At 43.4% G+C, this 144,179-nt stretch overlaps 2 protein-coding genes across 6 annotated transcripts in view; one reads left to right on the top strand and one right to left on the bottom strand.

Moving 5' to 3' along the window:
- Nucleotides 1-937: 937 nt before the first annotated feature.
- Nucleotides 938-86,529, bottom strand: PCYT1B (phosphate cytidylyltransferase 1, choline, beta). 2 transcript variants are annotated; one of them, XM_033950228.1, is made up of 8 exons: nt 86,299-86,529; nt 63,676-63,775; nt 32,641-32,757; nt 20,511-20,662; nt 19,327-19,405; nt 10,574-10,716; nt 10,219-10,407; nt 938-2,276 (listed from the first exon to the last, which is right to left on the bottom strand). In XM_033950228.1, exons 1-8 carry the CDS (start codon nt 86,335-86,337, stop codon nt 2,085-2,087), a joined length of 1,011 nt encoding a protein of 336 aa, XP_033806119.1. In that variant the 5' UTR covers nt 86,338-86,529; the 3' UTR covers nt 938-2,084. The 2 variants fall into 2 exon arrangements, with proteins under 2 accessions (XP_033806119.1, XP_033806118.1); XM_033950227.1 differs by having other exon boundaries at nt 938-2,282; nt 86,299-86,527.
- Nucleotides 86,530-97,925: 11,396 nt separating this feature from the next.
- Nucleotides 97,926-144,179, top strand: part of POLA1 (DNA polymerase alpha 1, catalytic subunit) — an 874,681-nt gene continuing 828,427 nt past the window's right edge. Inside the window, exons 1-5 of one of the 4 annotated variants that reach the window (XM_033948024.1) lie at nt 97,926-97,944; nt 108,387-108,511; nt 118,405-118,501; nt 122,902-122,982; nt 137,487-137,593. In XM_033948024.1, coding sequence (XP_033803915.1) covers nt 108,389-108,511; nt 118,405-118,501; nt 122,902-122,982; nt 137,487-137,593 — 408 coding nt within the window. In that variant the 5' untranslated portion in view covers nt 97,926-97,944; nt 108,387-108,388. Of the gene's footprint in view, nt 97,945-102,691; nt 102,989-108,386; nt 108,512-118,404; nt 118,502-122,901; nt 122,983-137,486; nt 137,594-144,179 lie in introns of those variants that run through there. The other 3 variants (XM_033948022.1, XM_033948023.1, XM_033948020.1) reach the window with 3 other exon arrangements.

A 144,179-nucleotide genomic window follows, 5' to 3' on the forward strand; every position in this document is an offset into this window, starting at 1 on the left:
GGAAATAGAGAGGAGGGGCTAGGATATACTGTCCCAAAGTTTTGTTTTCAGTCTCCACCTGCTGGTCATGATTAGATATATACCATTCGTAAAGTTAACCTCTACTGGTCTGGAGAAGCTAAAAGAAAGTAAATTAGCAGGTAAGAACCTAATTTCTCCTTTTAGTGGCTGGCTATTCTTAGGTCTCACTTCTGGTTCAGAGGTGAGTATGGGAGGAAATGAATCAGCCAATAGCAACAGACGCTCATGACATCAGAATGTGTGGTGCAGTTAAGCCACTAATCTCTGTTGTCCAACTCACGCCATTACTGGACCTATACAATTTAACTACAGATCTAATTTTTGCTTCTATAATATGATTTAGAAGCAAAAGTAGAAGAACCATAAAGAAACAGCTTCTTTTCTGACTAGCTTGATTTATTGTTCACACTGAGCTTAGGTTTACACATGACACATTAAAGTACATGTACTTAAAATGACTGAAACTGGAAGAGTGCGACCCTGCCTGTATTTACTTAGAAGCTATTAGAATGATCTGTGTTTTGTCAATAAACACTAATCAATAGCAGTGAGCCAAATTCACACCATGCATAACCAGAGGCAAGGTGTACCAAGTGGAAATTAGACCTTATTACCTGGTACATGTGAAAAGGAGGTAAATGACAAATCTTATCTTCTTATAAGCTAGTGCAGGATGGAAAGTGCTGCTTATATAGTTACAGTACTTAATCTTGAATTCTCGTTTACGTAGTCTGCCTCAGTGCGGCTATCCAATATCACTCTACATCTTGCATGATAGAAGTATGAACTTTGCAGAAACAAAATAAAAGGACATCTCAGAGCTAAGACTGTCTCTGCCTATTGATTTATAGAAGGTAAAACCAGCCGTGAGCTTATAAATGATACTCACTAGTGAAAATAAGCACCCCACTGCTAGTGTAACAATATTCACATTTTCATTTAATACAAGAGGATTTTTTTTTTTTTTTTTTTACCATGAAATAAGTTTTCATTTTGTGTGTGTTAGGGAGAGCTGAGGTTTGAGCTTGCTAGTGCAAAATAATTGTATGTCAGGATTTAGGAGTTAGTGAACTAACAGCGATGGGGATTTGTAGGTGCTAATAGCTGTTGTGTCCACAACACTTGCAAGTGACAATCGCAAGAGCCTGATGTATTTGTATAGGGCTGGATGAAACAGAGAGAATAGGCAGCAATGGCAGGAAATGTAGTCTTGTATTCAACAGTGTCAAGATTTATCAGATATTTTCCCAGAAACCCAGTCCTCCTCTCCTGCAATGCATGATCAGATAAGCATTCAGGGTTGCTTAACAAGAACAAAGCAAGCTGGGTCTGAAGGCTCATCCTCCCACTGCTATCTAAAGGGTGGAATGGAAACTGTAATGTGATCAAGCAGCAGAAAACATACAGCTTGATCCATTTGTTAGTTAATTATTCTAAATTAAACAAAAGAGTCCTTGCCTATTAATTTCAAACACCAGCAAGGGATGACAATCATTAGCTTCTGAGGCACTAGTAAAAGGGAAAATTCTGCAGCATTTTTAAGTGTTCATCCTGGAAGTCTGTCCAGCCATCTCCATGGACTTGGGCCAGCTGAAGGATTTTGCTCCATTTCATCTTGCATGCTGTAGCTCCAGTAGCTGCGTTGGTCCTGGAATAATCAGGAGTCTTTGCAGGTTGTGATTCCTTCAATGTAACAATTATCCAAAGATGTCATGAGCTTCTCCAACCACACCAGACTCTGGTGCCAACACATTTTTGCACAGGGCAGGGCTGCACCTGACCAACATTCAAAGCAAGGTACAAATGTAATGGAAACATCTTTACTAACCATGTTCCTACAGCCACGTGAGCAGTTTTACAATACAAAATGTTATTGACATCAGGGACAGCGCTAGACCCAATGTGGTCAGATGCCTTGCCAAAGACGAGATTGTGCTGTTCCTGAGATCTAATTAAATGGCTCCAAAGGGTCCTTGGACTTCTTTTTCCAGATTCTCACTATTGAGATCACCTCCCCTCAGCCCTGCCCTCATTAGTTAGGTGATATTTCTTTTATGCTCATGTTATTTCTCATCCTCGTCACCTTCACTCATGCTGTTAGAGACTGAAGCAACCTTAGGAGAAGAGGGTGGGGAGGATCTGTTTGATATCCAGGGTAAGGGAGGGGATGGAGAGCGCGCTCGTGTTGGACTGCTGCTTGGGCTCTGCCTCGGAGATAGCGCCTGCAACATTCGGCCACTTCGTTCCTGGAACATCTGTTTCTGGGCAAGAAGAAAAACATATAAAGAAATTCCAGTGAGCGTTTAGTGCTATCCTGGAGATGGTCTAACATTGCATACAGGTCTGTTCTTCAGATTTTTCTAAATGAATATGTATCAGACATATTTGCATGCATATGACCTAAGAACACAGCTGATTTGCATAGCTGGGCTCCCTTGAAACCCAGACTATTTTTGTGATCATTAAGTACCACAGATAGAAGACTATAGCCCAGGGACTCCAGCGCCAAGAGTTTTTTTCAAGATATACAAAACCAATATGCATTAGATAAATTTACATATACAGTGGTACCTTGGATTACGAACATAATCCGTTCCAGGAGCATGCTCGTAATCCAAAATGCTCGTTTATCAAAGCGAGTTTCCCCATAGGAAATAATGGAAACTCGCTTTGATGCGTTTCCCCTCCCCCCCCTCCCGAGAACCGGCATTGCTCCTCTCGAAGGCCCCACCCTGCGATCCAGCACCCCCCCTGCCTCGAACCGGCATCCCCCCGCCATGATCCACCCCCCCCCCCCGACATGATTGGGCACCCCTCCGACACAATCTGACATCCCCCCGCCACTTCTTACCCTCATCTGGGCACTCTTGAAGATCGGCCTACTCGTCTGCTGGGCCTTGAGCATCTGAGCATGCTCAAGGCCTGCAAGTTCACGTTCTGAACGTGAGCGTGAACTCGCAGGCCTTGAGCATGCTCAGATGCTCAAGGCCCAGCAGACGAGTAGGCCGATCTTTAAGAGTGCCCAGATGAGGGTAAGAAACGGCGGGGGGGTGCACAATCGTGTCGGGGGGGGGGGGGGTCGGATAGAGGCAGGGGGGTGTCGGATCGCAGGGGGGGGGGTGCCGTAAATCGAGGGGCGGGGGGGGTGCTCGTAAATCGAGCCATGCTCGGTTTCCGAGGCACCGATTTTGCAAATGTTTTGCTCGTCTTGCAAAACACTTGCAAACCGGTGCACTCGTAAACCGAGGTACCACTGTACTTAGTTGGAAGAGAAGCCTAAGGGTTAGAATTGTGGACTGCCAGCAAGGACAAGCAGAGTTCAAAGTCTCCCACTGCTCCAGGCCACTTCACTCTCTGTTCCCTCAGGGACAAACTTAGATTGTGAGCCCTCCGAGACAGGGAAATAGCTGCTGTACCTGACTCACTTGCTTTGAAAGGGCATGAGCTAGATCCAGATCTAACAGTAATTGTGTTGAAGGAAGACAAGAACAGTGGATCTGGATAATACTCAAAAATACTTAGGTTCATCATTTTATATTCAGCATTTCATTACATATTTGAGACATAATTATATTACATTACATTGATGTCTTCTCTCCCGCCAATACCTTTCAGTTCTAGGTGTTTTACAACAAGAAATTAGCCTGGGCATTCCCAGGGAGATTACAAGATTGATAGCTATAGTATGTGTCGGGATTTGGGAATGGTCAATACGGTTTGGTTAGATCATTTGACAAATTTCTTAAATAGTATGGTTTTCAGTTCTTTCCTGAATGTTTTGTAGTTGGGTGTCGTGGTCAGCAGATTGGAGAGGTGGTGGTCTATTTTTGCTGCTCTGGTGGCTTGTAGACCGTCATATATATTTTGCTTTGCATACCTTTGATTGGGGGGTGGGTAAAGTGTGCTTGAGTTCTCCTTGGTCTGGATGTGTTTTTCCAGATTAGGCGGTTGTTCAGATAGTTTGGTCCATTTCCATTTAGCACTTTGAATAGGGTGCAGTAGAATTTGTATTGTATGTGTGCTTGTACTGGGAGCCAGTGTGAGTCTTGGAAAGTGGAGGTAATGTGGTCGTATTTTTTCATAAATATTTGAAAAAGCACAGTTACTTACCGTAACAGGTGTTATCCAGGGACAGCAGGCAGATATTCTTAACACATGGGTGACGTCACCGACGGAGCCCTCGGTACGGACCTTTTAACTAGTAGTTGGCCGCACCGCGCGTGCGCGAGTGCCTTCCCGCCCGACGGAGGAGTGCGTGGTCCCCAGTTAGGATAAGCCAGCTAAGAAGCCAACCCGGGGAGGTGGGTGGGACGTAAGAATATCTGCCTGCTGTCCCTGGATAACACCTGTTACGGTAAGTAACTGTGCTTTATCCCAGGACAAGCAGGCAGCATATTCTTAACACATGGGTGACCTCCAAGCTAACAAAGAGGGAGGGGGGATGGTTGGCCATTAGGAAAATAAATTTTGTAACACAGATTGGCCGAAGTGTCCATCCCGTCTGGAGAACGCATCCAGACAGTAGTGAGTAGTGAACGTGTGAACTGAGGACCAAGTGGCAGCCTTGCAGATTTCCTCGATGGGCGTGGAACGGAGAAAAGCTACAGAAGCAGCCATAGCTCGGACTCTGTGGGCCGTGACAGCTCCTTCCAGTGAGAGACCGGCCCGAGCATAGCAGAATGCAATACAGGCAGCAAGCCAATTTGAGAGTGTCCGGTTGGAGACAGGGCGACCCAAACGGTTGGGATCGAAAGACAAAAAAAGCTGAGGGGATGTTCGGTGAGCTCTGGTACGATCAAGGTAGTAAGCAAGGGCACGCTTACAATCCAGCGTGTGCAACGCCTGTTCCCCAGGATGCGAGTGAGGTTTAGGGAAGAAGACGGGCAACACAATGGACTGGTTGAGGTGAAAAGCCGAGACCACCTTGGGAAGGAATTTAGGGTGGGTACGCAGAACAACCTTGTCATGGTGAAAAACAGTGAACGGTGGGTCAGCAACCAGTGCATGCAGTTCGCTAACCCTCCTGGCAGAGGTGATGGCAATTAGGAAAAGCACCTTCCAGGTAAGAAGCCTGAGCGAAGTTGTGGCAAGAGGCTCAAACGGAGGTTTCATGAGTGCTGAGAGAACCACATTCAGGTCCCAGACGACCGGAGGCGGTTTGAGAGGCGGTTTGATATTGAAGAGACCTCTCATAAATCTGGAAACCAGAGGATGAGCCGTGAGGGGTTTTCCGAGAATAGGCTCATGAAACGCAGTGATGGCACTGAGGTGGACTCTGATGGAGGTAGACTTGAGGCCAGCATTGGACAGCGAGAGCAGATAATCCAATACAAATTCCACCGCTAGAGAGGTGGGTTCCTGATGATGCCGGAGACACCAGGAGGAGAATCTGGTCCACTTCTGATGGTAACATTGGAGAGTGGCCGGTTTCCTGGAGGCGTCCAAAATGAGGCGGACCGGTTGAGATAGATTCTCCGGAGAGGTCAGCCCGAGAGAAACCAAGCTGTCAGGTGGAGCGAAGACAGATTGGGATGCAGTAGAGACTGATGCTGCTGTGTAAGTAGAGTAGGAAACACAGGAAGAGGAATGGGCTCCCTGGAGCTGAGCTGAAGCAGGAGGGAGAACCAGTGTTGTCGAGGCCACCGGGGAGCTATGAGAATCATGGTGGCCCTGTCTCTGCGGAGTTTGGATAACGTCCGCAACATCAGAGGAAGTGGAGGGAAGGCATACAGGAAACGATCCCTCCAATCGAGTAGGAATGCATCCGGGGCCAGACGGTGAGGAGAGAAGAGTCTGGAGCAGAAGAGGGGCAGCTGATGATTGTGAGGGGCTGCAAAGAGGTCCACTTGCGGAGTGCCCCATCGAGCAAAGATGGAGAGTAGAGTCGGAGGATCCAACGTCCACTCGTGAGGTTGAAGGATGCGGCTGAGATTGTCGGCCAGGGAGTTCTGTTCGCCCTGGATATAGATCGCTTTGAGGAAGAGATTGCGGTCTGTGGCCCAGGTCCAGATGCGTAGAGCCTCCAAACAAAGGGGGCGAGATCCGGTGCCGCCCTGCTTGTTGATGTAGTACATGGCGACCTGATTGTCTGTGCACAGGAGGAGGACCTGAGGGCAGAGAAGATGTTGGAAAGCCTTGAGGGCGTAGAACATGGCTCTGAGTTCCAGGAAATTTATGTGATGACGACGCTCCTGCGGGGTCCAAAGTCCCTGAGTGCGTAGATCTCCCAGGTGAGCTCCCCACGCATAGGGGGATGCATCCGTGGTGATGATCATAGAGTGAGGGGGTAGATGAAAAAGAAGACCCCTGGAAAGATTTGAGGAGTTCAACCACCATTGGAGAGATTGCTGAAGAGATGATGTCACAGAGATGGGATGAGAAAGAAGATCCGTAGTCTGTGACCATTGGTTGGCGAGGGTCCACTGAGGTGTGCGAAGGTGGAGACGTGCCAGAGGAAGGACATGCACCGTCGAGGCCATGTGACCTAGGAGGACCATCATCTGACGGGCAGGAATGTAGGGATGCAGAAGCACCTGACGACAGAGGTGGAGCAGGGTTTGCTGGCGATCGGAGGGGAGAAAAGCCCTCATTAGTGTGGTGTCTAGAACTGCTCCAATGAACTGAAGTCGCTGGGAGGGAACCAGATGCGACTTGGGGTAATTGATCTCGAACCCCAGGAGGTGGAGGAGAGAGATGGTGTGATAAGTAGCCTGTAGCACAAGTTGAGACGTAGGTGCTTTCACCAACCAATCGTCCAAATAGGGGAACACCTGGAGGTTGTGAGACCTGAGAAAAGCCGCCACTACTATAAGGCACTTGGTGAAGACCCTGGGTGAGGAAGCGAGGCCGAACGGTAGCACCTTGTACTGATAGTGGTGGTGCAGTATCTGGAACCGCAGGTAGCGGCGAGAATTCTGATTGATGGAGATGTGAGTGTAGGCCTCTTTGAGGTCCAGGGAACATAGCCAGTCGTGTTGAGCAAGAAGAGGGTAGAGCGTGGCGAGGGAGAGCATTCTGAACTTCTCCTTGACCAGGCACTTGTTGAGGTCCCTGAGATCGAGAATGGGACGGAGGTCTCCCGTTTTTTTTGGGAACCAGGAAGTAGCGGGAGTAGAATCCCTGACCCCTTTGATCTGGAGGTACTTCTTCGATGGCATTGAGAAGAAGGAGGGATTGAACCTCCCTCAGGAGGAGGGGGGTTTGAGATGAGTGTGAAGCAGACTCTACGGGAAGGTTGTCGGGTGGAAGAGTCTGGAAGTTGAGAGAGTAGCCGTGGCGGATGATGTTGAGGACCCACTGGTCCGATGTGATGACCTCCCAACGGCTGGAGAATATGGTGAGACGACCTCCGATTGGTTGTGGAAGAGGTAGCGAAGGTGGATGACTGGCTATGCCCTGGAGAGAAGAGTCAAAAGGGCTGGGATTGCTTAGCAGGCTGAAGAGGCTTGGAGGGTTGAGTGGCCTGAGAACGAGCCTGTGCATGGTGTTGCTGTTGACGGGGCCGCCGAGGTTGTTGAGGAGGCGGATTGAGTGGCCTGGCTGAGAACCTGCGCTGATAAGATGATTGAGGTCGATAAGGTCGGGCAGGCGGAGCCTTCTTTTTTGGTTTGATCAGGGTGTCCCACCTTGTTTCATGGGCGGAGAGTTTCTGGGTGGTGGAATCCAGAGACTCTCCAAAAAGTTCATCCCCGAGACAGGGGGCATTAGCTAGACGGTCCTGGTGGTTGATGTCCAGGTCGGAGACTCTCAGCCAGGCCAAGCGGCGCATGGCAACGGCCATGGCAGAGGCGCGGGAGGTGAGCTCGAAGGAGTCGTATATCGAGCGGACCATAAACTTGCGCAGCTGAAGAAGGCCAGAGATGTGCTGTTGGAACAGTGGGACCTTGCGTTCCGGTAGGTACTTTTGAAGGGCAGACAGCTGTTGAACTAAATGTTTCATATAGAACGAAAAATGAAACGAATAGTTGTTCGCCCTGTTGGCCAGCATGGCATTCTGGTAGAGCCTCTTGCCAAACTTGTCCATGGTCTTACCCTCTCTGCCAGGAGGGGTAGATGCATAGACACTGGAGCCCTGAGTCTTTTTCAAGGTGGATTCAACAAGAAGGGACTCATGGGGCAATTGAGATTTGTCGAACCCTGGAATAGGGATGACTCGATAAAGGTTGTCCAGCTTACGTGGAGCCCCCGGTACCGTAAGGGGATTCTCCAAGTTTTTGTAAAAGGTCTCCCGTAGGATGTCATGCACGGGGAGCTTGAGGAACTCTTTAGGAGGCTGTTCGAAATCTAGAGCCTCCAGGAAGGCTTGAGACTTCTTTGAGTCAGATTCTAAAGGGAGGGACAGGGCTGCGGACATTTCCCTCAAAAATTTAGAAAAGGAGGACTGCTCCGGTTTGGAGGTGGCATCGGGTGCCGACGGGTCCTCTTCAGATGAGGAGGGATCCTCCTCGGTACCGAGAGGGGTTTCCTCCCATAAGTCAGGGTCCCGAACCTCTGGTGCATGTCGAGACACCGGGGTGGAAGGTGAGGTATGGCGGGTCTTGGATAAAGATTTTCCAGACCGCACCGAAACGGCGCCAGGAGAGGAAGACCGGCGTCGATCCCGGTCCCGGGAAGAATGACGCACTACTTGGTGCCGAGGAGGATCCGATGTGGTATGGGAGTGCACCACTGGATGGGCATGAAGCTGCTCAGCCGAGAGAACCGGCATGGAAGTATTGATGGGTACCGCAGGGGTGGATACCGGGGGCTCGGTACGGGGCTCGGGCCGGTCTGGTACCGGAAGGAGCGGTGCCAGGATAGAGGGCAACAGGTTTTTGAGCTGTTGCTGCAACTGTTCCTGGAGTTGAGCCTTTAAGATAGCCGAGATACGGTCATCTAGGGGTGGCATCGGAACCGCTTTCTTTTTCTTCGGTTCCTTAGATGCCGCTCCACGCCCCGGCGATGAGGAGGCCGATGACGAGGCACTCACCGATATCGGGGCGGAGCGTTTGCGGGACCGGTGCGATGCCGGCAAGGTCGGTGTCGCCACCGTAGTTGGAGGGCGCTCAAGGGAAGAGGAAGGCTTCTTAGCCGGCTTACCTGGCGCCAGAGGCGCCGATGTGGGGTCGGGCGGTGTCGAGGTAGACGGTGCCGATTTCTGAGGTACCGTTGTCGATGTCGAGGAATCCATCGCCGACCCGGTGCCGAAGAGGAGAGTTTGTTGAATTCTTCGGTTTTTAAGGGTTCTCTTTTGAAGAGTGGCACAGCGGGTGCAGGAGTCCGCCCGATGCTCTGGACCCAAACACTGCAAACACCACTTGTGTGGGTCAGTGAGGGAGATCGGGCGTGCACACCGCTGGCACTTTTTAAAACCGACCTGCGGGGGCATGAAGGGGAAAACGGCCTCCGCAAAATCGAACCCCGAGGCCTGTATAATGGCAACAGGCCCCGCCGGGGCAAAACGAAAAAAGGGGAAAAAAAGCAAAGTTTTTTTTTTTTTTTTTTCAAAGCAAAGAAAAAAGAAACCCGAAGGCAAAGGAAGATAAAAAAATGGAAAAAAGCGCGAGCGGGAAGGCAAAAAGTGGTTTCAACGGCCGTTGAAAAAACACACGCGTCTTCTTCGCTCCGCGGAAACGAAGAAACTGGGGACCACGCACTCCTCCATCGGGCGGGAAGGCACTCGCGCACGCGCGGTGCGGCCAACTAGAAACTTCTAGTTAAAAGGTCCGTACCGAGGGCTCCGTCGGTGACGTCACCCATGTGTTAAGAATATGCTGCCTGCTTGTCCTGGGATAATGTCTTTTTCAGCTACCCTCATGTTTATGAATCTGAATGAACCTCCAGCAGTATACCAAGCAGGCATCAAACTGGCACACAAAGCATGAATACAGCATGGACCTGCAGCAAATTTATATAGTGCACATATACTGTATATTACACATGCAGGCTGGAGAAGAGGCTAATGAGAAAAAGAGCACGACTGGGTGAAGGCTGGGGGGGATACATGGGATAGAAAGTATGAGCTTGTACACATCTTGGCTCTTTGAATGTTATGAACTATATAAAATGTGGCTCTGGATTAAAAAAAAAAAAAAAAATAATGGTTGGACAAGCCTGATCTAGATACACCAAATAAAATGTTTACAATTTTGCACATGATCTGTAAGGTTAAATGTAAATTGCACTCAGCAGCAAAGTGATAGGTGTAAAGTAGCATACCCAAGTCCCATCTGGACCAAACAGCTCCAAAAAGTTGCCTATGAACTCGCGAGATTTTTCTTCCCACTTCTGAATGAGGTCATGACTCCTTTCTTCTACTTTATACACAAATTCTTTGGATTTTTCCTCCACATTTTTCACCTTTTCTTTCATCTTGTCCACCTGGTTTTGAAAGCGATACTTTTTTTCCTGGTGGAAAGAAGAGTCAGACAGAAAAGGTTATGGGAGACATTAGGATTCTATTTTGATATCAGCTTTAGTCATGTACAAAGTAACACTGAAGACAAACAGCTCTTGGAACTGATGTATTCCACATACTGGCCTAGCAGAGAGGCTGCACTGGAGTTTCACATACATTTATAAAGCTAACGTTCAGCTCCTTGGCGGTGTATCCTCTCTGGAGGTTGCGTCGGGCATAAACGTCATAATCCCGCACAATTCGAGTTATGATGTCAGATGTTGAAATCCCTTCTGTTCTTTGTGTAGGTACAAACATTCCTGAGCAGGAGAAAGAAAGAGGCAATGAAAGTCAGCTGAATTACTATTTAAAGATAGATATTAATGTGTCTTTTTAAATCTATTTATTTATTTTTAGTATTTTAAATGGTTTACAATCAGGTACTCAACATTTTTCCCTGTGTCCTTTATATGAGAAACCTAGGTGTATGGCTGAACCCAAGCCTAGATATGACAATGCATATCCAACACATGGTCAAAAACGCTTATGGCAAACTACTGGGTTAGAGCACTGTTCTTCAACCGCCGGTCCACGGACCAGTGCTGGTCCACAGGAAATTTCTGCCGGTCTGTGGAGGGCCGGCAAGATTGCTGCTGCTGCTAAAGCTGAAAGGAAGTCTTCTTTCCGATGTCAATTCTGACGTCGGACAGGACGTTCTCGGCCAGCCAATCGCTGCCTGGCTGGCCCAGAACGTCCTCTCCGACGTCAGAATTGACGTCGGAAAGAAGACTTCCTATCAGCTTTAGCAGTAGCAGGGCGGTAAGATAGCAGCCGACCCGGGGAAAGGAAGGAGGGAGGCTTTTTTTTTTTTGTGCAGCAGGGAGGGAAGGAGGTAAGCAGACTGGCTTTGGCCAGGGAGGGAGAGAGGTAGACAGGCAGGCAGGCTGGCTGGCTTCTGGGGTGGGTGTGGGACAAAGTGTGGAAGGCAGTGAGAGGGACATGGGAAGGAAGGAGGCACTGGGGGCACTAAAGACATGGGAAGGAGGCACTGGGGGCACTAACGACATGGGAAGGAGGCACTGGGGGCACTAACGACATGGGAAGGAGGCACTGGAGGCACTAAGGACATGGGAAGGAAAGAGGGAGGGAATAGAAAGGGACAATTCTTGGGCCTGAGTGAAGAAAGAAAGAAAGGACAAACAGACAGAAGGAAATGCAACCAGAGACTCATGAAATCACCAGACAGCAAAGGTAGGAAAAATGATTTTATTTTCAATTTAGTGATCAAAACGTGTCAGTTTTGAGAATTTATATCTGCTGTCTATATTTTGCACTATATTTATCTATTTTTCTATAGTTACTGAGGTGACCGAGCTCGCGGAGATGGTGCAGAAACGGGGTTTTAAAATTTTAGTCCTAGTAGTTTGCCGGTCCACAAAATAATTATTTTATTTCTGCCGGTCCACAGGTGTAAAAAGGTTGAAAAACACTGGGTTAGAGGACTGAAACCCTACCTCTACCACCAAGCAATGTCCAATGTAGTAATATCCCTGGTTCTCACAATCTTTGACTACTACAATGCAACCCTCCTCGGTTTACCAAAATACATGATCAGACGGTACCACAATACCTAGCGGCCAGATTAAATAACCATACGCCCCGGTGTGCTCTGTGCTCAAGCCAAAAGTCCTTACTAGAAACAGTACAAAATGCTGCAGCTAGGTTTCTACTAGATAAATCAAAACAGACGAGTGCAACCCCACTACTGAAATAATTACACTGGCTCCTGATTGAGAGCAGGGTAAAATTCAAAATCCTATTGCTGACGCGCAAAACTGTTCACCTCTCGGACTGCAATATCTAGCAGCCAGACTAAATAACCACATGCCCCAGTGTGCTCTGTGCTTGAGCCAAGAGTCCTTACTACAAATATCTTCCTTCAAAGACATCAAATATAAAAGCACCAGGGCAAGAATGTACTTGGTAATAGCCCCGATGTGGTGGAATGCTCTACCGAAGGAATTAAAGCTAGAAAAAAACACTGGAAAATTCAAGAAAGGGATAAAGACTGTCCGTTTCTCAAACTACTTCAACTGAAATTATGAAGTTGACAGAGAGAGGAAAGTAGAACTTTCAAGGATGCATGTAAAAAGATTTATTTAGTTGACATGTCTAACCTTAAGAGGGATGTAAAAAAGTGTATTTAGCTGCAATAGTAAACCTAGTATTACATGTGTACATACAAAGGTATACACTTGCGTATATAAGTAGGATGATGGATTATGGCATAATCATGCCGGTATTATTAACTGTATTGTACCACCACCCCAGAACTCTGTGTATTTCAGTATAGTGCCCATGTATTGTAATACCTCATAACTCCTTATGGCAACAACTCTACAGAAGCTAATGTATCGTAACACCTTTACAGAAGCCCATGTATTATAGCACCTTTGCAGAGGCTCATGTAGCCTGCTCTGAATTGACTCTCCAGTCATTAGTAGCAGTTTAGAAGCTCTCAAACAATATGTCAGGAATTCTACATGATCTTTCCTGCTGGACTCTAGTCCTCTTAATTGGATGGATGAGATGGAAGTTACGGTACTTATTGTTAACACAGTCTCTGTTTCTAGAACATGTCAGTTGAACTCTTTTCTCTGGATATCTGGAGTCTGGATGTTTACAAGGTTACTTTGGAACCTAAATTCTGCTGTATAGACACTGTGCACACCACTTAGACCTTATCTCTAAGATCTTTCCATCCACATAGGGTGTAGAGCATGGGTAGGGAACTCTGGTCCTCAAGAGCCGTATTCCAGTTGGGTTTTCAGGATTTCCCCAATGAATATGCATGAGATCTATTTGCATTCACTGCTTTCAATGCATATTCATTGGGAAAATCCTGAAAACCCAACTAGAATACAGCTCTCGAGGACTGGAGTTCCCTACCCCTGGTGTAGAGGCTGAAACAAGCTATGGTATAGCTGGACACACATATATTGGTCTTCCTGCTCCCTACAGAATGATGAGCACACAATGAACTATGCATTTTTCCAGACATAAACCAGCCTTAACATTAAAGCACAGTTAAACTAAACTAAACCTTAGGTTTGTATACTGCACCATCTCCACAAGCGTAGAGCTCAGCACGGTTTACAGGGTTAGGTTGAAAAGGAGCTACAATGAAGGGTTATAGGAAAGGAGCTACAATGAAGGGTTATAGGAAAGGAGCTAGGAAGATAAAGAGGGACAGGGTACCAAAGAGCGGGAGGTGTTAGATTTTTGAAAAGAGCCAAGTTTTCAGGTGTTTGTGGAAGGATTGGAGGGAGCTTGAAATTCTGAGTGGGGATGTGAGGTTGTTCCAGAGTTCTGTGGTTCTAAAGGGGAGGGATGTTCCTAGTTTTCCTAATAACAGATATTATGCAAGGATGTCACCTATGAAAGCCGGCACGGCCCATCCAAAGTGAATGGTCACTTTAAAAATCAAAAGACTGTCTGTACCGCACATGCTTGGCTGCCTTCCCACCCCATGCTTGGCTGTCAGTAATAAAGCTAAGAAGCCAAGAAGAAGAGGTGGACAGTTTGTGAGAATATCTGCCTGCTGTCCTTGGATAATTTGTGCTTTATCCCACCACTAGCAGACAACATATTCTCACATGTGGGGACTCCCTAGCTAACACATAGGGTTGGAAGGAAATTGGTTTTTAATAGAAATTAAACTTTGGAAGACTTTGTGACGGAACTGACTATCCTGTCTGGTAAGATTTTCCAAAAAGTAGTGGCTGATGAATGTATGAACAGAGGACCAGGTGGCTGCTCTACAGATGTCCTCAACAGGAGTGGAGCGGAGACGGGCTAATGAACTTCCCATTGCTCACACCTTATGTGCGACTATATGACCCTCTAGCATCAAACCAGCCTGAGCACAGCAGAATGAGATACAGTCTGCAATCCGTGTGGAGATAGTTCTCTTAGTTACAGAAGTTCCCACCTTGTTTGGGTCAAATGACAGGAACAGCTGAGCAGAAGTTCTGTGAGGCTTGGTTCTATCCAAGTTGCAAGCTAGATCATATTTGCAATCTAATGTGTGAAGCACTTCCTCATCAGGATAAGCATGCAGTTCTGGATAAAATATTGGAATGTTGACGGACTAGCTGAGATGAAACTCAAAACAACTTTTAGGAGGATCCTCAGATGAGTTCCGAGAACCACCTTGTCAGGATAAAATGTAGTATAAGGTGGATCTGCTACTAGTGCCTGGGTTCACTGACTCGGCAGACTCATGTAAGAGCAATGAGGAAGACCACTTTCCAAGTGATGTGTTTGAGAGATGAAGCAGAGGCTTCATGAGCACTGAAAGCACCACATCAAGGTCCCAAGCCATTGGAGAAGGTTTCAGAGGCAACTTGGTATTGTAAAAAGAGATTATATACCTAGTTTCCAAGTTTATTTAATCTTTGAAATACCGTTTATCAAATATATATCTAAACAGTTAACAATTATTAAATTACATTAGTGATTTCTATTCCGCCATTACCTTGCGTTCAAGGCGGATTACATAAAGGAGTTATCTGGACATTTAAGAATACATAAGGAGTTATCTGGACAGTTTCGGTGGTATTACATAGTGGAACGTGTTGCTATTGAGATGATTCTTGCTGTGTTAGTTTGTCTTTAAGGATTTCTTGAATAGAAGGGTTTTTATTTCTTTTCTGAAGGTTTTGTAGTCTGAGGTTGAGATCAATAAATTGGAGAGTTGGTGGTCTAGTTTTACTGCTTGAGTGGCTAGGAGGCCATCATATATTTTTTTTTCGTTTGACGATTCTTATTGGAGGGTGCATGAATGGAGTGTGGGTTCTCCCATGTCTGGTTGTGGTTGTTTGGATTAGTCAGTTGTTCAAGTAGGCTGGGCAGTCTCCATTTATGGTCTTAAATAGTAGACAGTAGAATTTGAATAGTATTCTTGCTTGTATTGGGAGCCAGTGTGAATTGAGGTAAGCCGCTGTGTGATGTGGTTGTGTTTCCTCAGTGAGTAGATAAGTCTCAGAGCTGTGTTTTGTACTGTTTGTAGTTGTTTTATCATGGTTGCGGGGCAGGGGAGATAGAGGATGTTGCAGTAGTCTAGAAGACCCAGGACTAGGGACAGGACCATGAGCTGGAATTGTTTTCTGTCTAAGAATTTTTGAGCTTGCCTTAGGTTTCTCATGATTTCTGTATTGTTTTGTTGATTTGTGCCTGCATGGTACAGCCTCTGTCTATCAGAATTCCCAGAAGTTTTAGAATGGGTTGAATAGTGTATATGATTGAGTTTATTACTAGGTTTGTTATGGTTGGAGTTTTGTTATTTTTGAGGAGGATGAATTTTGTTTTGTCAGGATTCAGTTTCAGTTTGTGCTCTTTCATCCATGTTGTCACTGTTTCTAGAGTTCTGTGTAGTGTGTCTGTCATGGAGGGCACTGGTTGATCAAAAGGAAGGAGAATGGTTATGTCATCTGCATAGCTATAGGAGATTAGGCCTAATTTGTCTATTCAGGTGCTGAGGGATGCAATGTAGAGGTTGAAGAGTGTGGGTGATCCTTCGGGACTATAGCTGAACTGCTTCAACTAATAGCCAATCTGTCAATCAAATCGGGAAAGATTCCGGAAGACTGGAAGGTGGCGAATGTTACGTCGATCTTCAAAAAAGGTTCGAAGGGAGATCCGGGAAACAACAGACCGGTGAGTCTGACCCTCTATACTGGGAAAGATGGTAGAGGCGCTGATCACCTTGACGAATACAATCTGATGAGGACCAGTCATCACGGCTTCAGCAAGGGATGATCTTGCTTGACGAACTTGCTGCACTTCTTCGAGGGAGTAAACAGGCAGATAGACAAGGGTGACCAGGTCGACATTGTATATCTGGATTTTCAGAAGGTGTTCGACAAGGCATGAACGACTACTTCGGAAAATTGCGAGCCATGGAATAGAGGGTGAAATACTCACGTGGATTAAAAACTGGCTAGCGGATAGGAAACAGAGAGTGGGGGTAAATGGACAATACTCAGACTGGAAGAACGTCACTAGTGAGGTGCTGCAGGGCTCGGTGCTTGGACCCATGCTCTTCAACATATTCATAAATGATCAGGAAATGGGTATGACGAGTGAGGTGATTAAATTTGTGGACGATACGAAGTTATTCAGAGTAGTGAAGACACAAGGGGATTGTGAAGATTTGCAACGCGACAAAACCACGCTAGAGAAATGGGCAGCGACATGGCAAAGGAGGATCAACGTGGCTAAATGTAAGGTAATGCATGTTGGTATCAGAAATCCCATACACGGGCCGTTTCTATAAGAAATTTGGTGTTCAGGTGGCTCCCTTCTTGGTGCGGATTGTGAATGGGATACAGGAGGGGGCAATTTGTCAAGAACTATGGGGGAAGCGGGCATCGCGATACTTTTAAAACCAGGAAGGGACCCTTTGAACTGTGGTTCCTATAGACCTATTTCCCTATTGAATGTGATTGTTAAAATTATTGCAAAAGTCCTAGCTATACGTTTGGGTAAGTTTCTTCCCAATTTGATACATATGGATCAATCTGGTTTTATACAACGGAGGCAGATGTGAGATAACATAAGACATACCTTGCATTTGATGTGGCATGCGAGGAGGGCTAGGGAACCGGCGGTACTAATGGCGGTAGACGCTGAGAAAGCTTTTGACAGGGTTTCCTGGGAATTTTTGTGGGCAGTTCTGGATAAGGTGGGCTTGGGGGCTCATTTTAGCGATTGGGTCAGAGCTCTCTACTGGGAGCCTCGAGCATATCTTCGGATTAATCAGACCTATACGGAGTTTTTCTCCATTACGCGTGGTACTCGACAGGGATGCCCGCTTTCCCCATTACTCTTTGCTCTCTCCATAGAACCATTGGCAGTCCTGATCAGGAATCACCCTCGGTTGCAGGGGATTGTGGTAGACAGTATTGAACATCGTGTGGCTCTATTTGCCGATGACATTCTTTTGTATATTGTGGACCCAGACCGCACTGTGGGTCCCTTGTTACATGTCTTGGAGACTGGGACTGTGTCTGGGTTTAAGATCAATCTTGACAAGACTGAGATGATGAATCTTACCCTGAGGGAACCTCAGATTTTGGATCTTCAGCGCCAGTATCCATTTAAATGGGCATCCAAGGGCATTAGATACTTGGGTATTTATTTGCCCATGGATTCGGAGCGGCTCTACGAGGCTAATTATGGGATGGTTCTCAGACAGATCTCCAATGATGGCATGTGCTCTGGCTTTCCTGGGGAGGGCGTATAGCCGTCCTCCAGATGAATGTGTTACTCCGGTTACTATTCTTGTTTCAGACTCTTCTCATCTCTTTACCGCCTCGGCTGTTTAAGATCTTGCAGGCGGAGTTTAGGAAGTTTATTTGAGCAAAAAGAGCACCTCAAATTTCCCAGCGAGTGATGTGGGCTGATAGGTCACGGGGGGGGGGGGGTAGGGGGGTCCCCAACCTTCGCTGGTATTATCAGGCAGCGCAGCTATGGATGCTATTGGAATGGGACTTGAGCCCTCATAAGTGGGGGTGTGCGGTTGGAACAATCCTTAGTATCTCACCATAGCCTGTCCAATGTGTTGTGGTCTTCGCAGACGGTCCGTCAGTGGGAACTGGAGATTGACAATTCTTACATTTTGCATTTGATCAAATTGTGGGATAGCTTTAAGAGGGAGTTTAACAATGGGGTGGTCCTATCTACCTTGGCTTCTTTGCGAGGTGAACCCCGCTTCCTGGTGGGCAAAATCAATCCAGTGTTGGAGTGGTGGGCACACTTGGGGACTACTAGGTTTCGAGACTTTCTGTGGACCGGGACCGTACTTTTGTTTGAAGCTCTGCTTCATCTTCCAGGGGTGCGAACGGGAGATTATTTGACATATCTTCAAGTGAAACACTACTTGGGGGTTCACGGGTGGGATAAAATATCTCTTCTGGCAACTGAACATCTAGAACAACTGTGGGGGACTTTGCAGAGAGTGCCCAGGCCTATTTCTATCATATATAAATACATTAGGGGGAGAGTTGTTCCCAATTTGGCTTTCAGACAACATTGGGAGAGGGACTTGCATTGCAATTTTACAGATAAAGAGTGGGAGACTATTTGTACTGATATGGGTAGAGTGTCTGTTTGTGCATTAATACAAGAAAATGCATTCAAAGTGATAAGTCGTTGGTATTATACTCCTGAACGACTTCTTAAGATGTATCCTCAGACATCAGATAGTTGTTGGAGATGTCATCATGCTGTGGGAACTTTTCTCCATATATGGTGGAGCTGTTCTGTGTTGGCACCATGTTGGACTACAGTGGTACGCTTTTTATCCCACTTGTTGGGGGCTCCTGTACTGAACACACCTCAGAGTTGCTTATTGGGGCTTTCCACTATTTGTACCACCAGATGGCAAACCCGCTTATTGAGAATGGGGCTGGCGGCGTTTAAATGTCTAATAGCTGCTTATTGGAAACAGTCCCTGGTGCCTGATATGAATGAATGGAGGGAGAAGTTATGTTTGATGGGGGAAGATGGAACTATATGTGGCTAAACGTATAGGGTTTTATCAGCAATCATTACATACTTGGTCTGTTATTGCACAGAAATTGGATCTTTAGGGGGAAGAAGGGACTTTGATCTTATAGTGATTCTTTGCTGAAGGGGGCGTTTGCTTTGATAATGTTGTTTCTGTATCTTATGTACAGCAGTGTTGTTTTGCCGCCAGTTATTATGTGTCTTATGGTTGTATATTCTTGGTATTCAACTGTTCAAAAATTTCAATAAAAATTTCAATAGAAAAAAAATAAACAAAAACTTCTAGAGACACTGAGCTCAACTGCAGGAGCTGAACGGCAGAAAAAGTACAGAGGAACAGAAGAGGAACGATGCTTTACCTGCCTCCTTAATGTGCTTGTACACGTCATCTGAGCCAGCAGAAGAGTAGGGAATGTCATCATGAGCCACAAAATCAATCTGCAGAGAAAGCAAAAAAAAATCATTTACTGTACAGTGGCACTACCATACACAGGAACTTGATTTAATTAACACTTCTTGGCTATGGAACTAGCTTCATGGAAATAAAACGTATGTATGAATCTTTGTTGGGAACTAAGAAAACAAGATTCTCTTATATGGAAAACCAAATTGCTATGAGCTAGTTCTGCTAACGAGACAAATATGTTAGGTACTGCAGGAACTCATCCCAAGGTCTGTACTCTGCATGCTGCAATATCGGAGCTAAAAAAAGAGAAGTTTTAACCCATGTAGAACGCAGATTAGAGCTATACAGCAGGTATAATGTTATTTATCACAAATAAAGCCCTGTGAAAGGAATTCTAGGCACAGTTGTCTTCACTGTGTCATGGATAGGTTAAACTCATGGGGGAAGTCACTGATTACCCCGAGATCGGTAGCATAGAATGTTGCTACTATTTGGGTTTCTGCCGGGTACTTGCAACCTGGATTGGCCACTGGGCTAGATGGACCATTGATCTGACTAAGTATAGCTATTCTTATGTTCTCATATACCACCCCATAGATCCTAATGTGCTCTTCAGCTTTAAGTGGCTGTAATCTCCAAGGGTAACAGCTAATGGATCTGTTCACCAAACACTTCTCCAAATCTTTTTTAAGCTTGCTGTATGACTGCCCTCATTGCCTTTTCTGGGGACTGAGTTGTGGGGATGATGGGGTTTGTGAGTGCTGGGGGAGAGGGAATGAATCAGAAAGAGAAAGGACAGATGTAAGTGGCCTGGATTGGCCACTGTTAGAAACAGGATACTGGCCTACATGGACCATTGGTCTGAAAGAATGGCTATTCTTATGTTCTTATCTTAAAATTCAGACGTCAGAGTGATACCTATACTTTGCTTGTCTGATGGGAATTACAGTTATGCTGCAGACTTGTGCCCTGGTCCCTTCTTATTCTGATCTGATGCTGCATTTCTCTCACATTCTACAGTAATTCAATAGGACATGTAGGACATAAGCAAAAAGCATGATCAAAGCAACAACATTAAAGCAGAAAGGGAAAATGCTTTTGCAGTAAGGGGGACACATAATGCAGAAAGAAACCCACCTTATGCTTCTCGAGGAATTCTGCTGAGAGAGTCCAGGGGGCATCCCTGATGACTTCATCTACATAGCGACAGTGTCGGAGAGCCTCATAACGCTCATTTTCGTCCATCACTGTGAATCCTTTGTAATTGAGGGTCAGTTCATCACTACAGACTAAACAAGCAGCACACCCAGATATTAATAAGCAAGCATAAAAAAGTTTTAAACAGAGCAGATCAGAAAGACATCTTCCAATTTGTGTGCAGAAGAAAAACTGAAGGGGGCAGCACAGTACAGTGGACAAGGAGGAGGAGTTGATTGATACCTTCTGCACAGCTTGCAGGTTCAAATTGAATACATAGATCAGAGAAAGTTATAATACCGCTCTACAGAGCCATGGTCAGACCGCATCTGGAATACTAAAGAAGGATATAAAACTGCTAGAGAGGGTGCAGAGACGAGCAACGAAGCTAGTGAAAGGTATGGAGAACCTGGACTATGAGGAACGACTTAGGAGACTGGGGTTGTTCTCCCTTGAGAAGAGAAGACTGCGAGGGGATCCGATCGAGACTTTCAAAATACTGAAAGGATTCGACAAAATGGAGCAGGGAAAGCAGTTATTTACAATGTCCAGTGTGACACGGACAAGAGGACATAGACTGAAGCTGAGGGGGGACAGGTCCAGGACGAATATCAGGAAGTTCTGTTTCACGCAGCGAATGGTGGACACCTGGAATGCTCTCCCAGAGGAAGTAATTGCAGAATCCACCGTTCTAGGATTTAAGGGTAAACTAGATGCACATCTCCTTAAGAGTGGCATAGAGTGATACGGGTAAGGGTAAATTAGATGCACATCTCCCTTGAGAAGCATACAGTGATATGGGGGCTAAAACTATGCCAGGGTACACCTGGCGGGGCCTCCGCGTGTGTGGATCACCGGACTTAATGACCCAGGGTCTGATCCGGAGATGGCAATTCTTATGTTCGTATCCGTCCAGAATGACACACCTATTGCACTAGAATGCACTTTTAGGGAAAGGGTAAAAGCACATCATTTTAGTTAAGAAGTTAGCTCATGCTGAGCTTACTGTAAGTTATTAAATGTATTTTTTATTTGGTGGTTACACTTCTCATTTTTGTTATTTCATATTTGTTTTAACACATATATTTTGTAATTCCCTGAGAAACCGTGCCGAGCTCTACGCTTGTGGAGATGGCGCGGTATACAAACCTAAGGTTTAGTTTAGTTTAGTTTAATACAATCAATTAATGGAACATAAACACTGTAAAACAAATCAGCTCTACTGGCTGCTGTTTCAATGGCAGATCCAGTTCAAAATCCTCTTGGGTTAACTGGACTGCAATGGCCACACTCATCTAACAAAGCAGCATAAAATCTGTTTTACTCTTTTGGATCTTGCTAGGTACTTGAAGGCTGACAGCGGGTTCTGCTGAGCAGAGAACATTGGGTAGTAGGCTGAGGAGGATCAATTTTGAGTCCTTTCAAAAGACAATAAGAAGATCCATCAGGGCAGCAGACTTAAACAGTCTGCATACAGAGGGATCCTTGCCCTTATTTCCTGATCTACTTCACCCAGTAACGCATTGTCCTTCACCGAGGCCTCACTCTGGGAAAGAGGAATGGTGTCCAGATCATCATCCTCAGCGCCCCCATCCAACTAACTGCCAGAGTCCAGAAGAAGCACAGGCCTCCTTCTTTCGATATATTAAGGGGAAACGACCCGCAAAGGAAACGGTGGAACTGTTGGGATGACCATAGAATAAAGGGAGCGCTAAAGGAGAACAAAGCAACCGCTGACATTCTGAACACATTTTTTGCGTCTGTATTTACCGAAGATAGAAACATAGAAATAGACGGCAGATAAGGGCCCACGGCCCATCTAGTCTGCCCACCTTAATGTCCCTCCCCTACCTTTGCCCTGTGAATAGATCCCATGTGCCGATCCCATTTGGCCTTAAAATCAGGCACGCTGCTGGCCTCAATCACCTGTAGTGGAAGACTATTCCAACGATCAACCACTCTTTCAGTGAAAAAGAATTTCCTGGTGTCACCTCGTAGTTTCCCGCCCCTGATTTTCAACGGATGCCCTCTTGTTGTCGTGGGACCCTTGAAAAAGAAGATATCTTCCTCCGCCTCGATGCAGCCCGTAAGATACTTGAACGTCTCAATCATGTCTCCCCTCTCTCTGCGCTCCTCGAGCGAGTATAGCTGTAATTTGTCAAGCCGTTTTTCGTATGGTAGATCCTTGAGTCCCGAGACCATCCGGGTGGCCATTCTTTGCACCGACTCCAGTCTCAGCACATCCTTGCGATAATGCGGCCTCCAGAATTGCACACAGTATTCCAGGTGGGGCCTCACCATGGATCTATACAATGGCATAATGACTTCCGCCTTACGACTGACGAAACCCCTTCGTATGCAGCCCATGATTTGTCTTGCCTTGGACGAAGCCTGCTCCACTTGATTGGCAGACTTCATGTCCTCACTGACGATTACCCCCAAGTCTCGTTCTGCTACCGTTTTTGCTAGGATCTCGCCATTAAGGGTATAAGACTTGCATGGATTCTGGCTGCCCAGGTGCATAACTTTGCATTTTTTGGCATTGAAGTTGAGTTGCCATGTCCTAGACCATCGCTCCAGTAGGAGTAGGTCGTGCATCATGTTGTCGGGCATTGAATCTTCGTCTGTTGTGCATTTGCCCACTACATTACTCAGTTTGGCGTCATCGGCGAATAATGTTATTTTACCTCGAAGCCCTTCTGCCAAGTCTCTTATAAAGATGTTGAATAGGATTGGGCCCAAGACTGAGCCCTGTGGTACTCCACTAATCACCTCCGTCATTTCGGAGGGGGTGCCGTTCACCACCACCCTTTGGAGCCTACCTCCAAGCCAGCTCCCAACCCATTTCGTCAATGTGTTACCTAATCCTATAGAACTCATCTTGCTCAGTAACCTGCGGTGTGGTACGCTATCGAATGCTTTGCTAAAGTCCAGGTACACGATGTCCAGGGACTCCCCAATATCCAGCTTCCCTGTCACCCAATCAAAGAAGCTGATCAGGTTGGATTGGCAGGATCTCCCCTTAGTAAATCCATGTTGTCGGGGATCCCGTAGATTCTCCTCATCCAGGATCTTATCTAATTGGTGTTTGATTAGAGTTTCCATTAGTTTGCTCACTATCGATGTTAGACTCACTGGTCTGTAGTTTGCTGTCTCCATCTTTGAGCCTTTCTTGTGCAGTGGAATGACGTTAGCCGTCCTCCAGTCCAACGGGACGCTGCCTGTACTAAGGGAGAGGTTGAAGAGCGCGGACAGTGGCTCCGCCAAGACATCACTCAGCTCCCTAAGCACCCTGGGGTGCAGGTTGTCCGGCCCCATTGCTTTGTTAACCTTGAGCTTTGACAGCTCACCGTAGACACTGCTGGGCGTAAACTCAAAGTTACTAAACGGGTCAACTGAGCCAACCCTTGTCTGTAGCTGAGGGCCGAGCCCTGGCGCTTCTCGGGTGAAGACTGAGCAGAAGTATTCATTTAATAGTTGGGCTTTTTCCGAATCCTTTTCCACATAGTCTCCATCTGGATTCCTAAGACGTACAATCCCGCCTGAGTTTTTTCTTCTATCACTGATATACCTGAAGAAGGATTTATCTCCCTTCTGGATGTTCTTTGCTAGAGACTCCTCCATGAGGAATTTAGCCTCCCTGACTGCTGTTTTGACGGCTTTTGATTTGGTCAGGTAGTCTGCTCTAGAGTCCTGCTTCCCTGATTGTTTGTAAGAGATGAATGCTTTTTTCTTCTCCTTGATCAGGTCTGAGATCTCCGCAGTAAACCACTGTGGCTTATTGTTCCTTCTCCGTTTACTTACTGATTTTACATAGCGGTTTGTTGCTTCTTGTATGGTTGCTTTCAAAGTCGACCACATGTCTTCCACGTTATCGGTTTCTTCTTGGCTTTGTAGCGCCTGGTGAACGAAGTCTCCCATATCTTTGAAATTTGTGTCCTTGAATTTGAGGACTTTGGTTAGTGTAGTAGATTTAGTGAAACCTTTCCTGATATTGAACCATACCATGTTGTGGTCACTGGAGGCCAATGTGTCGCCCACCGAGACCTCTGTGACACTTTCTCCATTGGTAAGTATCAGGTCCAGTATTGCCTGATCCCTTGTCGGTTCCAACACCAGTTGCCTGAGGCTTGCTCCTTTCATAGAGTTTAATAGCCTCCTGCTGCTGCCGGAACCCATCAGACTATATGCTGGAAATGAAGACGAAAAGCTGACAGGATTGACGGTCAGTCTAGAGGAGGTGTATAGGCAGATTGATAGGCTTAAGAGCGATAAATCCTTGGGACCAGAAGGCATCCATCTGAGGGTCATCAAGGAACTGAAAGGGACCATAGCTGAACTGCTTCAACTAATAGCCAATCTGTCGATCAAATCGGGAAAGATTCCAGAAGACTGGAAGGTAGCAAATGTTACGCAGATCTTCAAAAAAGGTTCGAGGGGAGATCCGGGAAACTGCAGACAGGTGAGTCCGATCTCGGTACCGGGAAAGATGGTAGAGTCGCTGATAAAGGACCGCATCATTGATCACCTTGATGGACAAGGGCTGATGAGGACTAGTCAGCATGGTTTTAGCAAAAGCAGATCGTGTTTGACGAACTTGCTGCATTTCTTTGAGGGATTAAACAGACAGATAGACAAGTGCAACCCGGTCGACATTGTATATCTGGATTTTCAGAAGGCGTTTGACAAGGTTCCGCATGAACGACTACTTTGGAAAATTGCGAGTCATGGAATCGAGGGTGAAATACTCATGTGGATTAAAAACTTGCTGGATCATAGGAAACAGAGAGTGGGGGTAAATGGACAATATTCGGACTGGAAGAGCGTCACCAGTGGGGTGCCGCAGGGCTCGGTGCTTGGACCCGTGCTCTTCAACATCTTTATAAATGATCTAGACATTGGTACGACGAGTGAGGTGATAAAATTTGCGGACGATACAAAGTTATTCAGAGTAGTGAAGACGCAGGGGGATTGCGAAGACCTGCAACTTGACATAATCAGGCTTCAGGAATGGGCATCAACATGGCAGATGAGATTTAATGTGGATAAGTGTAAAGTGATGCATGTAGGTAACAAAAATCTCATGCACGAATACAGGATGTCCGGGGCGGTAATTGGAGAGACCTCTCAGGAAATAGACTTGGGAGTTATGATCAACAAGTCAATGAAGCCATCCATGCAATGTGTGGCAGCGGCAGCAAAAAGAATGCTAGGAATGATAAAGAAGGGGGATCACGAACAGATTGGAGAAGGTTATCATGCTGCTGTACTGGACCATGGTGCGCCCTCACCTAGAGTACTGCATCCAGCACTGGTCGCCGTACATGAAGAAGGACACGGTACTACTCAAAAGGGTCCAGAGAAGAGCGACTAAGATGGTTAAGGAGCTGGAGGAGTTGCCGTACAGTAAAAGATTAGAGAAACTGGGACTTTTCTCCCTTGAACAGAGGAGATTGAAAGGGGACATGATTGAAATATTCAAGATACTGAAGGGAATAGACTTAGTAAATAAGGACAGGTTGTTCACCCTCTCCAAGGTAGGGAAAACGAGAGGGCACTCTCTAAAATTGAAAGGGGATAGATTCTGTATGAATGTAAGGAAGTTCTTCTTCACTCGCAGAGTGGTAGAAAACTGGAACACTTTTCCAGAGTCTTTATTGGGGGAAAACACGAGGCAGGCAAAGAGGAGCTGAGAGAGGGGAGAAAGAAGGAAGGAATCGGAGAAGCAGGGCAGGCAAGAGTGAGGGGCAGAGGCGAGAGATAGCTTCGCCCACCCCTCTGATGTCAGCCAAGCACCGATCTGAAGCTCCCCCTTAAAAGGGGAGGAGCCAAGGCGCGATAACATTGGAGCCCAGTGAGCAGGGCAGGCAGTAGCAAGCCGTGAGGCAGGCAAGCCACGAGGCAGACAAAGAGGAGCTGAGAGAGGGGAGAAAGAAGGAAGGAATCGGAGAAGCAGGGCAGGCAAGAGTGAGGGGCAGAGGCGAGAGATAGCTCCGCCCACCCCTCTGATGTCAGCCAAGCACCGACCCGAAGCTCCCCCTTAAAAGGGGAGGAGCCAATGGCGCTCAGCCGTTGGGCGCACGTCGAAGGTGAGCGTCAAAGGCGCTCACCTTAGCGAGAGCGCCTTTGTGAAGGGCCTTCAGAAAGGGCGAGTCACTAAACCAGCAACAGGCAGACAGCGAGAGAGAGAGAGAGGACACCAGCAGCAGGCAGAGCGAGAGAGAGAGAGAGGACACCAGCAGCAGGCAGAGCGAGAGAGAGAGAGGACACCAGCAGCAGGCAGAGCGAGAGAGAGAGAGAGAGAGGACACCAGCAGCAGGCAGAGCGAGAGAGAACCGGAGGAGATCATAAACGGAGACCATGATGAAAAGCTGGTCCAACTAGAGGTAAGCAAAGAGGATGTCCTCAGACAGATAGACAGACTGAAGAGCGACAAATCACCAGGTCCGGATGGTATCCACCCAAGGGTACTAAAAGAACTGAGAAATGAAATAGCGGAAACACTTCGCCAAATATGTAACCTATCCTTAAAAACTGGGGAGAGCCCAGAGGACTGGAAAATAGCAAATGTCACGCCCATCTTTAAGAAGGGATCAAGGGGTGACCCGGGAAACTACAGGCCAGTGAGCTTGACCTCGGTTCCGGGAAAGATGATGGATGCACTGGTTAAGGACACAATCTGCAAACACACAGAAAACAATGGTCAACTGAAGGTGAGCCAGCACGGCTTCTGCAAGGGAAGGTCGTGCCTCACGAACTTGTTGTACTTCTTTGAGGGAATAAACAGTCAGATGGATAAAGGGGAATCCATAGACATCATTTACCTTGACTTCCAAAAAGCCTTCGAAAAGGTAGAAACATAGAAAAAGCGGCAGAAAAGGGCTATAGCCCACCAAGTCTGCCCATTCCAAGTATCCCCCCCCCCTGAATTTACTCCCTTAAAGATCCCACGTGAGTATCCCATTTTTTCTTAAAATCCGTTACACTGCTGGCCTTTATCACCTGGGGTGGGAGTCTGTTCCAATGATCCACCACTCTTTCGGTGAAGAAGTACTTCCTGGGATCGCCATGAAACTTCCCTCCCCTGATTTTCAGCGGATGCCCTCTGGTGGTTGAGTGTACCATGAGCCAGAAGATATCATCTTCTGACTCGATGCGTCCCGTGATGTACTTATACGTTTCAATCATATCTCCCCGTTCTCTTCTTTCCTCAAGTGAGTACAGCCGCAACTTCTTTAGTCTTTCTTCATACGTGAGATCATTGAGCCCCATGACCATCCTGGTGGCCGTTCGCTGAACCGACTCGATCCTCAGCACGTCCTTTCGGTAGTGTGGGCTCCAAAACTGAACACAGTACTCCAAGTGAGGCCTCACCATGGCTCTGTACAACGGCATCATAACCTCAGGTCTCCTGCTGACGAAACCTCTACGGATACACCCCATCATTTGTCTTGCCCTGGAGGAAGCCTTCTCCACTTGATTGGCAACCTTCATATCCTCGCTAATGATTACTCCTAGATCGCGTTCCGCCGTAGTTCTAACCAAGGTCTCACCATTTAGTACATAAGTTCTCCGTGGGTTTCTCCTGCCCAAGTGCATTATCTTGCATTTTTTAGCATTGAAGCCTAGCTGCCAAGTTTTTGACCATTGTTCCAGCAGCAATAGGTCGTGTGTCATATTATCAGGTGATAAGCCACTGCCTACTATGTTACAAAGTTTGGCATCGTCGGCGAACAGTGATACCCTTCCTCTAAGTCCTTTCGTCATATCTCTTATGAATAAATTGAATAGAATCGGACCCAGGACCAATCCCTGCGGCACTCCACTGATCACGTCCGATGCTTTGGATGGGGTACCGTTTACCACCACCTTCTGAAGTCTACCGCTCAGCCAATCCCCAACCCATGTAGTTAAAATGTCTCCTAATTCCATCGATTTCAGCTTGTTCAGTAATCTTCGATGAGGGACGCTATCAAATGCTTTACTGAAGTCCAAGTATACCACGTCCAGTGACTCTCCGGCGTCCAGTTGTCTGGTAATCCAGTCAAAAAAGCTAATCAGATTAGATTGGCAGGATCTACCCCGGGTGAACCCGTGTTGGTGTGGATCACGCAGTTTTTCTTTGTCTAGGATTGTGTCAATATTCTGTTTGATCAGTGTTTCCATGAGTTTACACACTATAGACGTGAGACTCACTGTAGTTTGCTGTCTCTGTCCTGCAGCCCTTTTTGTGGAGTGGGATTACGTTGGCTGTTTTCCAGTCTAAGGGGACCATTCCTGTGCTTAGGGAAAGATTGAAAAGAACAGATAATGGTTCTGCCAGGACTTCCCTTAACTCCCTGAGCATTCTGGGGTGTAGGTTATCCGGCCCCATGGCTTTGTTTACTTTGAGTCTTGAAAGTTCGCCGTAGACACTACTGGGCGTAAATTCGAAATCTTGAAACGGGTCTATTCAGTTATCTCCCGTCTGCAGCTGTGGACCAGCTCCCGGCGCTTCGCGGGTGAACACTGAACAGAAGTATTGGTTTAATAATTCTGCCTTCACAGAGTCTGATTCTGCAAAGTTACCGTCCGATTGCTTCAGGCGTACTATCCCATCTTTGTTTCTTTTCCTGTCACTAATATAGCTGAAGAAAGATTTATCCCCTTTCTTAATTTTCCATGCTAGCTCTTCCTCCATTCGGAGTTTGGCCTCTCTGACTGCTGTTTTGACAGCTTTGGATATGTATAGATAGTCCTCTTTCGCCCCCTCTCTGCCTAAATGTTTGCAGGCGATAAAAGCATCTCTTTTCTGTTTAACTAGGTCTGAAATTTCTTTACTGAACCATTGGGGTCTTTTGTTTCTTCTGTGTTTACTTACTGTCTTTATGTATCGGTCTGTTGCTACGTGTAGTATGGACTTCAGAGACGACCACATATCATCTACATTGTCAGTTTTTGCTTGTTTATGTAGCTCTTGATGGACGAAATCTCCCATGCGGTTGAAGTCTGTGCCTCTAAAGTTGAGAACCCTTGTTGCTGTGTTTATTTTTGGGAAACCTTTCTTGAGGTTGAGCCAAACCATATTATGGTCGCTGGAGGCCAGTGTGTCTCCTACTGAGACTTCCGTGACGCTATCTCCGTTGGTGAGAATCAGGTCTAGTAATGCCTGGTCCCTGGTGGGCTCCAATACCAATTGCTTGAGACGTGCACCCTTTATGGAGTTTAATATTCTTCTGAGACGTGCACCCTTGAGACGTGGGGTGCACGTCTCAGAAGAATGGTACCTCACGAATGGTTGCTTAAGAAGCTGTGGAGCCACGGGGTGCAGGGGGATGTCCACCACTGGCTGGCAGGCAGGAAACAGAGAGTTGGAGTAAAGGGCCATTACTCAGACTGGCAATGGGTCACGAGCGGAGTTCCACAGGGGTCAGTGCTGGGACCGCTCCTGTTCAATATATTTATTAACGACCTGGAGACGGGGACGAAATGTGAGGTTATTAAATTTGCTGATGACACCAAACTCTGCAGCAGAGTTAGAACCACGGAAGACTGTGAAGACCTGCAAAGGGACCTAACGAGACTGGAAGAGTGGGCAAAAAAGTGGCAAATGAGTTTTAACATAGAGAAATGCAAGGTCATGCATGTAGGGAAAAAGAATCCGATGTTCAGCTACAAAACGGGGGGATCATTGCTAGGGGTGAGCAGCCTTGAAAGAGACCTGGGGGTGATGGTGGACACAACACTGAAAGCATCAGCACAGTGTGCGACAGCCTCAAAGAAAGCGAACAGAATGCTGCGTATCATTAAAAAGGGTATCACAACCAGGACGAAGGAAGTCATCCTGCCGCTGTATCGTGCAATGGTGCGCCCACATCTGGAGTACTGTGTCCAGTACTGGTCGCCGTACCTCAAGAAGGACATGGCAGTACTTGAGGGGGTCCAGAGAAGAGCGACTAAACTGATAAAAGGTATGGAAAACTTTTCATACGCTGACAGGTTGAAAATGCTGTGGCTGTTCTCCCTGGAAAAGCGGAGACTTAGAGGAGACATGATAGAAACCTTCAAAATCCTGAAGGGCATAGAGAATGTAGACAGGGACAGATTCTTCAGACTGTGGGGAACCACAAGTACAAGGGGTCTCTCGGAGAAACTGAGAGGGGACAGGTTTAGAACAAATGCTAGGAAGTTCTTTTTTACCCAGAGGGTGGCTGACACATGGAACGCGCTTCCGGAGGTTGTGATAGGCCAGAGCGCATTACAGGGGTTCAAGGAAGGTTTAGATAGGTTCCTAAAGGATAAGGGGATTGAGGGGTACAGATAGAAGTAGAGGTAGGTTATAGAAATGGTCAGGAACCACTTCACAGGTCATAGACCTGATGGGCCGCCGCGGGAGCGGACCACTGGGCGCGATGGACCTCTGGTCTGACCCGGTGGAGGCAACTTCTTATGTTCTTAGACAAGTTCCTGCTGAACCAGAACGTATGCAGGTAGGGCTAGTCTCAGGGCGCTGGTCTTTGACCAAGGGCTTCCGCGTGAGCGGACTGCTGGGCACGATGGACCACTGGTCTGACCCAACAGCGGCAATTCTTATGTTCTCCTTAGCGGAACAGATGCAGAACCATGGGAAGGCTGTGCGGCTGGTTGCTCTCCAACTTACCAGCATGCAAGTGCTATCGATATAAACTTGCCAGAGCAAGTTAACAAAGTCAGGCATAAAGGGCATAGAGGACCAAGAATCCCCTTCAAGAGAGTTTGGGCACTTCCGTTTTAACTTGGGGCCATCAGTACTGGTGCTGCTCTATGGGACTAAGAGAGGCAAAAATCATCCACCAAATGTCCCAACAGTCTCTTGGCAGCTTTAATGAGATGGTCAGAGGCTGAATCTGAGGTCCCCATCTCCCCATCTTGCGCGGTGGAACATGTGGCACAAGGACGCTCTTTGGGTACCCAACTGGAGCAAACGTCATATGAATTCATGATATTGGTGGCTGAGGACTCTATCCTTGGTAGTTAGAATTTTTAAAAATGAGGCTTTTTAAAGAAGTTTGAGAACTCTGAATTAAAATTGGGAAAAATCCAAGATGGCCACAACAAGGATTCCCACTGAATAAACAGCTGTAAACTCCAATGGAGAACAGCCAAAACCAGTAATTTTAGGATTTGAAGTGGGGGAACAAAGCTACAACAAATTACAGTTCCAAAAACAAGAAATTCAGACCCCCTCCCTGAACTGCCCTGTGGGCTATGACAGTCCTATTTGCATACTAGACATGGGAAAGAAGTGCAGAAGCCTGCCTCAGCAACTCCAATAGTAGCTTGAAAGCAGAGAAGATCTCTGCTATCAGGAAAGCTGCCTCCTCAATCTTCGGCTGCCAGCTGAGCCACTGCTGGATTGAGCCCCAACCTCCGAGATCCAGATCCAAACTCCATGAGGAGAGGGGGGAAGAACATGCAGCTGACATTATGTACACTCTGAAGAAATGCAATTGGTGTCCGGATAGGCTGCGCTGCACTCCTGATCAAGTCAAGGAGTGAGCAGAGGAGGAAAACCCCAGGCACTGCAGTTTAAGCAGGCTGGCTGAGCAGGTCTCTGCAGGATCCACCTGTCAGCTGCAGACCAAAGTCTGCTCCTCTCACGCAGACCAGGCAGTCACTGGAGCTGTATTGGAACATGAAGTCCCGTGAAAAAAGAAAAAAAAAATAATAATAATAATCACAAAAAACAATAAAGAAGACTGAGCAGATCAAAGTTGCTCCTGAAGGCTTGCTTCAGAAGAAATAACTGAGCAGGAAGAAGGAGGAGGTGCTGAAAACAGTATTCAGTATCTCCTGCAACGGACTTGCGGGAGCGGATGGAAGACCCAGGGTTCAGCATGCCATCCCTATTGCACTGGAAATTGTACTTTATTAAATTGTCTTCGTTAAGAACAGCACAAACATCAACAAATTATACAAACTGCATGGAACAAAAACAAGGAAAACTATAGAAGGTGCATGCTATTATTTTATGTTAAAAACAAAACAGCAAATCTCTAAATCTGTAAGCCGGCTGCAGGCTAAATAGGACACATGAAACATACAGACTTACCTCCGACAAGTAAGTAGCTGTTAGGAAACAGATTTTTAGCTTGCATAAGGGCTCTGGCATGCCCAGAGTGGAAGAGGTCAAATATCCCATCTGCATACACTCGGACTGGTCTGTCAACTGTGTGAAAAGAAAGACAGGAGTAAAGAGACATCACTGATGCCAACAACATTTATTCAACTCTCCTTAAGGATCATTTAAACCTCAGTCACACATTCAAGCATCTGAGACACCGACGTATGGCTAAATCAGTTGTGTTGGTAATAGCATTTTTTCCTCTTCTCCATAATTTAGGATCACTATTAGAAATATAAAACTTCCATTTGCAATGCCAAATTCTTGAGATAAGTTTCAGTGTCTATTTATCACATCTGCTTTAAGATTCTACTAGTCAGGAAGATGATTATCTCTTCTGCAGATGGATTATGGAACAGTATTCAACGTTTATTTTAAAACATATCAAAAACCAGAAAAAAATATATCTTTGTGGTGGTAAATTTTAAGTATAATTGAACCATACATGTGATTTGTATGGAAAGTTATATCTTCTTTTAACTGAAACAGCCAAAAGACACAAGAATGTATGATTGAGTTCTCTTTTTTAGGTCAAATTGTTTTTTTCTAAATAAACAAACAAATCACCATATAAAAGGGCTCAAAGAGCATTCAACAAAATTATTACTTAGATACAATCCTGGCCTTGGTTCTTATGACAGTCCCAGCCCCCCCCCCCCTCCCTCCATATGAACCAGCAACTACAGAGCTATCAGCAGAACTCCTCCTCTGCCTTCCCCAAGACATCCTCTACCCATCCTCCTTTCCTCCCCTCTATCCTCCCAAATACTTAAAAATCTTCTTTTATTTGGGGGTAAACCAGGCCCTTGAAATTTCAGAATCATAAGGGCATAAAATCAACTGTGCCAGTACCAAATTTTGTATTTTTCCCCACAGTAACTCTCAAATGTTTTTTATAGTCTAACAAAACTCCAAGAGGGGTTTGACCCAGCAGAATATCCAACGTTTGCTCTAAATAATGCACAGTATCGACCAAAATTGTTGTATCTCATTACATAAGCAAAATACATATAAAAAGGACACACACAGAGGACTCTACTCTTCCTGCCCTCTGAGCCTGCTACTTTTAAAGCTATGGAGAACTCTTAAGTTGGAATTCTTTTATATCTGCACTATACATTAAACTAGGTACATAGTACAAGGATAAATCATAAATTAAAGGCAAAATACATTTAACGGCTTTAATAGAAATAACAGTGAAAAATTGAACATATCACTTTTCCACATAGTCCCCCATGCAAGGTGACACATTTGTCGTATCGTTCAACTTGCTTCTGTATTACTGCAGGCCAGCCGAAGGGAGACTGTAAGAGCTGTGCCTAGTCCTGAGCACATGGCAGAACAGTGAGGGGAGCAGAGGGTGTGCTAGCAGGAAGAAGCGGAGAGAGGAGCAGAGAAGGCGGTGCTAACAGGGGAAGAGGCGAGAGCTAACTCCGCCCACCCCCCCGACGTCACCAGCCAAACTCCCCCCATAAAAGGGGACGAGCCAATGGCAGAGAGTCCACAGTGCAAGGCCAGTCGGAGGGAGACTGAAGAAGCTGTGCCTAGTCCTGAGCACATGGCAGAACAGTGAGCGGAGCAGAGGGTGTGTTAGCAGGAAGAAGCAGAGAGAGGAGCAGAGAAGGCGGTGCTAGCAGGGGAAGAGGCGAGAGCTAACTCCGCCCACCCCCCTGTCACCAGCCAAACTCCCCCCATAAAAGGGGATGAGCCAACGGTGCGCAGCTGTTCGGCACGTGGCAAAGGAGAGCGCCTTTGCGAAGAGCCTAATCTTTTCCCTATTCTTTAAACTTTATTCTAAACTTTATCCTATTCTTTAAACTTTATTCTAAACTTTCACCCTAACCCACAGGCAGACACCCTCTCAAATACCCTAATCTTTCAAACTCTCTCTCTGATCTTTCAATCTCTCACTCTGACTCACAGACAGATATTTCTTCTAACTCTCTAACTTACTCACTCTCAGGCAGACCTCAGCTACAACTTGGTTATGGCAGGGAGAACAAGAAGAGCCATGTCTGCAATCAAGACCAACTGTCCGGTAACTGGGGGGACCCAGGGGGCGACCACGGTATGCATGCAGAAGGAGGAGGACCCAGGACTGTGGACAGAGGTCTCCGTGCAGACTGAGATCATCCCCCTCCCCCCCCCTGTTCTCCACAGTCTCTACACAGACAGAGGAGGTCGACCAGTAGATGGAGACATCATGCAGGAACTTAGGAGTCTCAGGGAGGAGGTGAAACGCCTGAGAAGCATCCGAGAGGATGAGGCCTACATTGACGGAGTCGTCCAGGAGCTGTCCCAAATCACCGAGCTGGCCCAAGACATGTCCTCCCTCGAGACACCCAAATCACCAGCTTTGAAACCAACAATTGGGGTACAGGAGATGGCTGGAGACGCTGACTCCTGGCAGCTGGTGACCTCCTCCACGGGCAAACACCGGAGATCCCACCCCCCTCTTTCAATCTCTTCACAATCTTCTTTTTCTTATCATCAGGGCAGCTTTACATTCACCCCACAACTCACCCTGAGGAATAGATTCCAGATCCTACAGGTAGAAGATGTCAACAAGGAGCAGGAGGATGCTGACAAGGAGCAGGAGGTAGTCCAGCGCACGGCTCCAACTCCGGGGATAACTGATCGGCTCCCCCCAAAGAAGCGCAGAGTAATAGTCATTGGGGACTCTATGCTGAGGGGCACTGAGGGACCAATCTGCAGATCGGATATGCAGTCAAGGGAGGTTTGCTGTCTGCCTGGAGCCAGGGTCCGAGATGTCACCGCCTGTCTTGATAGGCTTCTCAAGCCCCAAGATCATTTCCCCATGGTCCTCATCCACATTGGCACAAATGACACTGCTAAGAACACCCCGGAGAACATAACTAGAGACTTTGGAGCCCTGGGTGAGAGGCTGAAGCAGACAGGAGCGCAGGTGGTCTTCTCCTCGATCCTTCCAGTTAGAGGCAAAGGAAGTGCCAGGGATGAGCGTATACTGAGGACTAACGAGTGGCTTCAAGGATGGTGCTGGGAAATGAACTTCGGATTCCTGAACCATGGAGAGGCGTTGCAAGGACTTCAGGGACCAGACGGACTCCATCTGACCAGCAGGGGCAAGCATGTCTTTGGACACCGACTAGCCCGCCTGCTTCGTAGGGCTTTAAACTAGGTAAGTTGGGGGAGGGTACCCACTCAGATACAAGTACAGTAAGGAACGATCCTGACGAGGTGAGTCGAAACTCCGATTCTAAGTCCAAAGTAAGTGCCCCCATTGCAAACAATTATCTAGGAGTCACACTACCCAAGGTGGGAAACTCCCCACAGGGACTTAGCAATCAAGGGGTATGGAGGGCTATGTATGTTAATGCACACAGTTTAGGCAATAAGATTCTAGAATTAGAGACCGAAATAATGAATGCCGACCTTGACGTGGTGGCAATATCCAAAACTTGGTTCACAGACTCTCATGGGTGGGATATGGCTATACCGGAATACAACTTATTTCATCAGGTCAGAGAGGGAAAGTCAGGGGGAGGGGTGGCACTATACATTAAAGAAGACATCAAAACTACCAGAATCACAGATGTCAAGTACACCGGGGAATCCCTCTGGGTGAACCTGGCCAGAGGCAGGGGAAAATGCCTGTATCTTGGTGTAGTAAATAGACCTCCAAGACAACTGGAAGACAAAGATTCCGAATTAATTGAAGACATAGAGAATATCACTCTACGGGGAGACGCTGTTCTGCTAGGGGACTTCAACATGCCTGACGCAGATTGGAACTCATACTCAGCAACAACCAGCGGCAGCAGGAGACTGTTAACATCCATAAAGGGAGCACAACTCAAACAAATGGTATTGGAACCCACTAGGGCCCAGGCAATCCTGGACCTGGTACTCACCAACGGGGATAGCGTCTCGAAGGTCTCGGTAGGAGATAAGCTAGCCTCCAGCGACCATAACATGGTGTGGTTCTACCTCAGGAAAGGTTTCCCTAGATCAAACACGAAAACAAAAGTACTCAACTTCCGAGGCACTGACTTCGAACGCATGGGAGATTTCGTCCACCGGACACTGCAGAACCAAGCAACGACCAATGATGTGGAAGCTATGTGGTCATCCCTGAAATCTACCATACATGAAGTGACAAGCCTCTACATTAACCTATCAGGTTCGCTTCAACAATGATCTCTCCAACACCTGGAGCAACCCATCCGGCGTTCCGCAAGGGTCCCCACTATCCCCTCTGCTTTTCAATATCTACATGACCTCACTGAGCGTTCAATTAACCCAGATGGGGGTAAAATTATTCAGTTACGCTGATGACTTCACAATTATTATCCCATTTGCCAACTCCATCTCGGAAACAATTCCAAAAGCATCAGAAGCCATAAACTTGATGGAACATTGGATGACAGACTTCAAACTCAAGCTCAATACTGAGAAGACAAAATTCTTTATCGCTTCACCGCGCCCTCTTGACACCAAAACCCCACTAGACATCAACAAACATAACTACCCCATACAGCCCACCATTAAAATACTGGGTGTAACTCTGGACCAATGCCTCACCATGAAAGATCAGGTGGACTCTCTAATCAAAAAGAGTTTTTTCACCCTCTGGAAACTTAAATCCATTAAAGCATACTTTGATAACTCTGCCTTCAGAATCTTGGTACAATCCCTCGTATTAAGTCAACTCGACTACTGTAACATCGTCTACTTAGCAATCCCCCAAAATAATATGTGACGATTACAACTAATGCAAAACACTGCGGTCAGACTAATCTTCGGTCTAAAGAAGTTCGATCATGTGACACCATACTTCAAACAGCTACACTGGTTGCTGATGGAAGCTCGTGTAAAGTTTAAATTCGCCTGCCTCTGTTTTAAAGTTTTCTACGGTCTAACCCCTAAATACATCACTGACCTATTCTCCTTCTCAGCCAACAAACACAAGAGAAGTTCCCACTCGCACTTCGTTTCTCCCCCGGTTAGAGGATGCAAACTAAAAAAACACCATTAGCATCTTCTCTCACATCAGGCTTCTCTATGGGGTAAAGACCTAGAACAACTCCTATTGCCCACCACTTATGAGGTATTCAGGAAACGCCTCAAAACCCACCTATTCCTGAAATACCTAGACAGTTGACCCACTTCCCTCTTTCCCCTCCCTTGCCCTTTCTCCCCATTGTTCCCCACATCCCTTAAGTTAATTCAACTTGTACGTCAACTCAACTTGTACTCCACTAATCTTTTGTAAACCGCATAGAACTTAACGGTATTGCGGTATATAAACTGTTATTATTATTATTACATTAAATCAATACACAAACAGTGGAGAAACAACAAACCCCAATAGTACTCCGCAGAAATCTCGCACCTCGTCAAGGAGAAGAAAAAAGCATTTATTTCCTACAAACGAACGGAGACTAGGGAAGCTAAACTAGAACATATGGCGAGCTCTGCAGCGGTCAAAATGGAAGTCAGGGAGGCCAAACTTCGAGTGGAAGAGACTCTGGCAAAGAATATGAAGAAAGGGGACAAATCCTTCTTCAGGTATATTAGTGATAGGAAAAAGAACACAGACGGGATAGTACGCCTTAGAAAACCAGATGGGAACTGCGCAGAATCAGACTCCGAAAAAGCAGAACTACTGAATGAATACTTCTGCTCGGTCTTCACCTGCGAGGCACCGGGGCACGGTCCGCAGTTGCATGCAAGGACCAGCGTGGAAGACCCGTTTCAGAATTTCGAGTTCACACCTGGCGACGTCTACTACGAACTGGCAAGACTCAAGGTGAACAAAGCCATGGTCTGGACAATCTACACCCCAGGGTGCTCAGTGAGCTGCGTGATGTCCTGGCAGAACCGCTATCAGGACTCTTCAATCTCTCCCTAAGTTCGGGGAGAGTCCCTATAGACTGGAAAACAGCTAACGTCGTTCCACTGCACAAAAAGGGTTGCAAGGCAGAGGCTGCAAACTACAGACCGGTGATTCTCACATCAATAGTATGCAAACTCATGGAAACACTAATCAAACGTAAATTAGACGCAATCTTGTTTTTTTGTTTTTTTTTTAAATCTTTATTCTTTTTCATTTCTTACATCAAGTGAAAAATACATATTAAATACAATTATTTCATAACACTTGAATTACATTCAATTACTCTTATATCATAAATTAAATATCCTCTTTTTTATCAGTATTAGACGCAATCTTGGATGAGGAGAATCTACGGGATCCCAGTCAACACGGATTCACCAAGGGTAGGTCCTGCCAATCCAATCTCATCAGCTTCTTTGACTGGGTAACAAAATAGTTAGACTTGGGAGAATCCGTGGACGTCGTATACCTAGACTTCAGCAAAGCTTTCGATAGTGTCCCGCATCGCAGGCTGTTGAGCAAGAAGAAATCAATGGGGCTGGGAGAAACACTAACTACATGGGTCAATGACGGGCTGAGTGGCAGACTTCAGAGGGTGGTATTTAACGGTACCCTCTCTAAAACATCGGAGGTGACCAGTGGAGTACCGCAGGGCTCAGTCTTGGGCTCGCTCCTTTTCAACATATTCATAGGTGACCTAACTCAGGGGCTTAAAGGTAAGGTAACGTTATTCTCTGACGACGCCAAACTATGCAATATAGTGAGAGATGGCAATTCACCTGATAGTATGACACAGGACCTACATTTGTTGGAGCTTTGGTCCTCGACCTGGCAGCTGGGCTTCAACGCTAAGAAATGCAAGATCATGCACCTCGGCAGCAGAAATCCGTGCAGAACTTACACATTGAATGGTGAGACCTTAGCTAGAACTTCAACAGAACGAGACTTGGGAGTGATCATCAGCGCAGATATGAAAACTGCTGATCATGTGGAGAAGGCTTCATCTAAGGCAAGACAGTTGTTAGGTTGCATCTGCAGGAGTTTCATCAGCCAGAAGCCTGAAGTCATAATGCCAATATACAGAACCATGGTGAGGCCTCATTTGGAATACTGTGTGCAATTCTGGAGGCCACACTACGGAAAAGATGTGCTCAGAGTAGAGTCGGTGCAACGGATGGCCACCAGGATGGTCTCGGGGCTCAAGAATCTATCGTACGAGGAAAGGCTGAAAAATTTGCGGCTGTACTCACTTGAGGAATGTAGGGAGAGAGGAGACATGATCGAGACGTTTAAGTATATTACCGGCCGTATCGAGATGGAAGAAGAGATTCTCTTTCTCAAAGGACCCTCAGCCACAAGAGGGCATCCACTCAAACTCAGGGGCGGGAAATTTCATGGCGACACCAGGAAATATATCTTCACCGAGAGAGTGGTTGATCCTTGGAACGAGCTCCCGGTGCAGGTGATCGAGGCAAACAGCGTGCAAGAATTTAAGAGCAAATGGGATGCCCATGTGGGATCCCTTAGAGGGTTAAGCCAAGGGAACCTGTCACCAGGAGTGGGATCCCTAGGATAGTAGACTTGGGGATGGGTCAGTAGAGTGGGCAGACCTGATGGGCTATGGCCCTTATCTGCCATCATCTTCTATGTTTCTATGTTTAAGTTGTTTTTCAGATGCTCCCAAAGCCAGGTGAGCACCGCTTCCTTTACTTCTTTTGCTCTCGGGTCACAGTGATGCACCCATGCCTCATCACAAGCAACAATTCTCTCCAGAATACTCAGATCTTTTTTATACTGTCTCAGGAACTGGGTCGCAGCTCCATATGCTGTTGATTGTGCAAATCAGTAAGCTGTTTGAGAACCCATCGTTCACCAGGTCATTGTGCATTATGGCAAATACCGATTCATAGCTGATATCCAAATTTGCAACTAATGGAGACCCGCTATCCATCGGTCTTCTCTAATCAAGACGTCCGCCCTGTCAATATGCTCTTGTTGATGGGCAACCTTAATAAGTTACACCTATTCTTCTCGCTTTAAACCTTTTTACCCACTCAAACTTGCATTGATTCACAGTGCTATGTCCATACTGAGTCAATACCCAACAGTGAATTTCCAAAGGTTTCACTCCCTCTGCCCAAAAAAAGCTCACTACTGCACATTATTCTTCGATGGCGCAATCTTGCAATGGAGTGTCCATGTTTCTGACCTTGTGGCTGCCACACAACTAAAGGCCAAGAGCTATACTGTGCATGGATGAACTATCCAACAGACAATGCACGAGTACATACTAGTTCTGTTCCAGTTATTGTGTAATTTAACAATTGACTTTAATTTTTGATTTGCCTCATAATATAGAAAATAATGGCAGATAAAGACCTGCATGGTCCATCCGGTCTGCCCAACAGTCACATTCATTATCAAGGCAATACTGAACCCACAATCCAGTAATTATCCATTTTACTTGCTAAGTTCCACTTTAAGATGTGTTTTCCTCCCCCCAAGACAGGCAAGATCTGTACTTGGATTATATGAATGTGTTATAAAATATGCAATCCTGCTCCTGATCCATCCTGCCATATACAGGAACAGACTGTACAAGTCCACTTGGCATTGGCCACAACAAACCTCTGCTGGAGTCGCCATCAAAGCTAACCAGCCTGTCCCAATCTGTCTTACCACATATGGGACATGACAAAGACTGTAGAAGTCTGTTTTTGTTTTTTTTTATTGATTATTTTCAACATTATTACATTCATTCAAACATAATAAGATATGGATTATAAAGAAATTATACACTATCCAAAAACCAAATTTAACGCCCTTAGGCACATATCCATCTAGCCCACTAATGAAGGAAGACATCTCATTATTCATATAAACTTAACAGGAAATACAAAATAGGTATGGAGAGAGGAAGAAAAAAGAACAGACTTACCCCCCTTCAAAAACCTATACACCTCTTAGGACGCTATTATATAAACCCCCCACTAAAGAAAACTAGTAATTAGTCTTGTTTCCTTCCTTTAAGAAAAAGTTCTAATTGGGAAGGTTCCCAAAACACATAATCTTTGCCTTGAAGATGCAGAATACATTTACAGGGAAATTTAAGGAAAAACGTTGCACCCAATTCAAGAACTTTAGGACGTAAAGCCAAAAAAGCTTTCCTCCTATACTGAGTAGCCCTTGCCACATCAGGGAACATTAAAACCTTATCTCCACAGAATTTTGCCTCTCTATTCTGGAAATATAGCTTCAACATTAAAGTTTTATCTAGTTCATTAACACAGGTAATCAAGAGAGTAGCCCGGGTTTGGATCAAATCTTGAGAATCTTCAAGAAATTTTGTTAAATCTACCTCTACAGTACTCAATTGATCCATTCCCCCTTCTACTGGAACTTTTTTCTTTTGAGGTAATATGACACGAATGTGAAACGTATGGTATGAAAGAATTATTAATATTGAATGACACTGCCTAGGATCCATGATAGCTGTTACAGGGAAACACAAGTACTATGAGAACTAACAAGGCAAGGAGTTTTCAGCACCTACTGATAATTATGATAGCAGGTCATTGTCAGCTGAGGCAAACTAGGAGTTTCTAACACATACTGATTAGTAAACATCCTCCACAAGGAAGGGGATGGGAAATCAGCTCATGAGGCAGGCTAGGAGTTTCTAGCTCAATCCACAAGCATTCAGTTAGCTCAATCCATAAAGGGGGGATGTGTAATCAGATTGGTAAATATCCTTCACAAGGAAGGGGATGGGAAATTAACTCACGAAGCAGGCTAGGAACACATACTGATTGGTAAACATCATCCTGTCATTCAGTTAGCTCAATCCACAAGGATAGGGGGATAAATACTGTTTCCCCTAGAAAGAAAAGAGAGGGACATTTCCACTACTGACAAGCTGTGTGATGACATTTTTTGAGTAAGCCTCCTGAACGTGGTCCTCCGTCGGAGTGATGATGTAATAACCGGTGACGTATTAATTCAAACTCTGTACTTAATCAATGATTATGGCTAGAAATATTGTATATATGTAATAAAACTTAATTTGTATACTATTTTGATTTCCTGGCATTCTGTCCAGTGCGGAAAGTGACTGAAGGTATTTGGTAAGCCTTTTTAAATAGTAATACATTAATTGGCGTAGTCGGCAGGATTTCTCTAAAGAAAACCTGAGCGCTCTTGTGATACAGGAATGTTCAGGAAGAGAGAGAAATCCTCAAAAGAACCTACAGAGGTGCCCAGCTGGACCGAGGCACCGTATAATTTAATAGCACAAGAACTAGCCAATAATCATGGATTAGCAGAGTCATGGGAAAAGGTTCTGGGAAGTGCAGAACCAATTGATCTTGTACAAGTTTAGAAATATGCCCCGATAAATCGGGTGATGTAGTTTAGAAAAAAAAAAAATATGCCCCGATAAATCGGGTGATGTAGTTTAGAAAAATGCCCCGATAAATCGGGTGATGTAGTTGCTCTGGGTTCTGGGAAGGGCAGAACCACTTGATCTTGTACTAGCTTTAGAAAAATGCCCCGATAAATCGGGTGATGTAGTTTAGAAAAAAAAAATATGCCCCGATAAATCGGGTGATGTAGTTTAGAAAAAAAAAAAAATGCCCCGATAAATCGGGTGATGTAGTTTAGAAAAAATGCCCCAATAAATCGGGTGATGTAGTTGCTTTGGCTCGAAAGAGCTGGGTATTAACTTCTGCATACCGTATGGTGCACATGCGGTAGAGAGGCGTTGTCTTATGCTGGAATGTAGTGGTAAACTTTGAAGAGATAAGTTAGATCACTATCAAAAGATAGCTGAGGAATCTGCAGTTCATATTGCTGCCACAAAATATAAGAAAAGGCGCGGTCGAGTAAATAGGATGTTGGAGTAAAAGTTCCTTTGTTTGAAAGAGCGAACTGCAAAGAGAGGGATTTTCACCCCCACCTTTTTCCTCCTTCAATGCTATCATGTGAGCTTGACGGCGGGCTTTTTGAGTTTCTCCTTTGTTCACTATCAGGCAGAGGGGAGGGGGAAGGGGGAGGAAAAAAGAAGAGAGACAGCATGGGGTCTGTCTGCAATTCTACGAATGTTGCAAAAACAGGTATCGATATTTAAAATATGCTTAAATATTAACAAATTATGGATTTAAATGTAGGAACTTGTAATGAAATTAATAATGTAAGCAAGGAACCAAAGGGTTTATGGATAAAACTTTACCAGCCTTATGCTAATTGGAGTTCCGATCAGCCAATATAAGGTACTTGAAGTTAATTGAAAGTTGTTTTGCTGTTCAGGAAACAAAGTTGCGTATGTTGATTTAAGTTTGAAAGAGTTTCTGCAGGGTAGATCTATGCTGTTAAGAACAACGGAGGTAATTTAGGAGCTGTTTGCCTGATGTAGCCTGAATTTTTTTTTTTCTTCTCCTTGTTTCTTTATATTTTTAAGATCAGAAGGGATTGGAAAGTGATATTTAAAAGAGATGGTTAAAAGCAGGGAGATAGTCTGTAGAATGAACGTACAAGAATGTGGAAGAAAGCTTTGTGAGACGTGTTAAGGAAGGATATGCTCAGGAACAAAGTATTATTAAATGGAAATGGTACATTTCCCAAAGAGCTAAAATAGGTGAGCATGGGGTAGCTACTTTGCATGAAAAAATAGCTAATTTTCCTAACGGAGAGCTGGAAATCATAAAGCCAGTATATGCTCATGAATCCCCAGTGAAATGGGGAGTGGGATATCTTTTTACTGACTCCTGGTCGGTCGCTAATGGTCTTGCTACATGGTTAATGGGGTGGAAGTCCCATAATTGGTTAACTGTGGGGTAAAGAATTGTGGCAAGACATAGAAAAAATTGTACAGGAGACAATAGTGTCAGTATTTCATGTAGATGCACATATGCCTGTTGATTCAATGGAACGATTGTTTAATTCCCAAGCAGATGCTGCAGCTACCATTTCTGTAATAACTACTAATGAAATTCCTAAGGTGGAAGAATGGTTGGAAGGTACAGCCATTTGGACACATCAGAAAAGTGGACATCTTGGAGAAAAAGCTACTTACAGGTGGGCTCAGGAACGAGGGATTCCTTTGACAATAGATGTGATCAAACATGTGATCGGAAAATGTTCGGTGTGTCAACATATCAAGAACGGGAAGTACCACATAAGGTAATGGGGCACATAGGCATGGGGCGATTTGCCAGCCCAGATTTGGCAAATGGATTTCATAGGACCGTTACCCGAAAGTTGTAAATGTAAATATATGTGTACTGCTGTAGATTATTACTAGCATTCCCTTGTGCCTCTGTGTCACAATGGAGCACTCTAAGGACTTTAGACATGATTATTCAGTATTATGGTATGCCCTTAAGGAATTATCACTTTAGGGGGAGTAATTGATGCTGATTATCAAGGGGAGGTTAAAGTCATATTGATAAATTTAGGAGAAAATGATGTAATAATTGCGAAGGGAGAACGAGTAGCTCAATTGTTATTGATACCAATCTATATCGTGCCAATTAAGGAAATAACCCCTCCTTCTCAGGTGACTGTAAGAGGGGAAGGGGAGTTTGGAGCTACAAATACCGTAAACGTAGGAGCCAAAATCTGGGTTAGTAATCCTAGAGGACCTCCGGAACCAGCGGAGGTGATTGCAATCGGGAAAGATAAGGCTCTCCTTGTAATGAAACCGGGAGTGGAAAAATGGGAATATGTCCCTCAGGAAAAATGTTATTTGAGAGAGTAATAATGTTTTCTGAAACTTGCAGATATACGTGTGCCTTGGAATCCTTGGAATATGGTATGGGGTAAGAGGCGCTGCCCCCGGGCGACGTATTACAATTAAAGAAGAGGTCGTTACGTCATGGAGATGGAAACATTCTTCAATGAATCGGAAGCAAGATAACTTCACTTGCAGCGCTAACTCCAGATGTATCATTGCAAATGTGACAACAAGAGACCATACATGGATTACAGAAATTAAAAGCAATGAACACACTAGAAATGAGCAGATATGGAGGACCGTGTTTAATAAACAATTTCAAGCACCAGAAGTACAATGTAATGATACTCACTGCATAGGAATGTTTATGTGTAAATATGTAGTGTTACCCCTCATACTAGGGGAACCTCAGAAGCAATTTTTCTGGGCACCTAAATTTAATTTTAACATTTTGTGACTCCACATTGCAAGGGCGAATTTGTAAATTACAATCAATAATATATGATGTGTGTGAATGGACTATATTATTGAAATAGCACCACGCGTAATATGTGTGGTGACTAATGAGCCAATAATACCAAAAAATGATAGTACCCTTTGCAGGATGCTTACACAATATGTCAACACTTCTTTGGCAGAATCAAACTTATGTTTGAACACCTGATATAGGATTTAGAACAAATGTATTCTGGGAGAACAACTTTTCCGTTCCAAATTGGGATTTAAAGTTGGGAAAGTTAAAAGCTATAAAACTAGGATAAATCAGTCCATAAGGAATTTGAACAAAAGCATCACCAGATTAGTAATTATACTAACCATAATAGTACTTGTTCTGTCCTTGTGGAATTGTTATGTGGTTTATGGACTATGCTGTAAATCAACACGGCCCACGATGGTATCCTATGGCAGTATCACTCAATAAGGACCGAATGTGACACGAATGTGAAACCTATGGTATGAAAGAATTATTAATATTGAATGACACTGCCTAGGATCCATGATAGCTGTTACAGGGAAACACAAGTACTATGAGAACTAACAAGGCAAGGAGTTTTCAGCACCTACTGATAATTATGATAGCAGGTCATTGTCAGCTGAGGCAAACTAGGAGTTTCTAACACATACTGATTAGTAAATATCCTCCACAAGGAAGGGGATGGGAAATTAACTCACGAAGCAGGCTAGGAACACATACTGATTGGTAAACATCATCCTGTCATTCAGTTAGCTCAATCCACAAGGATAGGGGGATAAATACTGTTTCCCCTAGAAAGAAAAGAGAGGGACATTTCCACTACTGACAAGCTGTGTGATGACATTTTTTGAGTAAGCCTCCTGAACGTGGTCCTCCGTCGGAGTGATGATGTAATAACCGGTGACGTATTAATTCAAACTCTGTACTTAATCAATGATTATGGCTAGAAATATTGTATATATGTAATAAAACTTAATTTGTATACTATTTTGATTTCCTGGCATTCTGTCCAGTGCGGAAAGTGACTGAAGGTATTTGGTAAGCCTTTTTAAATAGTAATACAGGTATATAAAAGAAGTTAGAGAACATCATGGTGTCAGAATTAGTGACCCCTAATATCTCCTTGAGATACTTTCTCAATAGTATCTCAGGAGATAGTAAGTGAGTCACTGGGAAATTAACTAATCTCAGATTCCTTGATCTAACCTGATTCTCACTCATTTCCAACTTATAGTGAATATTCAGGGAGTCTTTTGTTACTGCCACCATAGATGACTGTAAGTTCTTTATCTGCTTTCCAAGAGAAAGCGTACGTTGATCTAAATTCCCGATGTTAGCATCTACATTTCCCAATTTATCAACAACTTCATTGGAGAAAACTTGAACATGATTAGTAACTTTCCTTAACATCACCTCCATCCTCGTATTCAAAGTCCACAAATCTTTTAAGGTAACTTCCTCTGGATTTTCTTCCAACCCCTCTAACTGATTAATTATTCCAGGAAAAACTTGAGGCATCTGCGAAAAAACAATCTCCGCAGTTTGTTGGAGGTCGGAGGCTTCAAAAGAAGCCCCTTGCGAACCTGTAGGTTCCAAGTTCCTGGGAAGATCAGGAGGGAGGGGAGGGGTACGCTCTGGAGAACTCAGGGAAGCTCCTGAAAATGAGTCAGGTTTATCTACTGACCTCATGGAACCTGGTAACAACAAATGTTTATCCATAGGTCCAACACTAACTGGTGTTGAGACCCGAAGTTTCCCCTTGCGCTTCCCCATATCAATCAGGGAACAAGCATATAGCACAGTTAGGTAATTAAATTCAACTTAACTTAAAGCTGTTCACACTCCAGAGGCTCCAGTGGCTCTCAAGGGGCTCGTAAGGGGCATGACCTGCCCCTCAGGGCACGCCCCTCCGGCCGCGCGTCTGTGGCCGCGCCACATGAGGAGGCACTTCTTATCTCCCGGGCTGCAGGACCCGATGTTGTGGGTGTCCAGTTTCAGTGCCTGTTAGCAATAGGCACTGCAGTATCGGGAGAGACACTCCGAGGGAACAGAAGGCAAAACAGCTCACAGATAACTCCCTGGTCTCCTATCACTGCGCCCTCCAGGAAATGCTTCCCCGATATGCCACAGGAGGAGGCACTTCTTATCTCCCGGGCTGCAGGACCCAATGTTGTGGGTGTCCAGTTTCAGTGCCTGTTAGCAATAGGCACTGCAGTATCGGGAGAGACACTCCGAGGGAACAGAAGGCAAAACAGCTCACAGATAACTCCCTGGTCTCCTATCACTGCGCCCTCCAGGAAATGCTTCCCCGATATGCCACAGGAGGAGGCACTTCTTATCTCCCGGGCTGCAGGACCCGATGTTGTGGGTGTCCAGTTTCAGTGCCTGTTAGCAATAGGCACTGCAGTATCGGGAGAGACACTCCGAGGGAACAGAAGGCAAAACAGCTCACAGATAACTCCCTGGTCTCCTATCATTGCGCCCTCCAGGAAATGCTTCCCCGATATGCCACAGGAGGAGGCACTTCTTATCTCCCGGGCTGCAGGACCCGATGTTGTGGGTGTCCAGTTTCAGTGCCTGTTAGCAATAGGCACTGCAGTATCGGGAGAGACACTCCGAGGGAACAGAAGGCAAAACAGCTCACAGATAACTCCCTGGTCTCCTATCATTGCGCCCTCCAGGAAATGCTTCCCCGATATGCCACAGGAGGAGGCACTTCTTATCTCCCGGGCTGCAGGACCCGATGTTGTGGGTGTCCAGTTTCAGTGCCTGTTAGCAATAGGCACTGCAGTATCGGGAGAGACACTCCGAGGGAACAGAAGGCAAAACAGCTCACAGATAACTCCCTGGTCTCCTATCACTGCGCCCTCCAGGAAATGCTTCCCCGATATGCCACAGGAGGAGGCACTTCTTATCTCCTGGGCTGCAGGACCCAATGTTGTGGGTGTCCAGTTTCAGTGCCTGTTAGCAATAGACACTGCAGTATCGGGAGAGACACTCCGAGGGAACAGAAGGCAAAACAGCTCACAGATAACTCCCTGGTCTCCTATCACTGCGCCCTCCAGGATATGATTCCCTGTTTGTTTATTGTTTATTCAGATTTTTGATTAAACGCTTTATCAATACTACAAAGAGTTGTACAAGGTTTAAAATAACATTTAAACAAATTAAACAATTAAGACATATCTTTATATAAAAATTACTATACTGACGGCAATTACATATAGGGTAATGTCCGGCATCGGCTCCACTTCCCCATTATCAGGGCTTCCATCCAAGCACACTCCTGCACATCATAAATGAAGTTATAGTCGTTGATCTGTCGAGTTTGTATCAATACTATCTTCTTTCTATTTAGGGATCCTTTGTGTCTATCGCATGCATTTTTGAACTCCATCACTGTTTTCTGCCTCTATCACCTCTACAGGGAGGAGGGTATTCCTGGCATCCACCACCCTCTCTGTGAAAAAGTATTTCCTTGCATTACTCCTAAGTATACCACCCCACAGCCTCATATTAATGTCCTCTCATTTTACTGCTTCTCTGACTCTGGAAAAGATTTGTTTGTAGATTAATATCATCCAAGCATTGAAACATCTCCTGTATCCTTTCTTTCCTCTAAGGCAAGGGTGTGTCAAACTCAACCACATAAGGGGCTGAAATCTGAAAAAAAGGCTAAGTTGTGGGCCAAATTTTTTATTAAGATACTTAGGGGTCTTTTTATTAAGGTACGCTAACCAATTTAGCGCGCATTAAATGTGCACCTTAATAAAAAGATCCCTTAGTCTCTGTGATGTGGAGAAGAACAGCAGCCTGGGGATAACCGTCAAATGTCTGGTGAGTGGAGGTACAAGATGATGCGGCGCTTGTACCAGCGGGCCAGCTTTAGGGGACATTTGAAATTGTCTGGTGGGCCCCGCGGGCCAGATTTTGCCCGTGGGCCAGAGTTTGACATGTCTGCTCTAGGGTATACCTATTCAGGTATTTAAGCCTCTTCTCGTATGTCTCTTGGCACAATCCTGATATAATTTTTGTCGCCTTCCTCTGGACCACTTCAAGTCTTCTTACATCCTTAGCAAGACACAGCCTCCAGAACTGAAACGTCGAGGGTGACCAGTGGAGTGCCGCAGGGATCAGTCTTGGGCCCGATCCTTTTCAACATATTTATAGGAGACATGACTCAGGGGCTTCAAGGTAAAATAGCATTATTCGCCGACGATGCCAAATTATGTAACACTGTGAGTGACACCGCAAGTAAAAATGATTTGTCCGACAGCATGAGGCAGGACCTGCTTTTACTGGAACATTGGTCCACAACCTGGCAGCTGGGCTTTAATGCGAAAAAATGCAAGGTCATGCACCTTGGTAACAATAATCCGTGTAAGACATACACACTGAATGGTGAAACCTTGTCCAGGACTACAGCAGAGCGGGATTTGGGGGTAATCATTAGTGGAGACATGAAATCAGCCAATCAAGTAGAGAAGGCTTCATCTAAGGCTAGACAAATGCTGGGATGTATCCGTAGAGGCTTTGTTAGCCGGAAGCCAGAGGTCATTATGCCGCTGTACAGAAGCATGGTGAGACCTCATCTGGAATACTGTGTGCAATTCTGGAGACCGCACTACCGTAAGGATGTGCTGAGAGTTGAGTCGGTTCAGCGAATGGCCACCAGGATGATCCTGGGGCTCAAGGATCTCTCGTATGAAGACAGGCTGCACAAGTTGCGGCTATACTCTCTCGAGGAACATAGGGAGAGGGGAGATATGATAGAGACGTTTAAGTACATCACTGGTCGAATAGAGGTGGAAGACAACATTTTCCTTCTAAAAGGGCCCTCGTCCACAAGGGGACATCCGTTGAAAATCAGGGGGGGGAAATTTCATGGGGATACCAGGAAGTACTTCTTCACTGAAAGAGTGGTGGACCATTGGAACGAGCTCCCGGAGCAGGTGATCATGGCCAGCAGCATACAAGATTTTAAGAATAAATGGGATGCCCACGTCGGATCCCTACAAGGGTAGCATAGAGGAGGGCAGATTGGGGACGAGTGATAGAGTGTAGATTAGGGGAGGGTTGTTGGAGTGGGCAGACTTGATGGGCTATGGCCCTTTTCTGCCGTCATTTTCTATGTTTCTATTCCAAGTGGGGCTTCACCAAAGACTTGTACAGGGGCATTAACGATTCCTCTCTATGCAGCCCAGTGTCTTTCTGGCTATGGCTTCCTCTTTGCCATAATGTTTGCAACCTTGAGGTCCTCAGACACTATCACGCCAAGGTCCCTCTCCCAATCCATGCATTTCAGCTTCTCACCCCCTACCACATATAGCTCCTTTGGATTTTTATTCCCCAAGTGCATCACTCTGCACTTCTTCACATTAAATTTTAACTGCCAAACATTTGACCATTCTTCTAACATTTGCGGAAATCTTCTCAGGTTTTCTGTTCTCTCTGGGGTAACCAGTCTGTTTCAAATTTTCATGTCATCTGCAAAGAGACACACTTTTAGTTCTAATCCTTCAGAAATATCACCACTACTCACAGTTCTTTTCTCCAAGCAAATTCCATTTACCACCACTCTGTCGTTTTTCATTCAACCAATTTCTAATCTAGGGCACCACTATGGGTCCTAACTTCAGCCCGTTAATTTTAATGATGAGTCTCCTATGATGGCTCCTTCCAATTATTCCGAAAGCATCTGTAAACCTGGCTTTTCTCAAAAATGTAAAGCTCACCACCCTCTTTATAACCACTAATTCTTATTATGTTCTTCCCTCATTTATTAAAGTACCTGTAAACCGGGCCGAGCTCTATCTTTATGGAAAGGATGCGTTATATAAACTTAAGGTTTAGTTTAGGAACCATGTCAAAGCTTTTGCTGAAATCCATATAGACTACATTTAGCACATGTCTTTTATCCAATTCTCTGGTCACCCAGTCAAAGAAATCAATCAGATTTGTTTGGCATGATTTCCCCTTGGTGAAATCATGTTTCAGATCTTGTATCCCATTCAGTTCCAGGTAGTTTACTATTCTTTCCTTCAGAAAGCTTCCATTATCTTTCCAACTACTGAAGTAAGACTTACCAGCCGGTAGTTTCCGACTGCTTCTGTTACCACTTTTGTGAAGATGGACCACATTTGTTCTTTTCCTCTCTTAGTCTATACTCTGACAAATCGTATCTAAACTCAAATAACTTATACTTAAACTAAACTACTTATTCTTAAACTCTGCTCTTAATTTGCTGTATACTCCCTGTATTTAAATTATGTATGTAAATCTCATATGTTCAAACACTTAAACCTATTGTACTTCTTATATGTCTAATTACTCTCCATTGTGTATGTTCACTTGTAGACCGTTCTGAGCTACTGGGAGGACGGGATAAAAATCTAAATAAATAAAATAAATAAATAAATAAATAAATAAAATAATACTGTCCTATCAGGTAGCTTTATGGGGTAAGAATTTGGATCAATTGATTGTGACTTCTAGTACTTACTTAGAATTTAGGGGGCATTTAAAAACATACTTGTTCGCTAAGTATCTGGGTAATTAATTTTGTTTATTCAATTGTACATTATATCTTTTGTAAATCACATAGAGCTTCACGGTCCTGCAGTATAAGCTGATTGTTATGCTATGTTGTTATGTCCTCCAATCCTATGGAATCTCTCCAGTCTTCAAGGATTTATTAAACAAATCTGCAAGAGGTCCTGCAAGAACTTCTCCGTGTTCCCTCAATACCTTAGGATGGATCTCATCCAGTCCCATGGCTTTGTTCACTTTTAGTTTTCCCAGTTGTTCATAAACACTTTATTCTGTGAACAGTGTGATATGTACTCCATTCCCATATATACCTTTGTCAACCAACTAAGGACCTTCTCCAGAGTTTTCTACTGTGAACACAGAAGTATTTGTTTAGCATGTCTGCTTTTGATTCATCACTTTCTACATAGCAGTTCTCATCATCTTTCTATTTCTCCAATATACCTGAAAAAGTCTTGTCTCCTCTTTTTACATCTCTAGTCATTTTTCTTCTGCCTGCACTTTTACCAATCTTATTTCTCTCTTCACTTCTTTGAGTTTTATCCGGTATTCTTTTCTGTGTTTCTCTTCTTGAGTTATTTCATATTTCTTGAATGCTGCCTTTTGCCTTTATTTTTTCAGTCACCTGTTTAGAGAACCATAACGGTATCCTTTTTGTCTTGCTTTTATTGACTTTCTTTACATTTTATAGTTCCTTTCAGCTTGGACCATAGTCTTTCCATTTCCCTTATATCCTCCCATCCCATCAGTTCTTTCTTCAGGAACACCCTCTAAAATTTATTAAAAGAAGCTAAAAGAAAGCCAAAGTCCCACTCCCAGTGCTCCATTAACTCATCCCCATTAATATCAGGATCGAAGGCTGCAAAGGATCAAAGAAGACTGGATATCAACATATGACCCAGGGAAGATTTTTCAAAGGATCTTCATATTCTGGCCTCAAATTTGGATTGGAGATTCAGTAGTAGTAACATAATGACTCAAGTTCAAGTTTCAAGTTTATTTACAATTTAATTAATCGCCTATTCCAAATTCTAAGCGATGTACAAATCAGCAAAATACATAGTTAAAATATACATAAAATAAACATGCATAACTAACAAAGGGACTAAGTTTGTAAAACAATAAAAAACTCATTTACGAACACAATGAAACAATAGGCAAGGCAAGGAAAGAAATACAATCTAAGTAATATAGAAGTCAACAATTAGAGGTTAAGCACAACAGGAAGATAAAGAATACTGTGTGCAATTCTGCTTGCCACATCTCAAAAAAGATATAGTGGAATTAGAAAAGGTATAGAGAAGGGCAACAAAAATGATAACAGGAATTGAGCGACTTCCCTATGAGGAAAGGCTAAAGTGGCTAGGGCTCTTCAGCCTGGAGAAGAGACAGCTCAGGGGAGATATGATAGAGGTCTATAAAATACCACATTGATCACTTCTACAAAGAAGTGCTCATGATTGGCCATCAAGCTTCAGTTCTGTCTCCCCAATTGGTGCATGCACAGAGCTCTCCCATGTGAGTGGCAATCAGCAACTGGTGAACTAAGGGATCGAAGCTTAGAGGGAACATTGGAACAAAGGTAGGCTGGCATTTCCCTAGGAACCCCGTAGAAACAGTGTCCATCCCCGTGGACCTAGGGGGGATTCCCGCGGGAGTCCCTTCCCTTGCAGACCTCTACTTCAGAGCCAAACCTCCAGCTGACTACTTCTGAAGAATCTAATCTAATCTAAACCTTAGGTTTGTATACCGCATCATCTCTACATTCGTAAAGCTCGACACGGTTAACAAGAGTTAGGGTAGAAAGGAACTCCAGTGGAGGGAAGAGGTAAAATGAAGAGAAAATTTAGAGGACTAGAAGAAAATCTCATTGAGCTGTCTTGCGACAATACGCACAAGACACGATTTAGCAGCATGGATATTACTGAAGTTTGGTGTTCAGCAAGAGATGAATATTCACTGTTAAGAAGTAGAGCTCAGAGAATCTTAATTTCGTTTGCGACATCCTATTTATGTGAGGTTGGGTTTTCGGCACTCACTGTGATAAAAAGCAAATACCGAGCAAAAATCAATGTGGAACAAGAAATGAGATTGGCCTTATCAAATATGGTTCCGAAGTTTTAGAAGATTTGTAATGAACAGCAAGCTCATCCATCTCACAACTATGAATATTTTTTATGATTTTTTTTTTTATACTTGTTGAATTTTTTCAAATAAATAATCCAAGATTATTGTGATAACCTTTACGATAAGTTGTTTTAACTTTTTAAATTAATAATCGTCTCAAGCTAACTACTATCAGGAATGTATTAGATTACAGAACTATCATTTGACCTGGGGAGTCGTGGAAAAATTTTGAAACATTAAATGAGCTGTGAACAGGAAAAGTTTGGGAACCACTGTATTAGACAATTTTATTTTGTCAATTCATATCAACTGGTTAGTTTTTGGAACCAACTTTCTTTTGCATTACATGTCTGTGGGCTTTATCTTCGGTTCAGAAAACTTTTAAAATCTTTTCTGTTTCCATCATGATTGATTTAAATTGAGCTTAATTATGCCTTGTAAATTTTATGTTTAAAATCTGTAATTCCTGGACAAATTGATCTGGTTTTCTATTTCTGTAATCTGTCCTTGAACTATTTAGGTAAAGGCAGAATAGAAAAAACTTGTTAAGATAAGAAAGCGAGGTTTATTGCAGGAGGCAGCCTTAGAGATTGAACAATACTTTATATACCGCTCATATTTAAGGGAGGGAGGGGGAGATTAGTTTTCAAGGGGGCTGTGACTGGGTTCAGTTGGAGGGGTGGAGGATGGTAAGGCTGTGTGTCAGGGGAATGGGGAACAGATATGGAAAGGCGACTGGACATTGGGAGGATAGTTGGATGGGAATGCCATTGCTGGAGAGAGATTGAAAGGAAATTGCTACCACACCTTTACAGATCATCTAGCATGTGCGACTAAATTGCTGGTATGGCAGCTGACTTTACTACCTCCTCTTAAAGTGGTGGTAAGTTCAGCCATTCTGTTGGCAGTACTGACCCTTGCAAAAATCATCATAGCTGGCTGCTCCTCTGCCATGTCAAACCCAGCTCCCATCCACTCCACATTAGAAGCAGTATATGCAAATCAATCTCATGCATATTCATTGTGGAAATATTGAAAACTCAACTGGATTCTGGCCCTTGAAGACTGCAGCTGGCTTAGGTGGTAGTTTGGTGCCTATCAATCTTTTTGAGATTAAAAAAGAAGAAGAAGATATCTTCCAGTGACTCTGGATCACTTTATTAATAAACGGTGTTTTATAGTTCCAGACCAGGGGTCAGCAACCTTTTTACAGCAAAGAGCCAATTTACCCAAAATGTTCACCCGAGATTTATAAAGAGCCGCAAGGTGTAGCTTTTCTCCCCTCCAACCTCTTGCAGGTCTCTGCACTTCTCATCCCTCCCCTGCACCTCCCCGCAAACCATAGCCAATGTTCTCTCCCCTCTCCAGGCCCTCTTAATCTTCCTCCCAACCCCATGATTTCTCCCCCCCCCCAGGCCTACTGAGGTACCTGGTGGTCCAGTGAATATTCTTGTGGAAGGAGCACAGCCCTCTCATTCCTGCCTTCTAAAATGGCTGCCATGACCTGCCACGAGCAGTTGTGAGGTGTGGCAGCTATTTTAGAAGGCAGCCGCGAGGAGGCAGTGTGTTCAAGGGTCAGGGCCTGGAGAGCCGCAGCTATATGCAAGAAGAGCTGCATGTGGGTCATTAGACAAATTAATGATAAGAAAAATATATATATAATAATACTGCTTTATACTGGAACATACATATCAAAACACAGAGCCCAGCATAATTCAAGAACTCAGGCCTCAGAAACGGAGCCTACGCTCAGCCGTGTATCACAGACTGGAAGGATCCGCGTAGTCAAACAGCTCCTGCTCCAACCATAAACCCTCAGAATTACTGAAACCTCTGGAAGGAACAGACCTCAGCAACCAAAGAATAAAAGACAAGAAACAAGTATTACACAGGACAATCAGTGAGCCTGTGATTTTGAGTGTCTGGATGGCCCTGACGCAGCGGATGTTAAAATTCCCGCGAAACGTGGCCGCGTCGGCAAAATAAGACACGAATGGCAGATAAAACAAGCTGAACTTTGAGATAAGTCCTTTTTTTCAAATCCTGGCTACTACATATGCAAGATACTTCTTTAGTGTTTTAGTTGAATCTAGAGTTTTAAATTGCTTTAAAAAAATGATATAAAAAATTTTTTCAAATAAGCCGTACATATTGGCCAATGATTGGAGCAGGAGCTGTTTGACTACGCGGATCCTTCCAGTCTGTGATACACGGCTGAGCGTAGGCTCCGTTTCTGAGGCCTGAGTTCTTGAATTATGCTGGGCTCTGTGTTTTGATATGTATGTTCCAGTATAAAGCAGTATTATTATATATATATTTTTCTGATTATTTTATATGCTGCTGGGATAACTAGTTTTAGGTTGTATAAAAATTAATGATAGACATATGGTATAATGAGAACCATACCATCCACTTGTTGGCTTTAATCATCCATTTGTGTTTTACTAAGCAAGGAGGCATTCACTTCCACACAACAGAATCTCTTACTGACCTGATCTGTATCAGCACTACAGCCCTCTGCATACGAAGGTCATTTTGCAAAGAAAACTTCCCTTGGAGAATGTTAACTAACTCATATGTATAAATTACTTGCTAATTTGTCTTTTGAATGTATTCATTAAGCAAAAGCGGAATGATTAAAAAAAAACCTGTGTTGAAAAGGCTGCAGTGCAATTAACCTTTTATTCTAAGAAGGACAGAGATGGAGAGTGAAGGAACAAATTTGCCTAAGTAGCCTGATGGGCTAGAAGAAAAAAAATGGAAGGTTGTGATCCTCTCTTAATGGAGAACTGAATTACATAAATATGAACAAGGAGATGTTCTTAGGCTTAATAAAGGGTGTTGATTTGAGTATCTACAGCTAGCTCACTAAGGACTGGGCCCAAACTCTTCTGTGGCCCAAAGTCTAATGAACAAACAGAAATGGAGGTACACACGAGTACCAGAAACTTGACTTCATAAGAAAAAATGTGAATCAGGCCTTCTAAAAAGCTTTATTGGGTTACTGCCAAGATTTTTTTTTACATTGGAAATATTGCAGGAAGGGTGACCAATGTGAACCCAAAGAGGGTTCCAAAACAAAAAGCCTGATTTTGCACCCTCTCCCTCAAACACTGCTGCTGTTGTTCTAACACACACATATTGGAAAAAAAAATCAATGAATTCAAAGTAAACTGTTCATGGCATCAGATGAAAATCCAAGCGGTTCATATTGCAAGTAAGTTATGCATTTGTTGGCAGGCATCAAACTTGTGATTCACTCACTGGTACATTTTCAATCATACAGATAAAATCTAGTGATTTACTCAATAAATGGCCCCTACTGTACAGATAAAATCTGGCTAGCTTTGGAGAGGAGCAAAGATGGAGCCAGCAATTATTTGTTTAGCAGTGATATTCAGCCACTAAAAAAGATAAATTGTTTAATTCCAGTCTGCTGAATGGCAGGCCTAAATTAAACATTGGTGGCTCAAGGTGGCAACTTTTACAAATATATTCAGCGACATTACTTAAAGAGTAGTTTTGATAAATATATACTATATTATATTAATCTAATATAAGGACTCCAGTGGCAGCATCTGCCCCTGCTAAAAGTCTGGTCTTATGATTGTTTATATGTTACAGTCAGCCAAGACTCAGTTTAGGATTGTACTACAGGAGAACTCCTCAGGGCAGTGTTTCTTTGAACATATTGCAAAATGTTCTTTTACAAGACTGATTAACTATTCCTGGCAGAATTTCTGTAGAAATTGCACAGTTGCGCAGAATCTCAGCGGTGTTAGTTTCATTGGGTTGCGGTATCGGTAACAATTTCCACATGTTGCCTGCTGCTAACCCAGAAGTCTCTCCACGGCAGAGAAGAGGCTTCTAGGTTAGAAGTAGGCAGCATGTGAGAATCGCTGCCGATACCGCGACCCAATGAAACAAGGTCAGGAGGTAAATATATGGCATGGGGTGAACTGTGAGGGATTGGGCTGTGAGTACTGGTGGCTGCTGTGGGCTGTACTGATGGATAATGGCTATGTGCCCTGTGGTTGCTGATGTGGAGCATGGTGATAGAGTTGTAATGGTTCGCAGGAGTGTGTATGCTATGTAGTATTGGGTGAGGAGGAAGGTAATCCCCGTGGCAGTCAGAGTAAAATTTGTTGTGCAGCAGGTGCTTGTGATATGCTGTTTCTACTCACCTTTGAATAGAAGAGAGTATAGGAGAGGGAAGGAAGAAAAATTACAAGCACAGGGGGCAGAGAAGGGTGAGAGGAAGGAAAGATGCTGACACAGGAGGGGTGGGACACATGCATGGTGAGGGGAAATGGTTATGCTGCACATGATAAGAGGAAGGGAGATATGGTACATGGAAGGGGATAAAGTTTTTACCCAAGGCACAAGGCAGGAGGGGAGAGAGAGAGAGATGGTAGACAGTAGGAAACAGAAATGTTGGAGATAGCAGTGGAAGGAAGGAAGGGAGACTGCTGCATGGGGGGAGGGACGCAAGGGAGAGAGGTGTTGGACATGGGGGTGGATTGAGAGGGAGAGATACTGTACTTAGGAAATGGAGGGGGAGAAAGAGGGAGATGTTGGATACAAAGAAACATGATGGCAAAGTTTGCCCATCCGCAGTAACCATTATCTCTTCCTCTCTCTAAGAGACTATCCCACACTTTCTTGAATTCAGATACACTTCCCCCTCCCCATTTGTGGTTCCCCCCCATATTTTTGCCTTCCCCCCAGCATCCTGGCCTTACCTGGTGGTCTAGCGGGCTTTCGGGGCAGGAGCGACCTTCCTATGCTCCTGCCCCGTGTAGATCGCCAATAGGAAATAGCTGTCGTGAGCTCCCGCCGTAGTCTCGAGAGATACGGGAACTCACGGCAGTTCCTATTGGCGATGTGCACGGGGCAGGTGTGTAGGAAGATCGCTCCTGCCCTGAAAGCCCGCTAGACCACCAGGTAAGGCCGGGATGCCGGGGAAAGGCAGGAGGGGGGCGGGGGTGGGTCAGAGCCAGATATTCACGGTATTTCCCTATTCGCAGTCCAGCTCTGCCCCTATCCCCTGCGAATGAGGGAGATGTGTACAGTTTCTGTCTCCACCACCCCTTCTGGGAGACTGTTCCACGTATCTACCACCCTTTCTGTAAAAAAGTATTTCCTTAGATTACTCTTGAGCATAATCACTTCTTAACTTCATCCTATGCCATCTCATTCCAGTTACAGGAGTAGAATGGCGTGATGGAGAGATGCCTAGCAATGGGAATGAGGGAAGAGTGGGAGAAATGCTGGACCATGGGGGAAGAGCGCGGGAGATGTCAGGCCATGGGGATGGAAGGAAGAGGGAACAGATGCTGGGCTAAATGGGTGGAGGGAGGAAGATGCTGAGAATGGTAAACCCTGAGGTGGAGGAGAAGGTGGCAAGGAAATGGATGAGACGATATCGATATTACAGAAGGTAGAAATATGGTAAGGGGGGAGGGTATATTGAAGAATAAAGGGAATAGAGGGCCCAGGAAGGAATGAGATGGGGAATGGGAGAGAAGATGGAAATGTGGTAGCTGAAAAATGAAAGAGAGGAGAAGGGTAAGAAAGCGGCAGATAAGGGCTATAAAGGAAGAGGCAAGTGTAGTGAGGGAATAGACAGGAGAGAGAAGAAAAGACAAATGGAAAGCAGCTAAGCAAAATTGGAACCAACATGATGGAAAAGTAAAACGACCAGGCAACAAAGGCAGAAGAAAAACATCTTGTTTTAAATAGAATATGGATAATAATTAGCAAAACTATTGTTTAAATTTTGACAAATAAACTTGCAGAATTTACTGTTTTGTGCAGAATTTTGAATTTTTTTGCACAGAATTCCACCAGGAATAATTAATGTATTTATTAGTTATTCATTGCTTATCCGTAAAATAGCTCATGGGTCTATACCAGGGGTAGGTAATTCTGGTCAAGAGCCACAGGCAGCTCAGGTTTTCAGGATATCCACAATGAATATATATGAGATGGATTTGCATGCACTGCCTCCTTGAGATGCAAATCTATTTCATGCATATTTATTGCAGATATCCTGAAAACCTGACCTGTGGCTCTCGAGGACTGGAATTGCCTACCCCTGGTCTATAACAGTCAAAATTTGAAAAGTTCATAAACAGAACAAAACAAACACATTTTCAACAATATAGTCACATATCTCCCTTTTACTAAGCTGTGGTAAAGGTTTCAATCGCAGCCCGGAGTGCTAAATGCTCCGACGCTCACAGAATTCCTATGAGTATCGGAGCATTTAGTGCCCTGGGCTGCAGTAGAAATCTCTACTGTGGCTTAGTAAAATAAGGCCATAGTAACATAGTAAATGATGACAGATAAAGACATGAACACTTTGCCCAACAGTCACACGCATTATTAATTCATGATTAAATTGTCTTTCTTTGACATTTCCAGGACATAAACTGTAGAAGTCTGCTTGGTTCTGTCCTTATGTTCCAAGTACTGGAGTTGCTGTTGAAGCTTACTCCAGTATTTTCCCCTCCTCCCAAAAAAATGTTATCAACCCACTTCAATTCAAACCAAAATTGCTCACTAATCAACTAAAGTAAATGTTACATTGCTAAATTTGCTCTAAGGCCTCTTGCAATGACAACAAAGCTGTTTACAAAGCCACATAAAATACATTGTTTGAAAAGATAATTCAAAAAGCAGAAAAATTACACAAAATTGACAATAACTCATAGCTAAGTAATTGCTCACAGGAACTATTTATTACACCACACGTGAGCCCTCAAAAGCTTCATTAAAAACATTAGGGCAAATATTCATTAGAACTTAACTGAGTAGGTGTAGGTTCTTCCTGGATATGTCCTGCTACCAAGGTGCTACAGGCTGAACAAATTTTGGATTTAGTGCCAAAACTGGTCCAAAATTAGTATTTAGCCATGTTTTAGTTTTAGCTGCAAATGCTGGTCAAAACTTTGCTTAAGTTCTCTCTCTTACGCCTTCAACTGGCACTGTATGCCTGCGAGCAATGGCTGAGACCACAGCATCAACCACAGGAGACTTAAAGGTATCCCTACCCCATCATGGACCGCACCAAGTGAAAATGCAGGTCCGGAGTCTTCCACTGTGCGTGCACCACATCCCGAATATCCTGATGCATAGGAAAAGAGCGGGAGGCCGACTGGATCCCCCAAGGCAGAGGGTCCACAATATGAGGGGGTCCCTAGCTTCTTCCTCAAAATGCAAAACGGAAGACACCTGAAGAATAAGCTCCTGTAGCTTTTCCTGGTGAAAAATGTGCACAACCGAAGCATCCTCGCCAACTGGCGTCTCTGAAACCCAGCCGTCTACATCATCCGTCCCCAAAAGGGGATCTTGAGACTAGTCTACCGACGAAGTCGGATCAGCCAGGAAAAAAATCCTCGTCCCACGAAACCCGTGGCTGCTTGGACGGGGACAGACACAGAGAGGCTGAATGGGGGCAGACATAGAAGGCAAAGTCCCCCCGGAAGAATCGGAGATCCCTAAGGAAGAAGCCGGACCCCCAGCAGCCTGCAAAGGAGTCCGTTGCCCTTGAATGAAGCGGGCCCCGCAGTGAGCCCGAAACCCAATAAGCTGGTATCCGTCCTAAGCGTCATCCACTCGGAAAACCGAAGAAGCTAGCGCTGACGGAGAGCTTGCCGCTGAAGCTACCAACTCTCCACCCCCGAAGTTCCCATAGGAGATAATGGAGGTTTCCTCACAGTTATGCAGTGCCAAACTCAGCAGCTTTAAACAGCATTAGTGTGGAAGAAAATGATTTTCTGTCTCAAAAACAGCTCCAAGTGGATCAAGACTTGAAATCGTTGGAATGCCAGCCAGTTAGACACCGACTACGACCTCCGCCCCCAAGGATCCTCATCCACTCAGTTGGGGGCTTCACTCCAGACGCATACAGCCTGTGCTTGAAACCTGTGATAAGGTCTCCGGCAAGCAGACTCCCAGGGGAAAGGACTCTGAGACTAGAAATGGTGGCACACAGCATGCTGGTTCCATAGATCTACCAGAGTTTCTCTGTGAAGCAGCAGTTCAGCACCGCGGGACTACCTGAAATAGGTCTCAAGGCAATAAAGCTACTGAGAAAACAAACTTTAAGCATAAAATGACTGATTTGACTCTTCTGATGGTAAGTTTGTTTCCTTGTTTATTGTTCATATGTTGGGATTCTATTGAGCAGAACAGACGTGTTTATTGGAGACTTTTCTCCATATCTTTAATTCACTTATGTTTTTGGAAGAGCTTGTCTGCTCGAGAACTAACTGTAGGTGGCAGTAGAGCTCTCTGTGAAGTAGGGGAGGCTACAGAAAAAAAATCCAGAGTGGATTCCTTCTGCAGGGCTCGCAGCTATGGGGAAATTACCCACGTCCAGAATGACATACCTATCTACTAGAAAAGATATTAGCAAGATAAGATTTTTTTTTTTTTTAAGTCACTCACTTATACCAAGTGTACATAAATATTCAGAAGAACTAAGACTTGGAAAAGGAAATGTCTGTTTTGCTGATGATTGTAACAGAAGGAGAGTTCACTCATGCTCTCTCTCTCTGTCCCCAGTGGCAGTTTATTAAAAATATGAAAATCTAACCAATCAGAGCAACTAACACTGACTAGACATACTGTAGCAGGACTTGCTTACCCACTCCTATCCTATCTAAGATATAGTCATGCACCCTTCAGGCCACATGCAACTTTCTTTAAAAATTACCTTTCATCTTATTTCTTGCTCCTCTAACTCTATTTTATCTGTGTTCCACCTTTGCTTACCTCCTATGTGGTCTATTAAGATGTTTTATTGCATATTACATTGATAATTTAAGTAGATACTATGTACTGTTATTTGAATAATTTTGCTGCTGTAATTGTCTGTTGCCTATGTTCAACTTATTCTTGCTGTATACTGCCTTGCCTTGGGTGAATTTCTTCAGAAAGGTGGTAAATGGAAACCCACCTTTTTGATATAGCTTTCAATCCTTAACCCTACTCCTCTGCCCTCCTACCTAGCCCGCAGATTAACCTTTCCCCTTAACTGTATCCATGACATCCTGATTAGATTGTAAGCTCTTTCGAGCAGGGACTGTTTTCTTATTCTTTGTGACTCTGTACAGCGCTGCATGCATCTGGTAGCGCTATAGAAATAATTACTAATTAAATAAACTAATTGGTGTCAGTCTGTGATGAGGGACTCACCTGGGGTTCCCAACCTTGCTTGAGCGATGGTCAGTTTTTCATGAGGAGCCTGACAATGACAGCTTGTTTCATTTGCAAATGGAGCTGGTGCAGCCAGAGTCTAAATGAAAGCAGCAATAACAAATCATTAAATATATAAAGTAATGTGAAAAAAATGAAGAGCTGTGATATTGGTCCATCAATACTATATGACCTTCATCACCTTGCATTATTTGAATACCTAAACCTCCTGAAGACATGCAAGCCCAATTCCCTTGAATTAAATGAGGTAATGATTACATATATTGATCTGATATTGATCTTCTTAGTTTTACTGTATATAATGCACATATAACACAGAAAGAACCCTCCCTCCCTTATTCTGATCCATGTGAGGTAGTGGTGTCATAGGCTTGACTGACTTCACAATTTTTTATTACTTTTTTTCTTATAGCTTTTCTAAAAACATATTTTATAAAGTCTATTTGTAATATGCTTCTGAACTGTTTTAAGTAAAATAATTTGATATTTATGCAAGGCATATCTGCATACATTGTAAAAAGAACGATTCAGGCATTTCATTCTGGGTTTAGAAAGCAATTTTATCAGCTAACTGCAGCCCACAGAAATCTGTGCAGAGCAGACAATTTCACCTGATCAAACTCAGTAAGGTCTTTCATTTTCTAATCACTGCTTTTTTGCGCGTCTGTCTTTGTGATTATTAGGTACTAAACTATCTTTTTTGTATCTACAAACAAGGTCAAGTTATACCCTGTCCCATGCAGCCAAGCTCATGCTGGGATAAAGAAGAAGGCAAAAAGTTGAAATAATAATAGCTATGAGCTAGGGCCTACAGCTGGTAATCAGTCCCTGGCCAGGCAGAGAGGTCTCCCAGCAGAGATATTGGATGAAAATAGGTCTCTTTTGAAAAGGGGATTTTTTTTCAAGCAGAGTAAATCATTTGTGCATTTATAGAACACTTTTCTACCCTGTGAAAAGCTTTAACCATAGGCAAGACTTAAAACTGTGAAAACAGAATAGTAGGGGAACTCAGCAAGGGAAAGCATTGCTTGCTTGTTAAAGAATAAAGACCTTAGAAGGTTCATAACTTTGCAGGATTATATCCAAGAGCATTGTCCATGCATCTTGGAGGGTCTGTGATGCTGCTGCAGTAAATAAAGAAAGGGAATTTAAGTAGCCATCCCTCAGTTTAAGCCTTGGCTTGAATTATTTCCAGAAGACATGCATGTTCTTGCAGCTGCCAGGTCCAGTCAAACTACTTTACAGTGGTGGCTGAGATCTGTTTCAGAATTTCATCCTACTTCAAAGTTCTCTAAGCATCCCAGGCAGATCCATCCCAACTCCTCATCCTTTACAGGCCAGGGGAAAGGAAGTGAAAAAGCTGCTTTGAAGTGCAATTACGGTATGTTGATTTTAAAAATATAATAATTTTCTTGCTCTGTCTCCCTCTATGTCAGGGGTGTCCAACCTCTTCAGGATGAGCTTTTAGGATTCCTACAATGAACATGTGCGAGATCTATTTGCATACAATAGAGACGGTACATGCAAACAGATCTCATACTTATTTATTGGGGAAATCCTGAAACCCCAACTGGAATGAAGTTGGATGCCCCTACAAGTATTGCAAAACCAGGGTCTAACACCCCAGATCTAAACACTATGGGGTCCTTTTACTAAAGCTGTGGCAAAACAGACCTTAGTTGCTTACTTGTGTCTTTCCTGTGCACTAAGGCCACTTGTGCTGTGGCTGGAAAATGGCCAACATTTCCATTTTCCTAATTAATGGCCACATGCTAATCTCTCTATTTAAAAATAGATGGACTGTGCTTGAGAGTATTCCTTCTTCTGATGATTAATATCTAATATAATAAAACGCTAGCCGCGCATGCGAACTCCCATCTGCGTGTTCAATTTTCCGTGCACTGTAGGGCACCGCAGGTAGGAGTGCGCATGCACGCGAAGCTCTCTCCCCCCCCCACTCCGAGACGGATGTCGGCTGCAGCGGCTCGAGGTAGATGTCAGCCGTGGTGGCTGTCGGCAACTGCAGGCTGCGGCGGCCGAGCCGGACGGCATTTAAAAATAAAACAGGCAAGTTTTTAAAGTCCGTATGCAGGCGGCATACTTCACGGCCGATGGCTTTTCAACCCCCCCCCCTTGCACTGCTGCCGCTGTACCTTTTAAAACCCTCCACCCCCCAGCTTTGTGGTTAAGGCCTGGCTTCTTCGGGCAGCAGCAGCATTTAAAATTTGCTGCTGTTGCCGGCTTCAGGCCTTCCTCTCTGGCGGGTCCTGTCTACTTCATGTTTTCATGAAGACAGGACTCGCCAGAGAGGAAGACCTGAAGCCGGCAACAGCAATTAATTATAAATGCTGCTGGCTGCTTCTGCCCGATGAAGTTGAAGGAGGAAAGGGAGCAGAGGGGGAGAGAATGGTAGGGCATGGAGGTAAGGAGGAAGGTATGGGGGGGGAGGAAAATGCTGCACAGGGAAGTGGGGTGGGAGGGAAATGCTGCAGCACAGGGAAATGGAGGGGCAGAAAAAGGAAGGAAGGCGTACTGCTGGGCAGGGGGAGCAGGAAAAAGGGGTTGATGGACAGGGGAAGAGGTGCTGATGGACAGGGGGGGGCAGAAAAATGAAGGGAGGCCTACTGCTGACAGGGGGAGCAGGAAGGAGGTGATGATGGACAGGGGGGAGGTAGAACAAAGGGAGAAAGGCTGCTGCTGGATAAGATGAGCAGTGATGGGGTGGTGGAGGACACAGGGGAGGTAAAAGGAAGGGAGAATGGACAGGGGGAGCAGGCAAGGGGTGGTGGTGGACAGCCAAGGAAAAAAAAAAAAAGAAAGACAGAAATACAGAAAGCGGATAAGGAGAGAGAGAAAAAAATAAAGACAGACACACACACATATTCTAGCACCCGTTAATGTAACGGGCTACAAGACTAGTTATAAATATTTTCATTCAACAACCATTCTAGTATGTCTTTTAGTGTTGGAGAAGGGATACCTCAAGTGCCTGCAGCTAGCTATTAATGACGTTAGAACTAGTCTTGTTAGTATAGCCTTAATGCAGGGGTCTCAAAGTCCCTCCTTGAGGGCCGTAATCCAGTCGGGTTTTCAGGATTTCCCCAACGAATATGCATGAGATCTATGTGCATGCACTGCTTCAATGCATATTCATTGGGGAAATCCTGAAAACCTGACTGGATTGTGGCCCTCAAGGAGGGACTTTGAGATCCCTGCCTTAATGCAAGCTATCATTGGTCCCTTAAAATTCTCCTTTCTTATTAATTTATGTGAGGAAAATACAAGAGGAAATGCAATTCTGGACTTAATTCTAAATGGACTGCGAGGACCGACACAAGATGTACTCGTAGAAGGGACACTGGGAAACAGCGATCACAATATGATCCGCTTCGATCTGGACGCAGGGGTGAAACATCGGTCCAGAACGACAGCCACGGCACTGAACTTCCGAAAAGGGAATTACGAAGGGATGAGACACATGGTGGGGAAGAAGATTAAGAAGAGGATAAGCACTGTAAAAATGCTACAGCAAGCTTGGTCCCTTTTTAAGGACACAGTCACCGAGGCGCAAAATCTATATATAACGCGTATCAACAAAGGATCCAAGAGGAAAAAGAACAAGGAACCGGTGTGGCTAACTGAAGAGGTGCAGGAAGCGATCAGAGACAAGAAAACTTTGTTTAAGGAATGGAAAAGGTCAAAGACAGACGAAAACTGGAATAAACACAAAACATCAACGCAGGTAAAAGGGGCGGTAAAAGGGGCGGTAAAAGAGACTATGAGGAAAAAATAGCCAAGGAGGCGAAAAACTTCAAGCCGTTCTTTTGATATATTAAGGGGAAACGACCCGCGAAGGAAGCAGTGGGACCACTGGATGACCATGGAATAAAAAGGAGTGCTAAAGGAGGACAAAGCAATCGCCGACAAACTGAACACATTTTTTGCGTCTGTATTTACTGAAGCATACCAGAATCCATCAGGATATATGCTGGAAACGAAGACGGGAAACTGTCAGGGTTGATGGTCAGTCTAGAGGAGGTATGTAGGCAGATTTTTAGGCTTAAGAGCGATAAATCCCCGGGACTGGATGGCATCCATCTGAGGGTCATCAAGGAACTGAAAGGGACTATATAGCTGGACTGCTTCAACTAATAGCCAATCTGTCGATCAAATCGGGAAAGATTTTGGAAGACTGGAAGGTGGCAAATGTTACACCGATCTTCAAGAAAGGTTCGAGGAGACATCCGGGAAACTACAGACCGGTGAGCCTGACCTCGGGAAAGATGGTAGAGGTGCTGATAAAGGACCACATCATTGATCACCTTGATGGACACGGGCTGATGAGGGCCAGTCAGCACAATTTCAGCAAAGGCAGATTGTGTTTGATTAACTTGCTGCACTTCTTTGAGGGAGTAAACAGGCAGCTAGACAAGGGCGACCCGGTTAACATTATATATCTGGATTTTCAGAAGGCATTTGACAAGGTTCCACATGAACGACTTCGAAAAATTGCAAGCCATGGAATTGAGGGTGAAATACTCACATGGATTAAAAACTGGCTGTAGCATAGGAAACAGAGTGGGAGTAAATGGACAATACTCGGACTGGAAGAGTGTCACCAGTGGGGTGCTGCAGGGCTCAGTGCTTGGACCCATGCTCTTCAACATCTTTATAAACGATCTGGAAATTGGTACGACGAGTGAGGTGATTAAATTTGCAGACGATACAAAGTTATTCAGAGTAGTGAAGACGCAGGGGGATTGCGAAGATATGCAACGTGATATAATCAAACTCGAGAAATGGGCATCGACATGGCAAATGAGGTTCAATGTGGATAAGTGTAAAGTGATGCATGTTGATAACAAAAATCTCATGCACGAATACAGGATGTCCAGGGCGGTACTTGGAGACCTTCCAGGAAATAGGCTTGGGAGTTCTGAGCGCCAAGTCGATGAAGCCGTCCACTCATTGTGTGGTGGCGGCGAAAAGGGCGAACAGAATGCTAGGAATAATAAATAAAGAAGGGGATCACGAACAGATCAGAGAAGGTTATCATGCTGCTGTATCAGGCCATTGTGTGCCCTCTCCTGGAGTACTGCATCCAGCACTTGTTGCCGTACATGAAGAAGGACATGGTACTACTCGAAAAGGTCCAGAGAAGAGCGGCTAAAATGGTTAAAGGGCTGGAGGAGTTGCTGTACAGCAGGAGTGTCCAATCTTTTGGCTTCCCTGGGCCGCATTGGTTGAAAAAATTTTTTCTGGGGGCCGCACTAACACTAACACTAGCCGATGAGCCAAAAATGGGTTGAGCAGGTCCCAAATTTGCAATCACTAATATAGAAGATGTACGTATCTAATAATAAACCTTCATTAAAGGGACACTGTGGAGAGGAACCCAAAAAAGCAGTAATACTTACCCTGACTGAGTGATCCTCCACGTGCACCGCTGACAGTGGGAGCAGCCACAGGCTTTTGCATCCCCACTGATGAGCAGGGATGCGCGCTCCTGGTTTTCCCATTCACTGCTATTACAGCTACGATGAACATTTTGAAAGAAACAAACTTCTGATAACCAGCCAACATGGTTTCTGCAAGGGGAGATCGTACCTAACAAACTTATTGCACTTCTTCGAAGGAATTAACAAACGGATGGACAGAGGAGACCCCATAGACATCATATATCTAGATTTCCAAAAAGCGTTTGACAAGGTGCCCCATGAACGCCTACTCCGGAAACTGAAGAATCATGGGGTGGAAGGAGACATACATAGATGGATCGGAAATAGGTTGGCGGGTAGGAGTGAAGGGCCACTACTCGGACTGGAGGAGGGTCACGAGTGGTGTCCCGCAGGGCTCGGTGCTTGGGCCGCTGCTATTTAATATATTTATAAATGATCTAGAAACAGGGACGAAGTGTAAGATAATAAAATTTGCGGACGACACCAAACTATTTTGTGGAGCTTGGACTAAAGAGGACTGCGAAGAATTGCAAAGGGACTTGGACAAACTAGGGGAATGGGCGACGAGATGGCAGATGAAGTTCAACGTTGAGAAATGTAAAGTACTATATGTGGGCAGCAGAAACCCAAGGTACAGCTATACGATGGGAGGGATGTTACTGAAGGAGAGTACCCAAGAAAGGGACTTGGGGGTAATGGTGGACATGACATTGAAGCCGACGGCACAGTGCACAGCGGCCGCAAAGAGAGCGAATAGAATGCTAGGTATAATCAAGAAGGGTATCATTACCAGAATGAAAGAAGTTATCCTGCCATTGTATCGGGCGATGGTGTGTCCGCATCTGGAGTTCTGTGTCCAATATTGGTTGCCGTACCTTAAGAAGGATATGGCGTTACTTGAGAGGGTTCAGAGGAGAGCGACACGTCTGATAAAAGGTATGGAAAACCTTTCATATGCTGAGAGATTGGAGAAACTGGGACTCTTTTCCCTGGAGAAGAGGAGACTTAGAGGGGATATGATAGAGACTTACAAGATCATGAAGGGCATAGAGAGAGTAGAGAGGGACAGATTCTTCAAACTTTCGAAAAATAGGAGAACAAGAGGGCATTCAGAAAAGTTGAAAGGGGACAGATTCAAAACGAATGCTAGGAAGTTTTTCTTTACCCAACGTGTAGTGGACACCTGGAATGTGCTTCCAGAGGGCGTAATAGGGCAGAGTACAGTACTGGGGTTCAAGAAAGGATTGGACAATTTCCTGCTGGAAAAAGGGATAGAGGGGTATAGATAGAGAATTACTGCACAGGTCCTGGACCTGTTGGGCTGCCATGTGAGCGGTCTTCTGGGCACGATGGACCTCAGGTCTGACCCAGTGGAGGCATTGCTTATGTTCTTATGTGAGCCTCATGAGGGCTGGGATGCCGAATCAGCTGTCAGGAGCGCATGTGGAGGATCGTTTAATCAGGGTAAATATTACTGCTTTTTTGGGCCTCCCACTTTGAGCTTAGGCTCCCTCAAAATTAACATCTCCCCTGTTGTAGCTAGTAGGGATCCCCAAGCCTCACCAACTGACAGCCACCTCCTCCCCCTCCAACTTCCCAAGTTCTGCAGCTGGCAGCAATATTGTAGAGCTGCTGCCTTCCCTCCTCCCTGCCCCCCACCCTTTGGCTTTCATGCATGTATGAAAGCATGGGCAGCTTGAGGTTATTGCCATTGGCTGCAAAGCTTGGAGATTTTGTGTTGCCAAACTGGAGGAAGATGTCTTCAGTTGGCAGGGCATGGGAATCCCCACTAGCTCAAGTATTTATAAATTGTACTAAGGCAGGGAGAAACTTTGGTGCCCATCCACTAATTTTGGGCTTGTCCCTCCCCCAAATCAGCTGTATATGACTAAGCCACTGAATACAAAAATAATTGTGATGCACATATCCCAATCTAACATATTCCAGTTAATAAATTCAAAATAAAACCATTTTTTTCTACCTTGTTGACTGGATGTTTTGTTTTTCCATCATCTTGGTCCCAGTTTCTCTTTCTGTTTTTTTCTCTATCTTCAACTAATTCTCTTTCCAGTGTCTGCTGTCTATTTTTTTCTCCTCTTCTCTTGTTCCATTTCCTTCTTATGCCTGTCTCCAACGTATTGATTTTTCCCTTTCAGCTTTCTTAACTTTTTCTTTTCTGTCTCTGTCTACTCAAATCTTGCCTTCTTTCTCACCCTTCTTCTTTTTAAATGTTCAGCTATCTCTCAATTTTCCATCTTCTGTCTCTAGCTCTCCCATTTCCCATCTCACTCCTTTCCCAGCCTCCTATTCCCTTCTACCTACTCCCCATTACCACATTTCTACCACTGTACTCACTGCTCTCTCACTCATCTTGTCATCTCCATTTTGACCTCATCCACATGGCTCACCACTTTCAGAATCCCCCTCCCTCTCTCCACTGGTCAGGCTATAATGTCGTCCCTTTCTTTCCATCCTCTAGCATCATCTTATCCCAGCTCTCTTCCCTCCTACCTTCCCATGGTTCCATCTCTCCTCCTCTATCTCCATGATCCAACAATTTGCTCCCTCTCTTTTCTGTTTTTCTTCTTCCCTCCCCCCTTGATGCTGAACAATGAAATGGAGGGAAAAAAAAAAAAGAGAGCGTTGCTACATATCTCTGCCTTCCATCCACAGGCCTAACAGTTCTCCCTCCCTCCCATCCCCAGATCCAACTTCTCTTCCCAACTGTCCCCTATCCCATCTCTCCCCCTGCCTGCTTGCCTCCTTTCTCCAGGTCCACCATTTCTTTCTTTCTCTTCCCAACAGTTCTCCCTTCAAGTATCTCTTTCCCTCTTCCTCCACACTACCCGAGGTCTAACTTCTCTCCCTTCAGACCATTGCCTACCATCTCTCTCTGTCCTCTGTTTCTGGTCTCATAAGCTCTCTCCCCACACCCAATCTGGCACTTCTTTTAATACCCTCCCACCCAAAAGAAACCCAATCTCTGAACAAATCCCCCTTGCTTTAATCATCTTATCCTCACTCTCTTCTTTCTAGACAGCATCTGTCCTCTCTCTGTCTTCCATGCAGCATCAGCCCCTTCCATCCAGTCTGCCCTATCTCTCTCTCTGCCCCTTCCATTTCTCTGTCTGCTCCCTCTTTCTATGCTCCTTCCATAAACTGTCTATCCTGTGCCCCTTCTCTCCTTTGTATGATTCATTTCAGCTTCACCCCCTCTCCATTTTTCTGTCTCCACCCCTCCCCTATGCTCTGCAATCTCTTTCTTCTCCTTTCCTTCCCTACCCCCATGCCCTGGTACCTCCTCTCAGGCACCTCTTCTCCCTCTGGTCTGGCATTTGTCTCCCTAGTTTCCCTTCCCTCCCCCCCCATGCCCTGGCATCTCTCCTCTCCTTCCAACTCCCCTTCCCCTCCCCCTTCATTATCTGGCATCCCCTCATTCCTTTCTATACTTCCTTCCTTCCTTTCCCCTGTCCTGGCATCTGTCTCCTTCCCTCCCCTCCCCTCCCATACCTGGCATCTCTCCCTCCCATGGACTTGCCATCTCTCATTCCTTTCCCTTCTCTCCAGGATCTGGCTGAAGTTACAGGTGGCACTGAACTTGCGGCTCTTGGAGTAAAAGCCCTGCCTGCAGCATTTGCTCAAAGCCGCAGGCAGCGTTTTCCATGCGCCTCCTGCGGCTGATCTGGAATCGTTCCCTCTGATGTCGCAATGTCAGAGGGAACACTTCCGGGTCAGCCGCAAGAGGCACATAGGATCCGCTGCTTGTGGCTTTAAGCAAACGCTGAAGCAAGACGGAGGAGGGAGCCAGCAGAGGAAAACACCGCATCGTGAGCGGGGCCGCACAGAATTTTTCACAAGGAAAACACATCGTGAGCGGGGCCGCACAGATTTCTTCGCGGGGCCGCATGCGGCCCGTGGCCCACAGGTTGGACACCCCTGTTGTACAGTGAGAGATTGGAGAAACTGGGCCTCTTCTCCCTTGAAAAGAGGATAGAGGGGACATGAAAGAAACATTCAAGATGCTGAAGGGAATAGACTCAGTAGATAAAGACAGATTGTTCACCCTCTCCAAGGTAGGGAGAATGAGAGGGCACTCCCTAAAGCTGAAAAAAAGATAGATTCCGTACAAACGTAAGGAAGTTCTTCTTCACCCAGAGAGTGGTAGACAACTGGAACGCTCTACCGGAGTCTGTTATAGGGGAAAACATCCTCCAGGGATTCAAGACAAAGTTGGACAAGTTCCTGCTAAACTGGAACGTACACAGGTGAGGCTGGACTCATTTAGAGCACTGGTCTTTGACCTAAGGGCCGCCGCATAAGTTGACTGCTGGGCAAGATGTACCACTGGTCTGACCCCACAGTAGCAATTCTTATATTCTTATGTACTTTTATGTGATTTGTATATTGCTCTGCTTATAAATATCAAATGTCCAATGTAGTAATAACGTTAGCAAACAGTAGTAGAAAAATACACTTTTCAATAAGTTTTTGTACTTAGCTTTGTTTTCTCGACCGCGATTATAGGCGGCTGATGGCATAGTCTTCTATTTGAATTAGACAGAAGCCTTAAAGTTACAATGGAAGCCCTTACTGACACCTATTTTATAGGCAGAAAGAGCTCATGTGCTAACGCCACACTAATAATTAGCCCCCTGAGAGATAATTAGGAGAAATTTTAGTGTGAGATTTATGTGCATACTCCCCACCCCCTTTTACAAAACTGTAGCATGGTTTTTAGTGCTTGCCGTTGCAGTAACAACTCCGATGCTCATATGAGTGTCGGAGCTGTTACCACCATGTCTTGCACTAAAAACCACACTACGATTTTGTAAAAAGGGGGGATAGATAGCAAATTTATCATGGGCAAGTACTTACCCCAGTTTAATAAAACCTAAGATACTTGCAATAAATTTCTTCTCAGAATAAATGAGGACCAAGTCTAGCAAAATATATATGTAGTTGGGTACGTTAATTGCACCACATCCCATTTAGTATGCTACACAAACCAAAATTTCAGCAAAACTAACAAGGCTTCTTGACTGAGGCTTTCTGAAGCTCATTATAATCTTACAGTACTGTACAAAGATACTCTGCACATATATTCCTTAGTATTTCCTCAGTCCTTTTGCTCTTTCATAATACAGACCTATCTTCACTTTTCAATTGCAATGTGTAATTACAGTCCCATAATAGCTTTGGTTACAACAGTCTGACTCATCTATGGAGCTCCTTGCATTTGTACTGTCACCATCCTTGGGACTGAAAATCTCTAGAGAAAATGGGTGGTGAAACCCCACTGCTAATTCATAGGAAGGATGAATACTAATATAATAAAACCTACAGAATATATATCATATTGTCACATGAGCCCATCCTTGAGTAATGGAAGTGGAAAAAAACAACAACAGATAGTTTGCAGATTAAGAGTGAAAGCTGTTTACATAAAGGCCTCAAGATAGCACCAAGAAGACTATTTTGTCTATGGGCCAGAGATTTAAGAGAGTATGAATGACCATATTGAGCAAACCAATGGTCCATCTAGCCCCAAATCCTGCTTCCAGCAGTGGCCAATGCAGTAACAAGTACCCGCAGAATCCCAAAGAGTACCAAGATGCTGGAATCCCAAATAGTAGCAAGATTCCATGCTACCAATTCAGACTCGGACCGGACTCTGATCAGCCAGTCGTCTGGGTATGGATGGACTTGTATGCCCATCCTGCATAGGTGAGCTGCGACCACCACTATCACCTTGGTGAAGGTCCACAGCAAGGCTGCGAACTGGAAGTGTTGCTCCAACACATGGAACCATAAATACTTCCTGTAGTCAGGAAAGATTTGAATGTGCAGATAGGCCTGCGTCAAATCCAGGGAGGCAAGGAACTCTCCTGGCGCCACTGATGCAATCATTGACCTCACTATCTCCATGCAGAAACTTGATATCTTGAGGGCTGCATTCACTGCCTTGAGATCTAGGATCGGCCTCCAGTCTTTGGAGCTACTTCTGGGAATGATGAAGAAATTGAATATCTGCTAGAACATAAGATTTGCCACTGCTGGGTCAGACCAGTGGTCCATTGTGCCCAGCAGTCCGCTCATGCAGCAGCCCTTAGGTCAAAGACCAGTGCCCTATTTGAGTTTAGCCTTACTTGCATATGTTCTGTTCCAGTAGGAACTTATCCAACCTTGTCTTGAATCCCTGAAGGGTGCTTTCCCCTATAATAGCCTCCAGAAGAGCGTTCCAGGTTTCTACCACTCTCTGAGTGAAGAAGAACTTCCTTATGTTTGTACAGAATCTTTTCCCTTCTAACTTTAGCGAGTGCCCTCTCGTTCTCTTCACCTTGGAGAGGGTGAACAATCTCTCTTTCTCTACTAAGTCAATTCCCTTCAATATCTTGAATGTTTCGATCATGTTCCCTCTCAGTCTTCTCTTTTCAAGAGAGAAGATGCCCAGTTTCTCTAGCCTCTCGTTGTACGGCAACTCCCCCAGTCACTTAAGCATTTTCTTTGCGCTTCTCTGGACCCTTTCGAGTAGTACTATGTCCTTTTTCATGTACGGCGACCAGTGTTGGACACAGTATTCCAGGTGGGGGCGTACCATGGCCAAGTATAACGGCATGATAACCTTTTCAGATCTGTTTATGATCCTCTTCTTAATCATTACTAGCATTCTGTTTGCCCTTTTTGTCGCTGCCTCGCATTGCGCAGACAATTTCAGTGACTTGTCTACAAATATTCCCAAGTCTCTTTCCTGGGGTCTCTCTCCGAGTATAGCACCATACATCCTGTATTCGTGCATATGATTTTTGTTACCAACATGGATCACCTTGCATCCATGTTGAACCTCATTTGCCATTGGTGCATGGTCTATGGCTCCTTAGATTACTGCAACAGCCTCTACCTACCTTGCCCAAATACTATGATAAAACAACTACAGACCGTTCAGAACACAGCTATCAGACTCATCTACTCGTTCAGCAAATTTGACCACATCGCCCCTGCCTATGTAGACTCTCACTGGCTTCCGATAAAAGCAAGAACTCAATTCAAACTCTACTGCTTACTTTTCAAAGTAACCCATGGTATGGCCCCCAATTACTTGAACAACCGTCTTTGCCGCTACCGACTACCCAGATCAAGAACTCAGAATCTTTTCACCTTCCCCCCTCATAATGGTACCCGACGTAAGAAACTTTACGACAGCCTTCTAGCAACTCAGGCAGCGAAAATTGACCCCCACCATCACCAAACTGATGATCAAAACAACAGACATCAAAGTGTTTCGGAAAGAAATCAAAACATTTCTTTTCAAAAAACACGTCCTTACTTAATATTCCCCTCCCCAATCGCACAAGCACTCTCCCCAGCAAATAACACATTAGTCATCCCCTTGAACCTCATTTACCAAAAATATCCAAACTCCTAAATAAGCATCTCCCTTAGGTATCCACTTAACTGATTCCTTCAAAGTTAGGTATCTTTCTTCAGTTGCCTATATTGTTTTCCCCACTGAACCTTGTAACTACTTAAACCCTGTCAAGTTATTCTATCAATAAATCCAGAAATCTTATACTGGTATTTCTATACCACAAATGGCTACCTAAACTATACCAAAATTTAATTGAATACCAATATCAATAACAATACAAAATACAAAAAATTGGTATGATCAATGATAATCTCTCCTGGGATGTCCCTGGGAACGCTACAGAAAAAGAAAATCTAAATTACCCCTACTTTGAGGGTCACTGACATAATCAGACAATATAGAATAAATCAAAGGAAACCATCAGTACGGGCCCGATGCCCTCGATTTAGCCAATGGCCCCGGGCGGCGTTTATGCAGTGACAAGCACTAAGAAATAAATCTAAATAAACCCTGCCCAGTACATCATATTGTTCCTTTGAAATATTATAAAAATATACAATAAGATATGAGTGATTATTGAATAGAAACACTATCGTGCCCAGGAGTAGACTCAGGAGAGAAAATCATTTCAAAAGAATCTCCCTGAAACCTAACTTAGCAAAAACACAAAAAATGTGAAAAAAATGAAAAGAACCAATGAAAATGAAAAATAACTCGAAATCAACAATGCTTGAAAGAAAAAGTATGTGAAACTAGAAAAAAATCCTCAGTCTGTGTTCCAAGTCCTGTGTACTAATCAATAAAAAATTGTGATAGTGAAAGATAAAAACCAGTAAAAATCAGTGAAGAGTACTTAGCTTGATAAATCCAAAACGGAATGAAGTTCAAAGTTCGCCAACAGTGGTTTTGTAGTGCCTCTCTTTCGTCAATCCCACTCCTTGGAAAGTGCTCGTTTAAAGAGTTTGAAGGGTTTAAAAGGTCGGTGCAATATACCGTTATTCTAAAGTCACAATCAAAAAGAGCTGTTTGGAAATGTCCACTCGATTTTTTGCTCTTATAATCACAGAGAGCTGTTTGAAAAAGTCCACTCAGTTCTTTGCTCTATTTTGCTCACTCATTCCGATCATTCATATACCTCACTCGTTTTCCTCACTCAAACTGCTCACTCGACAGGTCCTGTTTCAATTTCCTCATCAGGAGGGAGCAAGAATTTAAGAGAATGACTGAAACTTTCTTTCAAAATTGCCACGTCCCCAAATATTAAGGACGGAATGATCCTCAACAGCGGCTCAATCACGCTGGACTGACAATTGAATGTCTGAAACAAGGAGTCCTTATAATGCGGTTTAAAGAGCCCCACCTGGGCCAACGCATGCGTCATGACGTAAGGGTAAATGTTAACAGAAAAAAAGTAAAAAGGAGAAATAATCAACAGCATTTACGTAAAACATTTATCAACATTCTCGTTCATGCCATAAGGAGAGAATGCTTGTAAGGTGAAGATCCAGAAATTCTCTCTAACCAATAAATGATTTTGTCTATCTCCCTTATAAGTAGTTGGAATTTGTTCAAGCACACACCACCTCAAATGGGCAAATGTATGATGATTTTTCAAGCTGTGAGCCACCATAGGAGCTGTTAGTTTTTCGGTTTTAAGGCAGCTACGGTGTTCAACTAATCTCACTCTGATAGCCCGACTAGTGCAGCCCACGTAGACCAAACCACAAGGGCAGGAAATCACATAAACGACGTGAGAAGAAGCGCATTATGTCACAGCTCTCAGCTGATACCTCCGCTGAGTTGTAGGATGTATCCAAGAGTTTCCTTGATGTGAAGTGCTACATACCGAGCAATGGCCACACGGGCCATGATTGCCTTCAGTTATTGGAGGAGAATGATGAATAGTAAAATCCGAAGAAACAAGATGTTCGGATAAGTTTCTACCTCTGGTAAAAGCAATACAAGGGTGATCTTTAAAAGCTGGATGTAACTGCAACACGTGCCAGTGTTCATGAAGGCTCTGGGCTACCAGAGCGGATTGAGTTGAATGAGAGATGACACAGATTTGGTTAGTGGATGTTTCTTTATTTTTTTGAGTGAGAAGTAAATCTCTGTTAGCATAACGAGCCCGTAAGTATGCTTTCCGAATGACAGATTCAGGATAACCTCTACTCAGGAATTTGTCTCTTAAGATCTTAGCTTCAGTTTGAAAATCATGGAGATTGGTGCAAATCCTCCTTGCCCGTAAATATTGGCCTATCGGAATCGCTGCTTTAAGGCGTCTAGGGTGGCAGCTGGCATACGATAAAAGATTGTTTTTTTCGGTGCATTTATGGTGCATCCTGGTAAAGAGGCGACCCTCTTCACAGATAACTTCGGTATCCAAGAACGAGATACTGTGAACATGACAAGTGTGTGTGAATTTGAGGTTGGTTGTGAGAGAATTAATCCAGGAAATAAAAAGCTGAAGGGACTCCCTGGATGATGTCCAGATGAAAAAAATGTCATCTATAAATCTCAGCCAACATGCCATGTGTTGAAAGTACGGGTGACCATATAAATGTTGTTCCTCGAAGTTGGTCATGAATAGATTGGCTATACTGGGGGCAGCCGTGGTGCCCATAGCCACCCCTCGATTTTGTTGAAAAAAATCTTGATCGAACTTAAAATAGTTCTTAGTAAGAACAAGGGTGGCTAAATCCAACAGGAACTTGGTGGAAACTCTTGTTGGTCTACTCCTGGGCACGATAGTGTTTCTATTCAATAATCACTCATATCTTATTGTATATTTTTATAATATTTCAAAGGAACAATATGATGTACTGGGCAGGGTTTATTTAGATTTATTTCTTAGTGCTTGTCACTGCATAAACGCCGCCCGGGGCCATTGGCTAAATCGAGGGCATCGGGCCCGTACTGATGGTTTCCTTTGATTTATTCTATATTGTCTGATTATGTCAGTGACCCTCAAAGTAGGGGTAATTTAGATTTTCTTTTTCTGTAGCGTTCCCAGGGACATCCCAGGAGAGATTATCATTGATCATACCAATTTTTTGTATTTTGTATTTCTATACCACAACATGTAATTTACTTAAATCGTTGTAATGTAATTCTCTCGGTAATGTCCTGATCTCTTTTAACTGTAATCCGCTTAGAACTGCAAGGCACAGGCGGAATAGAAATCACAAATGTAATGTAATGTACTTGGAATATCAAAGAAAAGTGAAAAATGGGATTAACCAGCAAAAGCAAAGATCCCCACAAGATTAACATAATAATATAGATGCATAAATGAAGGAAAAGATGATCATCACCCACATTCTCAAATAGGCTGATAACCTCTCTCGAATGCGAGGAATCTTGGTTGACGGCTTGGCATCATAACTGTTTTTTCAGAGCAGGGGCAGAGCAGGACCCTGAGGGCCGAGGTTGCTTGGCCCCTCCAAACCTTTGCCTAGGGGCCTGAAATGCCTTCTGGCCCTCCAGAGTACTGGCGATAATGCCTGAATGTCTGAAAATTACTCCAACCAGACCCCCTTGAGCCCCGAGGCTTGCTATCCAGCAAGGAATTTGGTTAACAGCCCTACATACTGGCCATTCCAAAAAAAAATAATTGTCCATGGAATGGCAGTTTACTCAGGGTCACCTTGGAGGAGGAATCCCCCCGCCCTTTGTCTGATCCAAAGCATCCCGCGGGCAGAAATGGAGAAAGCAGAGATCTTACTCTCTACTCTGAAAAGGTCATACAAAGCATCAGCCACATAATCCACCCCCATCATTAAAAACTGGAGATCATTGTCCACTATAGTGTCCGGATCATGGTTGCACTTAGAATGACAAGCTCTGGTGACAAAACACACCACCGCAGCCACTTTCAATCCTGAGAATGTGGTCTCAAAGAGCCTTTTGTGCACAAAATCTAGTCTGCAGTCTTGGGTATTCTTTAATACCACAACACCCTCACTGAGAAGGGAGGTATACTTTGTAACCTGCACTACCAGTGAATCTACCTTTGGGGGAAGAAAAAGTTGGTTAAATGCGGCATCCATCAGATAAATCTTAGACATGGCTTTGGCCACCCAAAGGGGCCCCTCTAGAACCTCCCAATGATCCATAAGCAGTTTTATAATGTCTTAATGTGAGGGTAAGTGGCAGAGGACTGAGAAGCCTCTAGCTTCAAATCCTGGAAGAATTCTGTGATTATCCCCATAAGCACAGAAGGTTTAAACCGTTGATGCACTATTGGGTCCTCGCCAAGATCCAGAGCCTCCCTCAAATCTGGGTCTTGACCTCCCAGGGATGCAGGGATATCCCCTTCAAAAGAGGACACTGACTGAAAGAGTAAAGGCATTAAAATGGAGCCATTATAGTCTGATTCTTCTGACCCAGCATCCCAAACCTGCATATGGCACTGTTGTTGGGGAGCTACGCTCTTGTAGGGAGAACTCCCCGGTATGAGCAGAGCTGCAAATCCAGATGGATTCATGCAGCCCTTTTTAATCATATAGGCTTCAAACATCATGTTAATAAATTCAAGAGGAAATCCCTGCCCCCGATTTCCAGGCAGACCCTACGGAGGCTGGAGTTTTCCCGCAGACACTGGGATTTTCCCGCCTTGACGCAGCTATGCTTCGCCAGAGACGCACTCGCGCTGCTCCCTGGCTCAAATCTGGACTTTTTTGCTGCTCCTCAGACCGACTGGGCACTGATATCTCCCCAAGGGATGCGAAGCCGGCGACTTCCATCCCCTTCTCACATGGCATCTGGAACACAAATGCTCCTAGGACTGCAATCCATCACAAATGGGGCATGAATCTGAAGTATCCTGACCTGAGTCCATCCTACCTGTTTTTAAGTGAAAACAAGGTGTTCTGAGGCAGATGGAGGCTTTTAAATTCAAATTAGGAAATCCAAGATGGCCACCAGAGCAGCGATTTTAACGCCAAAAACAGCCCGGGGGCACTACACTGAAAAATAAAAACTGGCGATATTAGGATTTTAGAGGTGGGGGAACTTGTCTCTAACCCCAGAAGCAAAGAAAAAATGATTTTAAAATCCCCCCCTGATTTGGTTTTCCAGACTGTGCAATGTTGTGTGCTGGGAGCTGCAAGTGTAGAAGCTGCAAACAGCTTACAGAGAGAATCTCTGCCTCAACAAGCCTGGAATCTGGACTGCTTGTGTCTTCTGACTGCCTCTCAAGCCCAACTCACCTGGAGAGCTCACTCCCACCACAGACCTCACGCACACCAAAATGGGGGAGAAAGCAGTCAGCCCTGATCTTGGAAAACCGTCACAGAGTCACGCAGCCTGCGCTCAAGCCCACTATGGACGAACCTGTGGTGAGCAGTGCTCCTAAAGGAACAGTCCTTGAGGATTTGAAGAACAGCTCAGAGGTAAGAGAGGAGGAACAAATAAGTGTACAAATTAAGCTTCCTACAAGAGTTCTCCTGAGGAGGGATTGACTACCCTAAGGTTAAAAAAACTGAGTGTTTGTCATACTAGAATAAACAATTTAGTTCAGGTGATTTTCCTTCAAGGCATAATTTTATTTCCCCTTCTTAAGAATCTTAAGGGCGATATAAAGGAAGAAAGTAACTATAGACCAATAGCCTCTATTCCAATTCTGATTAAGATGATGGAGGGTTATTGAACAATTTAGAGAACTATTTAGATAAATACAATTTGCTACATTTTTTCCAGTCAGTTTTCCGCAAAAGATTTAGTGCAGAAACCATAGTGAGCTCTATTGTTGCTTTTGGAAAATCACTACTGAGCCAAAGCTAACATACAGCCATTATTCAATTTGATGTTTCTAGCACATTTGACTAGGTGGGCCACCATCATTTGTTGTCTGTTCTTAGTGGCTTTGCCATTCAGGGTGTAGTCTTGCACTAGTTCCATGACTTCTTATCGGTCTCATAGAGTTAAAAGGAAGGGAACTTTACCAGAACTCTGGAGAGTCTCTTGTGGAGCTCCTATCATATTGCCTGTTTCTAAGGATTGGCCTTCTACCTGAAAGGGCATTCAGAACTGATGAAATTTAATAGAAAGGTGGATTTCATCTCATTGGATCCAGCAGAATAAAGGTAAAACCAAATATTTATGGTCAGGCTGACTGATAATCAATTGAGATCCCAAAGATTTACTATAAGGACCAATTCAAGTTTCAAGTTTTCAAGTTTTTTATTTATTCTTGATTAATCGCTTTCTCTAATTCAAAGCGATGTACAAATCCAAATTTAGTTAAAAGAGAGCAAACAAACAGACAAACCAAACATTGGGATTTACAATTCTTACAAAGGTTAAAACTTATTAAACTACATTGGGTAAAAATAGGGTTATGAAATACATTCGTTATATAAAAGATTAAACATAGGAAAACACATTAGGAAAAATAATAAAATAAAAAATCAGGAATTAAAAGCATCATTAAATCAGGAATTAAAAGCATCATTAAAAAGAAATGTTTTTAATAGTGACTTAAATTTTACCAAATCTTGATCGTTCCGTATAAAAATTGGAAGAGCATTCCAGGTTTGAGGGGCTTTTGATATAGGGTAAAGAATTTTTGGGGTTGAGGTTGATCATACCCTTATGATAAAATATCATATAAAATTGGTAGTCAAAAAATCTTTCTATGTAGACAAAAAAAATCAGAACCATTTTGATCAATCAGCATTAAAAACTTTTGATACATACTTTGATTTTATCAAGACTGGACCTATGTAATGTCATTTCTTCTGGATTTTCCAAGGCCTTTATTAGACTACATCAGATATTGCAAAATACAGCAATTTGATTAATTTACTCTTTATGTAAATCTGACTTTGTTACCCCTGTCATTCTTGAATTACACTGGCTTCCAGTAGGGACTAGGATTCAATTCATGTTATGTATTTTGATTTTTAAATTATATGGAGAGGCCCCATTTTATATGATTGAATTAGTACATTTATTATTAGGACACTATTTATTTATTTTAAAAGTTTATATACCGTTTAGACCTATAAACATTTTACATAATTTTATATACACAAAAACTATGAAAATAAAATCAGACAGACATAAACAAATAATCCTCAGGAAACCAATTATAAAATAAGAGCTAAAAAAAGGCTCATACAAGAAGTCATAGAAAAATTCTTCAACCAGCAAGTCATATTTTATTTGTTTGTAAATCTGCTAGATAACGTAGATCCTTTTGAATTGATGTAAACCGCCTAGAACTCACTGGGTATGGCGGTATATAAAAATAAAATTATTATTATTATTATTATTATTATAAAGAATCGTTATCTAAAAAAGACATTTATAAATAACTGCGTCGTTAAGTAATTTTCTGAAACTGCCCTTTTCACAACATTTTCATAATTGACTAATAAGTGAATTGCACAGTTTAACCCTTGCACAACAAAAGGTCATTTTACTGGTCTGAAAATATTTTGGATTAGCATTTGTTTTCAGTAAGGCTGAGTTTTTGGAATGCAAAGATCTATTTGGTAGATAGTTGGTCATATTACTCTTAAATTATTCAGTTTTATTATTATGTTACCTTTGAATGAAAGCTTTTATTTATTTTAAAATTTATATTCTGCATACAACTATGCAGTTTCCATAACACATACCTAAAATCTTTCCCTACGATTATCACATATAAACATAGACATGTCTAAACAACATCATTAATCAAATAAAATTATTGACCTATTCATTTTCATGTAGAACTCCGTAGCAATACTGGTTAGATTGAACAAAAATTATCCATTGTTCAGAAGGCTGTTAAAAACCTTTTTATTTCAAACATTTGTTAAATTAGAAGATAAGTTAACAACCGATAGGTACCCAATATGATTCCTAATCCCACTATCCTGGAATTCTTCAAGACCTGACACTACCAGATCCGCCCACATGCTCAAACTATCTTTCCCCTCATTAAAAGGAGTCATGTATGCAGGTAAATTAGGGAAATCTCTTTTCTTCAAATTCACTGAGCTTTGGAATAACCTCCCTGCCCTGCTGCGGAACCTCGGCTCATTCCAATTATTCCGAAAGCATCTGAAAACGTGGCTTTTCTCCAAAACGTAAAGCTATCTATTTAAAATGTAAAGCTAGATATATATCCTCTTCATAACCTCTAATTTTTTATTATGTCCTTCCCTCAATTATTGAATTACCTGTAAACCGTGTCGAGCTCTATCTTTATGAAGATGATGCGGTATACAAACTTAAGGTTTAGTTTAGAATGGGGTCTGAGGGTCGCAACCCAGTCGGGTTTTCAGGATTTCCCCCCTGAATATGCATGAGATCTATGTGCATGCACTGCTTTCAATGCATATTCCTTGGGGAAAAGCCGACTGGATTGCGGCCCTCGAGGAGGGACTTTGAGATCCCTGATCTACACCCTCCCAGTCATTGACGCCCATCCTCCCCCAAACGGCCATATACAGACACAGACCGTGCAGATCTGCCCAGTACTGGCCTTAGTTCTTTAAGATTTACTCTTATTTTCTGATTCTAGCTCAGGGGGTCTGAAAGTCCCTCCTCGAGGGCCGCAACCCAGTCGGGTTTTCAGGATTTCCCCCCTGAATATGCATGAGATCTATGTGCATGCACTGCTTTCAATGCATATTCCTTGGGGAAAAGCCGACTGGATTGCGGCCCTCGAGGAGGGACTTTGAGATCCCTGATCTATACCCTCCCAGTCATTGAAGCCCATCCTCCCCCAAACGGCCATATACAGACACAGACCGTGCAGATCTGCCCAGTACTGGCCTTAGTTCTTTAAGATTTACTCTTATTTTCTGATTCTAGCTCAGGGGGTCTGAAAGTCCCTCCTCGAGGGCCGCAACCCAGTCGGGTTTTCAGGATTTCCCCCCTGAATATGCATGAGATCTATGTGCATGCACTGCTTTCAATGCATATTCCTTGGGGAAAAGCCGACTGGATTGCAGCCCTCGAGGAGGGACTTTGAGATCCCTGATCTACACCCTCCCAGTCATTGACGCCCATCCTCCCCCAAACGGCCATATACAGACACAGACCGTGCAGATCTGCCCAGTACTGGCCTTAGTTCTTTAAGATTTACTCTTATTTTCTGATTCTAGCTCAGGGGGTCTGAAAGTCCCTCCTCGAGGGCCGCAACCCAGTCGGGTTTTCAGGATTTCCCCCCTGAATATGCATGAGATCTATGTGCATGCACTGCTTTCAATGCATATTCCTTGGGGAAAAGCCGAGGAGGAACATTGAGATCCCTGGTATAGAATCAAGTTCTCTTGTTCTTGCTGAACTAATGCTGTGTCCAGCTCTTGCTTTCTTATGTGCAGCCAATGAAAGGTAGCTGTGGACTATGGAAGTCTTGTCTAATGTCCTGTTTTGGGATTTGGCGAGCAGGATTGCAGCCCCCGACACTGAAGAGCAAAACAGCCAACTCCCCCCCCCCCCAGCCCTTCTGCTTCTAGGATGGCGAGGTTTCTTGACGCCCTACCTGGAAGGAGACAGGAGCCATGTCCTCGGGGGGGGGGGGGGGGGGCCTGGCTCCTGCTTCCTTCCAGAGGCCCACCAGGGACCGAGAGTCTTTTCTACTTTACATGGGGGGGAGGGGGGAGTTAACACGTACGTCTGTATTTTTAACGCCCCCCCCCCCCGTCCGCAGCAGGTAAGGAGGAGCGTCTTTGGCCCTTTTGGGAGGCGGAGGGAGCGCTGAGACGGAGGAGCCCCGCAGGGCGCCTCCTTCTACCGGGGCCTCGCCGCGCGCGCGCCCTTTGTGCTTTCACTCACCGGCCGGGCCCGAGGACACGTGTGCTCCGTCTCCTCCATGGCTTCAGGCGGGGCCCTCGCATGGCCGGGAGGGGGGGTGGGGAAGGGGAGCGACGGGCGGCGGCCGGGCTCAGGCCATGGCGGGCTCCGCCTCGCGCCCTGCCCGACGGCGCGGGAAAGCGGCCGCTGCTCCTCGAGGTGGGTGCGCGAGCGCCGCTGCCGGGCCCATCGCTATAACAACGGGCCGCGCGCCGGCCTCATTTGCATGCCGAGCGCCGGTTGGCTGCTGCCTCCCGCCGGGCTCGCGCCGCCTCCACGCCTCGGCTCGGCCCGCGCGCGCGAGCGCGCGCGGCTCCCGCGTTCGGCGTTCAAGTCCGCTCATCGCAATGCGACTTCCCACCACACGCGTCCAGCTTCCTCGAGAAGTTTACACGCACATTTTCGTAGGGCAGACATTTGCCCCACAGCAACTGCCCTGTTGGCAGCGAAAGCAGGGCCCACCGAATGTGCAAGCGGGGGGGGGGGGGAGGGAGTCGCGGCCGATGGTGCTGAAAGGACAGCTCCTCCCGTGAGCGCGCTCCAAGCACTGCCCCGGCCCTGCTGCTGCCGCCAACACTGAACAGCTAACTCAATAAATGGGAAAGAGAAGGAAGCCAAGTCATGCTCAAACACACATAACCATGGCACTTGCATCCTGAAACTGCTTTGTCAAGAATAGATCCGACCTAGCTTTAGTGCAGATAGTTGGCTATAAAAGAGAAAAGGCAGAGTCCAGCAGAGCTTGGCGGTTTATTTTGGTGCTTTAGGTCCAAAACACATGCTCCATCTGGTTTCAGCTTGAGACTATTAAAGAGGAGCTCTGTAAACTGAAGCAGGAATAGGATGCAATTAAATCAGGGTCCATCACTACACATAAGAACATAAGAAGTTGCCTCCACTGGGTCGGACCAGAGGTCCATCGCGCCCAGCGGTCCGCTCCTGCGGCGGCCCATCAGGCCTATGACCTATGAAGTGGTCCCTGACTATTCCTATAACCTACCTCTACTTCTATCTGTACCCTTCAATCCCCTTATCCTTTAGGAATCTATCTAAACCTTCCTTGAACCCCTGTACTGTGCTCTGGCTTATCACAATCTCCGGAAGCGCATTCCATGTGTCCACCACCCTCTGGGTAAAAAAGAACTTCCTAGCGTTTGTTCTAAACCTGTCCCCTTTCAATTTCTCTAAGTGCCCCCTTGTACTTACCCACAGTCTGAAGAATCTGTCCCTGTCCACCTTCTCTATGCCCTTCAGGATTTTGAAGATTTCTATCATGTCTCCTCTAAGTCTCCGCTTTCCTAGGGAGAATAGCCCCAGCATTTCCAACCTGTTAACGTATGAAAAGTTTTCTATACCTTTTATCAGTTTAGTCGCTCTTCTCTGGACTCCCTCAAGTACTGCCATGTCCTTCTTGAGGTACGGCGACCAGTACTGGACATAGTACTCCAGATGTGGGCGCACCATTGCACGATACAGCGGCAGGATGACTTCCTTCGTCCTGGTTGTGATACCCTTTTTAATGATACCCAACATTCTGTTCGCTTTCTTTGCGGCTCTCGCACACTGTGCTGATGCTTTCAATGTTGTGTCCACCATCACCCCCAGGTCTCTTTCAAGGTTGCTTACCCCTAGCAATGATCCCTCCATTTTGTAGCTGAACATCAGGTTCTTTCTCCCTATATGCATGACCTTGCATTTCTCTATGTTAAAGCTCATTTGCCACTTTTTTGCCCACTCTTCCAGCTTCGTTAGGTCCCATACACGGAATCAAAGAATAAAACAACCCAGGAATAAATGAGTCAGGAAGACTACAACATGTAAACATAGAAACACCCAACATCACAATTGTTCTCCCACAGAATTCCTTTGCTTCATTAGAGCAGTGTGATGCTTAAAGAAAAAGAACTCAGATGGAACTACAACTAGTGAATGTAACTCAATAAGAAAGGCACCCCAAAGCACAAATAAAACAAAACACACACCAGAAAACTACTGCAACTAGGGGATTCCATTATCAGAGACATTAACCTTGGAACACAGGTCAAGGAGCCCAAAATCATGAAATGGCTTCCAGGATCCTCGGCTATCAGAAGTACCAGGCAATACTGACCATAATTAGGGAATAAAGTAAGAACTGGCAAACATTCTGTGGCATTTCCCAGGGATCTCTATCCCCAATTCTCTACAACCTATTCATGAGTTCCCTAGGCAGCATCTCCTTCAACAACAAGTGCCTACTATAATATACTGACGATATTCTCCTTCTCATCCCTATTAAATGCAACTCCAGTGACATCCCCCCCCCCCCCAAGAATAGCCAACAGCATAGAGAAGATACATATGTGGGCTACGCTTAATAAACTCAAACTAAACACAACAAAGACCAAAGTACTATGGTTTCACAGCTCTCTGCAAATAGTCCCTACAGCTGTCATTCTACCCTCAGGAACCAAACTAGACACTGACAAAACTTCCAAAATTCTTGGAATCACATTGGACTCTACCCTTTCCTATGAACACCAAATCTTCAACTTACTAAAATAAACCTTCTACAGTATGAGACCATTCAGACTGACCGGCCTTTCTTCCACAACACTTCACAATTTTAACACAAATGCTGGTACTATCTCGGTTGGACTACGGCAACTTCCTTTATGCAGGCATAAATTCCACTCTCATTCACAAACTACAACAAATTCAAAATATGGCAATACGACATCTTCAAACTCAAAACATTTGACTCCATATCACCTTATTACAATAGTCTTCACTGATTGCCTATCTCTGCATGAATTAACTTCAAAATATCAAGCATAATGTACCACATCTTATATGCAAGCTCTGCGGAACTTCTCATAAATCTTTTCTTCAATTCCTGGTCCACTTGAGCCAGAAACCTCAATAAACTAATTCTGATCCTTCCATCATCAAAAGGAATTAAATGCAAGTGCATATTTAACACACTCATCATCTACATTGGCACAAAGAACTGGAACAACCTCCCGACAACCATCAAATCAGAACCCTATTACCTTAGATTTTGGACAAAACTGAAAGCTCTTCTCTTCGAGACAATATACTCCATTGACATTCCATAGAAAACTCAATAACAACAATGAACATCATAACTCCACTCAGTGTAATCTGTACCTCAATGTCCTCTTCATATCTCCCTTTAACAGCCTCTCTTCCTTATTACTCACCCTCTTATTATACTGTCCACTTAACTATTACTGCGTTCGTCAATACATATTGTATTCTTCTTGATCTGTATGTCGCCTTGAACCTAGTCAGGTATAGAGCAACTCACAAAATTTTAGATTAGATTGGAATTCTAATAATGATGTGATTTATCTGTGAACAAATGACCTGCCCAACAATACCAACAGACTGTTAAGAAGAATCCCGTTTGGAAGCATCTCATTTTCTCCCACTGTTTGCTTGTTAGCTTTGTATTTCTGTAGAAACCTTGACGCTCTCTATGTCTAGTGTCTTGGCCAACAAAACCATACTTGCAGGAGCACAGGGAGTAAAAAACTTTTGTAAAGACTGTAGCTTTTTTGGAGGTACTGCCTACTTATGGAATGGGAGGGGAAAAACATAAACATAAGAATTGCCGCTGCTGGGTCAGACCAGTGGTCCATCGTGCCCAGCAGTCCGCTCACGTGGCGGTCCTCTGGTCAAAGACCAGTGCCCTAACTGAGACTAGCCTTACCTGCGGACGTTCTGGATCAGCAGGAACTTGTCTAACTTTCTCTTGAATTGCTGGAGGGTGTTTTCCCCTATGACAGACTCCGGAAGAGCGTTCCAGTTTTCTATCACTCTCTGGGTGAAGAAGAACTTCCTTACATTCGTACAGAATCTATCCCCTTTCAATTTTAGAGAGTGCCCTCTTGTTCTCCCTACCTTGGAGAGGCTGAACAACCTGTCCTTATCTACTAAGTCTATTCCCTTCAGTACCTTGAATGTTTCGATCATGTCCCCTCTCAATCTCTTCAATAGGTAGCTCAAAGCTTGCTGTCATCAGGAAGGCTTTAGGTACATAGAAGGATGGGGTAATACATGGAAAACTAAAAGATAATATTGTAATGATGGGCTGGCTGTATCTTACTATGACAGGAAAAAGAATCCTTGCTGAGAAATTCAAGCAATATGTTTCTAGGCATTTAAACTAGAAGGCACGGGTGGCATATGAATGTTGGTCACTTGGTACCCATCCCCAGCAAAAGACAAAATATCACAGTAGTATAGATGGCAATATAAACAACAATATTAGCAAGTCACTTCTTAGCAATGCAGTAGGAAGTGAAATTAACTCAATAAAGCAAACAAAAATTTGATTGCCCTGAAAGGTAGCTGGAAAACAATGATCACAAACACTCAAAGACTAAGCAACAAAGATCATGAGCTGAAAGTCTTGATGGTAGACAGACAGATAGTGTTGCTATCACAGATACATGGTTCTGTGATGTCAATGGATGGGACGCAAATATACCAGGCTATCTTTTTAGGAAGGACAAAGATGACCAAAAAGGTGGAGGAGTAGCTCTCTATGTGAAGAAAAATATTAAAGCAACTGAAATGCAGGAGGCCTAGGGAAAGAAAGAAGTGATATGGATCACTTTGAAAAGAGAAGATGGAACTTCTAGCTACATGGGTATTGTCTACAGACCTCTGACACAATTGGACCAACTTGATAAAGATCTGATTACAGATATCCAAAAGTTGGGAAAGAAAGAAGAGATGCTGCTGCCGGGTGATTTCAACCTGCTAGATGTGGATTGGAAAGTTCCATCTGCAGAATCGGAAATAAATAGAGAGATTGTGGACAAATGGTGATGGAACCCATAAGAAAAGGAGTAATGCTGCATCTGGTCCTCACAAATGGGGAAAGTATTTCTAGTGGCTGAGTTGGTGCCCACCTGGGTGGAAATGATCATCAAATGGTTTGGTTTGATACACAGAAAGGCAACCAAACAAAACTCAAAGTCCTGAATTTCAAATATGCAGACTTTAGTAAAATGAGGGAGTACTTGAAGAAAGAGCTGATAGGATTGAAGGATACAAGAGAAATGGAGAAACAGTGGTTCAAGCTGAAAGGAGCAATAAAAATGGTTACCAATCTTTATGTGAAGAAAATAAAAGCAAGAGAAAAAGGAAACCGATATGAATTTCCAAACTAATGGTTAGCGTGAGAATAGGCTATTGGGCTTGATTGACCATTGGTCTGACCCAATAAGGCTGACTGTTTTCTTACTCTTTGTGACTCTGTACATCGCTGCGTGGGTCTGGTAGCGCTATTACATTACATTACATTAGAGATTTCTATTCTGCCATTACCTTGCAGTTCAAGGTGGATTACAAAATATTTAGGGCGGATTACAAAAGATTTAAGGTTACATAGAAACATAGAAATCGACGGCAGATAAGGGCCAAGGCCCATCCAGTCTGCCCACCCTAATGACCCTCCCCTGCCTTTAGTCTGCGAATAGAACCCACGTGTCGATCCCATTTGGCCTTAAAATCAGGCACGCTGTTGGCCTCAATCACCTGAAGTGGAAGACCATTCCAGCGATCCACCACCCTTTCGGTGAAAAAGAATTTCCTGGTGTCACCGTGCAGTTTCCCGCCTCTGATTTTCCACGGGTGTCCTCTTGTTGCCGTGGGACCCCTGAAAAAGAAGATATCTTCTTCTACCTCGATGCGGCCTGTGAGATACTTGAACGTCTCGATCATGTCTCCCCTCTCTCTGCGCTCCTCGAGCGAGTATAGCTGTAATTTATCTAACCGTTCTTCGTACGGGAGATCCTTCAGTCCCGAGACCATCCGGGTGGCCATTCTCTGGACCGATTCCAGCCTCAGCACATCCTTATGGTAATGTGGCCTCCAGAATTGCACACAGTATTCCAAGTGCGGTCTCACCATGGATCTATACAAAGGCATAATGACTTCAGGCTTACGGCTGACGAAACCCCTGCGTATGCAACCTATGATTTGTCTTGCCTTGGAAGAAGCTTGCTCCACTTGATTGGCAGCCTTCATGTCCTCACTGACGATCACCCCTAAGTCTCGTTCTGCAACCGTTCTTGTTAGGATCTCGCCATTAAGGGTATAAGTCCTGCATGGATTCTGGGTACCCAGGTGCATAACTTTGCATTTTTTGGCATTGAAGCTGAGCTGCCATGTCTTAGACCAGCTCTCTAGTAAGAGTAGATCATGCATCATATTGTCGGGCATTGAATTTTTATCTATTGTGCTTTTGCCCACTACATTGCTTAGTTTGGCGTCATCGGCAAATAATGTTATCTTACCTCGGAGCCCTTCTGCCAAGTCCCTTATAAAGATATTGAACAGTATCGGGCCCAAGACAGAGCCCTGGGGCACTCCACTGATCACCTCCGTCATTTCAGAGGGGGTTCCATTCACCATTACCCTTTGAACCCTACCTCCAAGCCAGTTTCCAACCCACTTCGTCAATGTGTCGCCCAATCCTATGGAACTCATCTTGCTTAGTAACCTGCGATGAGGCACGCTATCGAATGCTTTGCTAAAGTCCAGGTATACGATGTCCAGGGACTCTCCAACATCTAGCTTCCCCGTCACCCAGTCAAAGAAGCTGATCAGGTTGGATTGGCAGGATCTCCCCTTATTAAATCCATGTTGACGGGGATCCCGTAGGTTCTCTTCATTCAGGATCGTATCTAATTGGTGTTTGATCTGTTACAAGAAGGGAACAGTGGTCTGTTACAAGAAGAGATCAGTGGTCATGACTAGTGAAGAGGGCGGGTATTCTCAGGGAGTTAAGAAGAAGATAGGAGGAATGAGGTAATCGTGATGTTAAGACTTAAATTATTTCTCTACCTAGAAACAGAGGTAAGGGGGAGGATTAGCGATTATCTTAAAAGAATCATTCGAGTCCACAATCCTTGCCTCAAATTCCTCAGTGAACCTTGAAATCCTCTCCTGCAAACTCTGGTCAAATCAGTTAGAAGATGCTCTAACAATTACCCTATTCTACATTCCTCCTAAGAAATGGCCCGCCGCCAAAGACACTTTCTACGAATTCCTCCTTAGAAACTCGACACTAGGCCCATACAACCTACTGACAGGTGATCTAAACATTCACCTAGAGCAGACCAGGGTGACTCCAAAGATCTACAATCCTTCATCTCTTCCCTAGACTTCTTTGTGCCGCCTCCAGAAAAGACCCATCAAAAAGGCCACCAGCTAGATCTAGTTACTTTTTCCTCCAAAGAGCAAGTCAATCCCTAGATTTTCTGGAACCAAGCCATCTGGACCGACTCTCTATGGTCAGACCACCATTTATGTAGCTTCCAATTCAACTGGCAAGTAAGACGCCCCCCAACCAAATCAAAGATGGCAATAAGAGCTAAGAAAATGGTAGCTAGCAGAGGTAAGGTGAATCCAGTAGAATTCTGGTCACATTATGACATAACTTCTAGTTCAGACCTGGACTCCTTTTCGGCGGATTTTTGGACCAACACAAGTACACAGATTTTAAACAAAATGGCCCCCACTAAACTAAAAAAAATAAGAAGTAAGAATCTGGACGGCTGGTATGATAATGAGTTAGGTAATGTAAAACGGGAATTACGGAAACTCGAAAGACAATGGCTGAAATCAGAGGACAATGTGGGGAGATCAAATTGGAGACAAAAACTAAAGGAATACAAAAAATTAATAATAAAGAAGCGTACCAACTTCTACGCCCCAAAAATCAGATCTCCGAACTCCAGCAGTAGAAATCTCTTTGAATTAGTCAACAAGCTCTACGACATACAGACCTTCTCATGTTCTACCCTAGATTCTCCTCCATCTGCAGACGACCTGGCCGACTTTTTCAACAACAAAATCAACAATTTGAGATTTAAACTAACGGGCCCCACAACTAAACATTTGAACCACCCAGTTGCTCAACACAAAGATGAATCTAGGGTAGATATGACCTGGAACAACTTTACTACTCCATCCTGGCAACAATTCTCCAAATATTACATGAAATATACAACTCCTACTGCAGACTAGACAGCTGCCCCCCAAATATCATGAAAGTTGTTCAAAGCCAAGTTATACGACTGGCTCTCCTCTCTCCTACTAACCGGTATCTTCCCTGAAGAATTAGGCCAGATTCTTATCACCCCGATCATCAAAAATCCTAAAGAATCTACCAAACTGACCTCTAATTACAGATCTATTGCGAGCACTCCCTTCTTCGTTAAACTGAAGGCTTGGTCAACCAGGAACTAGTAATGTATTTGGATAAATTTAGCGTACTGCAAGACAATCAGTCAGGTTTTCGTTCTGGGTTCAGCACTGAAACTATCATTGCATCACTGCTGGATTTCCTTCATACCATATTCAGTCAGGGTACCAATGCCCTAATCCTATAACTAGACTTGAGCAGTGCCTTCGATCTGGTCGACCATATCATTCTGATTGACTGCCTGGAATTGGTCTTTCAGGTAACGTGCTAAAATGGTTTCAGGGTTTTTTGAGCAAACGGTCATACCAAGTCTATAGTGACAATAAAAAATCTTGCAGATGGGTAAATTCTTGCGGAGCTCCGCAGGGCTCTCCTCTATCCCCCACATTATTCAACATATACCTTGCCTCACTAGGGAACTTACTTCAAAGCTTAAAAATTAAATTTTATATCTATGCTGATAATATCACCATAGTTATCCCATTTACTACTCTGACCTCCGAGACAAAGATTCATATATCATTCATTCTAGAACAAATTGAACTATGGATGACCGACTTCAAATTGAAGCTAAACACAGAAAAAACTAAATTTTTCCTGGAAAGCCCTAACGACAAAATCAAAGACTCATCGATCTCCTTGAAGGGTCAGGTCTTCCCTATCGATTACTCCATTAAAATTCTGGGAGTGACTCTGGACCGCCACCTTACTCTAAATGCTCACACATTTTTACTGGTTAAAAAATGCTTCTCGCTACTTTGGAAACTCAGAACTATCAGAAAATACTTTGATGCATTATCTTTCCGCCTACTGGTTCAATCTTCCATCTTAAGCATGCTCGATTATTACAACATAATCTACTTGGGAGCCTTCAAAAAAAACATTCTAAGACTTAGAGTTATTCAAAATTCAGCAGTTCAACTGATCTTTGGGTTGAAGAAATGGGATAACATAAGCCCCTATTACCAAAAACTCCATTGGCTTCCCCTGGAGGCGCGAATTTTGTTCAAGTTCTCTTGCCTGTCTTATAAATCAATACTTGGTCTGGCCCCCACTTACCTAGTTTCCCAATTTAATCTGGCAAGTTATACTAGACCCACACAAAGAATACATCTGTTCTCCTACCCAACAATAAAGGCCTGCCACTAAAAAAGATTCCTGCCCAGAACCCTCGCCTTCCAGGCAGGCAAATGGAACGATTGGCTGAGTAACATTATCTTACACTCCTCAACCTACCTTAATTTTAGAAAATTGATAAAAATGAGTTTGTTCAATCGATTTGTAAACTAAGAATTCTATAGCACTGCAAATTCAACCATTAACCTTAAGAACTTTTTAGCTTTCTACTTCTTCCATTATATAAGATTGTATAGATCTCTTTGAATTGTTGACCTCTTCGCTGATTGTCCAGCGTTTCTTGTTGTAAACCGCCTCAAACTTTTCATGGCTTTGGCGGTATATAAAAATACAATTATTATTATTATTATTAATCAGGGATTTCTTGAAGAGTATGGTCTTTATTTATTTTCTGAATAACCTGTAGCTATAGAAATAGTCCACTATCAAAATACTAGGAGTGACTCTAGACCAGGGGTGTCCAATGTCGGTCCTCGAGGGCCGCAATCCAGTCGGGTTTTCAGGATTTCCCCAATGAATATGCATTGAAAGCAGTGCATGCAAATAGATCTCATGCATATTCATTGGGGAAATCCTGAAAACCCAACTGGATTGCGGCCCTCGAGGTCCGACATTGGACACTCCTGCTCTAGACCAAAAGATGACCATGGAAAGCCAAATCGCTGCTGTGGTTCTTAAAAGCTTTACAGCACTCTGGAAACTATGATCAATCTATTCCTACTTTGACACCTTTCCTTTCCAAATCCTATATCAAGCTCTGATCCTCAGAAACACTTAAAGAGACTCTGGATGATTCGGCATACAGCTGTGCACCTTATCTTCGGCCTAAGGAAAACTGACCACGTCATGCCTTACTACAAGCAACTGCAATGGTTCCCAATCGAGGCCCGATCATTATTCAAACTGGGTTTGCTTCATGTACAAGGCTCTTTATAGCCTCCTACCAAACTACATGACTGAAGTATTTGAGTTTACCTCCCATGACCCTCCTTTTGCGCTCTATCTTCGCCTACCCCTCCTTGCAAGGAAAACTTTAAAAAGCTTACATGACAAAATTACTATCCTTTCAAGCAGCTCACTACAGCTGGGAATTACTCCCCATTATAGGGTCTTCTTCAGGCGAGGATTAAAAATGTACTTGTTCAACAAATTCCTAGTAGAGCACTAAACCCTGTGCCCTCTTTGTGTGTCTCTCATTCTCCTCAAGACAATGGAAAAAGCACTAAGTACAGATTCATTATACTCTTACTACCAGCCCCCCTCACTACTCTCGCCTTTTCAGGTCTCCGTATCTATATTTGTACTGAGATTCAAACTCTGTTAATTTCTTGAGTTCTTCTTGTATTATCCTACCAGTATTGTATTCGACTCTGACCTTGCCATGATCCTTTGTTATTTGTACATGATCCTTTGTTATTTCTACTTGTATCCTCACCTCTCATGGATAATCTTCTACTTAATTCCTGTTAACCGTATCGAACTTCACGGTGTATTGTGGTTTACAAATACAATTTTTTGTTACTATGCCTTAATTTTTGTGTTTCTGTGTTTTCTATTTTGTTTCTCTGTGCTGAGCCATCAGCATATAGCTCTAATACAACCTTACTGTAGCAACCCTTAGTTCTATTGTGGCAGAATTTATCATGCTTTGTCCATTTGTTGAATTAAAATTAAATTTACCCAGGGAGTGCTGCCTGGGGGCAAATGTAGTTAAAACAGAAGAAAAGGCAAGGGAGACGTTTGTCCAACCAAACAGGAGTTTTTATTCTTATTCAAAACTCCTGTTTGGTTGGATGGACATCTCCCTTGCCTTTTCTTCTGTTTTGTTGTTATTTCAAGGCAAGGTTTTCTGTTTGTTCATCTGGCCAACGTAGTTAAAATATGCAGGGCTTTTGCACACACTTTTGTAGATGCACAGATGTAAAAACGAATTTTGCATAGAAGATAACCTTGGACAAAGCCTTGCATTAGACACAGCATATTCAAATCAATGGTAATGAGGCTATTAGATATTCTGTCCAGAGGCAGAGAAGTGAGCAGAAGACTTAAAGGCTGAGTATAATGCTTGGGCATTTTAAGACTAAGGAGATAGAGAAAAGTTAGCTAGTTCTACTGCAATCATCTGTGATTTTGCCTGTTTCTTCTTTCTTCTGTGAGTGTACAGAACCTGCAAGTTTTTTGTGGCCTCCACGAAGAACATGGATGAAAAACAAAATAGGTGAAATGTGCTGGAAAATCTGGGCAAGGGCAACTTGAACTGCACATAGGTATGAACACACAAAAATTGCATGAGCTCACATTTACCATAAATAGATTGTAACCTACCCTCTCTAACTGCATTCATATGTATTTTTCATACAGTTCTTCACTGTCAGTTTAATTTCCATTCTATAAGTTCACATAGAATTTTTCTTTTTTCAACCATCTTTATTTTCTCTTCTTTATTAATTTCCAGGTACTTTAGTTAGATTGTGAGCCTTCGGGACAGTAAGGGAATTTTTTAAGTACCTTCTTACTTCTCATTTATAATCTTAATGTATATTTTCTTCAAACCGCTTAGAACCTAACGGATGTAGCGGTATATAAGAAATAAATTACATTACATTACATTTGCGCATGTGCTAGAATTCTATTCTGCGTCCTTTCACAATAAAACCATAACAACATATAGTAATTTTAAGCAATTCAACATACTTTTTTCTAACTTTTTCCATCCATCTAATCTAACCAATTTCTGTTTTTAATCCCACAGTTTTTACTTATTATGTTTCATTTTTTAATGAACTATAAACCAAGACGAGCTCCTTTAGGAAGTAGATTCGGTATATAAAATGAAGATTAGATTAGAACATAAAAATGGACTAAAAACAGTGTACTTGTCTTTAAGCATATAGTAGGAACTGACTGGAGACAAGCTTAAAGACAAGTACACTGTTTTTAGTCCATTTTTCTATTTGTGCATTTGACATCTATTGGACCCCTGAGGAAAGCGTGTTCGCCAAAACACAGACCGTGTTGGACTTTTTCATATGTATTCTTATGTTGTTATGGTTTTATTGTGAAAGGACGTATAATAAATCATTTTCAGAACATCAGCATCCACAGGTTTTTGCACAACAGACGAAGATTCAGTGCCCGACAACATGATGCACGACCTACTCCTACTGGAGCGATGGTCTAGGACATGGCAACTCAACTTCAATGCCAAAAAATGCAAAGTTATGCACCTGGGCAGCCAGAATCCATGCAAGTCTTATACCCTTAATGGCGAGATCCTAGCAAAAACGGTAGCAGAACGAGACTTGGGGGTAATCGTCAGTGAGGACATGAAGTCTGCCAATCAAGTGGAGCAGGCTTCGTCCAAGGCAAGACAAATCATGGGCTGCATACGAAGGGGTTTCGTCAGTCGTAAGGCGGAAGTCATTATGCCATTGTATAGATCCATGGTGAGGCCCCACCTGGAATACTGTGTGCAATTCTGGAGGCCGCATTATCGCAAGGATGTGCTGAGACTGGAGTCGGTGCAAAGAATGGCCACCCGGATGGTCTCGGGACTCAAGGATCTACCATACGAAAAACGGCTTGACAAATTACAGCTATACTCGCTCGAGGAGCGCAGAGAGAGGGGGGACATGATCGAGACGTTCAAGTATCTTACGGGCCGCATCGAGGCGGAGGAAGATATCTTCTTTTTCAAGGGTCCCACGACAACAAGAGGGCATCCGTTGAAAATCAGGGGCGGGAAACTACGAGGTGACACCAGGAAATTCTTTTTCACTGAAAGAGTGGTTGATCGCTGGAATAGTCTTCCACTACAGGTGATTGAGGCCAGCAGCGTGCCTGATTTTAAGGCCAAATGGGATCGGCACATGGGATCTCTTCACAGGGCAAAGGTAGGGGAGGGACATTAAGGTGGGCAGACTAGATGGGCCGTGGGCCCTTATCTGCCGTCTATTTCTATGTTTCTTGGATTGATTCTTCTGTGGATTTTGGGGTCTTCTTTTTTCTTTTGTTGTGTGGAATTCTATTCTGCACATTACAAAATTATTATGCAGAGAATAGCATTCCAACATACACACAGATACATGCCAATACATGCTTTTTCTACTCAAACATGAGCACAGCACTAGCTGGCCTTCTCACAGAACTGTGTGCTGCATGCACATCATTTTTGTGCAGGTAGGAAGATCCTGGATTCTCTACAAGGCTGGCTGTTCCAGCAGTTGGAAATGGAAAACAATTGGGATGGGGCCATACTGGACTTAATGCTTACGAACTGGGAGAGTATTTCTGATATCATAGTGGGGGAGAGTGTGGTGCAGTGGTTAGAGCTACAGCCTCAGCACCCTGAGGCTGTAGGTTCAAATCCTGCACTGCTCCTTGTGACCTTGGGCAAGTCACTTAATCTTCCGCTGCCCCAGGTACATTAGATAGGATGTGAGCCCACCATGACAGATAGAGAAAATGCTTGAAGTACCTGTATGTAAAACCGCTTTGAGTGTGGCTGTATAACTACAAAAAGGCAAGTCCCAATCCTTTCCCCCCTTAGTATGTTTGGATTATCTGGCATCCAGCGATCACCAGATGGTGGAGTTTATTGAAACAGGTATAGAGAGGGTTCATTCAAAAGTGAAGGTTCTAGACTACAAAATTTATTTTTTTCAAGAAGTTTGCCGCAAGGGAACTCCTTAAATTTACTTGCACTGAAGATGCAAGTAGCAAAACAGGATATTCCTGTTGGGAATTCAACTATTACAGACACTGCTGGGATACAATTTATAAGTTAAGTGGCTGTTATTTAGATTTTTTTTGTGACAGTGTTTAGCTATTTGTATCATGCTTTACCCAAAGCAAGTCACAATAAATACATATATGATCAAAATAGTAACAAAAACACTTGAATACTTTCAACAGTGAGTGAGTCTCTAATTTTCCTGATGTGAGGGAGCCACAACTCAAAGGCTTTTTAGTGTTTGTTGATAAAGTGGAGATTTTTTTCTGCTCACCAATGATTTAGTTGATTTCCTTGCAGTGATTCTTAGCCACTCGTGGGAGTAGCTTGAACAGGTCTTTTTTCCACACTTACTTTATGCTTACCCCTTGGGTTAGTGTTGTGTCCCTGTATATCGGAAGGGAGTGGATTATATCGTATATTGGTCTCAATCCTTCCTCATCCCCTAACAAAGATCCTAACTTTCTCTCAATTCTTCCTTCACCCCCCATAGACCTTTCAGTTCTTTCTTCCTTCTGCTTGAAAAGAGTTTTCCCTTAGTCTGCCTTTCATTCGTCCAATTGTTGTTCATCCCAATTACAATCTAACTCTTTCAAAGCTTCCCCCCTTCACTCTTTTGATTCTTCTTCTCCTTCCCCCCCAAGGGGGCCCAACTCTTTCATTCATTCATTCCCCACAGCCCCAAATGGGAGCCCAGCTCTTTTTCTCCCCAAAGGGTCCAAGCCTTCCCACATGTGTTCAAATGGGGTTCCTCTTGGTTTTAAGAAAAGTTTGGACAATTTCCTAGAGGAAAAGTCCATAGTCTATTATTGAGAAAGACATGGGTGAAGCCACTGCTTGCCCTGGATCGGAAGCATGGAATCCTGATACTCTTTGGGGTTCCGGAATGTTGTTACTTTCTGGGATTCTAGAATCTTGCCATTCTTAGAGATTCTGCCTGGAATCTTGATACTCTTTGGGGTTCTGGAATATTTTGTTACTCTTTGGGATTCTGGAATCTTTTGTTACTCTTTAGAATTCTGGAATCTTGCTATTCTTTAGGATTCTGAATGGAATGTTGCTACTCTCTGGGATTCCGGAATCTTGTTATTCTTTGAGATTCTGCCTGGAATCTTGATACTCTTTGGGGTTCCGGAATCTTGTTACTCTCTGGGATTTCAGAATCTTGCTATTCTTTAGGATTCTGAATGGAATGTTGGTATTCTCTGGGATTGCGGAATCTTGCTATTCTTTGAGATTCTGCCTGGAATCTTGATTCTCTTTGGGGTTCTGGAATCTTGCTATTCTTTGAGATTATGCCTGAAATCTTGATACTCTTTGGGGTTCCGGAATCTTGTTACTCTCTGGGATTCCAGAATCTTGCTATTCTTTGAGATTATGCCTGGAATCTTGATACTCTTTGGGGTTCCGGAATCTTGATACTCTTTGGGGTTCCGGAATCTTGTTACTCTCTGGGATTCCAGAATCTTGCTATTCTTTAGGATTCTGAATGGAATGTTGGTATTTTCTGGGATTGCGGAATCTTGCTATTCTTTGAGATTATGCCTGGAATCTTGATACTCTTTGGGGTTCTGGAATCTTGATACTCTTTGGGGTTCCGGAATCTTGTTACTCTCTGGGGTTCCGGAATCTTGTTACTCTCTGGGATTCCAGAATCTTGCTATTCTTTAGGATTCTGAATGGAATGTTGGTATTCTCTGGGATTCCAGAATCTTGCTATTCTTTAGGATTCTGAATGGAATGTTGGTATTCTCTGGGATTGCGGAATCTTGCTATTCTTTGAGATTATGCCTGGAATCTTGATACTCTTTGGGGTTCTGGAATCTTGATACTCTTTGGGGTTCCGGAATCTTGTTACTCTCTGGGGTTCCGGAATCTTGTTACTCTCTGGGATTCCAGAATCTTGCTATTCTTTAGGATTCTGAATGGAATGTTGGTATTCTCTGGGATTCCAGAATCTTGCTATTCTTTAGGATTCTGAATGGAATGTTGGTATTCTCTGGGATTGCGGAAACTTGCTATTCTTTGAGATTATGCCTGGAATCTTGATTCTCTTTGGGGTTCTAGAATCTTTTGTTACTGTTTTTGACCTGGATTGGTCACCGTGAGAACGGGCTACTGGGCTTGATGGCGCATTGGTCTGACCCAGTCGGACTGATGCCTCATCTCTCACTCTTCCTTCCTCCTTCCCCAAAGGATGCCTTGGGCTCCAGTCCCTTCAGCCCTGGAAGGAGCATGCGCACAGGACTGACCCGGGAAGCGGAAGCCAGCCTTTGTTTCCCCCCCCCCTCCACTCTATCTCTCGCGCCGCCCGCGTGCGCGTGTATGTGTGTGGCTCGTGGGTGCGCGCGAGCGGTCGTCCAGCGGGTCTTGGCCGCTGCTTCGGGAGCGTCGTGTTCTGAAGGTGGAGACGGAGCCTCGGCGCGAGGACGTTGAACTCCTGCCCCTCCCCCCAGCGCTCTTTAGTTAAACCGCCGCGCCATTTGGCGGGAAATCCGCCCCCTTCGCAGAGGTGACAGCAGGAGAGCGGCCGAGGATGGCTCCCGTGCGCCGAGAAGATGCGGAGCCCCAGAGCAGCGGTGCGGAGGGGGGGGGGGGAAGGGGAGAGGCAACACCCCTCCAGTCGCAAGAAGTGGTGCTGGGCAGGGGCACAACGTGTGTCTTAAGTGCCTCCTCCCCCCACTCACTTCCACTGCTGCCATCATGCCCCGGGCAACCCCCCCCCTCCCAGCCAGAGGGATGCCTACTCCCTCTAGCCACCAGGCTTGCCTATTCCAAAGGGCAGACCTTCCCCTCCGCATGGGCATCCTGGGACTGGCACCCGTCAGCCAATCATAGCCTTGGGCCCCTCCCAAGATGTGCCAGGAAGGGGAATGCCTGCTCTTTTGAAGAGATGGGTCTGCTGGCCAGAGAGAATAGGTATCCCTCCGGCCGGCCTTTGTAAGCAAGGGGGAGGGAGTGGGCTGGGGTGTGCTTGGCGGTGAGAGGGTGTGGGCATCCCTCCTGCTGTGTGTGTGTGGGGGGGGGGGGGGGTTGTTTGACTGCAGTGGCGGAAGGGAGTGGGCATCCCTCATTTGGTGTGTGTCGGGAGGGAGTAGCTATCCCTCCCACTGCCAGAGGGTTTGTGTGTGTCAGGTGAGTTGCTTGGTGGTGGTGGTGGTGGCGGTGGGAGGGTGTGGGCTGTGTGTGTGTGTGTGTGGGGGGGGGGTGCTTGACTGCAGTGGCAGAAGGGAGTAGGCATCCCTCATTGCTGGTGGTGTGTGTGTCGGGTGGGTTGCTTGGTGGTGGTGGGGGGAGGGAGTAGGTATCCCTCCTGTCGATCTTGAATTTGGGGATGCATTCTGTGCATGTGCCAATCAATCTTACCGGTGATGCCCGCATGCAAATTAAGCGACCCTTCGTGATTCTCCACAAACCTCGTATGTTTTTCAAAAGAATGATTTGCCTTTTTGAAATTGTTACAATAGCAGCCGCAACAGCGACCTGTTGGATTTTACAGTGATCATTACAGAATCTTCTCCTTAATCCTCTGTTGCCCCAGCTACAAAATAAGTGCCTGTTTGTCTGTAAATCACTCTGAATGTGTAGCCACAAAAAGTCAGTATACAAGTCCCATCCGTTGGAGGTGTGCCAGAGGAAGAGAGACAACACCTCAGATAGCATAGAGTAGTGGGGTCCTAGAATTTAGAGGAAGCCAAATCTCCTATTTTCTATAAAAATCTGTACAAGAGTGCACCTACTAGAATGGTCAGTGGACTTCATCATAGGGCTGCACAACAACTAATTGCAATTAAAAATTTTAATCACAAAAAGCATTCCCCTCACATTTCCTTCTATACAGGTACAGTGGCAAATATAGACAGCAGAAGTAAATTCACAGAACTGACATGTTTAGGGGTCCTTTTATTAGCATGTGCAAAATGCTAAGACATCCATTAAATTCCCATGGGCATCTTATTCTTTAGTGCATGCTAAATCGGTTAATAAAAGAACCCCTAATTATTAAAATAAAAATAAATCATTTTTCTTACCTTTGTTGCTTGGTGATATCAAAGACAGAATAAAATGATTAGAAAAATAAAATTACCAAGCAGAATGATTTATTTTCATTTTAGTAATTAAAACGTCACTTCTGAGAATTTACTTCTGCTGTCTAGATTTGCCACTGTACGTGTATAGAAGGAAATGTGAGGGGGATGCTTTTTGTGATTAAAAATTATAATTGCAATTAATCTTGATTATGATGAAGCAGGGCTGCACATTGATTATGTTTAAATTTGTTTTATTATTTTGATTAAATTGTATAGGGACAGTTGTATTTTGTTATTTGTTAAGATGTATGGGGCTATTGCTCCAGGATGATGTAAATGATTCGTAAGTTTGTAAGACTTATGTGTAATTATGTATGTTTGTTGTAAGGAAAGCACTGAGATCCCAGGCGGTATATAAATAAATGTTTTAAATAAATAAATAAATATTTCAATATGTATAGTTTGGAAGAAAGGTGGGAGGGGAAATTAGGATACAGATGTTTAGCTCTGGCTTAAATGTACAGGAGGCAAGTTTCTTTCAATTGAATGAAGCTGAAAGGGGACAAACTCAGAAGTGACCTGAGCAAATACTTTGTCACAGAAAGAGTAGAAAATTCATGGAATGGCCTTCCTGTGGAGGTGGTGCGGATGACAAAGATTTGAATTCAAGAAAACTTGGGACAAATACATAGGGCAATGGCCACAGTACATTTTTGTGGCCTTCATATCCAGCGATTGTGGGTAGAGAAAAGGCCTTGTTTGAAGCTCTGCTGAGTCACAAGTGCCTGCATAGTCACTTTGACATACATGCACATCAATGTGAGCATGTAGTCCAGGGGTAGGCAGTTCCGGTTTGCGAGAACCGGATCCAGATAGATTTGCATCTCAAGGAGGCAGTGCATGCAAATCCATCTCATGCATATTCATTGTGGATATCCTGAAAACCTGACCTGGCTCCAGCTCTTGAGGACCGGAATTGCCCACCCCTGATGTAATCATATATGATCCAGAAGAGTTTCTCTACCTACAGTACTGGCAAAACCTCTCATTGGTGCACCTCTGCTCCAGCTCAGCCCCCAAAATATAAGCAGGTGGAATTACTGGTTGCTGGTAAACGTACTTCCATTTTAATATTGGCCAGATAGGTTAGAGAAAAGGTCTGTGGTACTTTGTACCAAGGTTGGTTGACAGGCTGCAATGGAATGTGGTGGCTATGTTGTGTGCACCCTCATTGCTTGCTCTTATCTGATGTTGCACTGTTGGATGATGGTACAGTAGTCTCAATTATCGGATGTAAACAGATTTTGTCAGATGATATGGAAAATAATGGTAACCCCCTGGGTCCAAGAATTCTTGCACATACTGGAAAAGTATGATCTCAGCTTGAAAATATGGCTTCTTTGCAGCATGTGATTCCGGAAAACAGGAAGACAACCTATGCATTTTTTAACTTCAACGTGATCACCTCACCAGGAAGTTGGTCAATTATCAATGGTTGGATAATTGAGACTGTACTGTATGCTTTTAGAATCAAAGTTAGTATATAAAATTATATTTGTAAGCCAGAGCTTTCTCATTTCCACTTTACTACTTCTACTGCTATTAATTATTTCTAGAGCACTACAAGCCTTTTACATGGAAAAGGTTGGAGATCACTGATCCAGGATCTCTTAAGGGAAAGGAAAAGATAATAGATAGCTTGGATGAGCAGACTAGATAGGCCTTGTGGTCTTTCTGCCTTCATTTTTCTGTTCCTGTGTTCCTAATGATTAATGTAAAAACACAAGAATAGCTTTATTGGGTCAGACCAATAGTCCATCTATTCCAGTATCTCATCCTCACAATGGCCAATCTAGGTCACTAGTACCTGGAAAAACCCCAAATACCGTAGTACCAACATTCTATGCTACCAATCTAGGGCAAGCAGTGGCTTCCCCTATGTCTGTCTCGATAGCAGACTATGGACATTTGCTCTTGGAACTTGTCCAAACCTTTTTTTTTTTTTTAAAACCATCTATGTTAACTTCTCTTAATATATCCTCTGCATTCCAGAGCTTAACTATTTTCTGAGTGAAAAAATATTTCCTCCTATTGGTTTTAAAAGTATTTCCCTGTACTTCGAGTGTCCTCTAATCTTTGTGTAACATGAAGAGGCTGTAACTTATTCAAAACATGGCGGCTAAATTAATATTTGGCAAAAGTAAACACGATCATGTTACTTCTTTGTTGAAAGCCTTGCATTGGCTTCCAGTCTGTTGGAGAGCCCAATTCAAATGTGCCAGTTATATTCAAATTCTGTATGGGTTTTTTTTTTCCCATTGATTACTTTTTCTTTCAATTCCCAACAGCCTTTATCCTCTAGGGGGATTCACAAATTTAAATTAGCCTTCCCTTCTATTAGGGGAATCAAAGCTTTAGGTAGGATCTATCATTCTTTGGCATTTTCCTTTGTAAAAATCTGGAATGATCTTCTTACAGAAATTAGACTCCTTCCTTCTCTGACAATCTTTCAGAAAACTTTGAAGACTTATCTATTTCAGAAATCTTTAAATGATAAATAAGGGATTGCAATTGATGACTTTCTTGTCCAATTATTCACTTTCCTTATCCTTTCAATAACTTTGTGTGAACCAGCTCGAGCCCTATAGTCGAGATGACTCGGTATATTAAACTAAGGATTGGATTGGATTGATTTTTGACAGAGTAAAAAATTGATCCACTTGTACCCGTTCTATATCACTTAGGATTTTGAAGACTTCAATCATATCTCCCTCTCAGCCGTCTTTTTTTCCTTTTTAGTCTTTTGTCATATGTGTGGCGTTCCATCCCCTTTACATAATACTTGAACAGTTTACCTAAAGATTAAACGAATTGATTGCCCTACAATACTTACTTTCTCCTATGCTCTTGTTTGCTTTTTGCTGGTCTTTAATTATTTGTAAACCGAGTTGAGCTCCGTCGGGAGATGACCCGGTATATAAATCGAAGATTAGATTAGATCATATTGGTCGCTCTTTGAACCTTTTCTAGTTCTGCTATATCTTGAGATAAGGTGACCAGACTTGAATGTAGTACTCAAGGTGAGGTTTCACCATGGAGCTGATACAGTGGCTTTGTAACATTCTTAGTCTTGTTTACCGTCCCTTTTCTTATAATTCCTAGCATCTTTTGTTTGCATTTTTTGGCTTATGCTGCACATTGGGCAAAAAGTGTAAAGCAGATATGCATTGGCAATAGGATGCATGGCAGTCCATTCTCCATCTCCTTTGCAGAGAATGCAAAAAAGAAAAATCAGCGCTTGCAGGATATATCCTGCTGCTGAGCTTGAGAAGTATTTGCTGGATCTTAACTTGTTAACAGTACCGGCAGAAAATGATTGTGTACTGTCATGAGATAAGCTCAGTTGAAGTAAAGAGAAGGCCTGAGAGCGGATAAGCTATGAGTTGCTCCGGGAGGGGAATCTATTGAAAATCTCCCTTGAAACATTGGTTCCCCTTGATTGACCTGAGAGAGTGTGATAGCAGAAGGGCTAAGAGAGGGGGGAGAAGTAGAGTCCCTGATGTGGAATGGGGGTGGGAAGGAGAAACAGGACCCTGTATGGGGAATGGAGGGGGGTAGAGGGAAGAGAGAATCCTCTAATTGGAGAGGAGAGAGAGCTGGGGTTCTGAGAAAGGGATGGGGCTCCTAAGATGGGGAAGAGAGAGAAAGGTGGGACAGGTGTTTTTCTGTTTGTATGCCCTGCTCCCTGAACCATCTTAAATTCTGTGACACACAAAGAGAATTCATCTGACAAATGGTCTAATTTCTTTCTATACTTAAGGAATGTTTTTCCTACTGCTGGGGTCTGATCAGTGGAATCCTTGACTTGCAGCCAAAGGGATAGATCGGGATGTTCTATGCAGTCGGTGTCTTCTCCCTGTAAATACTGTGATTTATCCCTTTTCAGCCATGTCGAACTCCAGCAGTTTTGCAGCCTCACGTTCTCGACGTGAAAAGAGAGAGAAAAAAGGGCGTCGAGAAGCTCTTGATCAACTGAAAAAAGTCAAGGCTGGTGAAAAAGTCAAATACCAGGTAAATGGGTCATTTTTATTTCCTAAGGCAGTTATTTTCAACTTTTTAAGAATGCTATTTTTACTTAGAATACCAAGCTATTTGCCTAATGTACTTAAAATGCTATTGCTGGAATGGTGTATTATTTACGTTATGTTGATAAGTTCAGTTTTCAAATGGTTAACTGGGTGTTAGGGTCCAAAATCATCCATTTCAAACTTAATTGGGTTGCGTTTCTAAATTTAAGAATCTAATTTTACTAGGCAACTAACCTCCCTTTTTACTAAGCCACAGAAGAGGTTTCTACTACAGCCCGGGGCACTAAATGTTCAGATGCTGTTCTGGCACTCATAGGAATTCTGTAAGTGTTGGAGCACTTAGCAAAACTTCTACCATGGCTTAATGAAAAGGGGGTCAATGAATACTATTACACAATCCAATCTTTAGTTTTATATACCGATTCATCCCTACAGGAGGGCTCGACTCAGTTAAGTAGATAGTCATGGGAGTGAAGTTAGGAATGATAGTTCGATGACAAAAATGAGCTCTATGCTGTGGGCATTATGCTGTTTTGGAGACTGAGAATCATCATTTAGTGCTTAATACAATTCAGTTTACTAAGGAAATTTAGATGACTGAGGGTCTTGAGTTACAGTTGCAAGATGAATAGCTTTCAAGCTTTTTGGACAAGAGGATTAAATGCTGAAAATTAACCTATCAAATATGTAGTATCAAATGAGGTGTGACAATTACTACTTGTTTGTGGACATAGGTAGAGTTAATTGTAATTTGTTGATCTTCTCAAAGGAATAGTCTGCTAATCTCTAAACTAACAAACAAGAATTCTTGAGCCTTCTGATTGGAATGAATCGTGAGATATTTATTAATTTTAAAAATCTATAACCTGCACTTACCACAGCTCAAGGCAGAAAAACACTACCTGAAATCTTTACCACTTCAAGTTAGAATGGCAGATAATGTTTTTCGCAAGTAACTGAAAACATTTTTTTGTTCTCACAGACTTTTAATACGTAGATAATTGAATCATCACTGTGCTGTATTTATACCAAGGACATTGGTAAACTAGCCTGAGCTCTGATGGAAATAATTATTTTATTTTTATTGTTTTATATTTTTATCACATATGTACTGTGTTGTTTTTATTGTAATCATGCTATATGTTTTGTATATTCTTTTTGAATTTGGGGCTTTTTCTATCGGTCCATTAACTTCGGCATCAGAAACATTGGTCCCAGTGGCTGCTGGAGCTGCATTGGATACTAGGAGTGTACAGGTACCAAGGTCTCCACCTGCCTCAACATTGAGTATGACATGTATGAAATTGATATCATCCTTGTCGAAAACTAAAAGCATGGCATCAGTCCCCCTCGAGGCACGGTGACAGGAGCTCCAGGGTGTTGGTTTCAGGAGCAGCTCTCCCCCTGTGTGGCCCTGACCCCGCTACTGATTCAACCTGGACAGATTATCGGACTGCCTCAGTACCTGTCTTCGAGGAGGCAATCTGAGCCATACTCCAGGAGGAGCTGAGGTGCCTCTTTCTAGGGTGTGGTGCAAAGACATCAGGGGTACTTGTACCAGATGTAGAACTACTCTAGCCCATCCTGAAGATATACACTTTGCCTGTTGGGCGGTTGTTGATGTTGGCACCAACTGATACAGTGACTCTACTTCAGAGGAGAAAACTGCCCTGGAATGTCTGGGGCAATCTGCACCTCAGCACCAATTGAGGCTTTGAACCTACTTCCATTAGACTGAGGCAGGCTCCGACAGATATTTTATGATAAGTATTTTATGATAAGTATTCGACCACCTCTCCTTCCGCTTACTGGTCCAATCATTAATCTTAAGTATATTGGCCTACTGTAACATCATATACCTAGGAGCCTACAAAAACACCATCAAACGCCTAAGAATAGTACAAAATGCCGCCGTCCGCCTCATCTTCTATTGGTAAACTGCTATATGTAACTCATAGCAATCATAATCACTCCGACTATACTACCCCTGAGTATATTACCTACTTGAAAAAACTAACTTTGTCAATGTACCATCTAAAATGTAAATGTAACGTGATTGTAAAATTGCATTGTCTAAAGTACTAATATAACATTAACTAAACTGTATCTTCGCTGTAATTGTACAGTCTCTTCTTCTGTTAACCGCATAGAACTTCCACGGTAATGCGGTATACAAGAATAAAGTTATTATTATTATTATTATTATTATTATCTTCGGCCTCAAAAAATACGACCACATCAGCCCCTATTATGCTAAACTCCACTGGCTGCCGGTGGAGGCAAGAATCACCTTCAAATTCGCCTGCCTCTGCTTCAAAACCTTAGCAGGCTCCTCACCAATCTACCTATCCGAACACCTTGAAATTGCACGACCCTCGCACACGAAACACCAACCTGTTCTCCTTCCCCTCCATGAAGGGCTGCCTCTACAAAAAATTCCTTGATCGATCTCTAGCATTCCAAGCAGGCAAATGGAACAAATGCCTCTCTACCCTTATCTCCAATTCCCCCCACTATCAAACATTCCGGAAGTTAACCAAAACCTACCTCTTTGACAAATTCCTCTGATCAACCCTCCCTCCTCCCCCTTCCCCTCCTGACCTCTCCCCCTAAACCCTCACTACCTCATGCAACACTGCAATCTGTAACGCTGCTGTATCTAACTATAGCAATTTTAACCGTTCTGAACATATAACCTAACCGCCAAAATAACTTCACAGCACATTTATTGTCAAAAAACGTAAAGGTAACCTGACCGAATTTGTATCGTCCAAAATGTAAATCTAACCTTAACGAAATTGTAACATCACTGTAAATATACAGTCTCTTCTTCTGTTAACCGCATAGAACTTCCATGGTAATGCGGTATACAAGAATAAAGTTATTATTATTATTTTGCTGAGTCTAATATGGACTGCTGCTGGGCTTCTGAGTAGGAACCTAAGAGCTTCTTGGAGGAGAGGTCTTTAGATATATGCTCAGATCACTCCCCTCCAGAATAATAATAATAATAATTGTATTCTTATATACCGCCAAAGCCATGGAAGGTCTAGGCAGTTTACAGCAAGAAGTGCTGGACAATCAGCGAAGAGGATACAATCAAAGTCAACAGTACAATCTTACATAATGAAAGAATTGGAAAGCTATATAGTTCTTAGCAGAGCTGTGTAGATTCTTAGTTTACAAATCGATTGAACAAACTCGTTTTCCAGGGGAGCTCTCCTATTTTGGTTTCTTGGGGAAATGGCAACTTCCATTCCATTTCAGTTAGACTAGGACTGAGTCGTTAACTATACTGGACTGTGCTTTTCCTCCATGGGAGGCTGTGACAGTCCCTATTCACAATATCCAGGGAGACCCCTCTCTCTGCAAAGGTAGTACCTAAAAAAGCAGACACCACATACAGGCTGCAGGATTCGAGAAGACTCAATTGCTCTACCATTCCAAGGTAGTCAAATCTGCTCTCAAAAGGGCCAAAAAGTCCTACAGTCACACCTTAGCTCCTCCAGGTAGAGAGGCTCGGACTCTGAATCCTTTTGGAGGAAAGCTTTTCAGGCCTTGATACTTATTTCCTGCATCCAGAGCTAACTGTGTTACCGGAGCCTGTACTTGAAATCTGTGTTTGCTTTTTTATACAGCCTCTCTAGTTTGCTTCATAAGAGGTTCACTGTTGACAAAACCCTTTATCAAAGCTACTATGTCATGGAACTGGAACATTGTACTGGGCCAGGAGATAACTCCTTTTGAGCCTTTAGATCGGGGCTCAACAAATCTGGGGCGCCATTTGTCCCTGGTTCCTGGGATATTTTTGCCAATTTAAAATTGTGCTTGACAGGAAACGCAACAGGAAATTCCTCTTCTGTGCCTGGCTGTGGCTGGGTAATAGAGAAGGAGAGAGATGTTGAAGGGTGGAATGCTGGATATCATGGGTGTGTGGGGCTAATGAAGAACAGAAGGACTGGTCTATGATCGTCATGCTCTCAAAAAGTTCAGACAATTAGAGACCCATTCTAGATCTTACATAAGTCAATGCAGCTCTGAAAGTGCCGCGGTTTCACATGGAGACAGTATAATCAGGCATGGAGGTGCTGGGGGAATTTCTGGCCTGTTTGGATTTGAAGGAAGCCTACCTGCACATTCCCATCTTTCTGGACTACAGAAAGTTCCTGAGATTTCATGTCCTGGAAAACCATTACCAGTTCTCAGCTCTTCCCTTTGGAGTGGCGACAGCACATCAAATGTTTACCAAGGTGATGGTGATGATAGCTGCCTATCTATGTAAGACAGACTTGCAGGTTTATGCATACCTTGTTTCTGGAAGGAGAACAAGCGGAGTTCCAGATCCTGTAGGGCTTTAGCTGGATAGTGAACTTCCAAAAGAGCCAACTGGTTCCATCCAAATCCCTGAAATGCCTGCGAGTCATCTTCATCATGGTAGAAGGTCGTGTCTACCTTCCAGAGGCACACAGACAGAAGCATTGCACCAGATAACAAGTTTGTTGGCCAAACCAGCTCCGTCCATGTGGCACTATCTCCCAAGTGCTGGGCTCCATGGCAGCCATGATAGATATAATCCCATGGGTGAAGGCTCATATGCTTCTTCTCCAGAGTGTGTTACTCTCACATTGGTCACCTCAATCGGACTCCCTGCAGATATCTCTGCTGTAGACTCCGGAAGTCCAGGCTTGTATGGACTGGTAGCTCTACACACAAGAGTTATCAAGGGGCATGCCCCTCAGAATAACCTCATGGGTAATTGTGACAATGGATGCCAGTCTGTTTGGCTGGGGAGCTCACTACAATGGATGTCTGGTCCAGGGGCGTTGATTGTTCTCTCAAAGGAAGTGGTCAGTTAACAGATTGGAACTTCGAGCCATTCATTTGGCTTGCAGAGGCTGGAGAAGAGTCTGGAGGGACAAGCGGTCTGAGTCTTCTCGGACAATGCTGCTGTGGTGGCGTATGTCAATCGCCAGGGAAGCACCAAGAGTGTGCAGCTGTGTCTAGAGGCCCACTTACTATTCAGGTGGGTGGGGTTTCATCTTCAGGCTCTTTCAGTGGCATATATAGCGGGATTGGACAATGTTCAGATCGATTTCCTCAGCAGACAGATCCAGGAGAATGGACATTGTCTGTAGTAGCCTTCCAATCTATTGCTCATCGCTGGAGTAGCCCAACGTTCGATTTGATGGCGACAGCAAGAAACAAGAAGGCGGACTGATTTTTCAGTTGAAGATCTAGTTCGGAAGTGCATGTCTGGACGCTCTGGTCCAGCCGTGGCCGAAGAGCAAGCTCTTGTACGTGTTTCCTCTGTGGCCCTTGATAAGCCGGATACTCCACAGGATTGCAAGCCATTGGGGAAGAGTCATTCTTGTGGCTCCAGATTAGCCCTGCAGACCGTGTTATGCAGACTTAGTGCATTGTCAGAGGGGCTCTAGTCTCAGACTACAGCGGGACCTTTTTTCTCAGGGACCAGTGGTCATAAAATATCTGGATCGCTTTGCTTTTACAAGTGCCATTAATGCCCAAGGGATACTCAGAGGTAATCATTGCTACTCTGCTCAGAGCCAAAAGGCCTATGACTGTCTCTGCTTATGCTAAGGCTTGGGAAACTTTCCAGCACTGGTACATTAAGGAAAAGGCCGAGCCTTCCTCTGTTCTGATCTCGGTGGTGTTAGCCTTCCTCCAGGCTGGCCTTGACAAGGGTCTTACAGTGGCATCCCTCAGAGTCCAAATGGCAGGACTCTCTTGTTCCAGGGCTCTAGAATGTAAGTTTTCATTGGTGTCTCATCCGAACATAGCCAGATTCCTAAAGGTGGTGCTGTTGCTCAGGCCAGTTCCCTCATGGAACCTTAACGTGGCTTTGCAGGGCCTCAGGAAGGCTCCATACGAGCTGCTGAAGGAAGCATCCTTTGTGCACCATTCTGTCCTTTTTGCCAAAGGTTGTTTTGGCTTTCCATGCCAATCAAGAGGTCAAATTGCTGGTGTTCAAGTCCACAGATATTAGCAAGAAGGACTGGATTCTGAAAAGTTGGATGTGAGAAGGGCGCTAATGCAATATCTTGAGGTCACTATTAAGTTCAGGCTATTTGGCTATCTTTTTGTACTTGCTAGTACTCACTAGTGGAGGTCTGCACGGGAACAGGGATTGCGGGAATCCCCCCCCTAACCCATGGGACTCCCACGGGGACCCCCCTCTGGCCAACGGGACTCCCACGGGGACCCCCTCTAACCAACAGGACTCCCAAGGGGATGGAAGGCTTTGGAAGCAGGGTTCATCCATATAATATAATGGACACGTCAGCCTTAGTAAAAGAGGGGTTTATAAGTTAATTACCTGAACAGAAAACAAAAAAAGGGTTCCACCAAAGAGATTCAACAAGGAAAACAGCAGCGCAAACACAAAAGAAACTGTGGAATTGATGATCCTGTCAGAAGTAATTGCTGCTTTTTATGGGGACGGGCGGGGATGGGGGTAATTCCTTGCGGGGACGGGTGGGGATGGAGAGAATCCTGATGGGGACGGGTGGGGATGGAGAGGATCCTAGCGGGGACGGGTGGGATTTCTGTCCCTGTGCAACTCTCTACTCACTAATCAGGCTAGCTGCAGCACAATGGCTTCTAAGGTCACGATTTCCAGATGGGTCTGTAAGGCCATTTCGTCAGCATATATTGCCTGTGGAAAACAGTCACTAGTCTCTGAAAAGGCGCATTCCACTAGAAGTGTGGCTTCTTCCTGAGCGGAAGTTCGGGCAGTATCTCCCGAGGAGATTTGTAGGGCAGCGACTTGATTCACTCGACATACATTTTCCAAGTTTTACAGAGTGGATGTAGCAACAAGGGAGGACTTTGCCTTTGGGTCCTCAATGTTACAAGCTGGCACAGTGGCCCTGACCTAGATTTTTGGGACTGCTTTGTACGTCCTGTACGTCCAGAATGACACACCCCTTTGCACTAGAAAAACCCAGATAGCTATTTAGCAGATTGCATTAAGGACATCCAAACTGTGCCTAAGTTCCGGAAGAATGACAAAGAGTGCCTGAGTTCCATCCATAGAACTCAAATCGATTTGAAGTCCAAACTAAGTTCAAAAGTAGACATGGTTTTCTTTTGCATACAATATAAGCATGATATGGATGCCCTAGGTCACTCAGTGTTATGTAAATGAATCAAAGGGCACCCAAATTGAGTCATTGCCCAAACCACGCCCGTTCCACGCTCAAGCCTAGTGAGTTAGGCATGAGTTTTAAACATGGACATCCATGAAATTGTGGCTGCACCTATAAAGTAGCGTCTATGTTCTTTGGACACCTATGTACCAATTATCACTTGTTAAGACCCTTAATTGGCTCATTAACTAGTTAGAGTGGACGCCTAAAGCATGCCTAACTTTAGGCATGACTTAGGCTCCCTTTATAGAATAAGGGCCTAAGGGTATAAAGAATAATCTATTGCTTTAACACATTGGGATAATAATTGAGCTCCATAAATGTTTATTTGGCATGATTATTTTGATGTTTTGCCTATTCATTGGCAATGTTTAACATGCTTCTTATTTCAGAGGAGAACAGAGTTGTAGTTCAGGGAGTTTCCCCGTAACCCTCAGAGCCCTCTAGTGAAGGAGGAGCGATTCAAAAGCAGGAGTGGATTTGTTCTGCATGGCTCGTAAGCAGTGTTCCCTCTAAGCGGGCGGGTGTTGTGAGCAAACTTTTTTCACCGTGAGCCAAAAATATCGGGCGCCATCAAGTTATGAGCCAACTCGCCCGATTCTCCTCTCGCCGCCCTGCCATCTGCCGTACGCCTCTTCCGATCGTGCGCTGTGACGAGAAACGTGTGCGCTGCGATGTAATATTTTGTGCGCCAGCGCACGCCAGCGCAGCTTAGCGGGAACACTGGTTCAAATGGTTTTATTTATTTCCCCAAATTTATTTTTGTTATACGCATTGAAAATATTTGATATTGCGTTTAAATCAAAATCTCAATAAACTTGAAACGAGTGCCCGTGAGATTGTGGGAGGGTTAAATACTCAAAACTTAGAAGTTTTTGCTACGCCAGCTTTCTGGTATCTTTACATACAGTGGCGTACCTAGCATATGTAACATCCGGGGCCCATCATTTTTTGGCACCCCCCCCATCTGTAAGAAAAACATGATTTTTAGTAACAAACCACACGTCACACATGAGTACCTAGGAAAAGGCAGCATCTTACATATTGCAGTGAGCAGTACATCAATACACCCATTGTAAAACTAAACAAGCCAGACCAGCACAGATCAATCCTACACCGTCAATCCTAACAGAAAACCATGTCTTTCGAACACACAGAACACAGAAAACACCTTCGCCTAGTAAGGAATATGTAATCACAAACTAACCCCTCCCTCTTTTACAAAACTGTAGTGTGGATTTTAGCTACGGAGGTAACAGCTCTGATGCTCATAAAATTCTGAGCATCAGAGCTGCTACCACCAAGGCTGGTGCTAAAAACGCTTCACAGTTTTGTAAAAGGGGGGATAAAATAAAAATACATAGACAAAGGTTAAATTGAACCAGCAAGAAGCTGGACTCTGCATACAATGCTTCACAGAAACAGTGACACATGTCTCCTAAAGCAATAAATAAATAGAAATTTTTTTCTACTTTTGTCTTCTGTGGTTTCTCCTTTCCTCATCTTCTTGTAACTCTCTTCCTTCCATTCACTGTCTGCCGTCTCTCTTCCCCTATATGGCATCTTCTCTCCTTCTATGCCCCTTCCAGAAACTGTATGCCTCCCCCTTCCATCTCTCCTTTCACCCCATTGGTCTGGCATCTCTCTCCTCGCCTTCCCTCTCCCACACCTCTCCTCATAGTCTGGTATCTCCCCTTCCCTGATTCTCTGGCATCTCTCTCCTTTCCTTTTCTTCCATCTTTCGTTCCCCCTCCATGCTCTCACATCTCCCCCTTCCTTTTCCCTTAGACTGGCATACCTTCCTCCTATGCTCCAAGCCCTGGCATCTCCTTTAATTCCCTCCCTCATCTTCCTTCTCCCTCCAGCTGGGTACCGCAACACTCTTCCCTGCAGCTCTGCACTTCCCCACAATTGCCATGCTTCGGTTCCTCTTCTTCCTTCCTTCCTCCCCCCCCCCCCCCGCGGGACCCTGCGGCACCATCAACTCTTACTCCCTCTAATGTCGGCCCTGCAGCTCCAGACTTCCTCGCACCTTCTCCCCTCCCCCTTTGGATCGCTATTATTTTAAATGTTATAGCCGCGGAGCTGTATCCATCAGTGGAGATGTCTAACCTCGGCCTGCCCCGGAACTCTTACTGCAACAGTGACTTCCTGTTCCTGCCTAGACGGGCGGCTGCTGCAGTAAGAGTTCCGGGGCAGGCCGAGGTTAGACATCTCCACTGATGGATACAGCTCCGCGGCTATAACATTTAAAATAATAGCGATCCAAAGGGGGAGGGGAGAAGGTGCGAGGAAGTCTGGAGCTGCAGGGCCGACATTAGAGGGAGTAAGAGTTGATGGTGCCGCAGGGTCCCGCGGGGGGGGGGGGGGGGAGGAAGGAAGGAAGAAGAGGAACCGAAGCATGGCAATTGTGGGGAAGTGCAATCCCCCCAATGCGTCCCCTTACCTTACCTCCCCTTACCTTTGCGACGCGTGTGTGCGCTGTGAAGAGAAACTTTGCGCTGCGATGTAATATTTTGTGCGCGCGCGCAGGCCAACGCACCTTAGCGGGAACACTGCTCGTAAGCATGAGGATATTACCCATCCGTCCAGAATGACACATCTATCTTCTAGAAAATATATTAGCAAGGTAAGAACCTAATCTCTTTTTTGATGGCTTATGTGCAAAGTTTTCAAAGTGAGAGAAACTTGTCTTTATGCCTTTGTATAGGTTGAAGAGCTTACAAGCGTCTATGAGGAGGTTGATGAAGAGCAGTACTCCAGGATGGTACAAGAACGCCAGGAGGATGATTGGATTGTGGATGACGGTAGGCTGTGATTTGCGCTTTGTAGAGTCATCTGAAGTTCTCTATGTTATAAAGGGATGCTATTATGCTGTTGAGTGTGGCAGCTTCAGAGTTCATCAGGGTCAAGCGTTAGTGAAAGTAGCTTGACCTCTACTGGCTTAAATATTATGTTTCTAAGATGTAGGGTTCCTTGTTTGCTGATCAGGAGTAAACATGGCTGCTCACAGCAGAGGGGAGTAAGCTGATGCCAGAGTGGTGTTTCTTCACCATAAGATGGTAAATTCTTAGCAGTCATATAGAAGTTATTTCATATTGAGTGAATATAAACTGCCTTTATCAAAATTGGTGGCTAGCATGAGGTTTCTTGACTTGCTCATCACTATGGCATGAATGCTACCCTTCAGTGGTAGTCTGTCTACAACAGTGGTCTCAAACTCAAACCCTTTGCAGGGCCACATTTTGGATTTGTAGGTACTTGGAGGGCCTCAGAAAAAAAATAGTTAATGTCTTATTAAAGAAATGACAATTTTGCATAAGGTAAAAAGTCTTTATAGTTTATAAATCTTTCCTTTTAGCTAAGTCTTGATAATAATATTGTAATTTATAGCTAAAGAGACATATGATCAAGAAACTGTTTTATTTTACTTTTGTGATTATGATAAACATACCTAGGGCCTCAAAATAGTACCTGGCGGGCCGCATGTGGTCCCCGGGCCGCGAGTTTGAGACCATTGGTCTACAATGAATGGCTCGACAGCCCATTATGTGTCGATAAAAAAAATATCCCACTGTTCAAAGCATAAGGTGTAAAAACGGGGAGGAAAAGGATCTCCGAAACCTGCTTGGTGACAGGGAATAAACCTCAGCCAAGTGTGACAAGGTTCCACGTTTCATTCATCGAGCCTGAAAAACATTCACTTCCTTTTTTATTCTATTTCTTATGGATCTTTCTTCCTTTTAATATTCATTGTTATAAAATCTTCTCCACTGAGTCTTCTCTTAAAACTAAATTATCTTCAAATTTACTTATCTCAAATGTTGCAGACAGCCACAGCCCAATAGGCCCCATTTCGCCAGAATAGCTGGCTTTCTCAAGGGTTCACATAGGCTGCTACATGTTTGTAATGCATACACATATATTAATTTACATATTCCTCATGCTTAATGCTGTTACAGCTCTTGTAGCCATTCATTGCTGTATACAATCATCATAATGTTTCTCAATTCTTAGATGTCAAACCTTATCCAATATCATATTCATATTTTGTATTTTGCTTCCCAATTCCTTATATAGCCCCAAAATTTGGGAACCATATATTCATTACTGTCTCTCCTATATCATAATGATCTAGGAACTAAATCTTCCATCTATTTCATTTTCTTAATATTCCTTTCTACACACTAGTTTCTCATGTCTGTTCACTCACTCGCTCATATTTATGAAAATCTTAAACATCCGTGCTCATGTAATGAATGAACAAATTATTTTAATGAATAGATACCATTTTTCCCTTATAGTACAAATGCAAATATGAGGGGCTAGATTTTTGGTCTTTCATTAATTGTTTGGATCGGTATGGACAAATATTATATGGTATACGTGCTTTACATGTGTTATGAAAGGGATACATTTTATTAATTTGATTATTGCAGAAAATCAAGTGATGTATGCAAGTTAACTTTCTGTTGCACTTGTTATAAGTTATAAAAATGAATAAAGAATTTATAAAAAAAAAGAAAAGAATGAACAACATCATCAAGTACCATACCATACAGTTTCTTATACCTTGTAGATTTTCAACTAGGATTCATCGTGATTTACAATTAAGATGATGAGTAGTTCATAGAAACATAGAAGTAGACGGCAGATAAGGGCCACGGCCCATCTAGTCTGCCCACCCCAATGACCCTCCCCTACCTATCACTGTGAATAGATCCCACATGTCTATCCCATTTGGACTTAAAATCAGGCACGCTGCTGGCCTCAATGACCTGAAGTGGAAGAGTATTCCAGCGATCAACCACCCTTTCAGTGAAAAAGAATTTCCTGGTGTCACCGTGCAGTTTCCCGCCCCTGATTTTCCACGGATGTCCCCGTGTTGCCGTGGGACCCTTGAAAAAGAAGATATCTTCCTCGACCTCTATGCGGCCCGTGAGATACTTGAACGTTTCGATCATGTCTCCCCTCTCTCTGCGTTCCTCGAGCGAGTAGAGCTGCAACTTCTCCAGCCTCTCCTCGTACGGGAGGTCCTTGAGTCCTGAGACCATCCTGGTGGCCATTCTCTGAACCGACTCTAGTCTCAGCACATCCTTACGGTAATGCGGCCTCCAGAATTGCATGCAGTACTCCAGGTGAGGTCTCACCATGGATCTATACAATGGCATAATGACTTCAGGTTTACGGCTGACGAAACTCCTGCGTATGCAACCTATGATTTGCCTACATTAGGAACTAGGAGGCATGAGCGGTTAGGCAACATGCAAATCACATGGAGAAGAGATGGGTCTTTAACATTCTTCTGAAATCCCTAATGCCTATGATTTAGCTCTCTTCATTTACATCTAAAGACATATGTTCTCTCTCTTTATATTTAGCCAATAATGATTTTGTTCCTGTAGATAGATAGATAGTTGTTGGACTTCTTTTTTCTCATGTTACTGAATACCAAGTTATTTCAATATTACTCATACCCTGCTACTGTTTTTCAGAATTTACCTATAATGGCTGCACACTGGTTAACATCATTAATGAATCCGTTTTTAGATCATGGATTTTTTGTCCTTACCTGCTTACCCCACTAATGAAATCTGTTACATTAGACCAGTGTATCGCAAACTGTGTGCTGTGGCACACCAGTGTGCGACCTGCGACACACTGGCAAGGAGGAGAGTCAGTCATCGACACCGGCTGACTGCCTATAAGACGTGCCTCTTGCGATGTTTGGCATGCTCTGTAGGCAGTCAGCCAGCGCATACGAGTCTCCTCCTGGCCAGCATGTCTCCTCCTCTCCCCACACCTCCTGGATCCCTGCATTGAAGCGGGTGCCTTCTGGCTGGGACACTGGATTGAAAGTTTGCGAGCCATTGCATTAGACCCTTTATCATCCAATAGCTAACATCCCTATACTGACCAAATTATTGGAATCATTCAATTGTTTGAAAACAACTTTCAGACTTTTTAGATAAATTTTCAATATTACATCCATTTCAACATGGTTTTTGTCCATGCTATAACACTGAGACATTATTACTCTCTCATCTCTCAGATTCAAAAAAATATTAAGTAAAAAGCATTTTGCAATTCATTTACAATTTGATTTATTGACTGCGTTTGATATAGTCAATTACAAAGTTTTAGCATTTCTCTTTTCACAAATAGGTGTAGGAGGGCAATGTTTTGAAATGGTTTCTGGGGTTTCCATCTTTAAGATCCTATGTGGTACAAACTTAGAAGAACATCCACAGCCTGGCTTCCTGACTGTGATCTGCTCCAGGGGTCTCCACTGTCCCCCATTCTTTTCAATGTTTACAGGACATTATTAAGTGTTCTCTCTTACAGTCCAGGTGAATTTCTTTTTACATATGCAGATGATATTTTTATACTACAAGGAGTTAGCCCAGATTTAAATAACTTTGCCTCTAATATTTGTTCTTGTATTACCACATTGTTGCAGTGGTTTAACTTTGACCATGGTAAAGTTAAACCATGTGAAGACTAAATTGTTGTGGTTAGGGCCTGATTGTCTGAAACTTCCTAATAATAATTCTTTAGACCCTGGAGATACCTTGTCTATTGAAAAATCATCAAGAATATTACACTAGATTCTACATTATCTTTTCAGCAACAAATGCTCCCCTTGTCATTCATGGTCTGCGATTTGCGGTCCTGGTCATTTGCGGTATTTTCCCACCACAAATGACCGGGCAGGAGAGGGCAGCCGGAGTGCCGGCGAGTGAAGGAAATCACTCGCAGTATGCTCCAACCACCTCTTCCTGTACTAAAGTCGGGCCTCACCAATCGAGCTGCGTGTCAAAGCTTATGCAGATTATATTTTGCTTCATTTGCCAAATATTGCTACTAATATTGCAGCTTTACCTCTGGACTGCCCCAGTGTAGTCCAGATCCCACTGGAGCAGTCTGTAATATATCTAGTGACACTGTCCAGATAGTATTGCTGAGTGGACCCGGTTTGCAACACTTATTTGAGTAGCATGCTCTGCTATCTGGGATAATTGGTTTTGAATATGGAGCTAGTCATGTTTTGGAGAGAAACCAGTTACTGGCTAGGAAATCAACTGCAGAAAAGTGAGGAAAGAGGCAGCTTTGACAACCTGCTGGCTGGAAGCCAGTTATAGAGAAGTTTTGATTTGTTGTTGAATCTTGGTAATAACCTGTCTTTCTTTCTCTCCCTCTTGAACAGATGGAATAGGTTATGTGGAAGATGGAAGAGAGATATTTGATGATGACCTGGAAGATGATGCCTTCAGTAATAACACTAAAGGTACTCTACATTTTTCATTGAGCGTGACAGTCAATCCCTGTTCAGAACAGGCAAGAAATAGCAAACATTCTTGGGAAGGAGTAAGAATTTTCTGTGTTAGAATACATATTATGTTAGTGAAGGTCTCCAAAACAAGGGCTGCACAGAATAGTACCTGGATTCTATACCTTCAGCTCCCTCCACAGCAGGTGCTTCAGTGCCAGACCTTTTTTGGTCTGTTGCACATGCTGATTGGGCTCTTGAGTTTCCTCTATGGTTGGCTCCCCAGTGAGAAGAATGCTGAAGGTTATGGAATCAACTGCTAAGGCTTCTTGTGTTTCCTTTGTAAAAGAGAAAACTTTCCTTCTCAGGACTGCAGTATCTACTTCTTGCTTCCTCTTTTCCAGATCTCCCTGCAGCTATTTCTCTGCAGTGATGCATGAATCTGTTACTCTTGGGGTGCTTTGGGTACTGCCTTTATGGCCTCCCCTCCCATACAAATGTAGAAAGAGCAGCACTGGAGCTTTCATGTGAACAGACCCTAAATGTGCTTCTGCTTGTTCACCTGTTCTGCTGAGTTGCAGTGTCAATTTGGGATAGTTTTATCCTTCAGACCCTCCCCCTCCTCCATGAACAGTATAGAAGTTGCTGTTTACTGTGAAGGCTTAAACTTATCTTGACGATGAATTTTGTTTTTACTGATTGTAAATGCTGATTTGGCTCACCCTCTGGTTGACTTTTCATTGTAAGCAGAACAATTACTGTCTTGGTGTTAAAACATTTATAATTTGTTCTGTCATTGAGTAGTTCATCCCTGCTGATTTGTAGACCAATTCCTAATTTGGCATTTTTGGAAAAAAGAATTTGAATTTAGTTAATGTCTTTTCCTTAATAGCTCAAGATAAGTTCTAATGCAAGGAGTTTAGTGGTCCTGAACACTAGAGTCTTGTATCTGAACCAGCAAGTTGCTTGCAGAAAACTGTCAATCATGTTTTCCAATTCCCCCTCCTTTCCAGGGAGCTGCTCCTACCCCCTCAGTTTGTTTTCTGCAAGCAAGTTGCTGAGAAGTCTCTTTGATCTGCTCTCTGGTTTTATTATTTTTGGGTATTTTTGCTCAGTGATCTTAGACTCAGTGCCCAGAGGTTCCCACTTGGTGGGACCTCTGCCTGGGAGAAGACGCAGACTTGCTTGACAGAAGTCTGCTGCTAGCAGGATAACTCCCTTAGGGACACCTAGCTAGCCAGCTTGCTGTTATTTTTTAGAACTCAGGGGCCGTTCCCTGCATAGCTTATTGCATCCCTGATTAGTGAAAAGCTTGATTGTAGGTTGTGTGGGCTCTTTTCTGGCTTGGCCAGGACTAACAGTGGGCTGGCTTCAAGGTCCTCCCTCCTTGTGCAGCGTGGTGTTCCAGGGGATGAGGTTCAGTTCCACTTAGGTCTGACTGGCAGCTAGAAGACCAGATTCATCCAGTAAATTTATGAGGCAGATTTTTTCTCCCTTTGAATCCAGCTGAAATCCTGTTGAAGGACAAAGTAATACTCGAAAGGGTCCTGAGAAGAGCCACTAAGATGGTTAAGGGGTTGGAGGAGCTGCCGTACAGTGACAGATTAGAGAAACTTCTTCTCCCTCGAACAGAGGAGATTGAGAGGGGACATGATCGAAACATTCAAGATACTGAAGGGGATAGACTTAGTAGCTAAGGACAGGTTGTTCACCCTCTCCAAGGTAGGGAGAACAAGAGGGCACTCTCTAAAGTTAAAATGGGATAGATTCCGTACAAATGTAAAGAAGTTCTTCTTTACCCAGACAGTGGTAGAAAACTGGAACGCTCTCCCGGAGGCTATCATAGGGGAAAACACCCTCCAGAGATTCAAGACAAAATTAGACAAGTTCCTACTGAACAAGGACGTACGCTGGTAAGGCTAGTCTCAGTTAGGGCACTGGTCTATGACCAAAAGGGCAGCCGCATGAGCGGACTGCTGGGCATGATGGACCACTGGTCTGACCCAGCAGTGGCATCTCTTATGTTCTTTTGTGAGTAAGTCTATTTAAGCCTATGGGGAAAATTGGTGGTGGTGGTGGGGGGGGGTCTCTAAAAGTTGATTTTCAGGGTTTCTGACCCCAAAACCTCTTTCCTTGTGAGTTTTTTTTGGGGTTTTATTTTTCCTTCAGGGAGGTCTCCACAGGCCATTTTTGGTGTGATTTTTCTGATGTTGGCCATCTTGGATTTTAAACAATCATTTTTTTTTCTTTTGCCTCCGTCTGCCTCAAAACCCCTTGATTTTGCTCAAAATTGATTGGGATGGAATCCTCAGGCCTGGTTTTTTTTTTATAAATCTTTATTCATTTTAAATCTTTCAACAAGTGTACAATAAAATCATCATTTAATATACAACATCACTTGAAGCTCTACATTTTTCTCAAGAAAAAGATTATATCCCACCCCACCCTCCCAAAAATTATATTCAAATATAATATATATCATATAATAATTTAGATCATTTGTTTTACAATTTGATAATGAAAACCACAAACCCCCCCCCCACCCACAAAACAATATATATTAAGTAAGTAGGGAAAAATGCTGATTATTCATTATAATACCTTATTAATGGCCCCCACACATCCTTAAAGTTATTAAAATATCCATTTTGAACTGCAAGCGCTCTTTCCATCCTATACATGTGACACACCGAGTTCCACCAAAAACAATAATTTAATCTCGTGCAATCTTTCCAGTTATATGTTATTTGCTGAATGGCAACTCCTGTTAAAATCATTAAAAGTTTATTATTATTAGCAGATAATTGGCTTTTAGCTCTCATAGACATGCCAAATAAAATTGTGTCATATGACAATGCTACATGATTTTCTAGCATACAATTTATTTGATCCCAAATTGACTGCCAAAAAGCTTTAATAAATGGACAATGAAACAATAAATGATCTAAAGTTCCAGCCTCGAGATGACAATGCCAGCATCTATTAGACTTAGAGCAATCTAATTTTTGTAAACGAACAGGGGTCCAGAGTGCTCTATGCAACAGGAAAAACCATGTTTGCCTCATAGACGCAGACATTGTACATCTCATCCTCCAAGACCAAATACGTGGAAATTGAGATGCATTAATTTGATGCTTAATCTCAATGCTCCAAATATCTCTAAGTCCAGTCTTTGGTTTCTTATTCGAATAGCCAGATAATAATTTATACCACTGTGCGGCCTGGTGACCCAGAAAATCTGCCTGAAAGCATAAGAAATCTAAACTAAATTGATTATTAAGAGATTTCCATTCAGGGAACCCTGTCTGAATAACCTGCTTCAGTTGCAACCATTTATAACTTTGTTTTTTTATCAAGGCCAAATTTATATTGCAACTGTGACAAATCCAGCAGTTTACCATTAGAAATGACATCATTTAAGGTTCGTATACCTGCTTTAATCCAATCCTTCCAGACAATCTTAAAACCGCCTATTTGGATCCTGGAGTTTAGCCATATATTTTGATACGTTGATTTTTGAATTGGAAGAGGTGTTAAATTATTAATATAACGTAAAGTTTTCCATGTGTCCATTAATATTCTATTGTTTTTACGTATGCTAGGCATTTTAATACTGAGAAGATGACGAAGCATAATGGGAAACATGAGCTGCAATTTTAACCATAACCAATCTGGTAGCTTTTCCATGAGTTCTGGGAGGATCCAATACATACCTTGGCGCATAATATAGGATTGATGATACCTATAGAAGTTTGGAAAATTTACCCCACCCTCCTTAATTGGCTTTTGTAAAGACACTAAGGCAATTCTTGCAATTTTACCCAGCCAAATAAACTTAGTAAGAATACTATTCATTTTTTTTATTTTTTTATTCAGTTTTGCATATTGCAACAATTTTTTATAGAAAGACCCCTGGAAAAAAAACTGGTATCATCCCCAATTGGTAACAAACAACAGGCAAAATCATCATCGTAATAGTTTGGACTCTTCCCCACCAAGACAAATGTAAAGGATTCCATTGCTCACATAACTCTGTTACTTTTTGCAATAAAAGTCTTTCATTCACTTTCATTGTCTCATCTAGGGTATTTTTTATCCAGATTCCTAAATATTTTATTCCTTCCTCCTTCCATATAAAAGGGAATGAATCAAATAAACCTCTTACACAATGTATATTTAGAGGAAGGACTTCTGATTTAGACCAATTTATTTTATATCCTGAGAATTTTCCAAATTTCTCAATCAAATCCAGTAAACATGGGATGGTTGCCTCAGGATTCCTCAAATGAAGCAGTATATCATCCGCATATGCAGATACCTTATACTCCTTTCCAGAACGTGGAATACCTTGAATCTTCCTTACCTGTTGAATAGCTAACAACAAGGGTTCCAGTACTATATCAAAAAGCGAAGGGGACAAAGGACAACCCTGTCTAACCCCTCTTTGCAATTTAAAACCTTCTGAGAAATTATTATTAATATATAATCTAGCAACAGGAGAGCTATACAAGGTTTTAATCATTTGTATAAATCCCAAACCAATACCAAACTACTCCATGGCCTGATACATAAAGGTCCATTCTACCCTGTCAAAAGCTTTCTCTGCATCCAAAGACACAGAGAAGGCCAGATCATTCATGTCTTTTGTTAAGTATAACATCTGAAAGGCCAGTCTGGTATTATTGGAAGAGTGTCTGTGAGCAACAAAACCTGTTTGGTGCATACCAATTATATAAGGAAGAGCCTTAGCCAAACGCATGGCCAAACTTTTAGCTAAAAGTTTACCATCTATATTGATTAAAAAAATAGACCTGTAATTTGAAACCAACACAGGATCTCTATTTGGCTTAGGCAAAACAATCATTAACGACTCTGCCATAGTGCCTGAAATACAACCTTTATTCAGTTGATTCTGATATAAATTTAATAAATAATGTAATAGGGTAATTTGGAATGATTTATAGAATTCTACCGTAAAACTATTACCACCTGGAGCGGTCCCCACTCTAAGAGACTTCAATGCTGTCTGTAGTTCCTTTAGCGATATCGGCTCTTCTAAACTTCTTTTTATAAGATCAGGAACTTTTGGACCCTCAACTAATTTTAAAAATTCTAAACCATCTTTTTCTCTATCTAAATAAGGCTCAGATCTGTAATCTGGAACCTGGGACATTAGATCATCTACTTTATTTTTGTCCCTATATTAAGATATTTTGGAATTATTATCAAATTTATTTGGCTTGGTAAAACTCCTAGAATTGCTTTAGTATCTTTGCAAAAGCCAATTAAGGAGGGTGGGGTAAATTTTCCAAATTTTTATAGGTACCATCAGGCCTATATTTTACGTCAAGGTATGTATTGGGTCCTCCCGGAGCTCATTGAGTATACTCCTGATTGGTTATATTTGGAATGGCAACTCATGTTTCCTTTACATCTTTCTCATGTTCTCAGTATCAAGATGCCCAGATTATACAAAGAAAATAGAATTTTATTGGATACTTGGAAAACATTAAGATTTGTTAGTAACTTAACAGCTATTCCTATAAATAAATCAACTAATCAAACCATATGGCTAAACTCCAAGATTCAAATTGGCGGATTCAAGGTCGTCTGGAAGCATTGGATAATTGCAGGAATTCAAACTTTAAATGATGTCATTTCTAACGGTAAACTGCTTGATTTTACACAATTGCAACATAAATTTGGATTTCATAAATCACAATGTTTTCGTTGGTTGCAGTTGAAGCAGGCCATTCAGGCAGGGTTCCCTGAATGGAAAACTCTTAATATTCAGTTCAGTATGGAATTTTTATGTTTTCAGGCGGACTTTCTGGGTCACCAGGCCGTGCAGTGGTATAAAACAATTAGTGATTTGATTAAAAAAAACCCTAAAAATGGTCTTAGGGATATTTGGAGCATTGAGATTAAGCATCAGATTTCAGCATCTCAATGGCCACAAATTTGGTCTTGGAGAATGAGATGTACAATGTCAGCGTCTATGAGACAAACTTGGTTTTTTTTGTTACATAGAGCTTTTTGGACCCCAGTTAGATTACAAAAATTAAATAGTTCCTTGTCTAATAGATGCTGGCATTGCAATCTGGATATAGGGACTTTGGATCATCTTTTGTTTTACTGTCCCCATATTTTAGCCTTTTGGAACTCAATCTGGGATCAAGTAAATTGTTTATTGGAAAACCATGTAGCGTTATCTTATGATACTGTGATATTTGGAACGTCTATAAGAAAAAAGAGTCAGATATCATCGTCTAATAATAAACTTTTAATGATCATGATGGGAGTTGCCATCCAACATATTACTAATAATTGGAAAGATTATAGGAGGCTTAATTTTAATTTTTGGTGGAATTCATTATGTCACATATATAGAATGGAAAGATCATTAGCAGTACAGAAGGGAAATTATAAAAATTTTATTAAAATATGGGAGCCATTAACATCTTTTTGTCATGATTAAATGCCATTTTTCTATTAATTATACACCACTTAGTGTTGGGTGGGGGGAGGGTTTCAAGTATATGATCTTATAATGATTTATGGGCTTTGAGGGAGGGTGGGGGGTTACATTTGTATTTATAAGATATAATGATAAGATGTTCAAGTGATTAAATTAATTTTGTTTATTATGAATTTCTGTACACTTGATAAAAGTTTAAAAATGAATAAAGAATTAAAAAAAAAAAAAGATATTTTGGAATTCAATATGGTCTCAAGTAAATACATTATTGGAAAATCATGTGGCACTCTCTTACGATACAGTGCTATTTGGCATGATGATGAGGAAAAAGAGTCAAATAACATCAGAGAACAACAAGCTTTTATTAGTTATGACAGGGATTGCCATCCAACACATAACCAACAATTGGAAAAATTACAGAAACCTTAATTATACATTTTGGTGGAATACATTATGCCATATATTTGTAATCTGTCTTGAACTGCAAGGTATAGGCGGAATAGAAGTCCCTAATGTAATGTAAAATGGAATGAGCAATAGCAGTACAAAGAGGGAAATATACTAAATTTATAAAACTATGGGGGCCATTGGCAAAATATTGTAGTGAATAGTCAGCACTTCTTCTCTTCTCCTTTTCGTTTTCTTTGTTTTAGCACACGTGTATATTTTTTTTATTTTTTTATTGAAAATATGATGAAGGGTGGGTGGTGGGGGGGGTTACTGATTTTACTAGATGTTTATATGGTAGATATCAAAGTGCTATTCTGGAATAATTTGTTGTAATATACTCTTCTGTGCACTTATTGTTTAATTTGAAAACGAATAAAGAATTATTAAAAAAAAATAAATAAATAAAAATTTGTTAAATAAGGCTCAGAAGAATAAAGGTCTTTATAAAACTTTAAAAATTGTTTTAATATAGGTCCAATTTGAGACTGAATATCTCCTTTTTCATCCTTAATTGCATTTATTTTTGTCTTTGTCTTTTTTGCTTTAAGATAGTTTGCCAATAATTTTCCCGCCTTAATTGAGCTTCCATAATACAAAACCTGCTGAGAAAGAATATCCTTCCTAACCAATTTAGAAGAAATCTCATTATATTTACATTTAGCTTTTAAAAGATCTTGCAATGTAGAATATTCCCATTTTCTAATCAATTTTGATTCTAAGATTTTAATTTCTTTTTCTATAATAATAAATTGCTTTTCTAATTGTTTCTTAATATATGCTGAGAATGCAATAACTTGACCTCTCATGGTTGCCTTAAAAGCATCCCACAAGGTTTCTATAGAGATTTCTTCAGTGTTGTTAATTTGAAAATACTCATCAATTTTTAATTGAATATCTTCACAAAATTCTGGGTACATAAGCAATGCATTATCAAATCTCCAAACAGGCTTAGCATTATCTTGATCAACAAAATTTAAATCAATCCATACACCCCCATGATCCGACAGAATTATTGGATCTATGGAAGCTTGCGTTACTTGTTGTATCAACTGATCAGAAACAAAAATATAATCTATTCTAGAAAAAGATTTATGAACATGCAAACAAAACGAAAATTCCCGATCATTAAAATGAAGAATACGCCATATATCTTTTAAATTACAAGAGTTTACAAAATTATCTAAACCCAGTGACTTCATAATCTTACTGGGATTCTTATCCAATAAAGGATCCATTACAGCATTAAAGTCTCCCGCCACTATCAAATTGCTAGCAGCCAGTGGTAAAACTAATTGTTGTAGAGTCTTAAAAAACTCAATTTGATTCGAATTAGGGGCATATACATTCATAAGCGCCATGGTATTATTGCCCATACTCATGTCTACAGGCAGCCATATGCCTAGAGGATCTGCAGCCACCATATTAAACGTTGCAGAACATATTTTATTAACTAGGATAGCTACTCCAGCTTTTTTCTTTACAGCAGGTGCAAAAAAACAATCTTTCACCCAATTACCTATTAGCTTTTTAGATTCCTCCCCAGACAGGTGAGTCTCCTGAATGAAACAAACATCCGCATTCTGCTGTTTCAAATATAATAACGTCTTCTTTCTTTTAACCGGATGGTTAAGGCCATTAACATTCAAAGAAAAGATTTTAAAACCCATTATATTGATTAATCACAAATAATATACAATACCATATAGCAATTATTATATAATCAATTTCCCTACTTTGAAAATTCAAATTTAACCCCAACCCCCTACCCCCTACCCATTCCCCAGCTCCACCCTCCCTCAATCCATCCCACCCCACCTACCCATCTCCATAATGCTAACTTTGAAATGCCCATATCAGATCAAGTAAATGAGAAACTCCCCCAGGCCATATCCAAAAACCAATAAGTATTTCCTCAAATCACAATTAGCAATATATGCAAGTCACTTATTAAAAGAAAGAAATAGTTAAAACTTAATAAATCTACTATTTTTTTTTTTCGAAGAATAATCTATAACATACTCTCCAAAAAAAAATAACAATAAGATTATATTAAATCTCCTTTTCATTTCTCACCCCACATTTAGTTAAACAAAACCCAAGTATATCCAGCACGTACACTTTTAGTAATTACAGGCCATCAATTCCCATCTATCTTATGTTAACAACACGCAATTATTCCCACAACTTGGTATAAATATCATATCCAGATCTCTGTTCATCATCAGTTCTGCGCTCCATCATCCTCCTCCTTCTTTCTTCAAAAAATCTTCTTTGTATATGTTTCTGTATGCTTACTCCAGTAGACTTCTTTAATATAGTAATCATCATACATTCATATAGTATCTGTATATATTAATCCATAACTCTATAGAATATAGCATATCCCAAGATTAATTTTATGGAAATCATCATACAGCTGTTGAGTTAAAAATCTGTATTTCTCATAGTCTTTCCTCCAAATTAACTGTGCATCAAAATATATTAGGATCCATGGAAAGCAAAAAATAACATCAGTGTATAAGATGAGAATCAGACTGTTACATACATGCACTGATTCCATTCATACTACAATACCCAACATCCTGTACTTCCCACCATATTGCAGAAAACTCTCATTAATCTGCCAACCTTTTATGTCAATTTGCAAATCATTTGACATTCTGTTCAGGTATAAGAATCCACTTCCTTCAGTACTTTAATTAAACCACTGCAGACTAAGATGTATACAAACATCTTTACTGTCATCTACTCTCCTGTACTTTGTAATGTAGTTTTTTAAAATTCTGACAGGAGAAGTAATGCAGGAATATAAACAGTACATATAGGAAATTTTAATGCACTTGGAGGAATGAATCTAAAAGTGCTGAAGAATCTCAAAGCACAACCTTGCTGTGGAAAATGCAGAGTTACCATTGCCAATTACTGAATAGCATCCAGAGCATTGTTAAATCTGTTCCTGCTCCATATGATTTGTATCATTCTCAAACCCAAGCTTAGCCTTCTTTAAAATCTTCTCTCCAACCATCTAGGGAAATGAAAAAATTCACATATTCCCCTTAATGTTATGCCATATTCACATCTATTATGCTCAGTTCTGGCATAAGGAAGAACTCTCCTTTAACACCTCTCACTAAACAGCCACATTCCATGCAGCTGCTTCCACTGACTTCATTCCTCTGTCAGAATGTTGAGCCAATTCAAAATTAACTGCAGAGTTACCCAGGTTATATCCTTTGCTTTGAGTTTTAAAATATATTTCACCAACCATCAAAAATAAACCAAAGTATTATAATAAACTAAAGAAATAGGAAAAAGATATAAAACCCAGTTTCATTCCTATGTGGCCATAGGCATTTCACACCTATCCAGGAACTCTTTTAACTTAGCAGAATCTTCAAAGTTGTAAGTTTTATTTTCATGAGTAACTCTCATAATTGCTGGATAAATTAAACCATTTCTGGCTCCCAACGCTCTTAACTGTGGCCGTAACTCTAACAGTTGTTTTCTTTTATAAGCAGTCTCCTTCGCAAAATCCTGTACTATATGTATCTTTGCATCTTGACATTTGAGATTTCTGTTCTCTTTACCCAATTTAATAATCTCCACCTGTTGGTATCTGAGCATCTTAAAAATCAGGGGACGCAGTCCTTTTTGATTACTAGACCTCCTTATTGGGACCCTGTGTGCCCTTTCCAGGCAGTGATTGGCTGGCCCGGAACGTCCTCTCCTACATCAGAATTGACGTCGGAAAGACTTCTTGTTGGCGGGGGGAGGTAGGATCGTAGCGGTGCGGGCTGGGGGAAAGGAAGGGGAGAGGCGCTTTTTTTTTCCACGGCAGGGAGGGCAGGATGTAGGCAGGCAAGCTGGCTGGCTGGCTTTAGCGAGGGAGGGAGATAGGTAGACAGGCAGGCTGGCTTTGGGGTGGCCAAAATCTGGAAGGTAGTGGGGGGGGGGACATAAAGAGGCACTGGGGGCACTAAGGACACAGGATGGAGGCACTGGGGGCACTAAGGACACAGGACGGAGGCACTGGGGGCACTAAGGACACAGGACGGGGGCACTGGGGGCACTAAGGACACAGGACGGGGGCACTGGGGGCACTAAGGACGGGGCACTGGGGGCACTATGGACACAGGACCGAGGCACTGGGGGCACTAAGGACATGGGAAGGAAGAAGGGAGGGAATAGAAAGGGACAATTGTTGGGCCTGAGTGCAGAAAGAAAGAAATGAAAGAAAGGATACACAGTCAATTAATAGATGTCACCTTTTGCTGAAAAAAAATGGTCACGTTACCTCTGACTTACTTTCGCTGCAGCAGAGTCGGCAGCCGCGCTGAGGTGCAGGAAGGTCCCGCGCTGACTTGTCTGTCAGCTCTGCTCCGGAAGAAGTAAGTTACATCGGAGGGGGTGGACCCGGCAGACGCAGTCATTGCGGGACTTTACCACAACTCCCTGCGTCTGCCGAGTCCACCCCCTCCGACGTAACTTACTTCTTCTGGAGCAGAGTCAGCAGATGAGTCATCGCGGGACCTTCCAGCATGCAGCTGCTGAGTCCGCTCCAGAGCAAGTACGTCGGAGTGGGGTGGACTGGCAGCCGGCAGCTACAATCATCGTGGGACCTTGCTGCATGAAGGGAGAGAAAGGAGCAGGATTGCTGGAATGGAAGAGTGGTGGAGGGAAAGAAAGGGGACAGAGTGGTATGGAAGGGTGGTGCTGATATAATTGATGTACAGAGAAAGGGGAGAGACATAAGGGGGAAGGATATTGGAGGGAGAGAAAGGGGGCAGATGCTGATTGAAGAGGGGTGGATGGCGAGAGAAAGGGCAGACATTGGATGATAGTGGGGAGCCTATGCTGGATGGAAGTGTAGATGAGGGATAAGAGAGCAAATGCAGGAAGGAAATGGGAGGAGAGAAAGAGGGGAGCAGACGCTGGATGGAAGTGGACAGAGAGAGGAGAAGGTACTAGATGGAAAGGTTGGAGAAAGAGGGTACATGATGGAAGGAGGGGATAAATAAAAGGAGGGCACATGATGGGGAGAAAAGGATTGAGTTAGGGAAACACTGGAGGGGTGAGAGAAAGAGGTGGCAAGCTTTAGGTAGACAGTAAAAAAGGACATTGATGAGAGGGTAGTAAGAACGTAATCTAGACAGATGCAGAAGAGGAAAATGAGGGAAAAAAGGGAAAGGGATTGCAGAGGAGAGGTGTGGGAGAGGGAAGGAGAGGAGAGAGATGCCAGACCAATGGGGGTGAAAGGAGAGATGGAAGGGGGAGGCATACAGTTTCTGGAAGGGGCATAGAAGGAGAGAAGATGCCATATAGGGGACGAGAGATGGCAGACAGTGGATGGAAAGAAGAGAGTTACAAGAAGATGAGGAAAGCAGAAACCACAGAAGACAAAAGGTAGAAAAAAAATTTGTATTTATTTATTGCTTTAGGAGATATGTATCACTGTTTCTGTGGTGCACTGTATGCAGAGTCCAGCTTCTTACTGGTTCAATTTAACCTTTGTCTATGTATTTCTATTTTATCCCCCCCTTTTTTTTTAAATTCTTTATTCAGTTTTACATATTACAACAAGTGTATAAGAAAAATCATTCGAACTTATAAATATACACTTGATTAACTTTCATATATAATTAAAAATATAACTTTTCAGCCAATACCTATATTCTATAATATTTTACAAAACTGTGGAGCGTTTTTTAGCGCCAGCCGTGGTGGTAGCATCTCTGATGCTCAGAATTCTATGAGCGTCAGAGCTGTTACCACCATGGCTAAAATTCACACTACAGTTTTGTAAAAGAGGGAGGGGTTAGTTTGTGATGACATATTCCATTCTAGGCAAAGGTGTTTTCTGTGTTCTGTGTGTTCGAAAGACATGGTTTTTTGTTAGGCTTGACTGCAGGATTGATCTGTACTAGTCTGACTTGTTTAGTTTTACAATGGGTGTATTGATGTTGTACTGCTCACTGCATACGCAAGATGCTGCCTTTTCCTAGGTACTCATGTGTGACGTGTGGCTTGTTACTAAAAATCATGTTTTTCGTACAGATGGGAGGGGGTGTCAAAAAATGATGGGCCACGGGTGTCACATATGCTAGGTACGCCACTGGTTACTTGTTGCCCATCATTTCGATAATTATTTCTTGATTTTCATAGGAACTCTTCATTTTCTGTATTGACTCCGCTCTTTGGAATTCTTTACCTCACTATCTTCACATTGAAAGCTCATTTCTGACATTCAAAGTGCAATTAAAGGCCTGTTATTTTTCATTGGCATTTTGCTCATAATCTGCTACAAAGTAGCTTATTCTCAACACTTAATATGCAGTTGAAGCATATTACCTCTCTCCGGCATATAACTCCTCGGTAATTTTCTGTACTTCTTCTGCACTGAATGTTTTCTTAGGTATCCAGACATAATTTCGGCATTTCCATCAAATTCCAATATGTATGGGCAGAAATGCTTATGGATAGATGGGAGTAGGGGAGAAGAAAGAGGGAGGAGATGGTTAGATGGGAAGGGCATAGAAAAGTAGGTTATGAGAAGAAAGCAGAAAAATGGAAGAAAGTTGAATGTTAAAAGTTAATGCTAAAGATGGATGTATAGCAGAAAGTGGAGAGAAAAATAGCAAATGGATAAAGTGGACCTGGATACACAGTTAAGACCACAGACAGAAGGAAGTGCAGCCAGAGACTGGGAAAGATGGTGTGAAAACCAAAATCACCAGACAACAAAGGTAGGGGAAATGATTTTATTTTCAATTTAGTGATTGAATTGTGCCAATTTTGGTAATTTACATCTGCTGTCTATATTTTGCACTGTTCAGGAAGAAATGCATTTGTTTCTATTTCTCTGGGGTTGTACTGCATGCAGAGTCTTGAATCTTATGGTTTCGTTTATATATATATATATATATATATATAAACGAAACCATAAGATTCAAGACTCTGCATGCAGTACAACCCCAGAGAAATAGAAACAAATGCATTTCTTCCTGAACAGTGCAAAATATATATATATCTTAAATAATAAAATGCTAGCCGCGCATACGCACTTGCACTGCGTGTTCCCTGATTCCTTTTTCTGTCGCGCTGTGCTGGCGAGAGTGCGCATGCGCGATTAGTACGTCAGCATAGGCACGTCACCACTGAGAATCTCGGCAAGAGGGAGAATTAGAAGGGCTTGAGCATGCGCAGATGCATGCTCAAAGCCGGCAGAGACTGGGAAGAAGATGATCTTCAAGCGGCACCGGCACTGGCACTTGTGGGCTGCTTGCCGGTGCCAAAGGGGGGGTCCTGTTCTCGTGGGGGGGGGGGGTGCCGATTCAAGCGGGGGGGGGGCTTTGTGAGCGGAGGGGGGAGTGGTTCTCATGCCGGTGAAGAAACCCAAATAGTAAGAACATCCCATGCTACTGATAAAGGGCAAGGAGTAGTCTTGAAGAGTAGCCTGCCTAATGTATTTCTGTGATGTATCTGCATTTCTTGATCTATCTTAATTTCTTAAGTCTTGAGTATTTTGTTAACAATATGTCACTGACTGCACTGAACTAGTCTGTGAGCCTCACAATGATTTTCATATCTCCAAAAGGTAATAAAGGAACTACGAAAGAAACAAAGAATGTGAAGAAAGTTGTTTCAAAGCCAAATAACATTAAATCAATGTTTATGGCCTCTGCTGGAAAGAAGAACATGGATGTGAGTTTTACTTAGCGATTCATTCTAATTGCTCTCATGCTGGAACTGGTTACCTGGGATGAGTGAAACCTGCTCTGGGAAAATTATGTAACATAGTAAATGACGGCATGCTATGTGCAGCTGCATGAAGCTGAATTTGCACAAAATTCTGCATTTGCTTTGTTGCTTCCTTACAGCTGGTTCCTAATCCCTGAACTGGAGTCTACAGAGCAACAGGCACCATCAGTTACACAAGCAGTTAAACTAGGAGACTGCAGAGGCAGTTCACCTAGATGGAAGACAGACCAAGAAGGGGGTATTCTTGTACAATCCCACTTTATTCCAGGCCCATTGGGTTATTTCCCTCCTCACGCCAAGGTGTGTAGGAAATCTCAAACTTCAGAGGCTTTCTTCCCCACTCCCCCTCATACCTCATCACTGAGCATGCTCCACAGCTTGGCAGTTTTCTTTCCTATAGGCCAGGCTGTAGGAGCTTATCTTTTCTGTTCATGTTTCAGTTTGTAGTTTTCAGTATTTTTCGTTCATGGTTTTGCCCTCTTGCTGTGGAGGTTCCCTGCGGGGAGATCAGACTGTTGGAAAAAGTCTGCTTCTGGGGGACTCCCTGCTATGCAGTAAGCCCCCTGGACTGCCTGACATCAGATCAGGACGCAGGAACCATTCCCTTGGGAGGCTCACCCCAGGTTCGTCTGCTAGTGAGTAGAGCGCAGGCTGAGCAGTTCTGTGGAGGCGTGACCAGGATTAGAGCCAGAGTGCACTTCTTTGCAAGGTTGCTGCACAACTTGTTCGAGGATGGCGGAGGTGTCCGGCCGTGGAAGTCAGGCCGGTGGGACAGTCAGAAGATTTAGAATCCAGATTTCCAGTTATCTGAGGCAACAGGTCTCCCTGTCAGCAGTTTCTGCTGTGTCTGCACTCTGCAGTGTGTTTCCATTCAGCACATATCACAGACTAAATCAGCGATTTTGTGTGTGTGTGTGGGGTGTCTTATAAAGGAGCTTTTAGAATGTTTTGTGGCATGCCCTACCCTTACCCACCTCTAAAATCCCCAAATCACCGTTTTTAGTGGCTTCCTGTGATATATATATATTTTTTCCCAGGTGACCATCTTAGATTTTTCCCGATTTGATATAGTTATTTTTTTCAACTTCTAAGTTTTGTTTTTGCAAGAAAACTGCATAGATGGCCTCCCCAGGGTAGGATTGGATGGATTCATGCCTCATTTGCAACAGATGGCATTTGGTTGCATGACCGCGTTCCGCTTGCACTGAGGCCCGTTGTGGGGGGAGAGACAAGGTTTTCCCACATGTGGTGTGGAGCATGCTCAGTGATGAGGTATGAGGGGGAGGGGGAATGAAAGCCTCTGAAGCTTGAGGATTTCTACAGACCTTGACAGGAGGAGGGAAATAACCCATTGGTCCCGGAATAAAGTGAGGATTTACAAGAAAGAAGATTAGCAAAGGTAACCTAGGGCTAGATTCACTAAAGCTCCCGATCCTGTACCAATGATCGCAAAACCAGTTTTACTGGTTTTGCAATCGTTCCCTGACCCAATTCACTAAACTGCTGCCCGATCAAATATCCTACCAGATCCAATCCACCCATGCAAATGAGGGGAAATGACATGCATAAGTAGGAAGCCATCGATTCACTAAGTAGAAGAAGAAACACTGATTGGGTTTGCCGATCTGAAATGAAGCGACTGCTGAGGACCAGTCGCTTACTGTCCTTGCCGACTCTCCTGCTCTCTTCCGCCCTAAAATCCCAGTATCAAGGTTACAACCCCATATAAAATAACCATCAACATAAAAACTAAAATATCTATACATATGCATACAAATTTCCTTTTTATATATTCTGCAAAAAGCGCAGTGCAAGCTCGTGGTTTTAACCCACGGATTTAAAGTGTGTTCCCTGAAGAAGCCATTCTGGAAACGTCAATCGCTCCTCCTAAACTTACTTGCTCCACTTCATCACTGACGCTGAAACCGTGGATTGAAGACAAAGTTTTATTTTATTTTTCTTTCCAGCTTATGATTTATCTTTAATCTTATCTATTGTTTTGCCTTTTGTCTTTGTTTTGTTCTATTTCTATCATTTAAATTTCTCCAGAATTCTACTGTTCAACGGCTCCCCCTTCTGCTTCTATTCCTTTCTCTCCTCTCTTCTACCTTCCAAAGTATTTAGATCAATGCTGTCTTGTTAAAATGTTTATTTTATTTTTATTTTTCCTCTAACTCTACTTTTCACTTCTCTATTACCCTCCAGCTACTTTAGTTAGATTGTGAGCCTTCGGGACAGTAAGGGAATTTTTCAAGTACCTTTCTTATTTCTAATCTTAATGTATATTTTCTGTAAACCGCTTAGAACCTAACGGATGTAGCGGTATATAAGAAATAAATTACATTACATTACATTACATTCAGTTCCATAATCTGGCTGCACAAAAATTGAAATCATTCCTTTTAAAATGTCTACTCGTAGGGCAAGCAAGTATACTGCAGCCACCCCTCCCCATTTATTTTGAACTCGCTTGTGCGGAGAGTAAGCGCATGCACAAATTGCATCTACAACCAACAAGGATAATTTGCGCATGCTGTAGGGCATGCGTCAGATGAGATCATTTGCATGCAGAATCTATTGTGAATCGGTTGCTCGGCAAATCTCGGCCAAGAATCGCCCAACAACGATCCAGATCGGTGAGTTTAGTGAATCTAGGCCCTAATCTTTTTTGTTAGGATAGTGCCTGGAGTAATGGAAAAAGAGGAAGTTGGAGGTCTTGCTTGAGCAATAGAGGGTTCAAACTTGGGATAAGTACAAAGAGAGCCTGTATAATGGAGGCCCTGTTGTGAGTGGCATATGAGGGAATGCAGATTGCAGACTAGGTGAAAGAGCTTGGGGGTTGGAGAATAGAGCAAAAACTGGGATAATGGGTTTGATGCTGCTCTAGGCAGAATAAAATATACAGGGTGGAGTGGTGAGCTTTGGAAAAGGAGATCAAGCTGAAGGGAGAGGGTAGATGCATGAGAGCGAGAGAGATAAGGGTGGTGAAGCTTGTGGAAACTGGGCCAGAATTCTTTACAAAAACTTTGATAAAATGATATGTCTTTTGAGTGATACCTTTTGTTCTGTATTTAATCACAAAGTAAAATTTTAGATTCTATTGTATAGATTAATTTTAGAATTGCAGAACATTGTGTGCATAACTAATATTTTTGCACAGAATTCCATGAGGAGTAAATGTGTGAATTTACCCTATGCACATAGTTTTGCTTTGCCAGCAGTTACATTGAACACAAAGCATGCTCTACTTAATGAAATATGATCTCTTAGCAAAGCCTGTTACCTCTGACATTCATCCAGTAACTTCTGCTGTCCCTGCTGCAGCTGGGAAATGGAGGAAATTAAGAGGTGGGTGCATGGCTTCTTTCCCTATCATGTTTTGTCATAGAAGCTATGTTACCTTGTAACATAGTGGATATTGACAGATAAAGACCAACATTGCCCATATAGTCTGTCCAGTAAGGTCATTAGGATAGTACCTCCTGCAATGTGCAGGCTTCTTCCTAGGTTTGCTTAGGGGAAGTGTGACAGTCATTTCACAGCAGTCTGAAGCATGGTGCTCTATGTTTAGCTTCTGTCTTCTTGCCCTTTAGGTGTCCGCTGTAATATTCCTGCTCCTTTTTGAAATCAAGTATCTGAATTTGAGGAATGGGATAAACAATGGCATCCACCCTCCAAATTACTAATAAGAGGAGAGAGGTAAAGGCTAAGGACAGGCTGAATGAGGCGAGGCAACTCAATGTTAATTTCCAAAGAGCAGCCAGGAAAGACAAGAACAACTTCCTGAATGCTCGATGCATGAACCTCGAAGAATGTAATGTAATGTAATGTAATTTATTTCTTATATACCGCTACATCCGTTAGGTTCTAAGCGGTTTACAGAAAATATACATTAAGATTAGAAATAAGAAAGGTACTTGAAAAATTCCCTTACTGTCCCGAAGGCTCACAATCTAACTAAAGTACCTGGAGGGTAATAGAGAAGTGAAAAGTAGAGTTAGAGGAAAAATAAAAATAAAATAAACATTTTAACAAGACAGCATTGATCTAAATACTTTGGAAGGTAGAAGAGAGGAGAGAAAGGAATAGAAGCAGAAGGGGGAGCCGTTGAACAGTAGAATTCTGGAGAAATTTAAATGATAGAAATAGAACAAAACAAAGACAAAAGGCAAAACAATAGATAAGATTAAAGATAAATCATAAGCTGGAAAGAAAAATAAAATAAAACTTTGTCTTCAATCCACGGTTTCAGCGTCAGTGATGAAGTGGAGCAAGTAAGTTTAGGAGGAGCGATTGACGTTTCCAGAAAGGGCTTCTTCAGGGAAGAGACTTGGCAGACAGTCCCAGGATGCCTATGTCTCCTCCCCTGCGATGTTCTCCCATCCATGCATTCCCTCCCAGACACACTGCCCGTGCCCCAGCCGCTCCAAGGAGGCTGCCCCAGATGAGGCCCACGGTGAATGCAGGATTCTCTCCTCTGCGGGAAAGCCGCCCGGAGCCGACAGTCGATCTTCTTAGCGGATTGCATGGGGGGAAGAGTTCACACTCTTGGTAGGATCGGGTCTGTGTGCTCTCGGTGGTTGTGGCTGGTCTCGTTGCTGCTTAGGTGTAAAAGCAGTTGATCTCCACTGCTGCTGATATTTAAAAGCAGGCAGATTGATCTCTCCAATGGACTGCAGGGGGAGGAGTTCACACTCCTGGCAGGATCGGGTCTGTGGGCTCTTGGTGGTTGCGGTAGGTCTTGCTGCTGCTTGTATGTAAAAGCAGTTGTTTTTCTACTGCTGCTGATATTTAAAGCAGGTAGATTGATCTCTTAAACGGGATATAGGGGGAGGAGCTCACATGCCTGGTTGGATCGGGGCAAGGGCTCCTATTATAGGCTGCTTAGGTGTAAAAGCAGTTGATCTCCTACTTCTGATAATATTTAAAAGCAAGCATATTGATTTTTCCAATGGAATGCTGGGGGAAGAGCTTACTTGTTTGGCTGGATCAGGGCAAAGGGCTCTCGGTAGTGGTGGCTGGTCCTGTTGCTGCTTAGGTGTAAAAAACAGTTGATCTTCCTAGTGGACTGCAGGGGGAGGTGGAGCTCACACTCTTGGCTGGATCGGGTCTGTGTGCTCTTGGTAGTTGCGGATAGTTCCGCTGCTGCTGAGGTGTAAAAGCAGTTGATTTCCCACTGTTGCTGATATTTAAAAGCAGGTAGATTGATCTCTCCAATGGACTGCAGAGGGAGGAGCTCACATGCCTGGCTGGATCGGTCCTGCTGCTGCTTAGTTGTAAAAGCAGTTGATTTTCCTAGCGAACTGCAGGGAGGGTGGAGCTCATATTTTTGCAGGACCGGGACTGTGGGTTTTTGGTGGGTTGGTCCCGTTGCTGCTTAGGTGTAAAAGCAATTGATCTCCCACTGCTGCTGATATTTAAAAGCAGGCAGATTGTCCAGGGAGAGGAGCTCTGCACTCAAACTGCCATCCTCCTCGCCTCCAAGTTCCGGAAGAAGCCTATAAGAAGGCCACACAAGGGAATTATTTGCCATTGTGAAACAAGTGAAAAAGCCTTTCTCAGCATGCCAATCAACCATCAAAAACTATGATTGGAATGAAATTAGTGATCATCAGGGCATCAAGCAGAGATGGAAAGAATACGCAGAGGAATTATATGTCAACACCAACTACCCTGAAGAGCTTGGGGGTCAAGAGGAAGCAGAACCAGACCTATTGGAAAGTGAAGTGGATTGGGTGCTGAGGCAGCTATCAAACAAAAAAGCACCTGGTATTGATGGAATCCCTGAAGAGCTGCTCAAACCAGTCTCAAGAGCCACACTGACAACACTATACCAGAAGATCTGGAGGACCTGCACATGGCCAAAGGACTGGCAAAGATCAATTTTTATCCCACTGCTGAAGAGAGGTGATGCTAGGGACTGTACCAACTATAGAACAATCACCCTGAATCCCCATGCCAGCAAGATGCTTTTAAAGACCATCCAGAGGCGCTTGGGCAACATTCTCAATCAAAAACTTCCTGATGCCCAAATTGGATTCCATAAGGGCAGAGGGACCCATGATCACATCACTAACTTGAAGTGGATCATAGAAAAGGCGAAGGAGTACCAGAAGAAGCTTTACCTGTGCTTCATTGATTATACCAAGTCTTTTGACTGTGTTGAACATGACAAGCTTTGGGAAGCACTGAGTGAGGTAGGAGCCCAGCGCACCTGATCAGGTTGATCAGATCGCTCTATTATGATCAAGAAGCTACAGCACAAACCAGGTATGGAGATACAGAATGGTTCAAGATCAAAAAGGGTAAAAGGCAAGGATGCATCCTCTCTCCTTTTCTTTTCAGCCTCTATGCAGAAGTAATCATGAGGAAGCTGGATTTAGATGATTCAAGTGTTGGGGTGAAAATAGGCAGAAGAACCATCATCAGTCTTAGATACACAGATGAAGATACCCTGCTGGCAGAGAGTGAGAAAGAAGGACCTCAAGAAGTTGATCCTGAAGCTGAAAGAAGAAAGCAAAAAGATGGG

This window comes from Geotrypetes seraphini, chromosome 6 (genome assembly GCF_902459505.1).
Source record: "Geotrypetes seraphini chromosome 6, aGeoSer1.1, whole genome shotgun sequence".
Taxonomy (NCBI): domain Eukaryota; kingdom Metazoa; phylum Chordata; class Amphibia; order Gymnophiona; family Dermophiidae; genus Geotrypetes; species Geotrypetes seraphini.

What these genes read in the sequence shown, in the direction of transcription:
- PCYT1B (XM_033950227.1), bottom strand. Translation starts at nt 86,337, where the DNA reads ATGGAGGAGACGGAGCACACGTGTCCTCGGGCCCGGCCG. An exon ending in CGTGTCCTCGGGCCCGGCCG is followed by an intron (nt 63,776 to 86,298) that starts GTGAGTGAAAGC and finishes GCTTTCATTTAG; the next exon opens with ACTCTGGCTGCACCAGCTCC. An exon ending in CAGCTACTTACTTGTCGGAG is followed by an intron (nt 20,663 to 32,640) that starts GTAAGTCTGTAT and finishes CTGCTTGTTTAG; the next exon opens with TCTGTAGTGATGAACTGACC.